The sequence below is a fragment of the Myotis lucifugus genome, unplaced genomic scaffold (genome assembly GCF_000147115.1).
Source record: "Myotis lucifugus unplaced genomic scaffold, Myoluc2.0 scaffold_161, whole genome shotgun sequence".
NCBI lineage: Eukaryota > Metazoa > Chordata > Mammalia > Chiroptera > Vespertilionidae > Myotis > Myotis lucifugus.
This window is the reverse complement of record NW_005871209.1, coordinates 235,587-379,765: the sequence shown is the minus strand read 5'-3', so window position 1 is coordinate 379,765 and position 144,179 is coordinate 235,587. Positions and strand designations below refer to the sequence as shown.

Sequence of the window (144,179 nt, the reverse complement as noted above, 5' to 3'; positions counted from 1 at the left end):
GTCACTGAGTAAAGAACCATCTGTAAAGTTCTCTTTCAGCATGTTTCCATCATGTCCTCGAGGTGAAATATAGGAATCAGGAAGAAAATTAGCATTTTCTTCAGGAACTATAGAGTATTCAGTTACTCAATTGAGGCAAGAGAGAGTGACAGTGAAGAAATTAACAGTATTCTTCCGTATCCAATTTTTCAACATTTCCAGAAGAAACTGAGAAGATCAAATTCCTGTCAATAAAAACAAAAGACACTGGAAATAGCAATTTCTTTTTGACTCCTGAATTTAAACTTATATTGAACTTTTGAGTCTGGTCAGAATATCTAAATGTGATTTTCATAAAAAGAAATTATCAGGTAAGCTAATCTTACATTAAAAAGCATGAGCTGAAAGTGAAGGACCCGCTAATCTCATTCCATAACAACTACTGATGTTCACTAAGAAAAAAAAAAGGCTTATGCAGTAAAAGAGTAAAGTTTTAGCTTTATCAAAATGTTCTGCTTCTTCAGGTTCAGCAAGTAGTATTTTTAAATAAATCAAATGTCTTGGTGATAACCCGTTTCACTTAGTCTTTGCCCTTTCCATATATAAACACACAAAGCTGAGATGTTAACATATAATTTATTATATCGTTTCCTCTGGGTTCATTTGCCTGGCTGGGAGTACCTGAATTTTGTTCTTTGCATCACTTCTATTTAATGAGGAAAAATTGCTATTGCTACCAAAAGAGAAGGACAATCAGTAGCCTTTTCCTGCTCTATTTTCAATGATTTTCTGAGAAAGGAGTTAAGTCCCTGGGATGATAGTACTTTGTAAAAAGTATAAGAACTTATTGTGGATCAGGAAAATATATGCTCTCTGGGGAAGAAAGTGAAGGATATTTACAGAAGATATTATAAAAGGGGCTGAGATTTTAGCCAAACAACAGAGGAGTTATTAACCTTACAGGAGAGATAACATGGCTCATATCATAAGTCATCATTGGGAATTTATAATTTTTCTATATTGGTTGATTAACTGCATTATATCTGTCAAAAACAAATGCGATGAAGCTTAACATGAAAACACCTTACATTGCACACTGAGTAATTTATTTATACACTTACACGCTATTTATATTTAGAAAGCACACACACAAGCTTGTGTTTGGGAGTGAAAGACTGCCATGCCCTGTTTGGAATCTGTAACACTGTCCTCATGTACCATACGGGCTTCAGTTCCGCAGATATTCACATCTCCTAGAAGACAATGGACAAGGAAGGATTCTGAGGATTTTCAGGAGAAACATCAGACTTCCTTCTCCAGCCACTTCTGATATCTGCCTACTACGGTATGACTTTTGTTAAATTATAACATGAAAAGGAAAAGAAAGAGATTTTTTTTTCCTGTCCTGGTTCTGTGACACATTGGCAAGTGTCTCTTTCTGTGTAAATACATTTAGCATGTACAATGGGAAAATATAGGCTTAAAAATATAGCTAATGCTTCAAGTTCTCATAAGTGAAGACCTTAAAATTAATGACTATTCAGACTGTAGTACAATCCATGTTTGTTAAGCTTGTACAGAAGTAGGCAACAGGGCTTAGTCACCCTCTTAGGAGAGAGCTACTGGTGAAACAGGAATGGGACATTTATTATGGTTGAAATGCCTTTAGCTGGGCCAGCAGGCCTGAGTGTGAGAGCAGAGGGACAATATGGGTGCAAACTAGATTGATAGATATATGCCTATGCAAATGCCTTGGCTTTGCAGCTATGCAACTCTACCAGCTGAGTGACATTGACCTTGGAGTAATAATAACATTTCCACTTCCATTTTCTCATCTGAATAATGCTGTAAGCTATACCTGACATATCCACTTCACAGGGTTATTATACTCACTGAATAGAAAAATATGTATGAAAGATTTATAAACTTTTAAATGTTAAATTCATTCTAAAAATAATAATATTGTTTGTGTTTATTTGATCTTTACAACAGTAGAAAATATGGTACAGATGTTTTTTAGATGCTAATGATGCACAGGAAGTCCATGACTTATCAAGTGTCACATATAGTAACACTTTTAATGTATTTGCAATCTCATTCTAGGGTACTCCCTATGACCTCTATTTTAAAGATGTCTAAAAATAGAGTAGATCTTTTTGGGAGGAGTGTTCATTGGTGATATATATATATTAGGTGGAACTCTATTTTGGTTGCCAATGATAGAAACCTAAAACAGCTTAGCAGAAAAAAATAAAAAAGGAATGTAAAAATGTTTGTGTAATTGGGTATTCAGCCCTGGAGATAGCATCTATGATCCCCACCTTCTGGTAATTAAGCTACTATGTAGTCCCCTCTCACATTATGTCAGAATTGGTCTGTGTGACCCATAGGTGACAGCAGAAGTGATGGTATGTGACTTCTGAGGGCATATTATAAAGGGTATTGCAGCTCTCACTTAGCTCTCTCTTGGATTGCTCATTCCGAGGGAAGCTATCTGCCATGCCATGAGGATGCTCAAGCAGCTCTGTGGAGAAATCCATGTGCTGAGGAGCTGACACCTCCAAACAAAACTCAGTGAGGAACTGAGGCCTCTAGCCAACAGCTATGTGAGTGAATGAACTCCTTGGAAGGAAACCTACAGTCCCAGATAAGAGTCACCCCACTGACATCTTGCCTGCAACCTCATGAGAGATCCTATGTCAGAATACCCATCTAATCCACTTCTGGATTCTTGACTCTCAGGAACTGTGTAAGACCATACATGTTTGTCATTTTAAGCTGCAATGTTTTAGGCTAATTTATTATAGATAAATAAATTCTTAATAAAATAACTGACAAATCCAAAAGTAGAACTTGCTGAGGTACATGTGGATTCATATGTATTCAAAGCTCTGATCAGAGCTATATTTCACTTTATCTCTTGGGTCTACATTTCTTCACGTTCTTTTATTCTCAGGTTTTCTCCCATGGGGGTAAAAATGATGAACACTGAGAGATTCTGGTTCACATTTACAGTTTTTTAAAAAATTTTAGATAAAGAGTTATATCATTTCTTTTCTATTCCTTTGGTAAATAATATCTTATACAGTGCTGTAAATAACTAATAGTGCTATTTGGGACACATATCACCCTTTAAACTACTTTGGGCAGGGTGATGATACCATGACTGGCCAGGCTTATGTCATAGGTCAGATCCACCAGCATTGAGGGAAAGAGGAATGTTAACAGTCCTGCTGAAATCACACTGAATAAAGGTGGGGCAGTTCCCACAAAAAAGGGTACTGGATAGTCAAACAACATACAGTCATCACAGGACAGGTGTCACTCCACAGGAAAAGAGTGTAGTTATTCTGATGTTCTTTATACGTTTATTAGAATAAAGAAAATCTCAAACAGGCTACTTATTTCTCAGGTTGCTTAGATGGAAGGACAGTATTATTTTCTTTAAAGGGTGGTGCTGCTGAGAAAGAAAAGACACCATTTTTTTAAAATGAAGATATCGGCAATGCTTTCTTTGTTAACTTGTTAAAAACTAGTTCACAAACAGAAGTTTCACAGGTTGGTGGACAATTGAATAAAATATATTCTGAACAAGGGCGATAATTACCTAACTGCTTGTTCACTTACCTCCCTATGTCAGTTCTCCAATTAGCAGCTGGGCTAGAGAAACCATGTAAATCAAATCATGTTACCTTCCCCAGCAAAAGCCTCCAATTGCTTTTTATTATAATCAGAACAAAATTCAAAGTCATTATTATGACCTAGAAAGCCCTACATGATCTGACCCTGCATTCTACTACTTTCTGCTTCCTCACTCTGTCTAGCTGTAAGTGCCTTCACGGTGTTTCCAAACTCACGATGTTAAGCATTCTCAGCTCAAGTCCTTTGCACTTGCTGTTTTTTCCTATTTGAAATGCTTTTTCTGAGTGCTGCACAGTTCTCAATGCCTTTATACTCCATGCCAGGCATGGAGGTTGTACTAATGAACAAAAACAACAACAAAAGGACAGCCTTTTTGGAGTTTAAAGTCTAGAACAGATAGACATTAATAATCTCACAAATACAACCTTATAAACTGCTCCAAATTTTTTAAATAAATGCCCTGTTTATGGTGTTAACAGAAGCTAAGAGTCAGGGAAGGGTTCTTATTTGCGTTGTTGTCTTAAGTATGGATCTGAGTTAACCAAATGAGCAGAGTAGGAAGAAGAATACTCCTGGCAGTGGAAAAGCATATGCAGAACTTGGGGTTGAGGGAGCAAAGGACTTGAGAAACTGAAAGGCTATGAATCAGGCTGGAGTATCCATAGAGCTGCATTTGGGGGGAACCAGAACATGGACAAGCACATCTTCAGCTAAGAAGAATGGAGCTCCAACCATGGTTTGGGATGGAGAAAGGCAAAACTATTTGGAGGCAGTGTTATATGCAGAAGAAATGAAATCAGAGAAGGAGACTCTCAGAGGTGAGAAGCTGTTCTGGAACATAAGGAGGCCTAAGGAGAAAGATTTGAAGATTAGCTTGTAAATGAAGTGAGGCTATTAAAGACCTACTTTGTTTGATGCCAGCTACAAAATCCAGGAGCTTAATGGGGTCCTGTGGGACCCTGTGGGATTAAACAAGCCTTTTGAAAGACCCATCATAGAGAGTGGACGAAGAAATTCCTGCCAGTCCCATTGTCCTTTATAATGAAAGCACCTGCTTTTTCTCCTCCACCCCAGAGCCTGAAGGCCACATTGGCTAGTTCGTCAACACATGACTACTTCTATGGCGATGAAGAGAATGACTAGCTCCGTTCCCATTTTCATGAAGTTTATGGAGAAGTGGGAGAGACTTTCAATTAAATACTCACAAATGTGATCAGTGTGATGAATAAATGGTACAGGTAGCTATATTTCTGATAGTCTGAGAAGTCAGTGGTTGGTGGTGGTTGCCTTGGGGACATTTAAAATAAGACCTAAAGAATGAGAGAGGATTAGGTGGGTGAACAGTGGCTGGTAGGGTGGGCTAGGATGATTGAATGTGGGAAATACATAAATGCACAGACCCTGTGATGGGAGGTACTATAAACAGTACAAGGAATGGACAGAGGGTGTGTGGCTACAGAGAAGAGGTCCATTGAGAGAATAAACCAAACAGACCACCAAGGTTTGGACTATGTGGGGTTTTCAGCCATGGTCCAGTGAGTCACTCTCTCCCAAGGGAAACAGATGAATATAGAGAGATTTACACCAGACAATGGCAAGAGCTGAACGTGTTAATTCTCTAGGGTGCTATATTTAATGACCGGACTAAATTGGGTTCTGTTTCAAGTTGCCATTGAGTTTCTGAGTTCTTTAGAAGGAAGATAAAACAATCTCAAAAAGAATGATGTATATAACGGATTAATTTCCAGAGCATTCACAGATGCCATTTATGTTGCAAATCTTCCTTCCTGAATTGTTTTCAATTTTCAATTGAGGGGTAATTTTAAAGCAAATAGATGAACCTGGTGACAGGGAGAAAGAGAGTGAGGAGGGAGTGTGGGAAAGAGAGGCTTTGTAATGAATTCCATGTGAGGACAGCCTGGGACCCCTTTCTGCAACCTCATCTCCTTCCATCCTTTCTTTCACTTTATGGTTGGAACACATCATAATTCCCCAGCTTGTACACTATTTCAAGCCTCTGGGGTCTTACTTGGACTGCTCTGTGTCCATGTAGAGTTCTTTTTCCCTCCTTTTGGTACAGATTCAAAACCCTCTGCCTTTCTCCTTTCTTTCTTGCAGCGGTTCTCAACCTGTGGGTTGCAACCCTTTCACAGGGGTCGCCTAAGACCATCTGAAAACACATGTATAATTACATATTGTTTTTGTGATTAATCACTATGCTTTAATTATGTTCAATTTAATTTGTAACAATGAAGTTGGGGGTCACCACAACATGAGGAACTGTATTAAAGGGTCATTACAAAGCCTCTTTTTCCCACACTCCCTCCACACTCTCTCTTTCTCCCTCTCATCAGGTTCATCTATTTGCTTTAAAATAACCCCTCAATTGATAATTAAAAACAACTCTTTTTGAGGTCGTTTTATCTTTCTTCTAAACAGCCCTGACTGGTTTGGTGCAGTGGATTGAGTATCGGCCTGCAGACTGAAGGGTCCCAGGTTCGATCCTAGTCAAGGGCCTGGAAGATGAGAGAGAGAGAGAGAGAGAGAGAGAGAAGGAGTTTTGTGGAGAGAGAGGGAGAGGTTAATTTTGTTTCTTTCCCAAAATTAATATAAAGGATACATTTTTCTTAAGTACTAATTTGGCTGTATCCCAATAGGTAAAAAAAAATATTTTTATCATTTTATAGTTCTAATTATTTTCTTACTTTTATTATAGTTTATTCTTTCACTCATGAATTATTAAGAAATTTATTTAAAACAAATACAATAGTAGAGGAAGAAAGCAGTCCCATGAGAGTATGTGGAAGACAAAATAATTCTGAATAGGACATCTGGGAAGCTCTCTAACATGCTCATTATTTATACTGGACCTTGAGGAATTGAGGCTTTCAGAAATGACAATGGGATGAAAGATTATTTTAGCGAAAGCACTAATCTAGGGACTGGAAGCTCTGTTGGAGTGTTCCCAGAGGGATTAAAACAATGCGTTTGAAGCAGCTTGACCATGATCTCGACATGCCCGAGATGTGTTTTAGAAGACATTTGCACAAACATAAGATTTCTGACAAGGAATCTTATAAGACTTTAGGATATGGATCTTGAATGAACACTTTTATTTTACTTTTAGGCTATACTGAAAATCACTCTAAAAGTGAGCCATGTTTTATAATCAAACTTGTATGTATTGCAAAGAGAAATGAATTTATTTCAGCACTACACAGTTGCACAGCCTCATTTGGAAGCATTTGATGCTGTGTTCATCCTATTGACACAATTACTTTGTATGTGTTTAGGTTTCTAGTCTGCAGCAATTTGGAAGAACCTGTCAGCAAAACTGTCTGCATTCCCTGAGACGTAGGTGATTAGAATAAATCCTTTCAAAGAGGTGCATTGGAGTTTAGAATGAAAAGCGGGAGGTGGGGGTGACAGGGAAGGATGGATGTTTTTGTTGTAATCTCATTCAATGGTTACAGTGGTAATTTTTTATATATATATTTTTTCACTTTCTGTTGATTCTCTCATCCTTTGGCTCCTGTAATTTCGAGAGGTATTATGATGCAGCTCTGTCACGAAGGAGTTCCTAATTAGCAGTCAGGTTGATGGTCATGTGTGTTTTTCTGAAGCAACCTGCCTATCAGGCCATCCCCAGGCAGTGGGATGTGGTGAAAGTGCTGGCTTTGCCGTGAAGCACACCAGAATCCAACTCAGCCTGCCTGCTTTCTGGCTCTGTGCCCGGATAGTCATATAATTTTCCTTTGCGCATGGGTAAAACGAGGCCAATAATTCATGCTTCTACTTGCAGCTATGAGAGTTCATTGTGCAGGTTGCTGTGAGCAATCTGAGTTCTGACACACGTACAGACTCATTTCCTCCCCACGGCTGTGTCCTCTCTACCTGTGCACAGAGGTGCTTTCGCCCAGCCTCAGCTTGCTGCAGTCTTGGTCATGCAGCCTTTCTGGTTTTTGAAAATGCCTTTTACATCCCCTGACACCTATCTTCCTATAATTCTACTCTTTCTTTCTGGCTCTTGTCACAGTTGTCAATTTCTATTTATTGATGTGATTATGGCTTTATAATCTCCATGAGAGTAAATATTAGATCTGTTTTTCTCTCCATTGTATCAGCAGTCTCTGCACCTTGTCTGGCATGTAGGAGTCTCAGAGAATACTTGTTGAATCTCTAGCTGAATAAAGTGGAAAAGCAGAGCTCTTAAATCCTAATCCCATGTCCACACCCTTGTGGAGGCCATCCTAGCTGGATGGTTAGGATACTGGAGTGAGAGACAGCTGAGTTCCGTTCCTTCAGTTCATTAGCCGTTATCTTTAGACAGTTTCACCTCTTTGAAGATCAGTTTCAACATCTGAAAAGTGGGGCAAACACATTCATCATAGGGTGCTGTTATTTGCATTAAGTAGTATAATGTAAATGAAAGGCTTGACATAGAGTGTCATATGGTATGCATGCCATAAAATAATAAGTTTTTAATGTAGGCAATAATAATAGTAGTAGTAGTAGTATTGGTAATAATACCATCCTTAACAAATATTCTAGATTGAATTAAAAAAGCTCCATTCTATGTTAAAGTTAATGAAATCTACTGACAATTACTAAAATTTAATATAGGGCAATGATATTTTTATCTGACTAATACAAGAAAAAGCAGCCCAGGACATATTTGAAAGAAAGTTACCAATAGAACCAACCGTCAAAATGCTTTGGTAGCTGACAGAGTATGATATGTTAAACATTTTGAGGCGAAGTGTATTTGAAGAACAGAACTGAGTTATTAATTTTTGCTGAAAGACACGACTATTCTAAAGATGCCGCTGAGGAATGGCAAGTCAGATTGCAAATACGTTTGAGAGCTGAAGACAGACCAGTCCATTCTCTATATGACCCTCATTTCTTTGCAGGTTTATGAAGCTTCATGTGCTTAGAAAGGATTAATTTACAGGATACTTTTGTCTCTATGTTGGAAGCTCTTGGACAAGAAGGAGCCATTGATTGATTTTCTCCCTCTGCCAACTTCTATCATTATCTCTGTCAGGTGGACTGCTGCGGCTGACAAAGAAGCCTTTGGAGATGGCTTATGAATAAGACCATGAAAATTTTCAATAACAGAAAGGCTTGCAGATTGGGCTAAATGTTACTAGCAGAAGGCATGAATCTTCGGTCATGCTGTGGCTTTGGGTTACCCATGCAAGAGGGAGAATGTGCATGTAACTTGAGTTAGTTACTAACTCCCTAATGAGAAAAAAATATATATTCATTGCAGAAAATCTGCAGAACAGAGAGAACTTTCATGCAGCTTGGGACACAGCATGCTTTACAGTCTTCCAATGGCAGCGGAGCCACTTTACAATTTATTGTATACATTAATTTGATTGCATAGTGATATATTGGTTAGACAAATTACCACAGATCTAATTAAAAGGCAGTCTTAAAGCCACCTGATTACTGATTTACACTTACATTTATTTGATTCCGATGTATTTGTGGAGATAAATTAGATGTAATTTCCAGGTAATAAAACTTAAGTGGTATAAAATATCAAGGTTACTAGATCAAAAATGAACGGATAAACTCAACCACATACTGAATACTGTGAGCCATTGAATGAGGTGTTGTGTACAAGTTCAGAAGCAAGATAGGATAGTCAAGAGTCAAACAATGTATTGGAAGTTAATTTTTTTTGTTACTGTTTTATGAGGTCCACATGTATCTCCAGTTACTGGCCCCAGTTTCTTCATCTGAAAGTGAGTTTTTCAGATTTACTCTCCAGGATTGTTTTTATGAAAATGAATAACATAGGGAAGTGCTCTGCATTTCCATTGAGATGTTATGACATCTTCTAATGAAGTTGTGTACCCTAAGCCCGTGGTCGGCAAACTGCGGCTCAGGAGCCACATGCGGCTCTTTTCCCCTTGAGTGTGGCTCTTCCACAAAATACCACGCGGGCGGGCACGTACAGTGCGATTGAAACTTCGTGGCCCATGCGCAGAAGTCGGTTTTCGGCCTGGGCGAGTCTATTTTGAAGAAGTACTGTTGATATTTGGCTCTGTTGACTAATGAGTTTGCCGACCACTGCCCTAAGCCATCCTGAAACTGAGAAGCTTTAGCTACCATATTCTAGGAAAATCCCTGAATGTGGAATGCGTGTGCATCTGGCTTGTTTATCCTGTTGCCCGCATTTGAAGACAGTCTTTAAATACATCAATTTTAATTTATTGTAATATCAATGAACATCTGGCTAAAAATATATATGTTTCATATTAATTCTAGGCTCGTGAATAAATAATTAACTTTGTAAAAGAATGACTATTTATATATCTGAAAACATATTATTTTCCAGTTATTCCAAATTCAGTCATATTTGAATTATGATATTACTTTTTTTGAAGCTAGAAAGAAGACTGGCAGTCAGATGGACACCTGTCAGTTTTACTATTATTCCTTCATTCTGACTCATTAATTACTGCTTCGTTAAAAAATGTTGTGACTAATAGATTTAAATTAATCTATCTGAACATAAGCAAATCTTTAGAATATTAAACTAGTTGATGTGAGGGTAAAACTGAAATGGAATGTGGAAGGGAACTGGGTTAGAAGATGAATGGTGACTGTTGGGAGCTCTAGTAACAAGAAATCATTTTAGGCAGCTGCCTTCTATTCTTAGGAAAACAAATGTATGCACACCTATTGATCTATCCCACTTCCCTTGTGTGTTTAAAAGTTAAGGCATTTGTACTAGATATTTTTTCTCATTTTGTCCTACCTGTGGTGCTTGGAATCCTCGGTATATGACAAACCCCATGCTTACTGATTTTCCACTTGGATAAAATGTGACTTTCCTTATCATTTATTACAGATGTCTTTTTATCCTCATTTCTCTGTCCCACTAGAACCTCAGGGCTAATTACATGCATGAAAGAAGATTCTCTCTCTGTCTGTGGTTAAGTTTTTCTTTGCTCCTTGTTTCTAGTAAATTATGCTCCTTGAGTTTCTCTTTAATATATTGTAACCACCTGCCTTCATAATATATTTATTCCTTAAAAAAAGCTGGCACTTTTCTGTTTTCTACATCAAGCTTCCTTTTGAAACAATTATTTCCACTTATCCTCAGATTTTTATTATCACTCCTTGTTTTATTTCAATCACCATGCTTGTTCTTTTTTCTAGGACGGGACCCGGCTGTGATACATGTTATCAAGTTCGGTAAATGCAGCTTAAGGTGGGAAGCTGAGATAAGCTGCACTACGAGTGTCTACGATCCTCTTTTATTTATTACTAGAGGCCTGGTGCATGAAATTCATGCACTGGAGGGGGGTGTCCCTCAGCCCAGTCTGCACCCTCTCCAATCTGGGACCCCTTGGGGGATGTCCGATCGGGCCTAAACCAGCAGTCGCACATCCCTCTCACAATCCGGGACTGCTGGCTCCCAACCACTTGCCTGCCTGCCTGCCTGCCTGATTGTCCCCAACTGCTCTCCCCTGTTGACCTGGTCGCCCCCAACAGCCCTAGCCTGCTGGCCTGGTCACTTCTAACTGCCCTCCCCTGCCAGCCCGGTCACCCTTAACTACCCTCCCCTGCCTGCCTGGTTGCCCCTAACTACCATCTCCTGCTGGCCATCTTGAGGTGGCCATCTTGTGACCACATGGGGGCAGCCATCTTTGACCAGTTGGGGGTGGCCATCTTGTGTGAGGGCATGATGGTCAATTTGCATATTACCTCTTTATTATATAGGATACTTTCTAAAGTTAGATTAAATTTGTTTCCTTTTGAAAACATATTCAGTAAAGTCATTCAGAATGCATAGGTATGTAGTTATCAACTTGAAAACCCAATCCTGGGGCTCTAAATTTTCAGATACATATGTTAAACTATATTGAACAATCTCTGGAACAAATAAGTAAGACCTAAGGATTCTATTTCTGTTTTTGCCATAATGGCCCTACAGCTGTGAATAATCTCTGGGTTTTGGGTTGTTCATTAATGAATTAAGGTGCTGCTACTCAATCCCCAATGCCTCTTCTACCTCTAAAAGAAAATATAATTGGATTAATGTTCTGAATTTATCACTTTATTTTTAGTCTCTACAGATACTTTTGTAGTGAAGAATTAAATGAATATATTCTAATTAAATAAGATTGTAATTTTGCCCATACTTTCATACATAATATGAATAAAAGACCTAATGCTGATTACTGACCAAAGCATGGAAGATGAACAAATTAATTAGTTGTTTTGATCAAAATAGCAAGCATTTTAAAATAATCACTTAAGGTCTTATTCTTTCATCACAATTATATTCACATGGGAATTTTTGCTAAATTGGGTTTGAAATAAAATAATAATGATAGTTAATATGTAAGACATGAGGTATTTTAACTTTTTATGAATATAACTGATTTCGTAACTAATGAAAAATAAAAATAAAATCCCTTTGGCTTTCAGGCAACATTTGACCTTCAGCATGGTATGTATGTTTCATAGCATGCTCTATTTAGTGTCTCCTCTTATTTTACATGACATAAAAGCATAGTAGAGAATATGAACAGGCACAACACTACAGTCTAAGAGACCAGTATTTATTACTTCAACCAACAACTATGTAATCTTGAGAAAGTTACTCGACTTCTCTGAACTCAAACTTATTTGTAAAATAAGAAATTGGACCAAATGGCTTATTCTTGGCTTTATGAAGCAGTGAGTATCTATTCCTGTTTTAATGTGACCCTTCACTCTTTTATATTATTTGTTAATTTTTCTCTTTACTTGAATGTTTGTTTCTTGATAACTTTTGAAGGAGATTACTTTGTGAAATCTATTTGGCATCAGAGTATTCCATAAATGTGTCAAGATTCTCCTTACATTCCATTTGTAGGAAATATTTTATTTTTTACTTTAAATTAGAAATCATCAATGTTTTCTAAGTTCTTTGTATTCTTCATTTAGGGGCTCAGTTCAGTTTCATAATAATGTGTGAATGATAACATTGCATCACACATTAGTCAATAAGCATTATGGCTGATATGAGTTTAGAATCTACACATTCCTCTCAAAAGTCAACTTCTCCCTAATACTAGAACCAACTGTTTTTGTTTGCCTTTAGATTTTCAACAAAGACAAATTCAATAATGTTGATAACTAAAACTTAAATTTCATGATGCAGTGTAAAAACAATACATATCAATATGGTAGTGTTTAAAAGACCTAGTTAAAAAATAAAATAAAAGACCTAGTTAGCTCTGACACATTTGGTTTACCAAGAAATCCCTCTTTTATCTATAGAAATTAATGGTAATGCTTAATATTTTACTTTGTTAAATACTATAAACACATATTCTCATTTAGTTTTCACAGCAATCCTATTAGGCAAGTAATAAACATTTCTAAATGTTAAAATGGGCAGATTTAATAAATTTGCATGAAGTCAACAAAACAGTATCTGTGGACTTATAATGTACTGTGGTGTTGCATGTTGAGATGATAACCTATTAGAATAGCTCAAGAAATTTGAATATGTGTTTTTGTAGTGCAAATTAGGTTATAGGAGATTGGCAAATAAGGAAATTATGTCAATATAAAATGGACAAGTGCAGTTGGTTCCTGAGTGATTTTTCCTAGTGTATAAACATGTTTGAAGCATGCAGAAACAAGCACTCCTGCAGTTGAAAAGTTTAGCACTATGCAGAGGTAGTAGGCAGTTGAGTGGTTTCCAGAATCACAAAGTTATTTGGTGAAGCTGCTGTGAATGAGTGAAGAAGCTGTGAAGAGATTGCCCTCAAGTCCAAAGAAACAGAAAGAGACAGAGACTGAGAGAGAAATGAAAAAGAAGCGGCATCTTGAGATCTATTTTTACTGTTAGTCAACCAAGGTTCTGTTGAAAGCATATACATCAAAGGATCTGCATCTCTAAGCAGGGTCAATTGACCAAGATGGTGGATGTGCCCTGGCCAGTGCTGTCAGTGGTTAGAGCATTGGCCCATGCACGAAAGGATATAGGGCTCGATTCCCAGTCAAGGGCACCTACCTGGGTTGCAGGTTCCATCCCCAGCCCCAGTTGGGACACATGTGTGAGGCAACCAATCAATTTGTCTCTATCACATCGATGTCTCTCTCTCTCTCTCTCTCTCTCCCCCCTCCCTACCTCCCTCCCTTCCACTCTCTCTAAAACTCAATGGGAAAAATATCCTCGGGTGAGGATTAACCAAAAAGATGCTGGAAGCAAATTTCTGTGGGTATTGAACTGTGCAAAGATTTTTAAAAATATTGTATTATTGCTTTTGCTACTTTTTTCATAAGCTTTGTTATTTCTTGTGCACAGTGAAAAATGCAACCATCACAGCAGAAACTTTCTCAGTCACAGTTTCTATAGCATTCATATTCATGGACACTTAGCTCAGCTGATAAATATGTTAATGAGATTATCTTCTGCTTCAGGGCTTCACACTGCTCTATGGCTGTAGTCTGTAATACTTCACATCCCTGATGAAATTAGGAGACAAAAGCATATTAATGAATTAGTGCAAAGTATATATCATTTATAGAAAGCTATTTCAAAGAATTAATATTTTTAAAGAGAGAAAGCCTACATTGTAAGAAGCAAATCAAGTGGGATATCCTTTTTCCTATTAAAACAAATATAACAGAAACATTAAAATATTTTAAATCATCAGTATTGTCCTTACCATAACAAAACTATTTTTAGTTTCACATATTAACTCCAAGCTTCGTTGTATCTCTCATTCATGAATATACATTGGAAAATACTTGCAGTTATAACACATCTAATGTTAACATCTGTGTTTGCACTTGTTCATTTACTTTTTTTTTTTTTACTTACAAGGAGTTTCATAATGTATCAGCAACATGACTTAGAAAACCTTTTGCACTGTTTGGTATTAAAATTTTATTTTTTTCTATTACACATAATGAAGAAAACATCTTGGTGCAGGTAGCTCTCTCCAATTGTTACATCATTTTCTTAGAACATATGATAAAAATAAAGGATATTGGATAAATAAATATTAAACTATTTATGGCAGCTGCTACATTTTACATTGTTTTTCATAATGGGTGAAAAGTTTAGAACTCCACCAGCATACAAATATAGTTATTCTACAACTTTGTCAGCATTAACTTGATGTTTTTACTTTCAAAATCGGTGAGAAATACAAAACAATATTTGAATATTGCTTTATTTGCATTTCTTACAAGATGCTGAACATTTTCCTATGGAAATTATCTATTGCCTATTTATGGGGAACATAAATTTTTAAACCTTTAAAAAATAGACTTGTAAGTTAAATTGATATATAATAAATTGCATATATTTACAGTGTAAATTTTAAGTTTGACATATGCATACACATCACTGCAATCAGGAAAAAGGACATCTTCAATTTTTGAAAGAACTTATGTAGAATTGATATTATATCTTCATTAAATGTTTGGTAAAACTTGCCAATATACTATCAAGTTAGAGAGATTATTTGTGGAAAGGATTTTAACTGCACATTCAATTTTGGAAGATGGATATTGTATTCCTCAATTTATTTATTTCTTTTTGAATAAACTTTGATAGTTGGTATTTTTTAAAAAAATGTATATTTCATTTAAATTGTCAAATGTGTGAGCATAGAGTGTTCATAGTATCCCCTCATTAGCCTTTAATGCCTATAGAATCTGTAATCATGTTATTTCTCCCATTTCTGATATTGGTAATTTATGTCTTCTCTGGTTTTTTTTCATAATCATCCAGCCAGAGATTTTTCAATTTTATTAATTACCTTTAAGAACCAGTTTTTTTGTTTCATTGATTTTCCTCTATTAATTTTCTATTTTTTTGATTTCTACTGTTATTTTTATCATTTACTTTCTTCTGCTTAATTTGGATTTAACTTTTGTTCAATGTCAGACATTATGTAGTTTATTATGTTTGATAACAGATATTTTTATTCTTACCAATATTCTTGAGCTTTGTTTTAGACACAGTTAAGTTATTTGGAAAGAGTTTGATTCTGTTATGGCTTGCTTTTAGCTGTTAGGCAGAATCAGAGCAGCCTTTAATTTAGTACTAATTTTTCCTCCATTTGAGGCACTACATTCTGAGTACTTTATCGGAAATTCTGTGAATTTCAACCTTTTCTCTTCTCTTTGGTAGAAACACCTAGTGTCTAGCTTTGTATTATTTCCAAGGATTGTTCCCTCTAATCCTCTGGCCTTGGGTAATTCCTTCACTTACATGTTTTGATCTGCACTCAGCTAAATACCTACCAGGACCCCTCTGGATGTATGTTTGTTTCTTCTCTCTCCCTCTACGCCCCCCCCCGGCCCCCATACTCCTATATGGTGCTTGTAAAATATGGCTTCCCTTACCTCTCTAGACTACCAACTCTTTCCCTCCGTGTCAACTCAGGAGTCTTTTGTATCTGGTTTTGCTGTCTTTTCAGAAGTGGTTTTGCTTGCTTTTCATCCACGATTAGTCTGCTCATTTGCTTATTTTTGTATAATAAACATTGTATCAGAAAAATTACTTATAGAAATAATTGACAACTCAGGATGATTTATCTTCCTCTAAAAATAATTTGCATTGCTTCTGCTGCATCTCTGGGATCACTGTTAGTCTATAACTTAACACTGAGATTTGGGGTTGAAGTTTTCTGGTCTGTCCAGATGACTGGCTGCAGTCTGTGTGAGGGTGGTTTTTTCCTTCTTTCCCTTTAATCTTGGGATGTGGCTCTTTGGATCCCAACGCAAAGCAGACAACGAAGTTTATGTTTAGCAGGATTACACTTCATAGGTCCTGGAGGCTGATTTGGTCTTCCAAGACTTGTGATGATATTAAAAATGTATAAAATAAAAAATAGCTCAGCTTTTGGTGGTGACCAATTTATGTTTGGAATATACCCCGGGAAACATTTTTCCAACTGCTATGTTAACATCTCTGGAGTCACATCTTTCTCAGTGTCTTGGCATTTTGATTTCTTACTACCCAGCTACTTGATGATTTTGGAAGATAATCTTTATATCTCATTCATCCTTTTTAGTTATGCTCATCAGAAGAGTTTTTCTGAAATATTTAGTCCACTGATTTTGGAAATGAGAGACATGATATTTTCCCTTTAAATGTCAATAAGCAGTGTGCTACAGCAATATCCCTATCTTAAATGTTAAATGTAGCATAACTTTAAACCCTTTAAGTTATTACAATATTAAATACAACATTTAAATAATTATGACAACCAAAAACGTCTTCCTGGGAGCAAAACTGCTCCGGGTTGAGAGCCACTGATGAGATCGCGCCACCGCCCACGCTCATAACCATCGCAGTGCCTTCTCTCCTGGGAAGTTCTGCACAGGACCAGGTTTTGCCCTTGTTTCCATTAACCCTGTAGGTATCACTGCTTATTTCTCCCTTCACAGACACAAGGCGACAATTAATTGGAATTATTTATTTCTTCTCTGTACTTTGCCTTCTCTGTGCTGAAGTCATTATAATCCCTAATAGAAAAATGTGGTAAGTAGTATAGATTATTTAGCTTTTGATAAACACTTTTCTGCAGGCCTATTACATGGCTATCTGGGTAAAAATATATCTCCAGTAGAGTGACTTCTTTACCAGGAGTAAACAATTAAGAATATTACATTTCCTTGAGAAAGAGGCCATCTGAAGAGAGCGGATGACAATAGTTCTCAAAACCACTCCATCATTTGCCTCTAGCTTTGCCGGAGTAAATTCCTGGCCTGTAAGTGTCTTTACAGCCAGGAAATGTGAATTATCTGACCAGATCACTAAGCTATGAGATGTTAGGGAATTCTGAGTTCCTGACCTTCTTTTATATAGTGCCAGGGTTCTTGTTCTGGCATTAAGGAGGGTTCAACAATCTGGAGAAGGGGCTGTGTGTAACTTAAATAAAGAGTCCAGAGAAAAGGATAATTTTGAAAGGCATATGGGGGTCAGAGAAGCCTAGTTAAAGAAACTAAGATCTCCTCGTCTCAGGACCCGGTGCTTTTTACTAGCACAATTTGTCCTAAGGCGAGGTAGAGATAAAGATATATGCTTCAAAGGGTCAGGTTTCATATACACAATCCATTGTCAGATTGGAAGAATTAGCCTATGGCTGTTCAGGTGTTTGGCCAGTAGGAGGCAATAACATGTAGATTAAGATGCCCTGAGCTGTCTGGCAGCAAACAATCTTCCCTTTTCAGGTTTGGGGAAATGCCTTTGCCACTCCAGATGATTCAGCCCTGCTGAACATGCTGGAATTGGCTTCCGGGAATATAGTAAGTTCTAGGGCAGTGATGGCGAACCTTTTGAGCTCGGCGTGTCAGCATTTTGAAAAACCCTAACTTAACTCTGGTGCTGTGTCACATATAGACATTTTTTTGATATTTTCAACCATAGTAAAACAAAGATTTATATTTTTGATATTTATTTTATATATTTAAATGCCATTTAACAAAGAAAAATCAAACAAAAAAAATGAGTTCGCGTGTCACCTTTGACACGCGTGTCATAGGTTTGCCATCACTGTTCTAGAGCATCATCTAAGCTCAGAGACTTGTCCAAATTAAGGCCAGATCACTTAAAAAGCTCTGTTAGACACTCTAAGATAGTCTAAGGCAGCAGTTTTCAACCTGTGGGTCGCGACCCCTTTGGCAGTCGAATGACCCTTTCACAGGGGTCGCTTAAGACCATCCTGCATATCAGATATTTACACTACGATTCATAATAGTAGCAACATTACAGTTATGAGTAGCAATGAAAATAATTTTATGTGGGTCACAACATGAGGACTATATTTAAAGGGCCAGAAGGTTGAGACCCACTGGAGGTGATCTCACCTTTGATTTCCATTCTGATCGCTGTGTCTGAGTCCTCCTTTGGTCCATACCCCCCTGCGCCCCTTCAAACAGCTTCGTTCTGGGCTCGACATAACTGACGGCTGTTTTTGGGTTCTCCCCCTCATTCTCTTCTTCCAGCTTTGTCTGCTCTTGCATTCTGTAAGGCGTTTGTTACACTGATTCACATATACTAGTAGACATGTACTTGCTTCTCCTTCTGCCCTAATCGTTTGTGGTCAGTTGCCTTAATCCGTGGATATCACACAATGATTTAATTACCTGAATAAACTCACCTTTATTATCTAAAACTTTGGTTACCTCTTAGTACCTGCTCTGTGTCAGTTGGCAGCACTATTTCCAGGTCTCAGGTTTTCAGCGGCTATAGGGTTAAGCCTCGGACTGACCTGTGGCAGGGCCAGAAACAAGTCCCAGCTTGGAGGGCAGAGCCCTCCTAGCATAATTAAACTTAATCTTATGGTCCTTCCTAGTTCCTTCCTAGGTAGCTAATGGGTCATGGGAGGTGCAGCAAGTGCTGCCAAAACAAGGTGAAACATTGTAAACATGTTGACCACTTCCCTTGTTTTGCTTTGCGTGCTCTGACTATAAATTAAAGCTTTGGCTTACAGGCTGTGTCACTGTTTCTTCATCCAAGCACAGTGATCCGACCGAGTCCCAGCTGTATTCTCTTGTCTTTCTTCTTTAATCCTTCACCGCCCCTCCTCAGGCTCATCGAACCTGGCCATGCTGGCTCGGCACACAGGTTCTCCCAGTTTGTCCTTTCTTAGTGTACTTAACAAGACCATATCTGAAGACATTTGAGCCTGGAAGTGATTAAAGTGTGTGTGAGTGGGGGTGGGGGACAAGATCAAGGACTTTGCTTAATCCATTGTCAGTGTGTGCTTTGCACTAATTTCAGGATTAGTGTATTCAGGATTTTTTTCCTCTCAAACTTTACAAATTCCAAACTAGAAGATGAGCTTTTATTTTTTGTGAGTAAGGTCACTTCACATAATATACTAGAGATAGTTTCATTAGGTCGTCCAATGAAGAAATTGGATGGGCTCAGGTGTTTTGGCAAATAACTAATAGAACTATTGGGCATTTCTTCCAAGGAGAACTTTAGATTTCTGGGATGAGCATGGAGTGTGAATGCAGAGCCACTCCAGTTTGTTGGGTCAAGGGTAGACAAAGGTGCAAAACAATCCCTTAGCAAAAGCAGACAAAGGTGCAACACAATGCAGGGCTGCTCAGGCTCTACTGAACCCAGGATGCTTTAGAGCAAAAAACAACTGGCCTTTGAGCAGCAGTTTTCACAATGCTACTCGAACCACTATTTTTATGGAATATAATTAGCACTACAGGAAAACAGAATTTCTGCAATAAAATATATTTGAGAAATGCTGAGTTAAATAAAAGTAAACACACTCCTTTATTGAAGGTTGTCTCAGGGACTTTAATATATAAAAGTACAGTATGAATCTCTGAAAAGGAATATTTTACAAAGCATTTTTCAAATGTTTTTGACGACTGACCCAATTTTTATTCAGTGAGCATTGCAAAGAAGAAGTGTTTGATACTGGCCTCATTTGGGACAGAGATTGAAGGGCCCATTTGATGCAGAGTGATCATTTGCAAACATGGTCATTTACAAAAATAAATAACATATGCCAACAAATTTAATGAATGACCAAATGGTCATGCAAATGTTTTCTTGTGCTTCTAAACGCATAATCTCTAAAAATCATGATTTTACTGAAGTAATTATGGTTTGCATGATTAAAATTCTGAGTTTTAGGGGTGGCTGTAGCTTTTGTGCTCAATATTTAATATTATGATACTATCTGACAATCCCAGAGAAATATTGAACCTTCAAGAATAATCTATTTGCTCTTCTTTTTACATTAACTGTGTGTTGTGGGGAATCATATGCCTGCTGGCTTCTGGGAATCGAGTTTATTTTTCTGCTGGTTATGGCAACATAAAGTTAAAGGTATTCTAAAATTTTTAAGAAGTCCTCTGAGCTACCACATCACCAGCTTACTATAGATATGGTAATTCCCAAAACAGAGTCTGGCTGGTCTATATGGAATTTTTTGTTTCAGAGTCTCTGACTACTTACAGTAAATTATCAAAAATCCAGTATTCTTCCTGCTTCTAGTATATACTTCCAGTCATGTTTTCTAACTCTTTTCTGTGATAAACACCACTTCCTCTGTCTATTCAACAACAGAGGAGTAATTTGGAGATCTAAGGTTTTTAACAAAAGCTATATATTTTTAGGATAAGATGGCTTAATAGATACTAGAGGGACTGAAGAAAAGATATTTAGAAAAATGTTTTTGTTACTTTTAAAGCAATAGCTAAGAGTTATTGAGTGCTTACTGTTTCAAGTGCTACTATAAATCTTTCATGCGCATTATGTCATTTAATCTTCACAACAATCTTATGAGTAAGGTGTTATTATCCTTGTATTTTATGGCAGAAAACTGGGGTGATTCAAGGTGAAATAACCTTGCCAAGGCCACAGAGCTGGCAGTGAGAGATCTGATAGTTGAATGTGAGCAGTTTTGCTCCAGAACCGACACTGTAAACACCGAATCACGGGGCATCTCTTCAGCTAAAGTAAAACACATTGGAATTAGACATGAAGATGGATAAGATGTTATGATGCTAGTTTCCATTTTTTAATGATTTAGTTCTAGAGAGACATATTTTGTGGCTTTGATCATGCTGTACATCCGCTTACAAATGTTCAATGACTTTCCATCATGCTTCAATATAAACCATGTCAAATCAATCAGCCTAGTCTACATTTATCGGTTTGAGTGTCAAGTTCTCCATATTCTAATCTTTGTATTTTCAACACCCTAATGCCTTATTTAACATTATTATTAATTATTGTACCATTAAGATCACCCATGTTTATTCAGTGTATTCTGCCTCTAAGACTTTGTTCATATCCTCATTGAAAGGTCGACCCACATAGCCTCTCATCTTGCCTAACTGAATTCTTTCTTCAAGAACTATTTCAGAACTTACTTCTTCCATGAAAATACAGATCATCTTACCTGCTGTCTTGACCTTTGAACCCTTTGAAATCTATTTGACATTTGGAATATATTTTGTATTATAATGGATGTGACTCTTGAATATAATCTTAAGGATGCCAAAAGCTCACTGGGCAAAGAAACAGCTGGGTTCTGGATGGATGTGGGAGCTATCACAGAAGTGCAAATGTCATGAAATATTACAAGGGAACAAACAAGACCTTAGAAATATTGGTAGAAGCCAACTTTAAGAAATGTATATGACTTGCTACTAAATGAGGAAATAACCTTTACAAAGTTATTGCTTTAGTCCAGGTAAAAAATGGTGGAAGCCTCATTGATAAAAGAGGCAATAGCAGTAGGCTGGAAGAAAGGGGACATATTTAAGAGATATTTCATGGTCAAGTGGATGTGCAGAAAAGGAAGAGAAATAATCAAGAATGATTTCTAAACTTTTAGGCAACATAATTTGTAACAGGTAAGTAAATAAAAAATAGAGGAGAATATGGTGCTGAAAGCCCCTCACAGTGGGCTATCCAAGTCAAGGAGTCTACAGCAAGTTAGTTGACAGTAAGTACCTGGAAATTCAAGGCTTGTAGCTGTAGAGGGAAGTCCATAATAGATACATACACAATGGGACCCTAGCCTGTTGGAAGTTGTTGAGTCTATAGCCCTGAATAAAAACAATTAGGAGAGTATGTAGAGTAGTAAATTGGGGATGCACCATGAGGCATCTTTTAAGCTAGATCAAGGCTGAATGAAGAGAGTTGGATAGATTCTCTTATTCCTCCCTGCCACACATACAAATTGAAATCATTAATAGATCTAAGCAGGTCCAAGTCCATTACAATAATGCAAGATTAAGAAAACAAACTATATAGGATAGTTTATATATGTGTACTTCTATCTTTTAATTTGCTATTTGTACTAAATGTGTAATATATAAAATATAATTATTTGTTTTTTAAATTTTAATTTAGTATATATAGGGAATCTAGATTTTCATGTAACTGAAAATGAATCTTCTTGAGTGAATGATTTTTAATGTAAGCATTATAAATAACCAGCACTATTTTTCACATTGAAATTGAATTCTTTTATTTTAAATATTCACAGTACAGAAATTCATTAGGCCTGAACAGAACATCATTATTTATACATTCAAGGAATAATTCCAGTGGTAAATCACTGAAGTACTTACACTAAATATAGGAAATATGATTGGAGAGATTTCTTCTTACACATATAGGCTCAAGTCCTTTACACATTTATTTCTGCCTTGGGATCTTAGCACAGATGCTGAAATCACCATTAATTATTGAACAAAAATTTCACAAAATTATAACAATCATACCATATATTTATTTATAGGCCCAGAAAGACATCAATGGACAGGAACCTACGTTTTGATATTTTTAAGGGAAGAAAATTTCAAATAACATCTGCAGTATAATTTGTGGAAAACACAAGTTATCCAAATAGCTGAATTTATAGATTCCCTATGGCATTTGCCTTTCATGGCTTATTAAAATATTGGCTAGCTGCCATGACGTTTTATTTACAGGTTGAATCTATGAAGGGACAACAATATGATAGAAAATTAAGAGCCAAGATCAGTTTTGCTATATGTCATACATGTACAACATCGTGTTGGTGATGCTGGGCTGATTACTCATCATTTGGATTAATGCTTTACTCCTGGATGTAGGGAAATTCTGTTGCATGATTTTCACTTGGACTAGTAGCTAGAGTCAACTTTTATTATCATTATATTAACTTCACTGAAGCTGTTAAAATTGAACTTGAATGAACCAAACTTCTGTAAATAAATAAATAAATGTATAAATAGGATCCCAACTGCTTTAATAACATAGCAATGAAATTACCTTCTGGCAGTGTAAATGTTTATATTGGTGTTTTAAGTTACCAAATGCTATGCTCTAGCCATAACATAACATGATGAATGACTTATTTCATTGGGGTGGTGGTCATTGGTTCATAATATTATCCGTTTGGAATTAAGCCCTTTCAAAAACACAAGTATATTTTCTAAAAAAGAAAACAAAACAAACACCAAAAGGAAACATCACTGAATAATTCCTATTTCTAAAGACTACTGCAAATTATTAGCATGTAGAGGCTTGGTCTCTGCAGCCAAAATTCATATTTTCTATGCAAAAATTTTTTTCTTAATTACCTAAGTTACTGAGAAAAAGATTGAGTTTACCTTTCCCCCCTCTACCAGTTACACTGATTGGCTGTCCACACTACCTAGATGTTCTATGTTATTATTCAAATTAGTGTTGTGCAGACCTGACCTCAAGTTATCCCCACCCTGGCAGTAGTACTGATTTTGGCAGTGTAAAAAACAAAAAAACAAACAACAAAAAACCATACCATTTTTGATTGTAGAAAAAGCTGCCAGAATATTGTGTTCATAGTTTTGAACTATTAACATGATTTTCCCCACATCTTCATGCTTATTATAGTAAGTTGCTATACAGTAAATTATATCATTTGCCAATAAATGATTTTATTTGTTATATTTTATTGCCAACTAGAAACTCGAAGAAGAAAATTTGGGGGAGGAGCAAATTTACTACAATATGCTGCGACATTAGAAAAAAAGCAAAGCAGCTTTGTCTATTGGCTCATTAGCACTAAGAATAACATTTTCGCTTTACTAAAGTTTAAAAAGGATTTTAGAAAGGACATGAATCATGCACATGGATTGAGACATGCCTGTGTGTCAGTTGGCAGTGTAAATTCCCCCAAAGCTGCATGATTCGCCAACAGCATGCATTTCCCCCCCAATATAGCACAACCTAAATATCATATAATTTCTAACACATTTTATTTCAAACATGCACTGGCTACTAAAATAAGATTTAAAGAAAAGCTGATGTTTGATATAAAATAATCATGTTTTTTTTCAAGTGTGGAAAAATACTCTACAAAAAAATAAGTAGAAAAGTGATTTCTGATCAATGGGTGATTTTATCTATAAAAATCCAGATGATCAATTAGTGTGCTTACAACAACCTCATGGGTTTGAATCACAGTAATAACACATACAGAACATTAATAGCATTAAACAACTGTTAGCACAATGCAATTAAATCCTTATCAGAAATAACAAGAACCTATAAACTGTACATTTGGCATTTAGGTTTCAGGGTGTTTTAAAGATTCTGCTTAAATATAACAATACAGTAGTGCAAAAATCACATTACATTAATGAAACATACAATTACCACCCAAATAGTTTATGGATTACTGACCCTTACATTCACAGATTGGCTAGAATTGGCACATTTTGTTTCATCATAATAGTTTTGAGCTTCATTATTTAAGTACATTGTTTTATTCAGTCATACTTAAACCACATATAAAGGTATAGGCATATGCGTGTCTGTATGTGTGTTCTTGAAGAAGAAATGAGATAAGAAGAAACATGTAAAGTCCCCATTCTTCATTTGCAAAAACTCCATTGCAGCTTTCTTCTTTAGCAGCTCTTCAATTAGAGCTCCTAAAGAAATTGCGTAATAACTTCTTTCTCTCCCTTCTTACAGCATTCAGAGCAGTGACATAGCCACATAGAAGAGAGAAGGAAGAAAAGAAAAGAAAAATTCTAGAATATATGGCAGCCATACTTGGTGCCAGGCTAATTAAGCCAGAATATCTAACTAATCAATCAAAATTTATTAAGAGCTTCTTGGGGGATTTTAGCATGAAGTTCACCACATCCCACTGACAGATGAGAAATCTGTAGCTCAGAAAAGCTAGTGAATTATACAATAGACTGTGCAAACTAGAACGTGGGTTCTGATCTTTAGTTTACTGTTCCCTTTCTTGTTTCTCGTCACCACTTTTCTCCTTCCTGCCTCTTTGTGTACTTGAATCTACCTTTAGACTTTTAGCTTTTCACTTTTGCCCTTTAAAACCTCTATGATACATATGTGTTCTGCAGTTTCAGAATAAACCCTATTAATCCAATGAAGATGATTAAGCTCAATAATTTAATCCAAATATTTTTGACCACTTGCATTTTCTCCAGCAAACATTCCTGCTTACCTTTGTCTTTGACATGATTTATAAAAATGTTATTTTATATTGTCACAATTACTTCACTAACCCTGATTCCTACCAAACCCAACCTTTTAAACAAAAGAAAATGAGAAAGAAAAAAAACCCCAGATGAATATAAATATTCTTTTTGAAGGTTGACATCATGCTTATAGCTCTAGAGATTTACATTTTTATTTAAGAGTGAAAAAGATACCATTATTTTCACTACTTTTTTTTCTATCCCCAATTACAATGCCTCATAGCCTGTCAATCTTTAAGGTGAGAGCTCTCATTGCTTTGAATGTAGAACATCTATATGCTGAAAGGTTTTTCTTTTTGTTAGTAAACCTCTGGTTTCAATTATGATAGTCTTTGTCCTTTGATTCATTATTTTAAAGTAACATATAAAATATTTGAGATAGGTCATCTGTGTTCTAAGAAAGTGAACTGCTCTTAGTTTTACATAGACAACTAGATATGCTTGGTTTGTTCAAGGGCTCTTAAAAAGAAAACCAGTGTGTGAAAGGCCTGATCTAATTACAGTCTCTGGAGGCACATACCCTGCCCTAGATGGTAGTGAACTCTGCTCTGGCAATATCGCCTTAGATGAGGATGACATCTTCAGGATTGTCTCACCCAAGGGACTGAAGATAGCTAATGAAGCTCAACAGAAACCTGGGGATGCGCTCTGATTGCTGGCACATATTTCTTGCATAAGGAGTAGTACTAGGTTGTTCATTTACTTTGGGTACCATTTATGCCGAGCCTGCTTTTCTATCTCCTACACCCTCATTAGTGAAAATGAAATGCAGCCATGTGTCTAAAGAATCACTGTAGTTAACATACCTTTTTGTAGAAGTCACTCTTAAAATTTTTCAGAGAAATCTTTCATTTGTTTTTCACAATGAAAGTTCAGCAAGCTCTAATTTAACATACTTTACATATATACTAGTACAACTACTTTCAACAATCTGGTTGCCAGAGAACTCAGAAAAATAATTCAATTTTTGAAGTTTTCTAATGTTGTATCTGAAATAAACATTCCTAATATTCTTTAAAGCAAGACAAGTAAGAGCTAACTTAACAAACACTATTTTGAATAACATTGATTTTTGAACACATGAATAGAAAACATTTTTTAAGCTTGTTTTTTTTTTGTTTTATTACAGTACCGTTTAGAACTTGTGCACATGAATAGTTGAGATTATTCATGTCAAAATTGTATTTATTATGAAATTAACAATTAGAATAGTCATAATCACAGTCTGGCTAAGTTTATTTCTGCACCACTAAGCTAATATATTTGCTGATTGAATTTATACACTATCATTTAAAAAGTAACTTTTAGCCCTAACCAGTTTGGCTTAGTGGATGGAGCGTTGGCCTGCGGACTGAAGGGTCCCAGGTTCGATTTCAGTCAAGGGCATGTACCTTGGTGGCAGCACATCCCCAGTCAGGGGCGTGTGGGAGGCAGCTGATTGATGTTTCTCTCTCATTAATGTTTCTAACTCTCTGTCCCTCTCCTTTCCTCTCTGTAAAAAATCAATAAAATATATTTTAAAAAAGTAACTTTTAGCATTCTTTTACATTTAGGAAAAGTAGATGGAGACTTGATTCTGTATTCTAACTTATATAGTTCATTAGTCTGGGGTTAAACTAGTGGACCAGTTGAAGTGATGGATTAAGTCAAGTTATTGAACATTTCTAGACCTCTTTCCTTAATAGATAATGATTTCTGAGAATCTTCCTGCTATTGAATTCTGTGACTTGAGCTATACTATCGATCATACCCTAAATTGACTGTTAGTTTACTGATTACTTGTAACAGTGAGGAAAAATTAGGTCTGCTTGGGTTCCAATTATTTTAAGAAATGGTGTATTTGCTTAATAATGTTTATGCACAACCACTCACTGCCAGCTCCTGCACCCCTTCCATTACTTAGTAATTACAAAAGGTGTAAATGCACACACTTCTGCACTATTTTTGTTTCTCTTCTCCTGAAGATTATTCCTTTGGCTTATTTAAATTTGCAATGATATTTATAAGCTCTCTGTTTAACAATTTCAAAGTTTTAGAACTGAAATTTTGTAACTAGATTTGGATTCCTCACAATGACTTTTATTATAGTAAACAATACTAATTAAACATGTTATCTAGTCACTTAAGTGTCATTTCATCTGTTCTCTCTCTCTCTCTCTCTCTCTCTCTCTCTCTCTCTCTCTCTCTCTCTCACACACACACACACACACACACACACACACACACACACACACACACACAAAACATCAAGAAGATGCTACCTCCACAATTTAGATGCAAAATCTGAGGCTAAAAGAAGTCAAGTAACTGACTCACAGTTAATGAGTGGCAGAGTTTGGATTCAATCCTAAATTTGTGGTCATAAAAAATCTGGGTGCTATATCATGTTGCTATATCCCAATTGCAAATTACTTTTCCACCCATCAAGCCAGGACTCTGGGACATGGTAAAGAGGTCTCAAACACACACAGAGGAGAAGCAGATCACAGAGCATAGAAGTTTATGGCTCTAAAGGATTCTGGTAAATGGATAGTACAGTCTTTTATGTTATAAAATACAAACATAAAGTTGGAGCCTAAAAAGACAATGATATATATTCTTTCAAGTTATATAATCTTTTCTGTTCCTAATAATTTCTCCAGATCAAAAATTACCCAAGTCTTCTATGCAGACGGGTGATTCCCAGAGGCAGTCTCATATTCATATCACCTGTGGAGCTTTCACAACTGCTCCCCACTGCGGCTTATCTCAAACCACTTGGATCAGATCTTTGAAGGTGGGGTTTGGGCAGCAACAGTTTTAAATTCTCTCTAGTTGATTCAGATATTCATCTAAGCTTGAGATGTACTGCTACATATACACCACTCAGATTTAAAAGACCTGGAGACTATAAATAACCTGATCCACATCAAGAGATTATCAGTATGATGCTTGGACATGTAATTAGGTGTCGAGAATGTCTAGGCTCTTGAAGTAGGGAAATATTTAGTAACATATTCAGAAACAGTACACATGAACCAAAGAAAGGCCATAGCTCATATCAATTGAGAAATAGAATACTTTCCATTTAATTGGTAGCTGAGATGCGACCTCAAGGTTGACAGCACATCAGACCTATCTGGGGAGATTTTTAAAATATAGATTCCAACTCAGATCTCAGGCCCGGAGAATTAGAAGCTGTGTACTATTAACACTCTTTCAAGTGATTCTTGTGCAGCTGATATAGAAAGTCCTAAAGACATATGTGTGTTTGAGAACTGCTGGCTTAGGATAAGTCATAAACTATAGCATGAGACAAAAAAAACTTAGGAAATGCATTAAAACATGTTTTGTATTTTAAAAAATTATTTGAAGATATTCCAATTACATGAACAGGGCCCATAAATCAGAATTGTGCATAAGCACCTCTGGTGATTCTAGGAACCAAGTTTTCTGGAACACTAACAAAAGGCAGCTGATGTTGAGAGTTTCTTTTAAAAAAATATTTTCAAACTAAGTCAAATGGGTAAATATGTATTAATCACAAGTTTAAAAATAACTAAGTTATCTAGATGCATCTCATTAGATTTAAATTATGTTGCCTATTTTATTGTCATCTGGGGTTTGACTATCTGCCTTTACTGGCTCCCAGACATTTTTGTATCAATAAAAATTTTTAGATTATTATAATAAAAATGTGGATAGTAGAGAAAAATCTAAAATATTTTAAACAATGCCAAATATACAATTGGTTTTCTGTAGACAATTAAGGTCTCAGTGAGTAGTGAGTATATGAATTGTAAAGGACTTAGGTAGAGAAATAAGGGGAAGAAGGTGTTAAAGGAGGAAGATTAGCTAATTGATCACTTGCTATGATCCAAGCACTGGACTAGGTTCTTTCCACATAGTAATTTACTTAATCAGTTTCATGCTTTAAATATCTATTCAGAGAAATAAAAGGAAAATCAGCTTGGAGTAGTTATGTCCAAAAATTATTTTGAGATGGTCATTGAGATTTCACTTGCAAATACATGAATATATTAGTTTAGATTTTAGATGAGAGAAGTAGTGCCAGATGGAACCTTAAAAACAGCAAAGTCCAGAGAGGTTCATTGGCTTTCTTAAAATTACAGTCTCTTGAACCAATAACCCAGCCTAGCATTATTCATATATCTAGATATCAGGCTATCATTTATGTTCTGTTAACTGCTTTACATATTGCTTATGAATATGGATGCATTCAATATGAATTACTGAGAGGGAGAGCACTTCGGATAGTAGTGGAGCTTACTCATTTGCAAAATGCTACAAAATCTCTAGATGAGAGATATAAAGAAACACACACACACACACACACACACACACACACACACACACCCAAAAAAGTCTTAACCAATGTTTACAATACAAAGGAGTGCAGTTAGGGAGAAAATAAACTATTTTCTGGTATAGAGCTTGTAATAAATAATGTGCCCTTCACAGTGCTTGCACTTTAAGTTCACCTTAAATACTAATTGTCTTTCCTATTAGAAACAGTTGGTATGTTGACATTTGAATAGAGTGTTTACATGTTGCAAATCCTTGAGTCTTGGCATGCTGCAAGACTGGGAGGACAAAAAAATGCCTTCCTTTGCATCCAGCAGCACATTGACTGATGAAAAATGTAAAATATCATCTCTACCTGACACCAATAAGCTGGAACTGTTATCACATTAAAAATACTGTTCATAAGTACAATGTTTTTATTCATTCAACAGTATTTGTTGAGATCCTCCTCTATGGTAGGCACTGTCTTATCCTTTAGATTCTGAAGTTTATTATATTTAGCAGCTTGATTATAATTAATTTGTTAAGAAGTTTAAACGATATAGTGTTCAAGGGAATTCAAAGATATATTTAAGCACAAAGTCATAATGTAAGAATTTAAACTTGTTTTAGTAATATTAATTCATACAAAGACATTTTCTAGGTGATTATCTTAAGACTCATGGAATCTAATTTGAAAATAGGCTAAGCAAAAAGATTTCAATAATATTGTTTCCTATTCTTTCCATATTTAACTTCCAATTTGAGGCAAAACTTTAAAGGCTCAGCAAATAGTTCCTAAATAGTCTGTCACTTTAAACCTCAAATACTCTGAGCTTTCTAAGCCCTCACAATAGAAAACATTTCGGGACATTCTAGGACTATCAGGATTTATTCGGTAAATATATAAAAAATGTAAGCTGATATTGATTTTCCACTAAGATGATTTTCACCAGTTTCTACTTCATATTTTCAAATTTATGGCTGACATAAAATATGATGGCCATGTCTTTTTTTTCAGAGTGTAATACTGCTCGATATAGAGAGTTCATTATATATTCTTACTAATAAGGCCTATAAAAATTAATATATGCTTTTACTAGTTGGGCCTACAATAATTAATATTTAAATAATCATAACATTGAAGGTAATAGATTTTTGATATTTTGAAATACAACTTTTTAAATGGTAGATTCTTCTTTTATGTCCACAATTTATTCCCTGGCATAACTGCTTTTATAATCAGCAGCAGCAAGCCAATTCTATCAAATCCATATCATTTACCATGAGATATCCTTAAAAAGAATTTTGCTGTCTGCAGGATTTACTTAAACAGTGGCTGAGGACCATACATCATCTTAAGGATTGCATTTCACTTAAAATGTAATGACAGCCCATGTCTTTTTGCTGAAGCTCAACTCCTAAAATATTTAAACCAGAAGGAATGCTAACAAGTTCAATGTTTTATTTACTAGACTTTTTCAAAAGTCAAAGTACTTGCACATAGAGTGTATCATTATAAAGGCCCTGTTAATACCATCTAGACATTCACATTTTTTAGGAATTGAGACATACTTCTATGATAAAGTAAAAATAATATGAAAATGAGCATAGGATTAAGAAATACAGGCCCTTAAATTCTAACCATAGCTATGTCACTATCTGTGGTGTGTGTGTGCATTTTTAAATAATATATTTTTATTGAAGGGAGAGGGAGAGAGAGATAGAAACATCAATGATGAGAAAGAATCATCGATCAGCTGCCTCTTGTATGCCCCACACTGGGACCGGGAATCGAGCCCACAACCCGAGCATATGCCCCAACCTCAGGAATAGAACCATGACCTCCTGGCTCATAGGTCGAAGCTCAACCACTGAGCCACACCTGCTGGGCATGTGTGTGCATATATCTTGAATAAATATTATCTCTGTATCTAGTTAACACATAAGTAGAATAAAGGGATTACTTTGTAAACATTGCTATAATTCCTTCCAGCCCTAAAACTCACAGATCAATGGATCCAGAACTGAAGGGTCCAATTGACTCATTTATTTTGGCACTTCAAATTCAGAAAACTAGTTCTCACACTTGGTAATGGGTTTTCAAAATAGAGGTGTTCTAGTTTATCAATTAGTATTATTGCCTTGGCTTGGGTCATATTATCAGCATGTGATTAGAGTCACAGTCTAAGAATGAACCCAAATTCATAGTTGACAATATAGGAAATGTGCTCAGGTTTCTCAGTTTGTTAAAGTCATGGGCATCTACCACAGCAAATGTGGCTTGTCATGATTTTTCAGCTTTTGAAGAAAGTAGGTACCTTCTAAACTTGCTGGTAATAAATCCTATTTCTCTCCCTATACTTTTCATAGGTCAAAAAGATAACAAAGTAAATGTAAATGAATGAACATGACTGTTTTAACATGCCAAAATAAAAGTGGGTGGAAATCTTTCCTTATTTAGGAGGGCAGCCATACAGACACACTATTTCTTGAGCCAGTGTGGTTAGAAGAGATTCTGTGGAGGAAATCTCCATTGGGTCACACGAGGAAACACACTTGCAGCTCAGAAACAATTGGGGAAATTTGCTTTCCTATTTTCATGAAATCAGCAGTGATCCATGTAAACACCGTTGAGAATCTGAGGAAGGTTTTCTGTCTCTCTCCACTTAATTACAAGCTACTTCAAGACAGTGATAGTTCCTTGTTCATCTTTATCCCTGCTTGCGGCATTGCCTGACACAGCATGCCTATTCAATCGTGGGTAAAGAAATTATTCTGAGGATCAAATAATCCTCCATCAACACAGACTCTTCCTCTGCTCAAATTCTTCTAGTGCTCTAGAGAGCTCGTTCCCTCCCATGGCAGTCCTATTAGAAACAGTTGGCGCCTCCTTCTTATGAATTGAAATTTGCCTCTTTCTCTTGAATTTGATGTAGAAGATTGTGGATTTGAGTCGTACAGTACTGATGCTGCATGTAATAGGACTATTAGAATTAGTCACAAATAGACTCAAATAGATCTCATCAGAACATTCTAATTCGTTTGAGTTTTTGCCATGAATGGAATAAAGTTCTTTTGGGAACTACTTTTCTTGAAGATTCCTTAGCATCCCAACTTTTCTCACCTGCTGTTGTATGCTTATATCTGGCCTTTCACCTAAGGGAGGAGAAATGCTGTACAGCAACTAAGTTCACAAGTGAATTCTCCAAAAACTTAGTGTAATGACAAACTTATTTTGGTTTGGTAAAGCCCCAAGGGCCTTACCATGTGCTATAGAATAAACAATTACTAAAGAGAAATGTACAACATCATCACCAGTGAGTACCTCTAGGCTAAACTGTCATGTCATTGAAACTAATAAAATTTTCCCATGATGTTCAATGCCATTTATTTATTCATTCAACAAATATGCATTGAGATCTTATAAAACCTCACTTTATTATGTTTCACATCTTATATTTAACTCCTTGATGTTAATTTTATTTAGGTTCTTTTAAATAATAGGACAAAAGTTTTGCAAATGTTATGTTTATTTATTTGTCTATATGCTAAAATAAACTTTTAAATAGTGGGGCTAGAGAAAAATATTTTAAGTTGGTATGTTATTAAAATTGTACACCTATGTGCCATTTATAAATGTGATGCAATCTATACATATCCTTTTGTTATATGAAGAAATTATAATAATGTGTTATCAGGATAGAAAAGAGAACTGTCTTAGATTTTCTTAAGTGTTAGGATTATTTCCTAGATACTAAAAATCCCCCAAAATACATATTTAAAAATACTTCAATAATTTAACTTAAGATCATGAGAATAGTAGCTGCATTTGCAAATCAGCTTAGTGAAAGTATATGGGAAACCTAATAGTTTTCTGAATAGAACAGTTCTGCTTCACTATGTTTCTTCTTCACTACATGAATATTTCTGCCTTCACAAACATGGTAAACAGGTAAAAATAGATCAAGTAGAGACAGTTACACACTTTGTTCAACTCAGAAGTCAGAGAGGTTAGAATTCAATTACAAATACTTTTCATTTGTTACATTATGCAAACTTGGAACTAGAGATTATAATATTTAGTGAAAATATTTCATGTTTTAAGATGTGCATTTTCATTTCCCAAATAGATTAAACAGATAATCAATATACAAACAGTAATTGTACCACAAACTTACATTACAGACAACTACAAAAACTGTGAAAAAACAATGTTTATAAATGATAGTGAAGAATAAATTATTTTTCAATGCACATAATTAGGTATATACAGGATAATTTAAATCCAAATGGAGTGATTGCTAATGCGGAACTCTTAAAAATCTTCATCAAGATATACATTACCCGAGAGTGATCAAAATAAATTGTGACAGAAAAGCAGAATGTCTCATCTCTCTTTTCATTCTCTAAACTTCTATGATATTTCATCGAAAGACTTTGCCAGGTGTGCAAATGTTGGAAAACTCTAATGCCAAAACCATTTCTCTAAATTACCAACAGACTTATATTCTTGATGCCTTTTCACATGATCACAAGCCAAGCATGCATGTGATTCCCAAAACCGTGGAAGATTTACTGTGAAATCTTTCCTCCAGTTAAAGTAACTAAGGTACAACTTATTGTTTTTGTCAACTTCCTTCAGATACTTTGCTAGCTCACTTGGAGAGTTATAATCTTCCACATGAATGAATGAGTCTGCTGGAATATAATTTTCATAGTTTTCCCTAGATGGCCCCAGGACAATAGGTACGGAGCCAGCCAGAAGAGCATTGTAGAGCTTTTCTGTGATGTAATCTTTGTGGATTGAGTTTTCGAAGGAAAGGTAAAATTTACAAGTAGATATGGTAGGAATCAAATTTTTATTATTCACATACTCTCCAAATGCTTGCCCATAGGTATGGATTTCAATGCTTTTGCTTAGCTCGTTGTAATACTTGACCCGGGCGTGCTCAGGGTTCCAGTTACTTACAACCCAGCACACCAACTTCTCTTTGCTTGGCACTTCAAACACGAAGGGGTTTGTGCTCACCGTCAATACGCCATAAGGCACTTGGATATCGGAGTCGCGGCGATAAGTCAGAGTGAGATTGAATAGGTGCTCAATGCCATTCTTCTGGGGCGTGTGAGTCGGTGATTCCAAATTCATCCAAATCCATTTCTGGAAGGGTGGCCTGGCCTGCTGAGGTAAATTCGTCAGATCCCAGCTGATGTCTCGGTGATGGATCAGAACGGCGTGAGATTTGTTGTAGAGAGAACGGTCTGTTGTGAGATGGCATCCTTGGATGTTGAACATGGCTTGGCAGGAGGTAAGGTCAAAGGTCTGCCCAAACGGCCACACCCAAATCAGAATAGTAGTTTCATTAACAGAATCAGTTTTGGTGGTGAAGAAATTTTTCATTTTCAGCACTGAGCTGGTTGACTCCATTGGACTGAAGACCCAGCTGTTGGTGGGCTTGATGTAAATGAGAAGACATGCCATAAAGAAGCCCAGAATAAAGCAGACAATTAAAAATGGGCGGAGAATTCCTTTGGATGTTGATGTCATAATTTTTTCTATGAAACAGAAAGAGAAAGAGGGGTAGGTAGGGGTAAGGATGAAGAATTAATCATAAATATAACTTGACATAGACATGTTGTAAATCCTAAAATACATTTAATCACAGAATCAACTGAATTTTCCTTTTTAGTGTTATCAAATAACTGAAAGGAAGGTTCCCCTAAGGGTTACAAATGAGTCAGAATTTGGTAAACATGTACCAGCTATCTTCAAGCCAGTTACAGTTTATTTTCTCAATGTCACCCTTAGCTGCTATATTTTTATTTGCTTGCTAAACACTGCAAGACAGACTGTCATCACGAAAGCTTTGGCTAAAAGTTTTAATATTTTGAAACTAGACCAGACTTGTGAAAATTTCCCAGTTGATATAATCATTCATTTGCTAGGGTACTTTTTGAGATTGCAATGTAACTTTGCAGTTCAGATGAAATTCAGTAAAAAATAAAAAACAACTTTTAAAAGGAAAAAGTTATGTTTTTGTATTTTTTGGTGTAAATTTATATTCACTGTTAAAAATGGCAACTCTTAATCTGATATCTGTTTTTGTTTGTTTTTATTTTGTTTTTTTAGTAAGTGCACTAATGCAAACATTGAATAAATAAAAACCCCTTATTATTTAATTTAAAAAAATTTTTTTCTTACCCTTTTTATTGTTTGCATTTAATAATTTCTTACTACACCCAATATCTACTAGGATGTGATACTCAAATGCCCTGTTGGCATTAGAACAACATTCCCACTTATGCAGTATGGGCCATTCAAAATAGTTTTTTGTAGCATTAAAATGATATTAGTATTATGGAGGGGCCTAAACAAAATAAGCCAGTCAGAGAAAGACAAGTATCACACGATATCACTTATATGTGGAATCTAATGAACAAAATAAATTGATGAACAAAAAAGACCCAGAGACATTGATGCAAGCAACAGACTGATGTATTTCAGAGGGAAGATGGGGGCACGGAAGGAGATTAACCAATGAACTTATATGCATATATGCATAGCCTATGGACAGACAATAGTGCAGGGAAGGCATGGGGAGGCTATGGGAGGAGAGTGAAGGAGGTCAATGGGGTGGGGGGGAAGGACATCTGTAATACTTTCAAAAATAAAAATAAATTTTAAAATGATATTAATATTATAAAAATAACAATAAATGAATTATCAAAAGGGAAGAATTAAATTTCATGGAGAACAGTATTGATCTTATGAATTTTAGCAGATTGCAGGTTAAAAAGATGAATCAAGGCTTTTAATTTTTCTTAATAGAATTATGGTCAAGGTTTTTCCTCTTTGCCATTGATGGCTCTTTATGAATATAAACACAAAGATAAAATATGTTTACAAAACTGTCTCTGAAACTCATTATTCTTCTCAACAAAATGATATGGTCTTTCAATTTCAAATTCTTTAAAATATTTCAAAATCTTGATCAAAACTAGTGTAGAAACATTAGATGTTACTTAAAGAAAAAAGGAGGAATTGTTCTTATTTAAATACCTAAATTTATGTGAACATTTTAAAAAATCCTATATTTTATTATATAGTTTTCTTAAAACCTATGATATTTCCTATATGGCAAAGCTTGATTTTGTGAGTCAAAAGATTCTGGACATTTTATCCTAGACACACCACTAAAGAAGAATTATTGGAATCAGAAACTGAGACTTACTGTCAGAATTAGCTTCAGACCTATGAAGTCATTAACAAAGGAAAAGAAAAGAGTATATTCTAAATATGTCAGGAACTATTAATTAACCACCGAGTGATAGAGAAAATCAGAATGAATATGAAGGAAATCTCAACTCTTTAGGACTAAATGACATTGATGGTACTACTTGTCAAGTTTTGTAATATGTAGTTAAAACAGTACTTATAAGAAAATGTATAGATTTGCAGTTTTCAGGAAATTAATTAACAAATTGGTCACTCAACAAGCTGTACTCAACAATGGTGCAAAGAAATAAGAAATAAAGATTAAGGTGTGGATAGAAATCATTGAAATTGAGAGCAGAGATTTGAGAGAATTAATATCACATATAACTGTGTGAGATGATGAATGTTAACTAAACTTATTGTGGTAATAATTTCACAATATATACATATTTTAAGTTATTTGTTGTATGACCTAAACTAATACTATTTTATATGTCAATTATAATTTTATAAAACTGGAAAAATATTAAGGTAAACTTTAGGTAAGTGTAATAATCAAGAAGAGAAAATCAAATTAAATATCTAAAAAGAGTAATATTGGTTTATCATAAAAAACTAAAAATGACTATTTGAAGTAATTTTATGGTAATAAATTTGAAAAACTGATGAAATAAATGGTTGTTTCTGCACAAATAGAAAAATGCCAATTCTAATCAGAAACTATGATTAAACAAATAACAATTAAAGAAATGGTATTCATAAATGCTAACTAAAAACAAATACTAGAGCTAGATAGTTTTGCCAGAGTGATATCAACAATTCAATGAGTAAAGAACACTGCTGTCACTTAAAAAATTATTCTAGAAAACAGAAAAATAAATAAAGAAGCTTAACTCATTATATGAAGCCAATTATTATCTTGTTGACAAAAGAAGATATGAAAAGCTAAAAAAAGTTGTATTTCACTTATGAACACAGTTGCAAAAATACAAAAATGTAGCAATAAAAAATATTGAAAATATATCATGATGCAATTCATGAACAGGTTTATGGCAGTTTAGTTACATTTGACACTACTGGGGTCTACAGACTGAGAACATTTATTAGGAGGATCCCCTTTTTAATGGAGTGATATTAACCTTTGGTAGACATGATTTGATTAAGCACTGCAGTGTTGTTATTGTTTTTCTCTATGTGACCAATGTTTAAGGATTTTTAGAAGTGCTCTCATTGAAAATGTCCATAAGTCCTTTTTGAGTTGAAATGCAATGGCAGAAACTATCTAAATAGATGATGTCAATTTAAAATAATCAGGTTAAACTTTAATAGCCACCGGCCACTGTTTAATAAATGTTCATTCTCCACTAGGCCTGTGCTGAGCACTTTGCACACATCATTTCTTTTAATTCTCATAGAGCCTTTATCATGGAAATCTTTTATCACCTCTTCTTTACAGCAGAGGAAAATGAGGGCCAGAGATATATCACTAGCTTAAGCATTGAGTTATGCTCTCTCTTGCTTTCTTTAAACAAATAATGCATACACCAATAATCCATTGAGGTACGTTAGCACCTCAAATTTTATTGTCTTGACATTCCTGGTCTGTACCATTTTCTCTATAATAAAGGACGACTCTTTACCCATGAGTTAAATTTAGATCAATTTCCCTAAATAAGAAAAATACGTTACATTTATATGGTGCTTATTAGTGCCAAACGTTGATCTGAGCACTTACATTAATATATATACATTAACATCTATACATATATATGTGAGCACATAAATTACCTTATTATATTCCAGTTTTACTGATGAAGAGTCTGGGGCCCAGAATGGTTAAGAAACTTGCCCAGGTTCACACAGTTAGTAAACGGCAGAGCACATTCAAACGCAGGCCATCTGGCTCCAGAGTCTGGGCATTTGATAACTATACTTTATATCACTGATTCCTTGGGTTGCAGCCAGAGAATGCAATCATCCTGGAGATACCAGAATGGAAGCTTCGTGACGGTCCTTGTTTCTTCACTGTTGTATCTTCATCACCCGAAAATAGCAGGTGCTTAATAAATGCTGTATATGTTACCTGAATGACTGATGAATCCCCAACTATGTGCAAGGTAAAATGCTTGGTAGCTAGAAAAACCAAAATGAACCAAGTATGAATGAATGAATATATATGTAGTTGATTTCTCGATACATTTAACATATATTTCTCAACAGAATAATTACCATTAAAATTGACATGCAGGTATTCCTATCACTAGATGAGCAAAATCTCCCAGTTTTGCCTCTCTGTCATGTCTCAAAGTTGGCATCAATCTAGCACATTTTAGTCCCCCCGCCCTTTTTTTTTGCCAAATGAGAAGGAACTAATCACCAGGCAGAAACAATGTTCCGCCCACTGTGTGTCTTTCAGTTTCCTCTGCTTCCTGGACATTTTGTATTACTTAGGGTTCTTCTTGTTAACTCTCTGCACACCCTCTCCCCTCACCTTTTAACTGCTGTCAGGGTTAAGTACCAAACAGTAGGAGCAGTTACTCAGTATCCCCTGCTTTGTACAGAAAACTGTCAGAAAAGTTGGCCTCTTGGAGCCAAATTGGCATCCCCTTGACAGGAACCTTTTCACCTATTCTTAATAATTGGATACTCAACATGCCTTCAACTGTTTATCAATAGAATCTATTTTTAAAGCATCTGGAGCTGTGTCAGGATAGAGCTCACCAGAGACAGTAAGTGTATGGCATAAAGCAAACTGCAACAGCAAATCATATCATTAAACTTTTTCAATTATTTTAATAGTTTTAAATACTAGGAAAAATGTAATTTAAAGATGTTAGCATTAAAAATAACAGAATCTTTAGTAAAAGTACTACTTTAGAAAACTTGGTATGCATATGATTCTGTTTTCCATTAAAACACAACCTTCAGTCATACCTTACAATTGTTCTACTGAGTATTAAAGAATGGAAGATAGTTTGTAATAAAAAAGGGTTCAAGTTGTGCTTCTCAAGCCATAAATATACTTAAAGGTATTAGGGAGAGAATTGTGAAACCAAGGAGAGCAGGGGCTTCTTCAAGAAATGGTAATTCTACTTTAAGTTTTTGTTGTTGTATGTGTGTATGTATATTTTAAATTAAATGAGGTGTCACCTCACACATGTCAGAATGGTTATCATTAATAATCAACAAATGACAAATGCTGGCAAGGATGTGGAGAAAAGGGAACCCTAGTACACTGCTGGTGGGAATGCAGACTGGTGTAGCCACTGTGGAAAACAGTATGAAGTTTCATCAAAAAATTAAAAATGGAACTCCCATTTGACCCAGTAACCTCACTTCTAGGAATGTATTCCAAGAAATCAGACACCAATCAGAAAGGAAATATGCACCCCTATGTTCATAGCAGCACCATTTACAATAGCTAAGATCTGGAAACAGCCCAAGTGACCATCAGTAGATGAGAGGATAAAAAAGCTGTGGTACATTTACATAATGTAATACTATGCAGCTATAAAAAAGAAGGATCTCTTACCCTTTGATACAGCATGGAGGGATGAGGAGAGTATTATGCTAAGTGAAATAAGTCAGTTAGAGAAAGACAAGTATCACATGATCTCACTCATATGTGGAATCCATTGAACAAAATAAAATGATGAACAAAATAGATCCAGAAACACAGAAGCATGGAACAGATTGAAGAATTTCAGAAGGAAAGTGGGGGGCGGGGTGGATGGGTGGGTGGGAAGAGATTAACCAAAGAACTTATATGAAAATATGCATAGCCTATGCACACAGACAAAAGTGTGGTAAAGTCCTGGGGGCTTGTAGGGTTTAGCGGGTCAATGGTAAAAAAGGGACAGCTGTAATACTTTCAACAATAAATATAAATTAATAAAAATAAATTAATTAAAAATAGAGTACACTATACTGTAGAACAGAATCTAATACTTGCCTTAAACTATAAGCTAGAATAGGACAGTGGGCTTGTAACTTGCCACTTAGGACTTTATAGGTTGTACCCACCACCTACTTCTTCAACCCACCTGTCGTCTCACACTAGCAGGCATGTGGGGGTGGAAGAGATTTTCCCTATACTCTTAGGAGTTCTTGCGTCAATTTGTTTGGCAATCATTGTGAGGTACCTATATTCTCTACTGGTGGTTTGGGTGCACAATCAAACTATTCCTTGATAAGGTGAGACGTTTTATCCATGGTAAAAATGTGTAAAGATCATAGACCATTTGAACAGAACTTTGGATCCACTTGTGGATCTTTCTATCAACTCAGACCAACCGCAAAGACCGGAAATGAATCATTGACAAATTAGTAGGTGGACTATAGTTTAAAAATACGACATATAGTCACATTGTGACTTTCCCCCTGTTAAATAAAATGAAATTTGTAAAGTGCTTCTGATAGTGCCACACAGAATGCATTCTGTGTTTGTGATTATGTTATTATTCCCTGTTAATTGGACAAGAATCAGAGCTCTCAGCTGAAACTCTTGAAATAATAGATCCCGTTTGATGTCTATGCAAATTATCACCATTTCTAACAACGCACAATCACTTCTACATTTAAAACATAACTCATTATTAATAATCTCTGGAGAAAACATATAATACAAAATTCTGATGAATATAAGGATCAGCGTCTTTCAGTTGTTTATGGAATCAGTCTTTTTGTAAAAGGTTACTCTATAAGCAAATTGTACTTAAAGGATTCTATAGCAGATATTTGCTGATTTTTACTACCTGGTAATTACTGTCTCTTTTTCTGATAATAGCACCCCAGTTTCCTACTGGAACACTACCTCTCCTTCCTGTGTGCAGTCTTTGGGGCTACAGAGAATGCTGTCTCCCCCTTTCCCAAGCAGTGCTGAGCAGGGAGCCAGGTCATTCAAACTCTCTCTCTGGGACTTTGAATTTGGATTTGAAGGGCTCCCAGGGGGAAAAGTTGGGCCGAATTAATCACAGTGGGGTTCTCTGAGAAGGCCACTTAGTGAACTCTGCTACCGGGGTCCAAGGAGCTCCCCAGGCTCCTGCCTTCAGGTATTGGTTTTTCAGGTATTTCTTCAGTTCCAAGAGCTACTCCATGAGGCTTGCAATTATTTCTGTTTTGTTTACATTAGTTATAATTGTTTTTAGTGCTTGAAACAAACACATAAAAATCCTTAATTAAGCAAAATAATAATAATGTTAATCAAAAACCCGAAACTCCCCTCTTGTTTCACTTTCTGCAGGATGTGAAATGTATAATTGAATACTTCAAAATATACCCATGAGTATTTGGATTAAAAATAAACTATATATAAATTCTCAAAACAGCAAACAACTCTCTTCAGTTTATGTTAAGTCATGGACTCCATCCAGAGTTTACATATTGGGTGGTAGTTGGTGTCTAACTGGACAGCTAGTACTCTATTTAGGCAGGCTCAGAGACCGATCTGTTCCCCATGTCATCATCACAGTGTTTAGTATCATGATATCAGGATGGGATTCTGCTGTATTTATTTGGGTGGGGGGTTGTTTGTCTTGTTATTGTTTTGTTTTGCTTTTACTTCTCCCTACAATGTTTATGCTAAGATCCTTTACAAGAAGAAAACTGTAACCCTTATACATTGTGTACTACCAAAATATACTTGGCCTCAAAGTACTGCAAAATTGTATATATTCATTGCTTCACTCTCAAGGATTCCCTTGACACCTCACATTCCACGGAACCTTTCCCCCGGGCCTTCCTGCTCTGAGTTTTGACAGTTCTCCCATTGGATCCTGAGCCAAATGTCGCCTTCCTTTGGGAGAGATGCCATTCACTCTTTGGCAAGAAGACACTGGTTGATCTCTGGAATGCTACCAAATGTGTGTTTGTGAACCTCTCTTAAAGACCTCTGGACATGGGTCTGGTACTCCAGGGGGAAGCCTCTGCTTTACTTCCTCCAAACACTGGAGACGCTGCACCAACAATGCCAGTCTTAGTCACCACGCCTTTTCCTGATTATTCCTCACAACATACTCTGGCACGCACTAGAATCCCCTGACTTATCTCTGCAGCATTTTCATCTTTAGAAATTTTCAAAAACATCTCTCTGTTCCCCCCGCCCCTCTCTCTTTCTCATTTTTGTCTCAGACATTTGTTCCCTGTGGTGGGCGAGACGCCAGCTGCAGTTTCCCTGCGCTGTGAACTTCTTCATCTCGGGCACTTTCATTTTCATGGTCTTTGAAATTTCCTTTTCAATTTAGGGATTAACCTTTTTTTAGGTTGATCTTTTATCTGTTCACTCTCTGCTCCTAATCACTAATTCTTAATTGCTGTCTTTATTTAAATTAGAAGCTCTGTTTGTGGGCTTCGGCTGAGGCTAGAACAATCAGACCTGACGCTGAGCCCAGGAGTAACTTGGTTTGTGTGCTGCCTGCCCATAGAGAATACCGCAAACAGAGCCCAGGCTGCATTTTTTGGCATTTCCCCAGAACAGGCTTTCTGGCTTTCCTGGAGTGTAACACTCTTTCATCATTTGGCTTTCCACACCTGTGCTTTCTATGATTATTGCCACGTTTTAGCCCATAGCAACTAGGTAGGTAAAGTCAATGGAAGCCTTTTTAAAAATGGCCTCTCATTTTGGCCTGATATGTTACTACTAGAGGCTTGGTGCATGGATTCGTGCACTAGTGGGGTCCCTCAGCCTGGCCTACACCCTCTTGCAATCCAGGAACCATGGGGGATTGTTGGACTGCCGGTTTTGGCCCGATCCCCACAGGCTAGGCCGAGGGACCCCAACAGTGCACGAATCCGTGCACCAGGCCTTTGAGAGAGAGAGAGAGAGAGAGAGAGAGAGAGAGAGAGAGAGAAACACATCAATGATGAGAGAGAATCATTGATTGGCTGCCTCCTGCAAGACCCTGGAGGTTGAGCTTGCAACCTGGGCATGTGCACTGACCAGGAATTGAACTGTGACCTCCTGGTTCATAGGTGGATGTTCAATCCCTGAGCCAGATCACCTGAGTGAGGTACGTTAAATTTTAAAGCTAATGCAGCAAAGCAGCATATAAGGAATTCATCTGAAACAGTGTGGCTATCCAGAACAGAGCTATCACAGAGGCTTGGCCTTCGGGGATCGAAACCAGCAGTCTGACATCCCCGGAAGGATGTAATAGTGCACAAAGTGGCATCCGAGCCCTACTGAGCCTGCACACTGTCATGGAAGCGGCAGAGGCTTACACCCCTGCAGCTGCACTCTCCAGCAGTCAGCCCAGTGTCTGGCGCCCGTCAGTCAGCTGAGCGGTGCTCCCACTGTGGGAGCACACTGACCACCAGTGGGAAGCTCCTGAATTGAGCATCTTCCCCCTGGTGGTCAGTGTGCTTCATAGTGACCAGTCTTTCAGTTGTTTGGTTGGTCAGTTGCTTAGGCTTTTATATATATAGATGTATTCCTGACTCTGAAGATGAGACTTCTGTCCTTTCATATACAAAACAGAGCAATTAACCTAGTGGATTATCCTTGGTTTGTTCCTGTCCTTCAAAGCTACACCTGACCCAGTACCAAATCCTTACAAGTTTCCCTCGTAAATATTCCTTAGATTAGTTGACTTTTCTCCATTTCCCTGGGTCAAACATCTATCTTTTGTATAGATTGTTGACAGTGTTTTTTAAGTGGTCCATCCAACACTCACTTTTGGTGTTTTCAATTCCTTCACAGTGCAGCAGACCAGTGGTTCTTAAAGTGTGGTCCTCAGACCTACAGCATCAGCTTTAGCATCAACATGGAAATCTTGTGATGAATGCAAGTTCTCACACCCAACTTCAGAGAAATGGAACCAGAAGCTTGGGGATGAGGCAATCAGTTTAAATAGTTCTTCAAGTGATTCTGACATGCACTAAATTTTGAGAATCCCTGCAGGAGAGTGATCTTTCCAAGTCACAGATAACACCTTATGCTTCTGTTCAAGGTCCTTCAATGAATTCCAATTGCTTATGTCTTAATGTGGCTTAAACAGCCCTGTCCCCAGCCTGAGTGCATGGCAAGCTCCCTGTTGCATTGCCTGCATCACCACACTTGGCCCTCTTGCATGGTCACTGCATCAGCTCTTCCCTCTCTGTTCCCTGGAACAGTTCCCCTCCTCTCTATGTTGATTTGCTCCTTTTCGTTTTTCAGATCTCGGCTCTGACAGTTGTTTATCAAGGGATTCCTGACAACCTCCAATCACTCCTCCCTCACTAACTCAAAGACCACAAGTACATGTCTCATTGCACCATGTGTCATTTTTGCATAGCACTTACCACAGTAGCAAGTTCACCTATATTTGTGTGATTATTTGATTAGTAGTGTTGCCTCTGTTTGACTGTAACTAGGCTCATATGGGTGACATTGGGTAGTCTTCCTCAGGATTTAATCTCTAAGTGCCCAGTCAGGCTTGGCATATCCTTGCAATAAACAAATGCTTTTTAGTGGCCCAGTAGCTAACAATTATTGAGCATTTGCTCAATAAGCACCAGGTTAAGGCTTTTATGTGTATTTTAATCATTTGATGTTCAGGAAAAAAATTATTTTTTTGTTCATTTATTTACCAAATAAGTATGTATCACATTCTATGTGCCAAACATGGTTGTATGCACTTAACAAATATCAACTCCTTTAGATCCCAAAATGACCAGTTGAAATGTATATTACAATTACATACATTTTTACAAATGAGGAAATTGATGTGCATCTATTTGTCTCACGTCACATAGTAAGTGATCAATTAAGATGTGGACACTCATAGTTAGACCCCAAAAGGTGTTGCTTTAACAATACATTTTAAAAATATAAATGCCAGCTTACAATTGCAAATAATTTTATGAATGAAAATTTATATATAACTCTATTACTTTGGAGTTGTTGTTCATTAGAACAAATTGGATTCACCAATACTCCCTCCCTGCTCTTATTCTGGACACTAGTGGCTAGGAACGATGGATCCAGAATACTAGAAGTTTTAGATAATTCTCTTCCTGTCCTTAAGAGACTATGGAGTGATGAATGAGAAGAGGGTGAATTCTAGCTTTGTTTTATTGCTGGGGTATCTATAATGCAAATCAAGAAATATCAAAAATTGTTGACACATTTGCAATTGCTGAATCAAGGCCTCTGTGATAGCTCTGTTTTGGATATCCACACTGTTTCAGATGAATTCCTTATATGCTGCTTTCCTGTGTCAGCTTAAAAATTTAACCTACCTCGCTCGGGTGGTATGGCTTAGTGGTTGAGCATCTACCTATGAACCAGGAGGTCACAGTTCAATTCCTGGTCAGGGCACAGGACCGGGCTGCAGGCTCAACCCCCGGGTCATGCAGGAGGCAGCCAATCAATGATTCTCTCTCACCACTGATCTCTCTCTCTCTCTCTCTCTCTCTCTCTCTCTCTCTCCCTTCCTCTCTGAAATCAATAAAAGTATATTTAAAAAATTAACTTATCAAAATGGGCCTAGTTTCCCCAAAACATAAAGGTAGAGGAAATGATTAATTTAATTAAAATTTGAGTTATATCTTAGAGTGTGTTCACATAATGTCATCAGTTAACATTTCTAAAGAATTTATGAGTTTTTATTCTGTTACTTAAAACGGAATAAAAAAATTTCTTCTCTATAAATTTTATATGCCAAATTCCCTGGATCACACCAGACTACTACAATAAAGTCATGTGTTTTTAATGACCATATTATAATAGTTTAATCTCCATTGGTCTGGAAACTTTTCTTCCAGGTGTCCCTCAGTTGTGTCCATAAAAGAGGGCGGGAGTTTCATCTGTCTGGCAGCAGCAGTCACCGTCCACTCTGTTTGTCCTTCATCCTTCAGCTACCACAAGTCTGAGAACCATTTGATGCAGCTTCATCTCTGGTCCTACCCATTGAGTATGTGGGCCTTGAATACCAAATCCAGCTTTCCCTGACCTCTAACCCCAGGGTGTCAGAGATTTTTGGGTTCCCATTTCAGTGGAAAATTGGCTGTTTGAACCAATCTTTCTGTCTCCAGTAGCTTTGACTGTGCTGAGATAATACATCTCTCCCAGAACATTCCCTTAACTTCGGGTCCTCTAACTGCTGACAGTGGTAGCTCTAGTCCAGTTTGCAGGGCAAGACAGTGAATCTATAGGAAACAAACTGCTCTACCTTCCTTGGCTCTTTCCTTCAACCTTCCCCTCAACATGAAATTCCTGCTTTTACATTTCTGAAAACAGAAACAGAACAACATCATGCATACCAAAGGATGCTCACAGATACTAGTTTTAAGAAGAAGGTTGCAGGAATAGAAGAAAGAATATCTATCTAAGGAGGTAAACACTGTATTAGATGGGGCATTGCCATGACAACAGTTTCTGAATCACACCAAATTTTGCAGGCTGATCATCTTTTGAACTCATGTGAAACTAATTAGCATCAGCTTTACGAGGATTAAATAAAAACACATCACTGTAGTTAATGTGGAGCTTCTGAAACTTCAAGTTAAATCTATAATCAGAGAATAGGCCAGTAAGAACTAACATAGAAAGCATGAGCCACAAAGACTCAACAGCCTCAGAGGCAATATGATAAAAAGTGTGGTTAAAAGATTGTAGGAAAGAAGCAAGTTTAATCAACTTGCATCTGAATAATCTGAAAATGAACTGATTAGCATGATTAACAGAAGATAATATTAGAGGAAAGGTGGAAAGGAGGAATTTAGAAGAAAAGAATTCACCAGTGAGAAACCCTCAATCTTAGAGATACAAATTCACCAATCCATGGAGGGGAGAACTTCCACTGTATTACACAATTAAACTGGCCCCATTGGCATCTTTCTCCCCAGCCTCAATGACCCAAAGAAGTGATAAATACTTTTTTTGAATATTTAGTTTACCGAGTAGTTGAATGCTCAAAACAAAGTGCCACTCTTGGCGAATAGAGAAAATGGAGGCTGTCTGTCAAAAGAGACTATATTTGCCCCGCCGGTGTGCCTCAGTGGTTGAGTGTCGACCTATGAACCAGGGGGTCACAGTTCAATTCCTGGTTAGGGCACATGCCCGGGTTGCAGGCTCGATCCCCAGTAGGGGGCTTGCAGGAGGCAGCCCATCAATGATTCTCTCTCATCATTGATGTTTCTATCTCTCTCTCCCTCTCCCTTCTCTGAAATCGATTTAAAAAATATATTTTTAAAAAGAGACTAGATTAAAAGAGAGCTCACTTGTTTCTTCCTCTCCTACCACAGTGGAAAATGAAGACTGCTCCCTCCTCATAATTCTGGAATCTAAATAAGAAAAAATAACCTCATTCCACTTATTAATCTTGATTTTTCCTAAATGTTCAATTTCTGTGTTTCTAATTGTTGTTTTTCCATTAGAATTTAAATGTAACCATAGTTCCCATATCTGTTGTTAAAGAACCCTCACCCTCCCAAACATGGCTCCTGTTTTCCATATCTCTGCAAATAGCCATATCACCCATATACCTGTGTAAGCCTCTAATTGAAAATCATTGTTTATGTCTTTCACTCCCTTAACCTGACATCTAATCCATTACTATATTTAGTCAGTTATTTATATATAAAGTAGCTACATGCTAGATTTGTGCATGTAAAATGAATTGATACATGTAAATTACCCAGAACAGGTCCTGGCACATAGCAAGCACTCAGTAATTGTGAATTGTAATATTTGTTACACATACATGTATATGGCTTAAGGCATATATTTTTTATTACTGATTATAAAAATTCCACATATAGTAGTGACAATAATAAGCTTTGTACTTCCTTTGAGGGACAGAGTTGTAGGAGATTTTACATGGTATAACCTTTTCACTTAACCACTGAGCCATCAGTCAAAAAGTAAGTGGTATTTTGCAGCATGAATGTGTCACTGCTTGTCATTGGCCACAATGCAAAAGGCAATTTGCTCCATTTTAATTTTGATTTTGTTCCATCTTTTAGAGTAATTACTGGACAATTATTTTGTCATAAGCTATATGCTCATTAGGCAAATCTGGCTCCATGAGATTAAGAAACTCATTTTCTCTGATGTGCTTTGCCCCTCTGTGACCTTCAATTTCTGAAAACGTATTTTTTCAGGTGTTCTTTTTTGGAGTAAGTGATTTTCACTCATTTTCATTTTCTTAATTTCCATTGTGCCTGTGTCCTGAAATTCCACTTTTTTCTTACAATTGACAAACTAGCTGATATAAAGCTTTGCATATAACAAATGCTCATTGAATATTTTTTAAGTTCCTTTGTGTATGTGGCACAGTGTTATAGATGGGCATTCCCACAAATACAATTAAGCTTCCTTAATGAACTCATAAAAAAAGTGGTAAAGTAAGGTACAAATCCTGCTGAATAATATATGCTTTAAAAGATTTTATATTCAAAAAGCCATTCCTCCTTTGTGCTTCTCTAGCTGCTGTGCATCTTTCTGATATACTTGCATTATAATGAGGCCATAGTGAATTTGCCTGTATTTCTCCCCTATTACACCCGAGCTTCATAGAGGCATTAACCAAATTTATTTTGACTTTCTATTCTAGCTACCTAGGATAGTTTCTGGTACATGGCAGGCATAAATATCTACTAATTGAGTAGGGGAAAAAGTAAATGAATGAATGAGAGTTCAAGCAAACATCCTGACTTTATATGGTCTTTCTTTCTTTCTTTCTTTCTTTCTTTCTTTCTTTCTTTCTTTCTTTCTTTCTTTCTTTCTTTCTTCCTTCCTTTCTTTCTTTCTTTCTTTCTTTCTTTCTTTCTTTCTTTCTTTCTTTCTTTCTTTCTTTCTAATTGAGTAGGGGAAAAAGTAAATGAATGAATGAGAGTTCAAGCAAACATCCTGACTTTATATGGTCTTTCTTTCTTTCTTTCTTTCTTTCTTTCTTTCTTTCTTTCTTTCTTTCTTTCTTTCTTTCTTTCTTTCTTTCCTTTCTTTCCATGGAGTGGAAAGAGACACATTTTCTATCTTCATATACAATATGGAATGACAATGCCCAAACTCCCAATATCTGAACATTTCCAAGCAATAAGGTCAATGCTTTGAGAGAGTGGGGTTTCTGCTCCTTGTGGTATGAATTACTCAGATCCTTCTGAAATCCCAAAGCTAGGGAAAGTGCAAAGTAATTTTTATTTGATTGTTTGTTTATAGATGACAGTTCTGTGAAATCCAAATATAAATGAGATCCTTAAGGCAAAGAAATATAGTATTTTTTTCACTCTGTGATTTTATGAATTCCTAACAGTAGGTGCCAATGTGAAGCAAACATAGATTAAGTTCAAAAGCCAACTCTCATTCAATGATGAGAAGGGGGATTGATGCTTTTTAAACATGTTTAGTATATTAAATAATTAGCATATTGATAGGGCTACGGAACACTTACATATTGTAATTCATATTCCTTCCATTTATATCTCTGTTAAATAGTAAATCAAATGAGGAATTAAGATTCATAAATAATTATTTCTAAAAATGATGACATTATTCAAAGCCTGGAGTTACAGTTCCTTTAATTAATGATTGTCAGGTAGTTAACAATGGAAATATTTGCAAGTCTTACATCGACTAAAGATAAAGAGATTTTTAGCATTTGCATTGATGATAATGGAAAATAATTAAGACAATTTTTAGCTGCAAGGTATCTTTGTGATCATCTAATCTGACAGTCTCATTTTACTAGTATAGCTAAATATAATTATGAAATGGGTATGTAAAGTTAAATTACTACTAATACCACATATTTAGTGATACAGTAGGAATAGCAGGAACTTCAAATCATATATTTGGCCTCTGGTCCAAGACTTTTTCCATAGTATAATATCTCTTCTCCTCATAACAGAGGGAAGTATAGCTGTGATACAAAGAATTCAAAGTGAAGAAAGTCTAAATGCAATTTATTAAGTGGATTAGGATTAAAGTAACTCAAATGAAAAAAGAAATTGAAAACAGAAAAGTCTTGCTAAGATGTTTAATCAGCCCAGTAGCTTGTCTTGGCCATCCTGGTACACATCCTTTCACTTCCTCCTTTTTCTTCATGACACTGTCACTGTGTTCGAGCCCTGCAGCCTTAGAAGTCACCAACATTGGGAGCTGAGCAGAATGGCAGTGTAGGTGGATGTCAAATTTTGGTCTTCAGTCTGACACTCTTAGTCCCTTTAAAAATGGTAGGTCCTGCCCAGCTGGGTGGGGTTGGAGCGTTGTCCAGAACAACCCAATCCCCGGTCAGGGCATGTACAGGAGGCAACTGATCCATGTTTCTCTCTCCCTTGCTCTCTCTCTCAAATCAATATCCTTGGATAAGGATTATAAAAAGGGGGAGGTCCCTTACCTCCACAGTGTAAGCAAACAGCCTGCCTATCAAGAATTGTTTCTGCTTTGGGGAAACAGATGTTTGTAGAAATGTTTTTGGAAGGTACGATTCTAACAGAAAAGGACTGATAAAGTAGATAATTAGTATTAGTGAGCATTTACTATGTGGCAGATTCTACGCTGAGGATTTTATTATACAGTGTCCACAGATGGGAATAATTTCAATCCTTACCTCATAGGATTGTTTCAACAATTAAATGAGCTAAATCAAAGTGTTTTAGAAACTGCCTCACACATAGACATATCTTTCTTGATAAAAGACAGCTGTTATAACCGTTATCTCATTTAATCCCAATGATCCTATGCAAAGGTTGGGAATTCATTACTTGGTCAGAACTACTACTGCTGGCTTTGGGGCCAGAACTGAGAACCATGCCCTTCAGCACTAGTTAGCTTTCTGCATCTTTCAGGAATTTTGGTTGAATTAGAAGTGGGAGTGGAGCAGAGACTGAGGTGTGCCTCCTGTTCCATATACAGTAGCTGGGGAAGCTTTAGCATGTGCTCTGCAACTTAGTTTTTGACCTCTAAATGAGAATAACAACACCTACCCTATAAGGGTGGTTGTGAAGAAATGTAAGGCAACATTTAAGAGAGTAATAGTTTGGGATTATCCACACATTTTCTTTTTTGAGTTTTCTCAATGTATGACTTTTATCCGAACTGGCATGTCTACCTCAATTATCATGACAGTGGAGTAGGTAAGTTAGGATTGATTCAAGAATAAAAAAGAGAAAGACAAATGCAATTTTCAGTTTCTACATGTAGTACAAGATGCAAGTTCAAATATTATTTTGAAAGGGGATTTCAAGTGCCTATATTCCTTTTTGAATCTATCAAATTCTAAGACTGAAGGAAGCTCTCTGGGTTTTGGCTTAAGTGGAGGTGTCAGATAATTGAGGGTAACAGTAAAAGCAGAGGAACGCAAGGAGGCCTCTTAAAAACCATCATAGCTGTCAAAGTCAACTTGGTGAGTGTAGGCAGACACTGAGATCTTGAGGAACACCTTTTCTAGGCCGCCCGGGGTTCACATATGGTATGGGTGGGATGCAGATGTACCTGGGAAGCTTGCCTGAGGGGAATGCCATGATGCGGGCCTGCAGGTCTACAGATTTGACTCTCTGAGCTGGGTCTGAGTGGTGCCCACAGCCAGTCCCTTTAAAGGTCATAGCACCAAAGAAACTGTGGGGAACCCACAGCAACCATTGAGTGTCCTTACTGGGAAGTCACAGGTCATAGTTACCCAGCCTCACACTTAAATCAGCAGGGCAAGCCACAGGTCAAGCCACAGGCCAAGAAGCTTGGCCCTGAGGTTGGAAGATGCCAGACAGGAAGATGCTTCGCCTCCTTCTCTTGGGCTTTATCTGAGCTTTTGAGAAAAGCAGGTGAAAGGAGAGAATATCTGAGAGAATAAAACATTTAAAATAACCAGAAGGGTCAGTTTTAATCAAGGGATAGCAACTATGTGCCTGGTGGTCAAATTTAGTCAGTGCCTGTTTTTATAAATAAAATTACACTGGACAACAGCCAGACCAACCACTTATGTGTTGTTCGAGGCCGCTTTTGTGCTATGGTGACAGAATTAGCAGCTGCGACAGAGACCATGCGGCCCACAGAGGCTAAAATATTTATTATCTGCCCCCTTTACAGAAAAAGCTTGCAACCCTCGCTTTAAAGCATCAGGTTGACCTTGTTTTAAAAACCTAATGTGCATCTATTATTTATATTTTTATTGTTATTTGATGGCTCAGGTGGAAAACCAGAGTAATTTTCAGCAACAAACTGTACTTTCTCTTTACTGCTAGCTAAATCTACATTAAATTAGGTGTCCATGACATCTCTACTTAACTAATTATTACTGCTAGCTATAGAGTAGGTACATATTTTTATGAATAAATTTATACTAATTTTTTTCTGCTTCCTTTGAAATGAGTATATTTCATATATATATCCTAGCAGACAATGCAGTATTAGGGATGTACTTAGTTGAAATAGAAGGCGGGAGTAGGTCAGAGAGGAAATAAAAATGTAATACCCTTCCTTACTCTGTAAAGAGCTGAGGATGCTGGCTGGGAAGGGGACATGGCCTGGAGAGGCCCTGTTTCTTTCTCTTTGATGAGCGCCAAGAGTTAGCTCCTAAACTATAGCCTCAGGAAGTGGGAGCCAAAAGGGCATTCCCTTAGCTTTCCTTATTGAGACATTTTTTTAGTCCAGCTGCAAGAAAGAAGTCCTGCAGTCTAGCTAACTCCTAATTGTTAAGGCAAAGTCATGTTTGCCATAGCAACACAATTAGAGCACAGCAATGTTTAGTGTAAGAGTCTGAAACATTTTGGAGTCAACTATTCCTATGGAATACATAAATACTTTAGAGTCTAAAGTCGGCAACTCATTAGTCAACAGAGCCAAATACCAACAGTACAACGATTGAAATTTCTTTTGAGAGCCAAATTTTTAAACTTAAACTATATAGGTAGGTACGTTGTTATTAACTTAATTAGGGTACTCCTAAGGCTTAGGAAGAGCCACACTCAAGGGGCCAAAGAGCCGCATGTGGCTCGCGAGCTGCAGTTTGCCTACCACGGCTTTTCCAGTGATGGCGAACCTATGCCACCTCTGACACGCGAACTCATTTTTTTTGTTGATTTTTCTTTGTTAAATGGCATTTAAATATATAAAATAAATATAAAAAATATGTCTTTGTTTTACTATGGTTGCAAATATCAAAAAATTTCTATATGTGACACGGCACCAGAGTTAAGTTAGGGTTTTTCAAAATGCTGACACGCCGAGCTCAAAAGGTTTGCCATCACTGGCTTAGACCATAATCATTAAAATGAGAGAGAGAGAGAGAGAGAGAGAGAGAGAGAGAGAGAGAGGAGAGAGAGAAAGAAAAGAAAACACATGTCTATGAAATGGCTTGTATTTAATTTCAATGAGCTTTTGGTTGGATGTTTTCTAGACAATTTGTAGAGGACTTCAGTCCTGGGCCAGATAGACGAAGTCCTTTGGTTTCCTATGATTCACAGATCATTTTCTGTGAATTCTTCCTACTTTTTCCATTTACTTCCATCTTCGTCAGCCTCTCTAACCTAATCAAACTTTCTGTGTTCACCTTATTTTTTTTGTGTTTTTCCCCACCTAGGTCCCAATAAAGTGGTCAGCCTCTTTTATTTGGGGAAATTGTGTCTATTTCTTGCTAGGAGAAAAACCCTGACCGGAACCATATTATTTAACCTCTGCCTCCAAGTAATTCTGTATTTAACTGGTGAAAGATAACTGTTCTATTTCAATAACATTCTCCAGTGGAGAAACCTTTTAGGTATAATTTACATCTTTCTTGTAATTTGCCACCACTTAATTTGGTTCTATCTCCATGTAGATGGAAAACATCTGGTCAACTATTTTTAAATGTTTTTATTGATTTTTAGAGAGAGAGGAAGGAAGAGGGCTAGAGAAATAGAAACATCGATGAGAGAGGAACATCATAGGTCGGCTGCCTCTTGCATGCCCCCTACTTGGGATTGAGCCTACACCCGGGCATGTTCCTAATCAGGAAACTAATTGAGCCTCACTGACTGGGCTGGTCAACCTTTTAACAGAGCTTTCTCTATTCTTAAAAATAGTTATCAACAATTCTCAGCTATCCTTTCCTTAATAGTAATCTAAGTTTCTTTAACATCTTTTTATAATAATATGCTGTTCTTTCAATACAAAGCTGTAATTGTTAATGCACTAATTTGATATGTTTCATAGAGTGGTGAAAAGTTTGCATTGATTCAATCACTTTTTTTTTAGCTTCAATCCCTAATGTACTGCTTGTAAATCTTTAAGGTGGGTTGGGTGGGGACAAGTTGTGGCCTGTGACTTAAAAGCAAGTGAGATAATTACTGGGCCATTGGATTCCATATTTCTTGTCTCAACCAGAGAGGAAAGTTTCTCATTTTAGAAGTCCTAATAAACATTTCTTGTGTTTCTCTTAGTTTTGATTCACAGAATAAAGTCTCAGATCCCTCTTTAGAAAAAACAAGCAACAATCAGCATAAAACAAATTATTAACTTCTTTGGTATGTAAATGTTTTCCTAAAAGAAAATTTAATGACAACAATGTGGCAATCACATATATTTAAAAACTTAAAAGCCTTAGCAATGCTGTGAAATGATAGTGTATTTCATGAAGTAGACAGTATTAGAAAAAAACAAAAGAAAATCTGTAGGACTTTTTAGAATGTCATAATACATGTTAAATTATCATATTGTAAATATAAATGACCAGGTGTTCTATCTTGCCAAATTCATAATTTTACAATACAGATACAAAAATATTTTATCTCCTAAAATATTCATCATTTTTTGTTTCTTTTCTGAAAATAGATTCTTTTTTATTTTTTGAAAATAGATTTTAAATGAAACAAGATCATAGTCAAGAAAACCACAAGTGAACACAGACTTTGAGGAAAAGACATGCTTAAGTCCCACTTCCCACCAGGAAAGAGGTAAGGCCATGTGTTATTCTTCAGTTCATTCAATAAATATAATTTGTTATCAACTTCATGTTGAGCACTCTTCAAGTTGCTCTTAATATAGCTGGTAAAGGAGATTGACAAGTTCTCTTCTCTCATGCAGCTAATATTTTAGTGGGAGATCCAGATAATTATCAAAAACAAGTAAACCACACAATATCAGTTAAGGCAAATTGTTTGAAGAAAATGAAATACAGTGCTACAGAGTGACTAGTGTCCAGGTAAAGCAGATGATAGAGGGATATTTAAAGGGAGACTTAAATGACAAATGGGGGGGGAGATTGGGGGTTAATGGGAAATGAGGACACATTTGTAAAACCTTAACCAATAAAGAAATTTAAAAAAAACAACACCATATTGAATAAATTTTGAAGAAGCAATAAAAAAAATGACAAATGGGAGCCAGCCCCTCAGTGACCTGGAGAACAAGCAGTGGAACTGTTTGTGCATTACTTTTTACAAGGAATGAATTGCCTGCCCCTCCCCACCAGTGCAAATCGATACCTCCCATTTTCTATGTCTTTTCCCAAATCCATAAGACCATTTATTTTGACTCTAGCCTTTTAAAATATTTTCCATTAATAGTGTTTTAATACATCAACAATACCAGGGTAACTTCACACCTCATTGTGTGTTATTATGTAAATATTTGTACATAGCACACTTATGTCCTGGATGTATATAGTTATCTATTCAAGAATGAGAATTGTATCTTTATATTTATTTTATCCTTAATAGTGACAATCCCTTTGGACAAATGGTATTGACAAAATAAGAAATTTGAAGTTTGTTGAAGATCTACCAGGATTTGACATTTGACCCTGTAATTAGATTTTCAATCTCTAAAACAGTTTTTGTAAAAAGAGAAGAGGAATGCCTGTGGGGATAATGACCACAGCACCTTGCCTAATAGTGACATGACAAAAGTATGTTAAATAAAAGCAAAGTAGTTGAAGCTGCTCAGATAGGGCACATTTACCAATGGATCCTAAATGCATAATCCTTGGTTTAAGAATTTAAACATGCTTCTCAGTTTTAGTTGTCAGTTCTCAGACATAAACTTTCCATGATTGTCCTTTTTATTTTTCAGTAATAAATTTCCTTTCTTTCTTGCCTTGACTTTTGGCAGCAATCTCTAAACATTGCTACAAGGGTGCAGAAACCATAGTATTCAGACACTAATCTTCAAGAAGGGGTAAAAGATTTTAGTGGTTATGTAGTTAATAAGCTCAATATGCCTTAGTGATGTAGTGTAGTTTTCCAAATATAGGGACAAAACAATCAGTTGAAATTGGGTTCAGACCTATAAACAATCACAAATAAGCATTTTGGTGGGAAGAAAATACATATGAAAAATGCATATGGTGGTAAATGGCAGTATCCTCAAGAAAAATATTAAAGGAAACCTGTCATTCTAGTTAGCTCACATTGCTGATTTAAGGATTATTTCCTATCTTTAGAATTGTCAATGATAGTCAGCCAAAAATGTTCTTCAGTATTAGAAAATTTATTCTGTTAGGTGTCTCAGAATAGGATCTCAGGGTGATGTTTCAGGCCACTTGCATAATTTTAGATTTGGGATAAAAGAAGGAAAACCAAGAATGATTATTCCTTAAGTTGATGGGAGCCCTTGAATAAGGCAGAGGGATTTGACATTTTGCTGCATGGGCCCTCTTTAAAGCTGCCATTTAAAAATTTTAAGTATTTGAGGTTAAAAAATCTCTATTTTGTTTGAAACTGGCTCCAGAAAAATAAGGGTCATGCATTGGAGACAAAATCACCTTGGGACATGGAGAATGGTAACAAGAACGAGGTGATTGGGAACCCTACAGGAGGAGCTTCAAAGAATCTAGAATAAGGAAGGAGAGAGGTGTCTCAGACAACTCTCCTGCCCACCTCACACTGCTCCCAGCCCAACCTCGGACCCTGACCTCTGCTGCAGGGAGGCGACCATCTCCACGGCCCTCTACCAGCTCTGGCTTGCTTATGCAATCCAACAGCACCTCTCCTTGGGTTATATCCCAACCACTGACTGCGTTGAGACCTCTCTGACACCCTGAGTGTAGGACATTCTTGGGAGCCTGCAAAACATTCAGCAGTGCTGGGCAGTTAATATCTAAGAAGTCAATCTTGTCTAAAGGGGGATGGGAACTAACAGGAAAATGCTTTTGTCTTTCATCCCCTAGGGCCTGGCAAACAGTCTGACACATTTCCTAGGCTCCTTGCCATGAACTTCAGTGCCAGTCACCTGTTTAGTAGCCACCTTTATAATGCATCCTGGAATAAGCTTTTTTTTTATCTTTCCTTTTTCACTTGTCCTGTTCTGTATTCCTGTTCCTTAAAATCAGATGCTCCTCAAAAATTACTGACATTCAAGTATCTGTTTCAGGCTCTGCTTTCAGGACTAAAACTAAAGTAGTGGGCATTTAGAAGAAAGGGGGGAAAAGCAGGAAGAGTAAACCACATATTGTCCCTCAGTAGACTGTTAATAGATTTATGTCCTAAATTGAGGCTATAAGTAACTTAGAGGAAGTGAGTTTTATACAAAACTGGGATTTTTTTTGTTTTGGTTTTAGTTTCTACCTGATTCAAAACACAATCCCCAAATGCCTTGTTCTCCAGTGTTTCAAATGTGTTGTCTGAATGGAGAGCTAGAAAAATATATTTCCTTCTAATCCAGGGACAGTAGCTCTTTGTCATTATTATATACTTTATGGACTTCTATTAACTTATAACAGAAACCATGGGAAAACCATTATCTTTAACCTATAAGGCAATGATTCTGTGTGACAGTAATAGTATTTCCTTATTTTATTCCTATTCAACAGTATGTGTGTGTATGAAAGAAATAAATTTTGTTCTAGTTTAACTGGTTTTAAATGCCTATTCTTTTTTTTCAAAGACAGTTTAATTTTGATGTAACATAGTTCATGACTCTAATGTATTAATGTAGGTTGTTTTCTGTTTATGGTTAGTATAAATCCCTGCTGTTAACATTCAATCTTATTTATAATTTATTTTAAACTTCTGCTGAGGGCAATCTTGGTTTTCAACATCTATCAAATGAGACATTTAACTCTCATGAGTCACAATATCAATTCGACATACTGTGCAAATTATAAACTACTTATATTCAATTCTCATGAAATTTAGCATTTCCATGAGATTCAGGTGGAAACTCAATTTTCTTGCATTATTTAACAACACCTTGACTTAAATAAGAGATACTTTAAAATGGCAATGTGAGTTTGAGCTTCTTAAGATGTTATCTATGCACATACATTCCCTTCTCTGATCAAAGCTTTTACCCTAGTTCTTTGAAATAGTATATCTGTAATTTCATTAGACACTTCAAAACACTTCAGGATGCAAGCATTTTTCAGTATCTAATTTAGCTGGAACTGCAAATGAGTCCTATTTGTTTTTCAGGTTGGTTTTATTTCATTAAGTTAGAATTACTTGTTTCCTAATTACATGTGGAAATAAATAGCCTTCTCACAGGCTAATGAAAAAAATCACTCTCAACTTTATTCCAAATTTATTTGGCTGACTGAAAGAAAGTAATCTCTCACTCATCATTACCAGAAGAAGTTCTCTTAATCAACACAATAAAAAATGTTGGTTTGAATTTCCCCAAATGAATCAAAATCAACCAATTTTGAAGAGTAAAGGAGAAAAAATTGGTGGATACATCATTAAAAAAGAGATTTGAGCAGTATTCCATTGTAAAGGGTGGGGAAGTGGTTTACAGTTGTGAGTATGCAAAACACAGTTTATTCTTGTATTATTATTTATTAATTGTTATTATTTTCCATATAAATAATTGTAAACCTAATTTTGCCCCAACCTACGTAAATATACCACATCTTACCCAGACAAAAAATAAGAAATATAGCCATTTGTGACAACAAAGATACATATTGAGGATATTGTGCTAATTGAAATAAATCAGGTGAAAAAGGACAAAAATCTATGTGATTTCTCTCATATGTGAAATCTATAATAATAAAAGCATAATATGCTAATTAGACCAGATGTCCATTGGGATGACCTTCTGGACGAAGTCAGGGCTGTGAGGGAAGCCCGGGTCCCGGATGCCAGAGGGAAGCCAGTGCCAGTAGCCAGGGGAAGGAAGGCCTACTCTTGCACGAATTTCGTGCATGGGGCCTCTAGTATAAAACAAAAAATAACAATAGTTTTAAAAACATTTTTAAAAGATTTGAACCTGACAGAAAAAATGTTTTGTTTATAATGCACACTCATTTTAAAAGATTTCTTCACTTAAAAAAAAATCTAAGCTCCCTAACTTCAAAATTATTGTGCACTTCTACAATAAAACAAAACTTCTTCCTGAGAGATAAAAGTCTAATTCTAAGCTTGAATAGAAAAACAAAACACAAGCAACAAGAAAACCAAACCAGACACACACACACTCTCACAGATAATAAAAAAAGAAACTATGACTTTCTAAGACCTATAATTTTGTTTCATTTATTAAACTTAGTTGGCATTTATCAAGTACTTACTATGCGCCCATAACTATGCTGAGTACTTGTTTCTACACTATTTCATTGAGCCCTCAAATAACCTTCTCCTCCAGGATAATGACATTATTTTATTATACTTAAATGTGGGTGAATTTAAAATACAACCAAAACCATCAGCACAGCTAGATTTGAAGTTAGAATTGGCATGATCATATTTGCTACACATTTCTTAAAATTTCCATGGGTTGTACAACATCAGAAGTTATTCAACACGAGGTGGACACTGTGTGGCACCCCTCATCTCCTTCCGTCAGGACCTTGGCACTCACTCATTTACCCAGGTGCTGGGCCTGTTGGCTACTGGCAGCTCACAGTTGAGTCCTTCTATAGTTGAGTCCTCCTCCCAAATTTGTCCCTAGAACCACTGCTTTGTCATGGTGAGAGTCTAGCCTCAATACAGGCCCTCTTAGGAGGACCATCCCTTATCCAGAGCTCCTAGGGATTATTTGAGGTTCCTGGAGTATCTTCATGGCAGATCCCTTTCTCCCTCTATTTAATCTTGCTTCCCTCACTTCCTTATGCTTGCCTTTGATGGACATAACCAATGAAAGAATCAGTGAGTTTGAAGATTTGTTAGTAGAAACTTCTCAAATTGAACTATGAAAAGAAACAATAATGAAAAAATGTAAATTGCAAATTCTAGGACAACCACTAAAGATTGAAAAGAAGTATGTTCCCTATTGCCTGCATATGGAGCAAAGCCCAGTCGACTTTTCTCAGCAGTGAACAGATCAAAAGGCACCCTATTCCTTGAGTACTCTCACAATTTTGGGCCAAAGATTTTAACAAGCAAATAACCATGAGTCTATTCTCGTGAGTCTTGATGGCTTTTGCACTGTATATGGAGACTTCCTTTAGACTGTTGGGTGCACCTGGCTAAGCAACCATCAGCAAATCCACGCTACCATAGAACGTTATTAGACCTCCTTAGAACTTGTTCTAAATACAATGCCCCTGAAGAGTGGAATAATGCCAAATAATCCAGTCTGGGGAAACAATCTTTAAACATCCTATCCTTGCAAAGATTTGTGAAACAACTGTTGTAAATTTAAGCAAAGAAGGACTGGTTGACTTGTTGAACATGCAGATCGTTTTTAGCCTTCAAAGAACGCATTTCCTGACTGAAAACATTTCATCCTGGATCCTTGCCATATTTTACCTGAGGTGTAGTGTATAGAAGTAAATGCTTTGAAAGATAAAGACATTATTTTCTAACTGGCATTGCCAGTTATTTGTGCTCCTAATGAAAGATTCCATTAGCAGAATGTTCTGATTTCAATTCGGCTAAGCCACTCTTCTGCAGCATCAACTATGAGCTTGCCCGGAGGAAAGAAATACTTTGTGTGGCTTCACCCTGTTGCTGTATGACCTCATTGTTCAGCCTGAGGATCAGAATGTTGCTGAGAATACACAATTTTATTACAAAGGAGAGTTAATGAGAAATGTAACATGTTCTGCAGAAACATATAAAAAATAAAACATTAATGGTACAATCTTCAGATACTGCTTGTACTTGGGATTCTGTTTGATGTCAAGTATTAAGAAGAGCTTGAAGAATCTAGTGATCTTGGGTATCCTTTAATGATTAAAACAAAACTGACAAACTAGATTAAAAGATGTAGCATTTCAACAATTGGAATGCATAAAAGACAAATAGACATTCTAGAACTGAAAGTATACTGTCTGAAGTTAAAAACCCATTTGATGTGTTTAAGGGTACATGTATTTGGAGCAGTGTTTGGAGTAAGAAACTAAAAAAAAATCCACTAGCAGGAACTTGGAGTGGTGACCACCTCTCCTTCATATCCCATGACAAAAGGCATAGAGGAGCGAGTGCACTTTCTTAGAGATATCTGACCTCTATTACATTAGTAATACAGAAGTTATAGGTACTGCTTATTTCTTTTAGTCTATACAGTATATGAAGTTGTCTCTAGATATCATAAATATCTGTGTGGTCCTTGAATATTCATGTCTACACTCAGGCAGTAACTTCCAACACTGAAACTACTTACTATTCTTTCCAAACAAGTTAAATCCAATCTGTCTATGTCTGTATCTATTTCTATATATTCATACGCATCTATCTCTATCTATATAGCTATAGCCTTGAGCTTGCTCTTTCTTGTGACAATCATTGTTTCTACTCTGGTGTTATAAAATAAAACTAGTCCAGTTTAATTATTTTACCCTATAGAAGTAGATGGAAGTTATTCAGTGATTACAATCTATGGAAGTTATTTAGTGATTACAATCTTTACACATCACAATTTAGGAAGAGAATATCCTTTCTTTTTTCCTTCTTTCTCTCTCTCTCTCTCCTTGCTCTCTCATGCATATGCACACACAGAAACACTCATGATCATCACTTCATCATTATGATTATTTCTACCACATTAAGTAAATCAGCAATAGTAGAAAAATCCAAATGTGAGAATTATTTGCCATGGAAAAGGATATTTGTAATGCAAATAGGTTCATCATATTGCTAGATCTATACATTTTCATTTACTCATGCTATCACCATAGGCCATTTCCATAAGTAATTAACAGCAAACTATCTAGGGTGGTAAAATTATTAAAGATTATCTGCATACTTTATTAAGTTGTCTTTCCCATATTTTTGACAGATTTGGGACAATTCAGTGAGTCACCAAGTTAGACAAATTTTTATCATCATATGAACAATCTTATAAATAATAGCTTGAAAGTTTATGGTATTTTATAGCTTTTTGAAACTTTCATATACATTATTCCAACTACAGTGACCAATTATTTCACTGGGTTGGTCTGAATGACTTAACCAAACCAGGTGAACAAAGCCTTTGTTATTCAACTAGAAACACAGTTAGTGATAGAAATTAATGCTATTTATTCTGCAAACCCAGACAGTGTAACTACATATCTTTCATCAGCCCAAATAATTAGTTGCTATAATGATTGGACAATCCAGAATTTTATTCAAAGTTCCTTCCTCACTCTTACTGATAATTCTTCACAGAGACACATCCCATCATTGGCCCAGATTTTAGAATTCCCAACTCTAATTCTGTGTGCAAAAACTAAATTAGCGGTTTCCACACCATTTTAAGCTTTAAGCCTTATTTAAAATTGGGAACACAGTATGGCAATTTTTTTAAAGATTACTCATAATGCCTATGTGGACAAAGAACTAAATAGATCTCTTATTTCTATGTAACTAAGAAGTATCCCAAAGATTCTTATACCTTTTTCTAATTTTAGCCTAATTCATTTTTGTCTTTTTAAAGTATTATAAGTTTAAACTTGTGAAAAAAATATATCGAAGAAATAATCAGTGAATATAAATTAGAACAATAAAGAGTAAATGAGGTAGTAATAAAAAATTTAAATTTATCACTAAGAAAGCATAAATAGTATGCAATTCACCAAGATTATTAATTGCTTCTAAAGGCAAGATAATAAATGTGTTTAAAATTCTACTGATACAAGACTCACTTATGAAGTTGTAATGCTTGACTCAACCATTCATTCATTCAACAATTACTGGCCTCTGATTACATCCTAAATTAAAGTACTATACTCGGGATTGAGGTGATAGAAAGATGAATGGAACTTGGTACCTGGCTGCAGTCTAAGATAGTTCTTCCTTTGGCTCAGCTTAATGGTTAGCACATCATCATTTAGAGTGTAAAGTCAGGGACACAGCATATATTCCATGAGCAAGTGCTTAACAATAACTTTAACAAATGATGCTAAAATTTATCAACCCTACTTGGCTGATACAGAATAAAGGAGAGAAGAACTTGAATTTTTAATGGCACAGTTTTTAATGGTACAGAATGAAGTCATGGATAGTGTGGGTGATCAACCAGCAGCAAGAGATGGTTAGTGTTTTTTTTTGTTTCCTCAGAATATCTAATCATTTAAAGAACAGAGCAAGTTCCTTGTGTGAGGGCTGGTTAATGAGTGGCTGGTCCCTAGTGTCACAGAAGGAGTGATTAAAGAATTATAGACCAATCTCTTTTTTGCTGTTGTAAGTGGTTTCCACGTGAGAAGTTAATAACTTCCCTTGCCAGGTCATAAATTCAAATAGATTCACATTTAATATCTATAACATAGGAAGTTTAACTTCAATCATACAGTATTTACTGGTTCAATATCATACACCCATATAGTAGAGAAAATCCTCTCCAGCATATCCATTATGACATGAGGATGATTAAAGCTCACTAAGCTTTCACATTGTTTGAAAATACATTTTGGAAATGAAGTCAGCAACAGTGTCCCTTCTTCCTCTCCTCCTCCTCCTCCTCCTCCTCCTCCTCCTCCTCCTCCTCTTCCTCCTCCTTCTCCTCCGTCTTCTTCTCTCTCCCCTTCCCTTTCCTCCAACTTTCCTCCCTTGCTTTCTTTCTCCTTTCTTCTTTATTTTGAAATGTGACATAAAATAGAAAGTTAGAGAAAATAGTATTGTGAAAATTATGGTAAACACTAATCATACTTCTTTTTATTTCAGAAAAGCAGATTGTAAAGTCATCATTTAAAAGTCATCATTGTTAAGGCCAGGCATATTTATCTTTTCTAATAATGTTTGTTATATTAGTAATACTTAAAGACTGAATTATATTTTTATTGATTTCAGATTAGAAGGGAGGAGGAGAGAGAGACAGAAACATCAATGACAAGAGAGAATCATTGGTCGCCTGCCTCCTGCATGCCCCCTACTGGGGATGGAGTCCGCGACCAGGGCATGTGCCCTTTACTGGAATCAAACCCAGAACACTTCAGTCTCAGGCCAATATTCTATCCAGCTAGGGCTGGATTATGTAATTAATATAGATAAAATTTCTGACAGAGAGAGAAAAATAAATAGCAGTAAAAATCATATTTGCTATAAATATATTACTTTCATTTGTATCACATTATGGGCAAATCTCTATAGTTCTTTAATGAAATTTTCTTTATATATTCCATTTGTGAAAAGAAATACATCAACCTCACCAAGTATGAGAAGTGTGCTTTGAACAGCAACAAAGTAATTATTTCCCTCCTTGAAATCAGCTCTCCTTAGGGAAACCACAAAACCTCAAATTAAAAAGCTGAAAGAGACAGCTTGGTTTTATAGTTTCCATAGGGATACAGCTATATTAAAAAAAAATCAACTAACTGCAGGGGAAAGTCCTAGACCAGAAACAGAATGCACCTAACAAAGGCATGTTAAAGAACAACATTGGAAATCAATTGCTTTAACAGATATTTAATGGTTCATAAAAACAAAAAAATCCATCTGCATACGTTTTCTAGGACTGCAAAACAAAATGCCAGAGACTCTGTGGCTTAACAACAGAACTATTTTTTCTCACAGTTCTATAAGCTGAACGTGCAAGATCAAGGTGCTGGGAGGGCTGGGTTCTTCTGAGGCCTCTCTTCTTGGCTTGCAGAGGGCCAGCCCCTTGCTGCTTCACAGGGTCATTTCTTTGTGGGACCCCTCGTGGTTCTGCCTCTTCTTATAAGGATTCTACTCATATTGGATTAGGCCTCCACCCTAATGGCTTCATATTAACTTAAATACCTCTTTTAAAGACCTTATTTCAAAAGTACATTATATCTCAGGTACTACGGGGAGTATTTACAAGGGACACAATTCAGCTTGCAACACTTTCTTCCCCAAAAGACAAGATAGACCTTTTATAATGAATCATTTGACACTAAGTCTTTTTTTCCTCCCATTTCTAACTCCGAATTAGCAACTCTCTAGATTTAAAAGAAATCTAAAAATAAGGTTTTAAAATCTTTATAAACTTTCTAAGAGCATTCAAAAAAAACAGGTGCTATAGGAAAGTGAACCTCAACAGCTGTAGATTTGAAAGGTACTTTGCTCTGGTGATTGGGGGCCATTTTCTATGCAATAAAGATTATGATTCAGTGATTTAAAGAAAAGCCTATAGAAATGTTAAGAAAGCATTAGTACTTAAACTGTCATTGCCTCCTCAGCATGCCCTGTACCCCTCTGTATTGCATAACAGGCAAGCACTTCGGAGGACTCATTCCACCCAGGAGAGAATTTCCATGAGGTCAAATCCAATGCTGATCCCTGTCTTCCAATCTGCATATACAGGATTTGTGTCCAGTTACAGTGACTATTTCAGAAATAGACACGTGATAAGTTGGTCTAAGCAGAATGAAGCCTAGGAATTTTTTTTAAAGGTCTAATTGGCTTTATTAAGTGATTCATATTGGGCAGCATCCCATCTGGCAACTAGAAGAGTGCTCCCAGGTTTTCTGACTACTGAGAAAAGAAGTTCTCTTTCTGTCTGGATAGTATGGAGCATGGAAGTAATACCTGCAATTGCAGGAGCCGTTTTGCAATCATGAATAAAGTAAGTCTAAGAATGAAGCTTTTTGTGAGAGAATAAAGAGCTGATAGAATTATAAAGACATTGAGTTAGACTTGATCAGACTGTACCCAAAGCCCCCATCTCTTGACTCTTAAATTATGTAAGTTACTAAATTTCTTTTACTTTTAAAGAGAGCTTAAGACATGCATTGTGATTTATAACCAAAACCATCTTTACTAATATACTTTATAATTTCAAACTAACAACTTAACTATTGTCATGTTTGCCTTTTTACTACTGTTATCATCCAAAAATCCCTATACTTTTAAAAAATAAAACTTGGCTAGATAATTGTGGCTATATAGACAATTAAGAACTGAAAACTTGGAATTGACAGTGGATCACTGTTTGGGGAAATGATTTCACTACCCTGTGCCCTTGTATTTCTTTCACTTTTGCTAATATTCAAGTCCAAGAAGCATGATAAATGTTATCAAAGTGGTAATTAAAAAGTATTTTGAGCTCTGATTTAGAAAGTAACAAAGTGCATCATTAGTATGTGGAAGCAAATATTGTATCAGATAAGATTAATCATTGGATTGAAAATGCAGGGGTGGGGTCAGAAGCGAGTGTCCTCAGAATGTGTGGCCCTGGCATGCAGACGAAGCCCAACAGACTCAGGAAGAGATTGTTTTTTGTTTTGTTTTACCTCCCATTTTCTTCTTAAAGAGATTCTGAAGAAAAAATCTGCTTCAGGAAGGGAACCTTAGCAAAGTCATCGTAAGCACTTTTACCCTAGTGTTACACAGGATGGACCCACGGAGGGGCCTGGTAGCTAGATACCTACCCCTGTCCACCTGTCCACTAAAATCCAAGATTCCATTCCCCCTTCTCCTTTCTCTTTTGTCCAAAATGACATACATACCCAATTCCCCTCACCATCCTTGGAATTTTCATGCTTATATGAATTCCCTGTGTGCATGCATTAAAATTTGATTTTTCCCCTGTTAATCTGCTATATGTTGTTTGCATTATTCAACCAGCAAGAACAGAAGGGGCAGGAAGAAAGTTTCCCCAGCCCAAAAAAGCATCTATGCCACCTTCTCCCTTTACTCACATTGAAAACCGGTCATGAAATAAGGTTAATGAGGTGGAGACATTCAGTTTGATAATTAAATCCAGAGACAAAAGATAAATGTAGCAGCTCCCCCTCCAGGAAAATAAGAATTCAATCATTTCATTTCCAGATTGAGATGATTTTTGGCCATGAATAGCAAAACAAATGCTTCTGAAAGGGACAGGAAATTAAGTCTATGGCACACAGAAATAAAGACATTCTTTTTTTTAATGATAGCTGTGATTCTAGCATTCATAATGGAAAATCCTAAAGAACCTGAAAAAGTGAAATCTGAGAAATGGTGATAAATGGGGGACCTCAGGAGACAGTATGTCCCACATTCTCATTTGACAAGTTATTATTTCTGTCTTGTCTGAGTGAAGGCTTTTGCAGGGACCTGAGATATGATGGTCATTATAGGGTACAGACAAGTTCCTAGTAGAAACATGCCTTTTGTATTTTCTTAGACTAACTCAGTCTGCTTTCTCTGACTTTTTAGGATATTTCTCCATTTATTTCCTAGGTAGAAGTTTGGAAAGTGCTCATAACTTTCTCACATTATCTAGGATATAAGGAATCCTATACACTTATAAAAAAAGTGATGCTAAGTCAGTTTTTCTAGTATCCCCAGAATAGAGATTAATGCAAGGCATCAATCAATGTCTAATGCCCATGAAGCTATGCCCTCTGAGAGAGAGTACATCCAGGATTAGTTGTGAAGAATCAAGCTTCAGATGGTCTGATTCACTGCTTTTCAATAATTTTTTACCTGTATTTACAGAATTTGGACTCTTTTGGACTCTTTTCCTACCAATTACCTATAACAGTTAATACTCCCCTCTCCAATTTTGAGATATAATTGACATATACCATTGGATAAGTTTTAGGTGTACGACATAACAATTTGATATGTATGCATATATTGAGAAATGATTACCAATAAAAAAGGTTAACACATCAATCACCTCACATAGTTACAAGATATTTTGTAGTGAGAACTTTAAAGATCTACTCTCTTAGCAACTTTATATACAATATACAAATGTACTTTACAGTTAAATGGTTGTACAACTTGGTATACAAATATACAATACAGTTAAATGGATGTAACCCAGTTTGATATCCACTTAATAGATTGGGGAAATGGTAGGCTTGATCTAAGGCCTTTCTCACTGTGAAGAATTAATGACATCTCTATTATACCTAAAATTTCTGTGTCCATTTAGTGCTGTTCCTAACCAGATTCCTGCAGTTTTCCCAGAAGGCACCTCGATGCAGATTGCCTGTCCTCTGTGAGGCAAAGCTCAGCTTTCTCTGAACCGTGCATGTGGGAATAAAACACTTTTCATATTGCACTCTTAAGGTATTGCTTTGAATGCACTTTTAGCAACTTTCTTCTGAAAGGCAATAATTCCCTATTTACAACTCTATCAAGTGAATGGCCAGTACTATTAAATTATTTGTACTTGGCAAAGTCATGCAGCAAATCATAGCTGAAAAGGACAATACCTAGTGACTCAGGGTGCTGTGATCCTAAGTAGAAAGGCACATAGACAAATCCCAATGGAACCCTTTCATCTGAAATGGCAATGGTTAGACAGCACATTGCCTCAGGACATTTTATGAAAGTATAATTGTCAGACAGAACCTAGAGACAGAACCTAGCGAGAGAACATGGCAAGAGATCCTGGACAGAACCTGGCAGGAGACCCTGACAAGAGAACCTGGCTATGATGATCAACTGAAAAAAAAAAAAGTATAATTGTCCAGAATTATTCAGCCCCACTCCACTGATTGAGTGATTTAAGAAAAACGTACATGCTGCACCATTCCCTTTCCCTTTTCCCCACAGGCATGCATCTCCAAACTCTCAGGGACCCTATGAGACTTGCACCTAGGGGAGCAATGGGCAGCGGCAGCTGGTCCTGGGCCAAACCCCTGAATCTGTCTCTAAGGTCTTCTTTTGTCTGACTTCCCAGTGAACCAAAGCAGCTCAGCCTGGGCTCTCCTGTTGCTTCTTCTATGCGAAGCCCTTCCTTGTTTCACGGTCCTCAGCTTTAATAAACATACCGTCATAGTTGCCTGGACTTACATTGTGAAATTTTTCCTACACGAGGTCAAGAACCTGCACATGACTAGCTGGCCCTAGGCAGACCTGCTCATGGCCAGTTCCCCTGTCTGTTAATGAGATGAGAATAGTGGATCTGCATATGATAAAATTCTGCTCATAGCTTTGTGTGAGAGGTCTCTTGAGAATTTAGGGGAGTTCTGTTCTGCATAACTATGGCAAGTGAACTAGCATATGGATGTGCTGTGAGGCCCTTTACAGTGCCCTGAATCAAGTAGGAAGGCAAGACTGATTGATGTCTTTACCTGATAAAATCTTTAAGGAAGGCTAGTCTCTGCATGTGGTCTTAGAGCAGGCAAAAAATTTCACTTCATTTTGGGCAGCAAAGACAAGAAAGGATGGTACAATTTTATCTGTTCTCTTTGATAGATTTTCCTTTCTCTCTGTTAAAATAAGATGATCTTCTTCAGACATTGTAATATATTTTGGGGGAAAAGTCCCAATTTCTATTATATATACTCTAATAGTAGCCCGACCCATGGATTGAGGCTTATCTTGAAATAGAAGTTACCCTAAGGATAACTCACTATTAAGTTTTTTTTTTTTTCAAAGCATTTAAGCCTCAAGGAAACAGAGCTCTCCTCACTTTTTTAAAATCTAAATTTAACATCTATTCTAGCCTTCAAATGACTTTAGGTTAAAACATTTTCTTCCTGATATCACGTCTGCTGACTTTGGAAATCACATATCCAAAGCACCAGCTAGCCTTCTATTTGCTATCTGCAAATCTAAATTATGGAATCACACTTTTCCTTGTGTAGTGGCATTGATAAAGATAGTAAGAAAGCTGATATCAGTGGCATAGCTCAGATCTCAAGATGAATTAACTATCTTGCTACTATAAAACATCAAAATCTAAAAGAGGAACTAAGTGGGAGTTGTTCAAATATTATGTTGCCTCTTACCCTTAGTCCCAGGGAACTGCATGCGCCTTTTGTTATTATTGTACTAAGCCAACTCCAAAAGCTCAGGTATAGAACGGTTGTAACTGTTCACACAACTGGGATATTCTGGAAAGAGGCGGACAAGTCTTCCTACTGTGAGCTGCCAGCGGAATGCAGGGTGATTCTCAGTGGCACATGGATTAGGTGCTACGGCTGAGCTGTTGAACTAGCACCCCGTCCTTCAATACATCTTCCACACTGCCAGAAAAAATTTCTCCTAGCACAGCTCTTGCTCTGTCTTTCCCCTTCTCAAAATCCACTATGCTTCATCCAAGTCCCATGATGACAGCCCATGTCAGGCATCCAAAGAGCTCCGCCATCTAGTGCCTAATTGCCCACTGCTCTCTTTCACACACTGTAGGGGCTGGGGTGAAAGGAAGTACACCTCCTTCACCTGGCTTTTCTTCTCATTGCTCTCTATTGGGAATGCTGAGCCCATTCCCCAACCTCCCTCCTCAGTTCCCACACTTTGACAGTCCAGGCCTATCCAAAATGTTCCTTTCTTGCCCGGCCACTGTGGCTCAGTTGGCTGAGCATCGACCCATGCACCAAAATGCCCCTTTCTTTGCAATGACTTCTTGATCCCTGATGGCTTCTTCTCTTGAATTCTCATGGAACTTTATCTGACTTAATCTGATAGTCTCGAATCTCCTATATTGTGATAATTATTGGATATGTCTTTCTTAGAAGAACCAAGGCCCAGGTGTGCAGAGGTTATCTTTTGCTCTAGAAGACTAATTATTAAAAATTCGGCAAAGAAAGATTTACTTTTGATGGGGGATTCACAGCTGGATTTTTGCTTCTTCTTTTTTAAGTAATGTCCATATTACAATAAGCTTTATTCTTGGCTTTGCTGATGAGAGTGAATAATTGAATTTTGCTTGATATTGATAATATGGATCTCATTTGAGGCAACTGACTTTTTGCTACTTAATGAGTATACTTTTTCAAGAAGGGTTATAATGAGAAAATATTTCTTTGAGGCATTAAAATATTTGCCCATTTTTGAGTTATAAGTCCTGGGGTGGTGGGGGTAAACTTGAAGTTGATATTTCTATTTTATCCCCAAAATGTTTCATTTTGGTTTCCAAATAGACTTTTTGTCTGTCTTAAATTCGGACATCTAAGTCATCTAAATTGGTAATCATGTTGCTCATTAAAACAAATGAACTCTGGTGGTGGTAGCAGAATTAAATTCAATTTAGCAAAAATGCATGGAGTACACTGTGTAAGTTGATGATAGGGAATTATACAGTGAAAGTGGTCTATTTGCTTAAGTAGCCCAAGTTTTAAGCCAGAGTGCTATAAATAAAGTTGGAGAACATTTTGTTGGAACTTGTGTGCATATACAGTCAGAAAAAGATACTGGATTTGTTTAAATTTTCATTGACTTGTACCACTATATGAGTCGTTTTAAAATTTTTCTTATTTTAATGTCTTTTCTTCCCTGTTACAAAACATTTACCCGGAACAATATGTACCGTGGGCAATACAAAGTGGTTACAGTGGAGCTCCCCCAAGGCCCCTCCAGGCTTTGGATTGTTTCACTGTCCTCATAGGGTCAATGACGCTTTCAAGAACCCAGGAGCAACAGCCTTCACAGCACATTTCCATAGCTTGACAGGTTATGCCGTGGAATTTTTATTAAAAGCAAAACTGTAAAATTTTTACAAGCCAGGAGTGAGAATCTGTTCTTCATGTACTGTTCTTCATACATTATCCACCATAATGGGACTTGTTTGGTGAATATTTATTCATGTTTTGTTTGTTTTATTTTTTAAAAAATTATCTTTATTGTTGAAAGTATTACAGATGTCCCCTTTGCTTTGTTGTTTTTGTTGTTTTTTCCCATTGACCCCCTCCTCTGTACACCCACCCCTCCCAAGTCTTCACTACACTATTGTCTGGGTCCATGGGCTATGCACGTATACATATAAGTTCCCTGGTTACTTTCTCCACCCCCCACACCCCCCAGCCCCACCTTCCCTCTGAAATTCATCAGTCTATTTCATGGTGCTATGTCTCTGAATCTATTTTGTTCATCAGTTTACTTTGTTCATTAGATTCCACATATAAGTGAGATCATGTGATACTTGTCTTTTTGTGACTGGTTTATTTCTCTTAGCATAATATTCTCCAGGTCCCTCCATGCTGTTGCAAATGATAAGAGTTCCTTCTTTTTTATTGATGCATAGTATTCCATGGTGTAAATGTACTACAGTTTTTTATTAACTTATCTGCTGATGGGCACTTGGGTTGCTTCCAGATCTTAGCTATTGTAATTTGCCCTGCTCTTTGATGGTGGTTGTGACTGGCTTCTATCCTTCAAGCTCTCCAGAGCTCTATGGAGCTCTTACAATGACATCATTTTGGAGATAGGAGGGGCTTATGATCTATCTGGCCCCGATTTCCCAATCTCTAGGTAAGAATGAGACCTAGTGTGGTAAACTTAATTGCCCAAGGTCATTTAGTAATTTACTGTCACTACAACCTAAATTTTCACATTTTTAGCTTAGTGAATGATTAGTCTGTGATTATAAGCAGTTAGAATTATAGCCACCAGCTTTGTGAAGTATGTGATGAGTCAAAAATGATTTTTTATTGGACCGGCCTTTAATTAATTGCACATGGACCGCCCTGCTTCTGCACCTTTCCCCCAACATTCATGTTTCTTTTGAAGGCTTCTCTTTGTAGTTGTCTCTAAAACTAATTTTCCCTTCGCTGCTCTTTATCTCGCGTTCAGTAGTTCTTTTGCCTTTATTTCTGATGGGAAACCATATCAAATGTACTTTTTTCCCTAAAATATTAGCTATATTTCAGCTCATGAACACCTTTCATCTAGCATGGCTGTGATATCTTCAAAGAATTCCTGCAGATTAGTTATGCAAGCCTGAATCCATCATGGCCAGCCATCACACTTTGTATGAAATGACTGTTTGACCACCCCCCTGGGGTATTCATCAGTTCAATTAGAAAAGGGAGGATGGAAAATGAGGACATCTTCACGCTGGGTGCAAATATTCACATTGCTTTTAGACATATAAGGAAGGCTTATGTCTGTTTCAGGTTTAAGATCTATAACTATATCCCTCTTGAAATTTAGTTTCCCCTAGAAAATACACCAATACTTGTAGCATTTCTATATCCCACAGTTTCTTATCCTTTTATTTTACTTTATTATAAAGATGAGGATAATGGGTTCTTTTACAAGCTAGGAGAAAAGACTGTGTTACTCTGATATTAGATAAGAAATAAAAAAGGGAGAGTTGCTTTATCTTGTATGTGAGAAGGTAATTGTATTTGTACTGATTGTTACTCTCTGCCCTGTGAATTCTTTGCTCTCTATTTAATTTCTGGAAGAAAAGCATTTGCTTGCATGGTATTTTATATTTCATTATGAAATAATAAGAGAGCTAAAGCAAGCTTGATTAAATTATAGCTATCTAAAGATAGAGAATTTTCTGTTCCAAATTTAGTATAGTACAATAGGGCTTGTCAATGAACAGCAATAAAGCCATGGATAGAGCAGACCCATGAGTATATTTAGCATGCTTTGAAATAAATTTAAAATTCATTTTATCATTTTATAATAAAACAAAACTTTCACCAAGTAGTAATGTTATTTTACGGTAACAGGGAAAAGAATGAGAAGGTACATAAAATAGATATTTAGAGAAACCCCTTTGCCTTCTTTCTGTGATGAATTGGCAGTCCAGAATTAACTTATTCCTCTTTAAATGTGTATTTTCAAAGGAGAAAAAGCAAGGAATATTATCATATGCATGATGCATCAAGAGAGCTTTTTTTTTCTCTCTCTCTTATCAAATTATACTATTCTTAGGAAGTACTGTTTAGGAATTTATTTATTTATTTATTTTGTTGGGGGTGAGTTCTCTTTTAGGATTTCATTTGCCTTATAATTAACTATAGTTGAGCAATTAAGTATAGGCCTTAAAACTGGATTATAAAGATAGGAACCCTTGTTACCATCATAACTAGGTAGCCAATATTAAAATAGGAAGAGAGCAAAGGGAAAGGCCAGACATCATAAGCATGGTCATCTGGGCAATTTTGCTGGGGAAAGCTGTCCTTTCACAGTCCCCAGGGAACAGCTGGTGCATTCCCTGCCAATCACTGGGGGAGTGTTTACAATGAAGGGGAAAATGGGTGCATGCCCAGCGATGTCGGGGTGACATAAAGAAGATGCATGTCTGTCAGTCTAACCTGAGAAAAAATAATTGGCTGGAGCGGGTAGAGCCACTGCAAGCCTGAAAAATCCTGAAGGATTCATTTGATAAACTCCCACTTAATCCCCAAAGAAGTCTCCGTCTCTTGTCCCTCTTGCTCGCTCCTGCTTCCTTGCACTCTCTTGTTCTGTGACCCACGCTAGCCTGCCCTGTGACCTAGAAGCCACATGGCCCATGGCCATGCGCACCCTACACTGCAGCTGGAACACAAGCTAAACTAGCCAGAGGCTGGACTGGACTACGCTTCCACATGAAGCGGGCATTCTGGGCCGTGGCTTTAATCCCAGCTCTGCTGAAGACAAAATGAGACTTACTCCTTGGCCAGACGGGGAAGATGGGACCCTGAAGGGGAACTCCCTTATGTGACCTCACCAATAAAGCTTTCCACACACCTCATCCTCCCGTGGGGGCCTCAGGAAATTCTTATTCCCGTGGCACCCCAAGAAGCCCACTTCCACTGACACAGATGGGGATGCAGAAGACACCCCACCGATAACACCTTCATATTTTTATTTGCAGTTTAAAAATTTGTCTTTTTGTGTTTAAATTAGAGCCACATTTTATTTTAGATTTTGTATGTAAGAGTTAACTAGCATCCAATATTAATTACATACTAAATAATAAAGTGCATAAAAAGTTTATTGAGATTTCTACAAACCAATAGAGTGATGGGATGCAAATAAAAAAAGAAATTGGAATTGTCTTTGAATCTATGATGTTTTTAAAATATAATTTGAACCTATGTAAGTCGTACCATGTTAGGCCACTTAGAGAAGCGTGCAAATTGTATGCTCTACACCAGGCGTCCTCCAACTGCGGCCCGCCGAAAACATTTATCCGGCCCGCCTGGTGTTTTTGCCGCCATTGCCTGTCCTGCTTGACTCGTCCCGGGCCCGCAGTGCGCATGTGTGGAATGTCTGAGGGACAGTGAACTGGCCCCCTGTTTAAAAAGTTTGAGGACCTCTGTTCTACACCATCCATTTAGAAGCTCACATCTAACGAAATAAGGCAAATCATTTCTCTTCTGCGCAAAATCAACCTGTTTCTCATCTCACTTTGATTAAAATTCCAAGGCTTAACAGAACAGTACCTCTCGCATCCTATCCCTGCCACCTCGCTGATATGATTTCAAGACAAGTTTTCTCACTGTTGCCCCAACAAGCCAGGCACTTGTCTGCCTCAGGGCCTTTGTACATCTGCCTAAAGGCCTTTTTTCATATATTCACAAGAGCAGCTCCTTTACATAATTTAAATACACTCAAAACTTTCCCCAATGAGGTTTGACAACTGTCTAAAGTTAAAACCCACCCCTACTCTTCCTATTCTTCTACATATTTATCTTCCCTAGCATTTACCATTATCCAACATACTCTATATTGCAGTTATTTACTTTTTTTTTACATTGTCCATTTTCAAATAAATTACAAGATTCTTTATGGTAGGAAATTTTGTTTTCTAAATTCTCTACTGTGTCCCTGGTACATGAAAAACTGCCTGCCATAAAATCGGTGTTCAGTAAATATCTGTTTAATGACTGAATGAATAATAAGGCAAAAGAATGTACTCACTAAAAGCTATGATATAATAAAAAATTATAAATAGTATAAGCAGAGACTAGATACAGTCTTTAAGTTATGGGACTCTACAGATTTGTGTTTGGGAATGGCCTTTAGCAAGGGGAATTCCTTCAATCACTTTTGTATTTTCTGTGAATGGGTTTATGTAGTTAATAAACTACCATCTCACGCAATAATGCTAATGATAGAGTGCTGTTATTTCTTTAGATTGCTTTTGAAGAGAACCTAGAAATACACCTATTCTTTTCTGAGAGTAATTATGAGAATGCATCTTTAATTGTTGTGAACAATTCCACTTTAAAAATATGCAATGTTTGATAATAGATCTCAAATATGAAATTAATTCCTTCTTTTTCTTTTCTAATCAGCCTCCTCCTACTTGGAGTTTTAATAGCTAAAATAACAGAGATCCATTGTGTTTTTAATCTACTTAGAAAGCAAATTTCCTCCTTTATTGCCCTTCCGTAAAAATCTATTTAGCATAAAATAAGGATGGTGTAACATTGCCAGGCAATATTTGATTATGCACAGACTTAAATGTTTCCAATTCTAACCACTTATTGGAGGGTGCATCTAATGATACCTTCAGCTCTAATTTAGCAATCTGTTTTTCCAGTTCTTTCAATCTGACATATCACTCTTTTCTCCTCTCAGTAGAAAAAAATATAATAGCCCTGCATAGCATTGATCAAGCAATTTTCCTAAATGAATGACTGCACTGGAAGCTGCAACCCAATGTCATCATTTGTTCAACTAATTTTAAAAAGTCACTAAGGAAGAAAGAGGATTTAGAAACCAACTTCCCATAACAGTCACAGATAATATAATGAACAGGTTCTTACTGTGTGTGTGTATGCAATGTGTGTGCAGCTAAAGCCCCATGTTGTGAAAATATGACCAGGTGAGAGTACTGAAGGAGAGAAGGCTAAACCAGATACTTGATTTGGAGAGGAAGCGCACACCGATTAAGAGGTACAGTTCACGGCTTATCTGAGAAGCCTCACCTCTTCATTCGCTAAGTCCGGGCTTTTGGAGACAGATGAACAACCAGAGTTAGCTATCTCCAAGTGGCAAATGCAAAGCAGGTGGGGTTGAAGAGGGATGGGAAGGGGGAATCTGCTTACATTTTTTCACTGATGTCTTTTCACGATCCTCTGTCACATGGTCCCTTCCTCGCTTCTAACAGGGCAATCGTATTGTTCCCACTTATCTTTTTTTGTTAAAAAAGACATACAACTTGGCTATCCTATCTAAAATTTTAATCAACTCACCAGGTTCTTATCTTTATAGCTTAAAATAATCTTGTTGAACACATATTGCTGGTAGAGCTGCTGCTAATGGCTGTGTGCTCAGCATTGACAGGTACTAAGGACATGGTGCACCTGACGTTTGGAAACTGAAACATGGGGACTGGTATACTAAAATGCAAGAAAAAAGAAAGGAAGAAAGGAAGGAAGAGGGTGGGGAAAAGAAAGGAAAGGAAAGAAGAAAGAAAAGGAGGGGAAAAAGGGAGGAAGGAAGGAGGGAAAGAAGAGAGGAGAGAAGAGAGGAAGGAAGGAAGGAAAGTGAGAACAATATGACTTACCTGCCTTGCCCAACCATTAGCTTATATTGCACTGGGACCCTTATGATACTTAAACTAATTATACTAAAATGCTTAGTTTTCCAAGCACATTGAAGCTTCTTGTTTTATTGCCCCTGCTCATGTTCTTCTCTCTGCCTGGAATGCCACATTTTAAGAAACAGTTCCTAAATTACCAGACCTTTCCTGACCACTCTGTGCTGATGCCTACAACACCCCCTTCTCTACTTTTTCTATCTTAATGACTAAAATACACTTGGTAAGTATTAGTTTGCATGTGTACTTTCCTTCTTTGGGAAAACCAAAACCAAAACCAAAAACACTCTAGGCAAGGAGCTATAACCTTATGTTCCTGTTTGCCCAGTACCTGGCACAGTGCCTAGCATATAATATATATTCAATGAATGCGTTTCCAATTATTGTCTGTGAAGGAATCCTCAACTTCTCTAAAATTTTCACCTGTTTTATACTAAGCTGAGAATTTACACTCAGTGTATCATCTCATCCTCATAACAAACTTATCAGGTAAATGACATTGATATCTACATTTTCCTAATAGGGAACTCAGGTTTAGGGAGGCTAAATAACTTGTCCAAGGTCATGCAACTACAAGAAAATACAGAGAATTTGGTCAGGAGGTACTATAAGGAGGTAAGAACAGAGTCTGTAGAGTTAAAATGCTCTTGGCATCATTTCTACCTGTTATATTGATTAGTTATGCCATTTATGGAAAGACCCCAAATTTCTCTAAGATTCAATTTCTCTTTTGCTGAAATTCGGGCAAAATATCTGTTCTGTTAGTATCACAGGGCTTTTATGAAGGCCACATGATATAAGCTATGAGAAAATAAATTTTTATAAGAATATATTTTTTTATTGATTTCAGAGAGAGGAAAGAAGAGGGAGGGAGAGATAAAAACATCAATGATGAGAGAGAATCATTGATCGGCTGCCTCCTGTATGCTCCCTACTGGGCATGTGTCCTGACCAGTAATCGAACCCTGACCAGTGTATGGTTGGATGATCAACCAACCACTGAGCCACACCAATCAGGCAGCTATGAAAAAATTATTTTAAAAATACCATATGTTGCTATAATTTTGTTTATTATTTTGATAAAAACTTTATAACCGTATATATTCTCCCCTATAGCTATGCTCTTTCTTAGGTAAAAATAGCATTAAGAAGAAAGTAAAATAATAAGAGGAACTCACATTCAAACAATTACAGAGATGGAGAGTGCTAATAAGTAAATAATATTCCCTGCACATAGTATGTGTATTTTACTGAGATTTTTGAACATGCATAAACAAAATAATGAACAGCCGCCTCCTGGTGGCTATTCTTTTCTGTAAAATTTTCTGAATAACCTGCAATACTTACCCCATAATAGACCTGGATCCAGACAAATGAACTACTTGGCAGAAGGGGAGTTGGACAAACACAAAAGAGAGTAAAAAGACAAGCAGCCTCTGGTCTAAGATCAGATTCATTTAGTTATTCTGTTTGAAATAGCTGCTAATCCAAGTGTGTCTTGATACCGATCATATACCTTCTTGTATATATTCTGGTATTTGGTCTTCTGTTCACTTTTGGCAAAATGCAGCCAGCTGTTCCCTCAAACTAAGGCTTTAGGTCACATACTGACACAGCCCAGCCCTTTTCTGTTCATTTCTCTTATTTATAACTTGATCATGCCTCCTTTTTTTCCCTAAGATAATTTGAGTACTTCTACAAGCACATATTAATCTTGCTTTTAGTATCACTTGTTAATATAAAAGGCCGATGTGCAGATGAATTTAGGAACTAGAAACTTGCCTTAGAGAAAATTTTAATGGAACTGATTTGATTTTTTTTCTTTTGCCATCTTCCTGCACCTGTTCTATCTCCAAAATTACTAGTTTTTAAAAGGATTTTACAGCTAAGGCAAGTTTAAGAGCACAATACTCATGTGCATAACTGGTTGGCTTTACCCCCAACAGTGCCATTAAAATATCCTTTCACACATATCCATAGATTGTTTAGATGTGTTTGGACTAATTAATCCTTACAGGGCCCAGGATATAAAATGGAAGAGAGATAAGAATTGAATTTGGTGAGCCATATTTAGCAGACAGAGAGAGGAAGGGTATGAGTCAAGAAAAGCAGCCAAGTCATAGCCAGCTAAATCTCTGAGAAGACAACCAGAATTAGAGAAGCAGTAGTGAATCAGCAGGTCAGGTCTCAGAAAGGACTGGTCGGTCTACCACTGTCAGATTCCCCAGATTTCCTGGGTTCTTAGCTCGTAACACAATTCTAGAGCTCTGTGAAAACTTGGGAGGTAATGAATTCATGCAGCTTCTGTCTGTGCCATCCTAGATCCCTACATAAAATGGGAACCCCTGTGAAAATCCGCCTTCTCCTTACCTTCATGCCACACTGCTGTTACCTTCCTTTCTTTTGACAAAAACCCCTACTTCTCCTCTGTGTCTCTGGAACCCTCTGCTTTCTTGCTTTAATTTCCTGATTCTCACCTGAGACTCCTTATTCTTCTATACTTCACCAGCGTTGGGAGTCCTTTTTCCTCAATACCCTTTACATTTTACCCTCTACTGTTAGGTAAAATCTTATATCTTTGATGATCTGACTATTTAGGTAGATTGTATTTTTTTCTTTCATCATCTATTTTCCTGCTCCCTATGTATTTCCAATGACCCTTGAATTCTGTGATATCTGGCTCTCAGTTTTCCTCTTTAAACTAATCCTGCCCTAATTGAGGGCAACCACAGTGTTCTTTTATCATTCAAATATAACTGCATTTCTGTCAAGATTTGTAATATAATGAATGGCCTATCTTAGATATTCGAACACTAAAATGGAAGAATATAAATATTTTCAATGGTGAAAACAGCTTGCCAGGCAAAAGTCTTGCTCTTAGCACATACAATGTTGATTTCTAACAACTGAGTAATTTTTTAAAACATGGAGTTTACATTGAGATTTGCATTTTCCACACGGAAGCAATCAACGACTGGTTGATTAATTTTTCTAAAAGGATGGCCTCTGCTTTAATTGTGTCTAATTATTGTGACACTTTTTCTGTGAACTTTTACCTGAACACTTCACACTAAGGTTAAGTATTCCTGAAAGAGAAACTTCTGCTTTCAAAGAGACAACACGTACTGCACAAAGGATTCTTGATTAGTAGAGCTCATTTGTAGACTCTTAAAAATGTCTCTGTGTTACAGTGACAAATGATATAAGAGGTAGAGAGGAAAGGAAAGGATGCCTTATTAATGAAGCCAACCCAGTCCTGACTGCTGCTGCCACAGCTTTTATATTGCTGGTAGACTTTACACCCATATAATTTTAGCCTGTTAATTGTGTCAGCCTTGTTGCTAACCATCTGTGCTAATAGTTTTTGCTCTCTGTTTTTGCATTAGGTAGTGCCATTTTCAAATTTCACTTTCCTTGTAAAGTTAAAGTGTTAAAAAAAAAAAGACACATAGGCGCTTGGTTGGGCTATGTCACCCAAGAATACTCCTTCACACATCTTTCTTTGGAAGCTATTCTTTTTCATTGTCAACATTCAGATCTATTTTTATAACGCAATAAAGTAAAAAATAGAAGTACATAAAAGAAAGACTGAAGAATACAAAATCAAATGAGACTCTCCTTTGCTAAGCTGATCCTGCTTCTGTCACCTAAGACCTAAAATACCTCTTTCCTTAAAGTCATTTTTCCCAAAGATATAGTAATACCCAGTTCTGTAGATATTGAAAAACTAGTATTCCCTTATTTTTTACTCAAGAGAGGGCAGGCTAATTCAAAACTGATAAGGTTATTAGTTTATCATTAAATGAGACAGAAAGAATGGTGACGTATGTATAATATCCATCAACAGGAGGATCTGAGAGAACAGTCCAGCAGTTCAACAGATGAGCGGTCACCCAGAGTCACATTTTTCCCCCTGTTAATTGTCCCTGGGATGATCTATAGATCTCCTTAGATTACAGTTCTAGGTAGCCTTTTATATATAACCTTACAAATTAAATTATGGTTTTAAGATAGTTTTACATTTACAAAAATGTTGCAACTATAGTACAGAGAATTCTTGTATACTCCAACTACAGTTTCCCCTATTTTAATGTCTTACATTACTATGGTTCATTTGTGACAACGATTGAACCAGTACTGATGCATTGTTATTCACTAAACTTCATACCTTACTAAGATTTCCTTAGTTTTTATCTAATGCACGTTTTCTGTTCCAAGATCCCATCCAAGATACCATATTACCTTTAGATATCATGTCTGTCCCCTTAGGCAATACTTTCACCAAACTTTCCTTACTTTGAATGACCTTGAAAGTATTGTGGTGCACTGGTCAAATATTTTGTAGAACATCCTTCAGTGTTGATTGTTTGATATTATTCTCCTGAATAGACTGAGGTTATGGGGTTTGGGGAGAAAGACCAAAGAAGGGAAGTGCCATTCTTATCACTTCATGCCAAAGACATGTTCTATCACCATGACCTATTATTGATGCTACCTGGCTGAGGCAGTGCTTATCAGGCTTCAACACTGTAAAGTTCCCCTTTTTCTCCGTCTCAATATTGAACTATTTGAGAGGAAGTCACTACCTGCAGCTCACACTTAAGGATCTGGGAGTTATGCTTCCTCTCCTTGAGGATGGATTATCTACATAAGTTATTTGGAATTCTTCTGCACAGATCTCCCCGCCCCCCCCCCACCCCCCTGCCATTTATTTATTTACTTACTTATTCATATAAACATGCATTCACAGATATTCACTTAATACACTGGGTTATACTGTGACATTAAAGTATTATTTTGTTGATAAAACTATAAGCTACTGATAATTGGCTCATACACACATGACTTTGCCACACTTCGGTGACTCTTTATTTAATTTGGAATAAAATTCACTCTCTTCTGAATGTAAAAAACATTAGAATAATATGTAAGGGCTGTGAAGAAGATATTCCTAGCATGACATCAATATGTCAGCATCTGCAGACCTTTTAATGGATACTTAATATGCAAAAGGATTGCCAAATTTTAGGCACAGTAAAATGTTTATCAGAATTGAAATATAAAGATAAAATATAATAAAGCATAATAAAATTATTTCATAAGGATGATGCTGTTTATATCTGACTCTTCGATAAATAGGTTCTAATGGATTTTGTTTCTTAGTAAAATTAAATCTAAACTTTTGATTATATCTATTAAGCATTCAGAGGCTCTGTTCGATAGTTTTGAATACTGTGATCCAAATTCTGATGCTTCATCTGATATTAAGTCAACATATCATGCTCCAAGCTAAAAGTTTAAATGGCTTTCTAATTTACTCTTCAGTGATGTTTCACTCTGTGATGATTTCTTCATGATCCTGTGCAGCATACGGATGTGAATTTTAAATCTGCTTGATGATATCCCATCAATATATTTCTAAGGCAACCAGAAGATAAAGGAAATCATCAAGTATTGGGAAAAGTCAATATATAAATAATTGAGTCCTTTGCATGATTTTCTTTTGTTCTTGTTAAGGGATGCTATTACCTTTTTTTTTTTTAAGAAAAGTCACTTTTTGGCAATGAGTAATTGGTTTGGGCTGAGTTAGATATTGAATATATCACTGAGATCTGCTGCTTGAGGGAGGCCCTTAGAGACATGGCAGTATTGGTCTTGTGAAGAAATGTTTGTTTCCTCCCCCTCATTTTAAAAGTGCCTTTCCTTTCAACAACCAGTTATTCTAGAGGAGAAAAAGCAGTTTTACATTTGCTGTGCATATCTTTATACAGTATACTTAATGCCCATAATCTTATTATATTCCCAGAGCTCCTTATTATATTTTTTATGTTAAACCATGGTCAGGATTAATTAGATGGGCTGCCAAATGGTCTTAGGCCTAAAGCTAGTTTAAATATTGGCACTAAGGTGCAACCACTGACATTTGCTTATTTACACCGTTCCCTTGGGTACAATAACTGGTGCTAATTCACTTTTAATTTCAGTAGAATGTTGTCTGAGGCTACAATATTTTTTTTAAAAAATAATAAGCAGTAACTAAAGAAATATCTATTCTCTTCTAGGACACATTTTTAGTGAACACAATGTCCCTCATGTATATGAATCACACATATGCTGACACTTGATTATATGCTACATATCTGAGTCAGAGAAAACTATTAGTCAGAATATGAAGACAATACTAGTCTTTCTCTTTGACATTATCTGTCATTCATATTATTTCATATTAATAATCACTTGATAAAGTAATTTTGTCAATAACTTCTGTTTTCTTTCCAAACAGCATATTAGTTCTTAACTTTGCAACTGATTTTGTAAAATCCTCAGCAATTGTGTGATTTGTCTCTTTTTGAAAATGTCATGAAATTTAAATGTCAGGCAGCTATTTGACAAGGTTCCACAAAAGACGATGCATTGGGGATTACGGACAAGTGAATTGCCGTTGTCCTACAAAATGCACTTGAGATTATCCATCAAAATAAATTTAAAATTTCTGAAAACAAATTAATCAATACTAATAAAATTTAAGATGTACATAGTACAGGATAGAGATAGTATAGTGTGATGGTTACACAAATGGATTTTTGAATCATTTCTAGCTTTCTGTAGATTTTGTTAAATTATTAAACTGCATTAATTCTCGGTTGCCTATTTGGTTAAATAGAGTTAATGCTGGTACCTGTCTCAGAGGGTATTGTAATAATTATATGAAATAACATATATATAATGCTCAACACTGTAATTATCACATAGTTGGCATTTAATAATTGGTGACTACATTTGGGAAGTGGAGGAGAAATATTTGGAGAAGGACACAGAGTTTTGTAAAAGGATAGAAGCATTTTTTGCAAACTCTAAATATCTATATATATTTAAAACCCTAAGCCAGTGGTCGGCAAACCGCGGCTCACGAGCCACATGCAGCTCTTTGGCCCCTTGAGTGTGGCTCTTCCACAAAATACCACATCTGGGCACTCACGTACAGTGCGAAGTTGACTTAAAACTTTAAGTAAAGTTTATTAAGTTAATTTTAGGGAACGTTGTGGAGTGAAAGAAGATGTAGTGTCGAGGATTGAGAAAGGTATGTTGAGATGGTTTGGACAAATAGAGAGGATGAACGAAAGGAGATAGACGAAACAAGTATACAAGACGAGTGTGGATGGGAGAGTTGGAAGAGGTCGACATCAGTGAACGTACCTCAATCAGATTGAGGATGTTTTTAGCAAAGGCCAGCTTAGGAGTACCCTAATTAAGTTAATAACAATGTACCTACCTATATAGTTTAAGTTTAAAAAACTTGTCTCTCAAAAGGAATTTCCATCATTGTACTGTTGATATTTGGCTCTGTTGACTAATGAGTTTGCCGACCACTGCCCTAAGCTACCGGTTGACTGGTCGACTGACCGTTTGATGGGTAGCTATGACATGCACTGAGCACCAGGAAACAGACGCTCAATGCAGGAGCTGCCCCCTGGTGGTCAGTGCGCTCCCACAGAGGGAGTGCTGCTCAGCTGACCTATGGGTGCCAGACTCGGAGCTCACGGCTGGTGAGCACAGCTGCAGTGGTGCGAGCCTCTCCAGCCTCTGCTGAAGTGCTACCGAGTGGAGGCGGTGGAGGTGGCAGGCGCAACGAGGCTGGGATGTGCGGGAGCAACATGGTGCCTGGCCCTGGGTCGGGCTCCTCCCTGGCCACCTGCTGCTTTGTGCACTACTGCATCCCTTGGGGGATGTTGGACTACCGGTTTCGGCTGATCTCTGTGGGGTCCCAGGTTGCCAGAGGGCGCAGGCCAGGCTGAGGGACCCCACTGGTGCACGAATCCGTGCACCGGGCCTCTAGTTAGATATAAAGTAAATATTCTCAAATAATTGGTTAAAAAAGTATGGTCCAAACAAAGAATAAAATACTATCCAGTTCTTAAAACAACACTATTGACTTATATATGTTGATATAGAAAACATCCAAGATGTAGTAAGAAAACAAAATAAACTTAGAAAACTCTATGTATGGTATGAGCTCATTAAAGAAATCTATTGGCTTTATATATGAAGAGAAAAAGCCTTTAAGATCAATACACCAGAATATTAACATTGTTCTTTTTTATCTCTTGGTATTAACTGTATTTTTACAATGTGCACATGTTAATTGTATAATCAGAAAAATATTTTATTTTAAAAGTAACTATTTTTCTTTCTGTTCATATCTATTTTTCACATTCAATTCTCTTCAAAACTAATGTGTCTAATATTTTTAAACTTGTCAATCATATTTTGTGGGTTCTCTATTTGGAAATAATGAAAAAGGATGTTCTTAAGCATACCTGTCTGAAATCATATTTAGTTCAACTATTAAGATTCTAGAGTAAACAATGAAACAAAGTGAAATTATCATTATCTATCATTGGACCATAAAGCCTTACAAATAAATATTATTCACAGATCAAAACCCAAGATTTTGATTTTTTACTTGAGAGACTTACTAATTTTGCAAATAATTTTTAGCAGGTTATAAGTCATACAGGCATACAAAACCCAGTTACAAAAACAACGAACAATTTTTGGTCAGTCTAGAAGTTAGTACTTTGTAATTCCTCCTGTAGAGCTGTAGAACTAATAGCCAACAGTTGTTGAAAATATATCACATGTGAGGCACTAAATCCAATCTATGAACTACATAACTTAATTCTGTTAGCTGCCTGAGGAGACTGGAGGTAATTTTATCTTCAATTCATAGATTAGGATGTGCAGCTAGTCTGGTTAAATAACTTTGCCCAGGGTTCCTCAACCAGCATGTTGTACAGCTAAGGTCTGATTCCCACTAGTCTGCATCCACTATTAATTAACTGTATTTTAAAGTATATTTGTATTTGTTAAAATGGACTACTCACTCAAGTATTTGCAATGATTTCATTACTGTTTCCTTTTCTGAGTTTGACTTCATTCTTGTACTCTTCCTCTAGCTGCTTTCATAGTTATTTAAGAACAGCACCACAGAAGTGAAGATAACATTTAAAGCAAAGGATTGGCTTTGGATACCGGAAAATTTTCTTTTAATTTAATTTAATTTGTATTGTTGACATCATTACATATGTCCCCATTCCCTGCCCCTCCCCCTTTGCCCACCACCACCCAACCCCTACTGCCCTTTCCCTCTGGCCATCACCACACTATTGTCTGTGCCTATGGGTTATCCATGTATGTTCTTTGGCTAATTTCTTCATCTTCTCTCATTCAGTCCCTCTCTCTTCTCCCCTCTTTGTAGAACTGTGGTGATAGTAAAAAAAATAATTCTTGTCACTTACTGACATATTTCAGGCAATTAGTAAATTTTAGGTCAACGCCCTTCCCTAATTCCTCTCCATAATATTAGAAAAATGGTTTACCCCTTTGGGAAAAGGTGAGAAATTTTCTGTGTAATAGGGTGAAGGAGAAAGATTATTTCTTTTGGTTTTTATAGTATCTGCAAAATGATCTGTTACTTTGGGGGATTTGTGGGAGTGACTCCCAGACGACTTAGGGAGTGAAAGTGTGGAAGCTGGGATTTCTAGAAGCATCGTGAGATGGCTGAACAACCACAAGCCTCTTTGGAGGTTGAGAAGAGTAGACTAAGAAATATGTTGTTTTGACCAAGTTGTCTCCTCAGAGATGAGAATTTGAAGCAAATGCCTGATTCCTCCTTTTAGTTAAAAAATTATGACTAAGCTCAACAATGATCTGAAACAAAGGCTTGTGTGTGTGTGTGGGGGGGAATGTATGTTTGTTTGTGTATGTGTGTGTTTGTTTTGGGAGAATGACAGCACCTCACTTGTAGTCTGCATAACTGTACTGGTTAGAGCTGGCGGGCACAAAGGCAGCTGAACCTCAAGTAAATGACAGCAAAATCTGGCTCTAAAATGCCTTCAGGAAAGTTAACAGCAGCCTTTAAAAGGGGCTTGGTAGTGACAGAGCATGGTTCAAGTAATGGTCAAGGATTACGAGGTGAAAAGAAACTGATTGAATATAATTTTGATCATTAGACCTTGCATAAGGCTCTGAGAATAGGGATGGAGATTCAGAGATTCAATTCTAGCTCTTCTGCCTCTTTGCTAAGTACCTTTGGCTCAACTTCTTCATTTTTCTGAGCTTCAGTTCTCTCATAAATATAAATAATAAATAAATAAATAGTATTTATTCCACATAAATATTAGGAATAATATCAACTCTCTGATACTGAGCTCACATATATTAAGTGCCAACACAGTGTTTTGCGTTGAGACAATGACAAAAAAATTCTAAGTTATTTTATAATATTAGTACTTTTGTAACCATTATCACATTTTAATTTGTCATCCTCACAATGATACTAAGATAGAGAAGGAATTATAACTATCACCAAATAAATAAAATTGTCTAACATCCTGACAGACAAAGACATTGGTCTTTTGACATTTGGCCTCAGGGGTCTTTTGGTTATGCAATTCTGAGGAAAAGTAAATGTGACAATTGGTGATAATAAGTGAACAGAAATCAGAAGATATATTATTTACATATTTCCTCCCAACAGAGAGGGTGTGCTATGTGTTTCCTTAGCATGATTTTATTATATCCCCAAACCATCCAGTGTGCTAAACTTCACATTGTACAAATAAAGAAAGTGAGACTTATTAGATCTAAATTACTCACATAAGATCAAATAAAAGAAAGAGGAATCATTTGCTAGTCGGTTTGATCCTAGAATATAAGCTCAAGAATGAGTCATCTCTTGATGGTGCAGCAGTGGATTGTAGAAGTGACAGAATGGAAGATATAGGCATCACTCACAGTGAGTTAACCTAGACCTGACTTACTGACATATTTTTCAAAAATGAAAAAAAAAAAGAAAAAAAATATATCGTTTGGGAAGCGTTAGTCAAAAGAAGAGGAGACTTAGTTGGATGAAAACAGAAGGGATGGAAGTAGAAACAAGAGAATCCAATATTTCAGAAACTGAATGTTATTTTTTTAAAAAAGTATTCACAGTTGCTGACTAAGGTGGAAAAGAAAATTTAGGTGGATGAAAATTTTTTCTCATATAGTTGTTTCAAATATAGCTTGAGAATAAAATGTTCCTATACTTGTAGGAAATAACCCTCTCCCGCTCCTGTATCTGTGGTAGTCACCAGAATTAATGTTCAACCTGCAGTTCTAAAAATCATAAAAACTGATTTCACACAAATTTGATCAACTAATGGCAACATACCTTAGTGAACAGGCATTTGCAAATTAACCAATTAGTAACAATTCTAACTTCAGAAAGTCAGTCAGTCACTCAAAAGAATACACTTCTGAAAGTCAATTAATCAATGACACTCTCACCTTAGAAACCCTGATGTCTTTGCTATGTATTTTTGCATTTAATCCTTTCAACAATTCTACAATATAAGTCCTATTATTGTTTCAACTTTGCATCTGATAAAAGCAAGGAATAGAAAGTTTAAAACTATTAGCATAGCCACATACCCTAGTTCATTCTTAATAATGACTCTTAAATCATAATTCTACTTCATCTGCAAAAGAAAATGAACCAAAATAAGGACCAAACCATGTGATAAGTATTCAAAATATATGAAAACCCACAAACACCTAAATATTCAAGATTAGAAAAAATTTAGGTAATCATTATAAAGACACCTTTAAAATAATGAATGTTAAGATGTTTATGGTTTGTGCTATATAATTATGTCATATAAAATAATGTATACATATAAATTAAAATAAGAAAATGTGGATAAATAACTGAATTTCTAAGGTTGTTGGATTCTATGCGAAATACATTTTTATTGAATTTTTAAAAAATATTGCTTCAATGTTTGTGTCATAACAAAGTAACCTAGATATAAATTATGTTCTCTATATTTGAGTCATGAAGACAAGCCCATACTCAAGGGGACAAGGATTAAGATTGACCTCATAGGAAGTGGGTAAGGTGTCCACTTAGCCCCAATTTCTTTAAACTAGTGTTCCATGTAAAATGTTATTGATGGCATGAAAGATATCAGGGAGCAAATCAGAACAATAAATTATCTGTCTGTCCATTCATCCAACCTCTTCCATCCACTCATACATGCATCCAGCTATTCGTCCATAGTCCACCTACATCTCCTTGGGGAAGGGATAGAATCAGGTGTCTAGAATCACTTTCCACTGCATATACAGAAAGGTCATCACAAACACTCTGGAGCCTCTCACATTATAGCACTACCCAGGCCACCCCAATGACTCCTGAAATTACTTATCCTTTTAAGCCCGCTTCCCCTCACTGAAAATGTGCTCAATTTTATTTAGAAATTGAATGCTTCAAATATTTTAGTATCTATCGTGCACCAGGCTATACAGTAAGAAGGTTTAATGTAAAAGAGACAGGTCCTGTAACAAGGAACTCTTCTGAATAACTGCTTGATCAACAACAAAAACCAAAACCAAAAAATAAAATAGTCTTTAATTAGGGTAGAAAGGCTTTTGATTAGAAACAAGAAAATAGTGAGAACTCTAAACATTCAAATATAGCAGAGAAGTAGATTTGGGGGTCTTCTTTTCAATGCATATTTATTCATTACGACATATTAAATGAGGTTTAAACATGAGATGGACCAGACTCATTTTGCATTTGTCGGCCACTATGCCATTATTTGCAAGTATAGAATATGTTTTTCTATTGGTGTGTCTTTTATTGTTTATCGCCCTCTCATATTCAAGAGGATTTTTATTTTTTTCAAGAAGCTTTTTAAATAGCCTAGTCAAGTATTTTTTAATTACCTAATAAAATAAGTTCCCCTAAAAGTCAGCATTGTGATTGGAAAGCAATAGAGAGAAAGCTTGATTTATAGATAAGTGAGAGTATGCTATGAATTTTGTTCATAGTAAAACTGCCTATGGATTATGAGATCACTCTAACTTAGAGAAATTTCAGCAGATAGGAATAGTGATAGAAGTACTAAAGAAAAGGATCACAATGTCCAAGATTAGGTCTTCTTTATTGTGTACAATGAATCTATTTCTTCTGAAATATTGATGTATAAATCTAATGAAATGGCACCAGAGAATATTGTTGAGAAAAGACATGATAAATTATTTTGTGAGACAAGTAATCATTCTATAATTTTAAAAAATCACTTCTCAGTTGGTGGGTTTTGTGATTCTTTTGGGTTCTCATACATTAGATTTCCTTAAAGTGAAAACATACTTGCGTCTAATGTCACAAAAATAGATTAGCAACAGTGATTTCTAATCTAGTAGCCTTGGTTGGATTCTGAACTTCAACAAAAAAACAAATATTTTAGACATTTCAGAGAACAGAGATTTTTTGGTTTAAATGGGAATAATGATTTTTTTTAAAAATGATATATAATTTGCTACAATTTTATTTAAATTAAGGAAAAGAGCTTGGGCACCCCTGGAAGTTAAGAAAGACAAGAACATACTCTAAGAATCATGTTTCCATATAGTGTGGACTTCTTGATGTAGTACAAAAGAGATTAGGGAAGCAAGGTGTGTTCTATGTAGATGTTCAACTCTTACAAGCTGCCTACTTTTATACAAGTCACTTAACCTCTTAGAGACTTTTTTCTTACTTATAAATAAGGAAAGTTACTTGAATTTACATGCTCAGTGTAAGGTTGAAATGTCATAATGTGTATAAAAGAAACTCATGTTTTTCTCAACATTAGAGTGAGTTTTGGGAAAGAATATCACAGAAGTGAGGTGTCCTTACCACATCACGCCAGGGTACATGGGGTTGATATGACTTATTTTGGAGATGTTTAGCTTAGTCACTCTGTGAAAGTAATGTCTACCATGTTTTCCTCATTTCTATACTCTCTGAGTCACGAAGACTAGCCTACTCCAGGGGATAGGGATTAAGATTCACCTAGTGGGAAGTGGGTAAGGTACATACATACATACATACATTATTTGGAATTTTTCTGTAAGGAAGATTTCCCCTGTCATTTATCTACCTGTTCAATTGTTTATTTATATCAGTGTGGATTCATTGATATTTATTTTATTTATTAGGTTATCTTTACTAATAAAAGGGTAATATGCTAATTAGACCAGATAGACCACACATCTTCCAAACATCATTCTGGACGTCCTTCCTGACAAAGCTGGGGCCTGGGCTAAGCAGCCCGGGGTCCCAGGTCCCTGCGGCCAGCCCGGGCGGCACCACCCGGGATCCCAAGTGCCTGCCTGGGCAAAGCTGACCTGGGCCCCGGGTGCCTGCAGCCAGCCAGAGGGAGGAAAGCCCGGGTCCTGGTTGCCTGTAGCTGGCCAGAGGGGGGAAGCCTAGGTCCTGGGTGCGGGGGCTGAGGCAGAGGCAGTTAGAGGTGATCAGGCAGACAGACGAGTGGTTAGGGGCGATCAGGCAGGCAGTCAGGTGAGCCAGTGGTCCCAGATTGTGAAAGGGTGCAGACTGGGCTGAGGGACCCCCCCCCCCACAAGTGCACGAATTTCGTGCATGCACTGGCCTTTAGTAATCTAATAAGATCAGTATTTTGTTGCTCAAAACATTTTTGCTTCGGTGATTCAGGATTGTTTCTGGTTGGCTACTGTGACCTTTTGACATGCCCCAATAATTATTTTTGGCCACTATTTCATTTCCTGGTACTATAAAATGTTTCAGGCTCATCTTGTATTTTTCTAGCCCTACATCTTGAATCAGCCATTTTTCCTGGTTACTTTTTTGTTGGAAAATATTTTGAAAATAAATCAACTTGAGATGTGCTCACTGTGACAGTGGTGTTACTACTTCTAGGACCTTTCAAGAGGTAGAGCTAATATATGTAATGTATATATACCCATCTATGCATACATAGCTACCCTTATTTTGTATCGATCTGTATGTATACTAAAATAAAAATGAGTTCATATTGATGTCTTCATCTCTTATGTAGCATTACAATGTTAATTTTAACTACTTCATTTTGCTTATTTGTAACTTTGATTACTAACAATGTATTTATTTATGTGTTTCACCCTAGTATGTATTCAAAGAAATTTCATAATTAATACTTTGTACACCTGTGAGAAATATTATCAAGTAGAACTGCATCAAACCAAAAATATTCTGCACAAGCAAATGGTTTCTTCATCAACAAAATAAAAAGGGAGCCCACTGAATGGAAGAACATATTTTCCAATGATACATCTGATAAGGGGTCATTTCAAAAATATATAAAGAACTTATACTACTCAACACCAAGAAGACAATTAACCACATTTTAAAAATGGGCAAAGGACTTGAACAGACACTTCTCCAAAGTGGATGTACAGATGGCCAATAGACATATGAGAAAATGCTCAAAGTCATTAATGAACAGAGAGATGCAAATTAAAACCACAAGCAGATATTATCTCACAACAGTCAGAATGGCTATTATCAATAAATCAACAAACAAGTTGTGGAGAAAGGAACCCTCCTGCATTGTTGGTGGGAATGTAGCCACTGTGGAAAAGAGTATGGAATTTCCTCAAAAAAGTTAAATATGGAACTGCTTTTTGACCCAGCGATTCCAGTTCTGGGAATATATCTGAAGAAATCCAAAACACTAACTCAAAAGAATATATGCACCCCTGTGTTCATTGCAGCATTATTATAATAGCCAAGATTTGGAGGCATCCCAAGTGCCCATAAGTAGACAAGTGGATAAAAAAAGCTGTGGTACATTTACACAGTGGACTACTCAGCCATAAAAAAGAAGGAAATCTTACCTTTTGTGACAGCATAAATAGACCTGGAGATTATTGTGTTAAGTGAAATAAGCCAGGACAAATACTATGTGATCTCACTTATATGTGGAATCTAATGAACAAAATAGAAACAGAGACATGGGTACATGGAACAGATTGACAGCTGTCAGACAGGAGGGGTGTTGGAGGGCTGGATGAAAGAAGGTGAAGGGATTAAGCAAAAAAAAACCAACCCCATATCTTTATAGCACATAGACACAGAAAATAGTGTGATGATAGCCAGAGGGAAAGTGGGCTGGGAGTAGGTAAAGGTGGTCAAGGGAGGAAAAATGGGGATGGAAAGAGATTTTGCTTAGGGCTATGGGTGTATGATGCAGTGTGCAGATGATGTTTTATTAAGTTGTTCACTTGAAACCTGTTTTGTGTACCAATGTCACCCCAATAAATTCAATTAAAAATAAAATAAACTATCAAATAGAGTACAAGGTCTATGTATGGTTATTTTTCTCTTTAGCATTATTCTTAGTCTTTGTCCTGTCAAAACTGTTTCTCAAAGTTACATAGGCTAAATCATTTCGCACCACCCTCCCCCAAACTTCCCCTTTCCCAGGCCTTCAGTGAGTTTATGTCTTACATTGGTAATTTGGTAGATTTACTTGTCACAATTTCTATTCCATCTTGAGATATTCCAACATCCTAACGGTTTTCTTATTTTGAATTGCATACTATATACCTAACTCTTTGTGTTGTACAGTTCTGTGGGTTTTGATGAGTGCACAGGCATTTGTCTAGCACCACATTACCATACAGACAGTTCCATCAACCCCAGAATTCCTCATGCTACCACTTTGGAGTCAACTCTCCAATATCTAAACCCTGCAACCACTGATGTGTTTCCTGGATTACGTTTTGTCTTTTCTAAAATTTAATACATATGAAATCATAGAATATTCAGTAATTTGGGTCTGCTTCTTTCACTTAGCAAAATGCATTTAAGATGTATACATGATATTGCATGAATCAATATTGCTTCTTTTCTATAGTTGAGCAGTATTTCATTGTATAGCTATGCTAGATTCACCATTTGAAGAACATTTTGGTAATTACAGATAAAAATGCTATAAATATTTACATATAGGTTTCGGTGTAAAAATAAGTTTTAATTTCACTTTGGTAAAAAACTAAGAGTGGGATTGCTGGATCATAGGGTAAGTGTATGTTTAACTATATTAAAAAATCAGCACTCAGTTTTCCACAGTGGCAGTATCATTTTTTCATTTCCATCGGCAATGAAGGAGAGTCCCTGTGACTGCATGCTCACCAGTATTTGATAGTCAGATGGAAAAAATCCATTTTAATAGGTGTCTAATGGTATCTCATTATAATTTTAATTTTGCATCTCTCTTAACTAACGATATTAAAAATCCTTCCATCTACTTATTGGCCATCCATACATTTTTCTTTTTGGTGACATTCATATCTTTTTTTTTTTAATTGAGTTGTTTGTTTTCTTATTATTAAGTTTTAACAATTCTTTATAGTAGATTTTGGATATAAATCCTTTATCAGCTATGTGACTTACAAATCTGAAGCTTATATTGACATTCTTTTAATAGCTTTTCTCACAGAGGCATGTTACAAATATTTTTTATTTATTTATATATGTGTTGCTTTTCATTCACCCTGTAATGGGAATGGCTGTGATCTGTTAATTCTTGTAGAGTACAACAGAACATGTACACTGAATCAAATTATAAAAACATTTCAATGTATCTCACAGCTTGGAGATTTAGACATTGTATATTTCATCCATAATTTCTCAAAAACATGTTGTTCTATAAAATGTCATTTTAGTCAGAGGGGTAAGATTTGACATATTTCCTCATTGAAATTTTAAAGTTATATGCTTTATTGGTGAGCTCTGATATCAGCCTAGAGAAGTCATTTGGTAGCAGAATTATAACATTGATCAACAATCCTCTGGAAAATAGTTTTCCAATACAAAAACTATTAGACACATGGGACTGCAGAGTACTTGAAATGTGGGTAGTATAAATTAAATGACATTTCATTTTAATTAATTTAAATTTAAAACTGAGACTCAATTTAGTTATTGAAAATCTTTTAAGTATGTGTGGAACATCTTGCCTTTTTGAATCTACTCTTTTTAACTGTAAATTTTATTGAAATTTAAATGCAGGTCAAGTATATACAATTAAAATTTAGTATCCAAAATGAGATGTGATATAAGTATGCACTGGATTTCAAAGACTTAGTATTAAAAAAAAGTTAAATGGCTCATTAACAATTTTTACATTGATCATGTTAAAATGACTGTATTTTCATTATGTAAGGTTAAATAAAGTTTATTATTAAAACCCACTATACTTGCTCTTTTTTTAACTTCTTTAAATGTGGCCACAAGAAAAATTTAAATTACATGTGTGGCTCACATTATATTTCTATTAGTTATCATTGCTTTAGAACCATATATTGTTATTAAATTATATTTTCTGTCAAAAGGCATTGATTTGGTGTTCTAAAATGGCATGCTAATGACCTATCTCTCCACCCTGACTTCCAACGCCCCCAGAATAATCAGGCACGTGTCATTCTCCTGCCTTTGTGGAGAATAGAGGCTCACTAAATTTCAAGTCCCTTTTGACATATTTTTTAATCCTCAGACAGGGTTTCCAGCAAGAAAAGGGCTGAGTGAATGGAGAGTGATGCTTGAGATGGGTATCGTAGGTCTGGTGGAATCAGGTGTTGTGCAGGAACAACATCTTCTGATGTCCTAAAAGTGTATAAATTTTGGGAACACTGTTCACTAATAAGGGCTCAGTCATGGCTCACTTTCTTCTGAGGAAAAAGGGATTGAGCTGCCTCCTTTTCTTCCCACTGCCGTAAGTACCTAGTGCTTAGTACTCAACTAAAAAACAAAGCATAGTATTCCAACCTTTCACTTCTCTCCCTGCTTTTAAGCAATATGAAATGAATGGTAAAAGTTTTCATTACTGAACAAAGATCACTTTACTTTTTATTTAGTTTATTAAATAAATTGTGTGTATATACACATTCATATATACACATATATATATGTTACTAGCATATATATATATATATATATATATATATATATATACATATGATTTAGTGCTATGTATCTTGCCAGAACTAAAACAATTTTTCAAAAAGATAATTAATATGGTAAAAATTGATCTAACCTTGAAATAGTAAACATTATATTTTTAAACATTTCAATAAATTTTAATACTTTAGCGTACAATTCTGCATGTATACATTTTTATTTATTTTTTGTTAATCCTCACCGGAGGATATTTTTTCATTGATTTTTTTTTTTAGAAAAAGTGGAAGAGTGGAAGGGCAGGACAGAGGGAGAGAGGAAAAGAGAGAGAGAGAGAGAGAGGGAGAGAGAGAGAGAGAGAGACATCGATGTAAGGAAGACACATTGATTGGTTGCCTCTGCAAGAGCCTCAACTAGGGTGGGGACTTGCAACCCAGGTACATACCCTTGACTGGAGATTGAACTCAGAACCCTTTTGTTTGTAGGTTGACACTCTAACAACTAAACCACACTGGCCAGGGCTGCATGTCAAATATTTTTAAAATTTTTTTAGAAAACTAAAGAGCAGTATAAAAATCTTCAGCATATTAAGTATAATATTTATTTTAAAAGTCTATCATAATGGGTATATTAATCTAGCATGACAATTATATTAAGGTTTAACTTTAATACAATGTTAGATCTAAATTTGCAGAACACATCTTCATATAAGATAACCTTCTAAAACTAAAATATTTTGGATGAGTTATAGCTTGTACTTTTTTGAAACAATCAAAGTTATCTATAAGTCCTAATTGAACACATTTCTTTCACAATCAAGGTAGCTTGGGAATATAAATATATATACTTACAATATAGAGACCATATCATGGGAAGCACATAGACAGTTGTTATGCTGTTCCACTATATTTTAAAGTTCTTGAATTAGTATATTTTTAATCTGTTGGGAAAGAGAAAAAAAACTGTTAGTTAAATGTGCTGGATGTACTACATACGTAAATAAATAACCAAAAAAAAAAAAAGCTAAAATAAATCACTCATTTTACTACCATAGATCTTTCTTTGTATATTATGTCCCTTGTTTATATTAATTTATCATTTCTTTTAATTTTTAGGAAAATTCCATTGAATCACTTAATAAAATAAGTATTACTAAAAAGACTGAATGTTGTAATTGAAACTCTAAGGAAATGAGTATATCTTGTTAACTAAATATATTTCATGGTTTCTATTTTTTATGTTTCCTATTTACAGAATACATTACCCGGTAAGTTCATAACAAAACAAAACAACAAAAAATACAAAAATAAAATATAAAAAAAGTTTATAAATCATCTGGATGTTTATAATTATTTGAATGCTTAACAAAATAAAGACCAAATAATTGGATGATTTGTCTAGACATCTCTAATTTTCATGTTGATTTATGACAGCTGATATGATTTGAATGTTGGTACTCCCGCTCCTCCACTCCCAAATTCATATGTTACATCCTAATGCCTAGATAATGATATTGGGAGGTGGGACCTTTGAAGGAAAAATAACTTAATTTTCCCCTAATTTAGTACTTTATTTATACTTCAATGTTGTATTTAAACACATTTAAAAATAATCAAAACATAGACGATAGATGGTATGTCTGTCTTGTCTTTAAAACCAAATCTTACCTAATAATATTTTCTCAAAGGTATAAAACATAATAGATGAATAATATGCCTACATTCTGTATCAATTGTTGAATGTTTTCTGGTGTATGTAATTGTCATTTAATCATCACAGTAATTCTGTAAGGTGGGTTTTATTATCCCCATTTTATAGGGTTCTGATCAATCAAACAACTAGTCCATATAAGAAGCTAGACATTATAGCTGGGGAGCTGGGGTTTAGTCAGCCCTAACCCAAGTGTCTACTCAGAAAAGTTTTCAGTTGCATATGGCCTCCTGGACACTGTTTATAAGATAATCTCGCCTGGATATCTACTTTCAACACTATTTGAACCTCAATTTGATAAAAAAAAATGTTTTATAAAGTAGATCAAATTCCTCTGTTGAAACTGTACAGATCTTGTGCTTGAAGTTTTTAAATTACCAAAACTACAAACAATTATTGCATATAACTTACATAATGTGTTGGTTATATATCTTCACATAAAAGTTCAATATATTTAATATTATTAAAAATAGAAAAGGAGCATTCACACCTATTTCAACTGGTTATAGACTATTATATTTGAGCAAATGTTAATTTTTTAACAATAATATTCTGTCTCAGCTTCAAATGCCATTCTTGCTCTGTTTTTACCATACAACATCTGATTTGATGCTTTCAAAATGTTTTTTTGCTGGAAAGTCAGAAAATCAAATATTTTGAATCTGATCTAGAATGAGAGCAAATGATTAGGGCCAGCAAGTGGCCTGAGTCCTATCATCTATTTGGCAACTCAGATTTGTGTGTGTGTATGTGTGTATTTGTGTGCACGTGTGTGCATACGTGCATGTGTGTACACATGCATGCAAGCATTCATGCACACATATGTGCATCTCCTAAATCATAGCTATGATTTAATGCTCATAATGCAGAATAAATAACACTCAAGTTATGGAGTTACTCTTTTATTGTTATTACTAGAGACTGCCAGCACCAGCTTCCCTCTGGCACCCGGGACCAGGGCCTCCCTGCAGCCCCGGTTTCATCCATAAGGACGTCCAGTCTAATTAGCATATTATGCTTTTATTATAGATTTTTTGTGAAGTTTTATTTGACTATAGTTATCATCTTTATCTTGCTTTTTGTATTATATGTAGGGAAACAACCATTCTATTCCATTGCGCACATTTGTGTCTAACTCAAATGATGATAAGACATTTTTCTCTTCTGATTTCCTAAACATTTGTCTTTCCTCCTAGGGCAGTAAAGGCATCCATCTGACATGGGGCAGAGACGGGCACAAGACACTCAGTTCGTATCATCCACTTTGATAGATGGTTTAGAGTCATTCGGTCTTGAGAAAAAATGATTTCTAAATTCCTTTAATCCCCTCTTACATATAAAGTCTAGACTTGATGGATTAGTCTACTATTGGGATGTTTTGCCAAGATCCAATGCTTAGGAATATAAGCATAAAACACTAAGGTGATTCACTAACTGAGTTTACTTGTCATCTTGATGTTATTCGGCAAGCACAAATGACTGTTTTTATGGAATTTCATATAAAGGGGTTTCAAATCATGCAGAAAGCAATAGGAAGAGAGACTTCTTCATGTTTTATTTTGAGATATAACAGAAGTGGAGAGAAAGAAGACCACATTGGAAGAGAAAAGTGGCTGTCACAGCTCTTGTTTGCTCCTCTCGGCTTCTTGAGGTCAAACGTCTGGTGGGAGTAGCTTTAGAAATTTCTACATGAGGGAATTCTCAGGATTTTGCCGATGATTTTGGGAAGGGATTACTATGCTCAGTAATCCCATGCTAACACATAGTGACTCAGTATTGTCACAAGGGTGCCAGGTACACATAAACTCAGTTTGCGATCCCAAGTCTCCCCTGGTTATTGTGTGGCATGGATAGTGGGCTGAGACATACTGGCCTACAGGAAGTGAAGGGGCTCAGCTACAGAGGAGTGTGAGATTTTTCAGCTTTAACGAGGTGTCAGAAGAGGGAGGTAGCCATGATTGTAACACTGGGGACTCTGATGGATCTGAATGTCAAGATCCAGGGCAGACTGTTTTAGCTGGACCATTAGGCAGAGACAGAGCTGAGAAAGAGCTGTGAGAGATGTCAGGGGCAGAGCAGCCCACAGCAGGACTGGGCAGCCCCCTTGAGTGGAGGCTGTCAGGGAAGGTAGGCCTCTTGAAGAAAGCTGATCTGAAGATAAGAACTCAGCTGTATCTCCAGGATCAGGCATGGCAAGGATAGGAGACACTAGGTACAAAAGCTCAGGACAGGAACCAGCACAGCATGTTCAAGGAGGAGGGAAAACCAGATCGCATAGTGACCCAGAGCACGGTGGTGGTGGGGTGGAGAGTGAGGTAGACAGGCAGCCGGTGGCCAGGTCATGTTGGGTTTCATAAGCCTTTGTAAGCTCAGACTTTATTCATTGTACAATGGTGATTGGAGGGATTTGACTGGGTAAGTGATTAAAATGTGAAAGGATCATTTCAAATGTTCAATGGATAGTATAGAGACAAACCCAGAAGAGGTAGCCAGTCTAAAGACTATTGTAGTAGGTCAGTTGGGAGAAGATGGTGGATGTAAGTTTGGTGGCAACGACACTGGAGAGAAATGTTTGGATTCGTGATATAGTTGAATAAAGTATAAAATCCTATTCACTAATTTCACAAATGAATTTCTGAGCCATTGCGTAGGGTAGATTATTCTTTTCTTTTGCAAAGAGTCCATTTGGAAAATATAAATTAGGTAGTTATTTATATAAAATACTTCATTTATTTTGGGTAAAATTTACCAAAGGGGAAATTATGGAGACATATTTATATTTTATAATTGGTTTAATTATTGTTGAACCAATTGATTAAAGATAGTATAAAAAATTACAAAAACACTGTATGATATCCTATCTAAATAAAGAGGGAATATGCTAATTGACCCTCATGCTGTTGCAAAGATGACGGCACCCATAGTCAATAAGGAGAGAATATGCTAATTGACTGCCCCGCCCTCAAAGATGGCAGTGCCCAGCCAATAAGGAGGGAATATGCTAATAGACTGTCCCACCCTCAAAGATGGCAGCACCCACAGCCAATAAGGAGGGAATATGCTAATTGACTACCCCACCCTCAAAGATGGTGGCGCCCACAGCCACAAGATGGCTGGCAGGGGAGGGCAGTTGGGGGCAACCAGGTCTGCAGGGGAGGGCAGTTGGGGGAACCAGGCTTGCAGGGGAGGGCAGTTAGGGGTGACCAGGCCTGCAGGGGAGGGCAGTTGGGAGCGACCAGGCCTACAGGGAAGGGCAGTTTGGGGGGACCAGGCCAGCAGGGGAGCAGTTAGGCATCAATAGGGCTGGCAGGGGAGTGGTTAGGGGCAATCAGGCAGACAGTCAGGCGAGCGGTTGGGAGCCAGCACTCCCGGATTGTGAGAGGGATGTCTGACTGCCGGTTTAGGCAAGTATTGGGCCTAACCCAGAAGTCGGACATCCCCCAAGGGGTCCCATATTGGAGAGGGTGCAGGCTGGGCTGAGGGACAACCCCTCCCCCAGTGCACGAATTTTGTGCACCAGGCCTCTAGTTATAAATAAAAGGAATAGTAAAATAGAAAATGGAGCATTACTTATCAAGAAGAAAACTTTCCTGGACTCTGAATGAATTTGTTAGATATATTAAAAAATTGAATTCCATGAATAAGAATAAATTCCTTAATTCAATTCACCAGATTAAAGGACATTGAATTTTGAACAAATAAGGACAATTCCTTTATGCAGTTCATAGTAATAAATGAGATTTGCTGCCAGGAGAGGTCACCGTGCCAATTCCTGTGGCTGTACTTTAAACAGAATTTTATGACTTCAGCATTACTACACTGGGCCCTTCAGTCTTCTTTAATTCAACATACATTTTCCTAAATGCGTTCTATAACAGCTGCTTGGTGGTATGGCTAAAAGGGTGACTAAAACACTCTTCTGCCCTTGAAGGGCTCAAAGTCCAGTGGAAGAAGATAAGAAAGAAAAATGAAGAAATTTGTACAAAATGTCTGGTCAGGGGCACAAATATAACAGCATTCAATTCTAAGTGGTTGAAGCTTAATAGGAACTAGATTGTGTAAAGAGAATGTTGAATTACAACTAGGCAGTGCAGTATTAGCAAAGGTAAGGAGGACAGAGTTAAAATAATTTGGAGCTAAAAGATAACCTGGCTTTAGTGGAGCAAAGAGATAGGCAGTGTGATGAAGCCTGTGCAGAAGCAGCAGGGGTAAGGGGGGCTGGTCATTGGACGGCCCTTTGGTAATGCTGAAAGCTTGAACATCATTAACACTAATATAATACCACCTAATAATAAAAATGTGCTCTCTATATACCAGCCACAATTATAAGAGTTTTACATACATGTTCTCATTCAATCTATCAACAAGCTTATAAGATATTATTTTAAATTTCTTTAAAAAATTTTTTTTATTGATTTCAGAGAGGAAGGGAAAGGGAGAGATAGAAACATCAATGATGAGAGAGAATCATTGATTGGCTGGCTCCTGCACGCCCCCTACTGGGGATCAAGCTCTCAACCCAGGCATGTGCCCTGACTGGGAATCAATCCCTGACCTTCTGGTTCATAGGTTGATGCTCAACCCCTGAGCCACATCAGCCGGGCTATAAGATATTATTTTAGAGAAGAGGAGTAGGAAGCACTGACAGCTTAAGCAGTTTGTCCTAGGTCAGCCAGCTTGTAAATGGGGCACCTAACATGGAACCCAGGAAAAATGATTCCAGAGCATCATTCTTGGTCCCACAGGTCTGCCTCATGTGATCACAGGATGATTTAGATGTAAGGGATTTTTTTTTTAATAATGTACATGAAAAATGAATTTTTTTAAATGACAATACATATTGTTAATTTTCTCTTTATATTAGGTAAAACTGGGAATAAGAATCCTGAACCTAAAAACACAAAGAAAGAAAGGGGAGGGGGAAGGAAATGTTTCTTGAGCATTGTACCATGGGGCAAATTCTAGTCTGGATGGTTTAATGGTCATCTTCCTTGGTCCATATGCCTGCAGAAGCTGGAATAAAAGAGTGGCTATGGGAGCAGTGTGATTGGTGCTTACTTCTATGGCTCCTTGGTTATTTTCATAGCCTGGGTTGGGCTTTCTTCTTCCCTCCCCTCTTAAGCAGCTGGCTTGGATGATCTGGCCTGACCCTTATTCCTCACGGGTATATGACACAGATCTCTGTGAACTCAGAAAACAGTGTGGGGGCTGATGAGGTGAGCCTTCCTGACTGATGCAGATTCTTCTACTTGCTGAGCTGCTGTAGGAGACAGGACTAGTAGCACTTAGGACCATTACAAACATCAATATCTTGAGGACTTTAAATATACTTATGCTTGGTATACAGGTTATTGTTATAATAGGAGATACATGAAACTGATTTGTCTGTAGCTATACAAATATTTTATCCACATACTTTTTAACATACACTTCTTGATGGAGGGAGAATTGCTTAAATTCTCTGAAAAACGGCAGAACCCTTCAGGGCAATTTGTTGAGCTCCTCCCGTCTGGGGCAGTACTAAAGCAGTACTGAAAAGCTCATTGTGCATTCTTCCTAGATCATCCATTCCACTCAAATATTTTGGGAAAAATTTATTCTATAATAGAGATATGTAATAAATAAGATGTAGAGTGCACCTTTTAAAGATTTATCTAACCAAACATTTATTGACTCCCTACTATGATAGGTGCTATTGTGGTTATTGAGATTAAAGCAGTTATTCTCACATATTTAAGGTTATCTTGTGCTGGTTAGTGAGGAAAAACATAGTATATTTTAACATGTATATGGGGAATACTTTTTTTCCCCAGTTTTATTAGGAAATAATTGACATACTTTACTGTACAAGTTTAAGGCATACAGCATGATGGTTTGATTTACATATAATGGAATGAATAATACAATAGGTTTAGCTAACATCCATTATCTCATATAGGTACAATAAGAAGAAAAGAAAAATCTACTTGTAACGAGAACTCTTAGGATTCAGTATCTTAAGAATGTTGATATGCATCATGTACTAGTGTTAGCTACAGTCATCATGTTGCACATTACATCCCTGGTACTTACATATCTTATAACTGAAAGTTTGTGCCTTTTGACCACCCTCCTCCAACTCCCCCTCCCCCCACCCTCCATCCTGGTAACCATAAGTCTGACCGAGTTGTTTTTTATTTTTATTTTAGATTCCACATATAAATGAAAGCAAGCCAAAAAAAAAGTAAAGAAAATAAACAAAAGGAAACAGAATTAGAAGTAAAATGGTCTCTATTTGTAGATGACATGGTTTTATATAAAGAAATCTGAAAGACACAACCAAAAAATGGTTAGATCTCATCAATGAATTCTGTAAGCTTGCAGGATACAAAATTAACATGCACAAAGCCGCAGCTTTTCTATACACTAACAAATTTTCTGAAAAATAAATGAAGAAATTGAGATATCCACACACACACACCCCTGTTCATAACAGCATCATTTACAATAGCCAAGATGTGGGAACCACTTTTAAGGTTCATCCATTATGCTAAGTGAAATATGTCAGACTGTGAAAGACAAATACTGTGTGATTTTAATTCTTCCTTAAATGTTTAGTTTAATGTTTAGTGAAATTTACCAGTGAAGCCATCTAGGCATGGGCTTTTCTTCACTGGGAGAAATTCAGATTACTGATTCATTCTCTTACTAGTAATTGGTTCATTCAAATTTTCTATTTCTATGGGAAATCTTTTTAGGGAATTCCATTGATGAGTATTTTGCCTTCAGAAGCTGGAGAAAATACATCATGATTGTTTTGGTTGAGAATGGGATTAGTAAACTGTGCATTGAAGAGCCACACAGTAAATATTTTAAGCATTGCTGGCCAAGAAGTAAAGTCAAGGATGTTCTATAGATACGAATCTATTATACAATTTCTGTTACAACTCCTCAACTCTGCTGTTGTAGTGTGAAAGCAGACATAAACACATGCTCCGGTTTGTGTTCCAGTCAACTGATATTTACAAAACCTACCAGCAGGTCAGATTTATCCCACAAACTGTAGTTTTCTACTTTTTGGTTTAGATGATATGAATCTGTTCCTTTAATTTCACTGAAATATGGGTTTAAAAATGGCTTTTTTTTCTATCTTTAAATTGAATCAATAAAGTTTAGGCACTCCATCCCCTCATTTCTCTATTTTTGAAAGGGTGTTGATTAATTGCATAAAAAATGTTTTGCTATAAATTTTAATTATAAAACTTAAGCTATCCTGGCAGGTGTGGCTCGATGTTTCAACAGAAACCCAGGAACCAGGAAGTCACAGTTCGATTCCTAGTCAAGGCACATCCCTTAGAAGGCAGCTAATTGATAATTTTCTCTCATCATTGATGTTTCTATTTCTCTCTCCCTCCCCCTTCCTCTTTCTGAAATAAATAAAAGCATATTTGAACCTTTTCCCGCCATCTTGGACCCTGTGGAGACCTGCTGGGAATAGGACTTCTCTAATGACAAATACGTGTGGAAGGTGGTGGTCCAAGGTCATTTTTACTGGCTGTAAGCAGGGTCTCCAGAACCAGAGGGAGCACACAGCTCTTCTTAAAATTGAAGGTGTTTATGCTCGAGATGAAGCAGAATTCCATCTGGGCAAAAGATGTGCTTATGTGTACAAAGAACAACACAGTGACTCCTGGTGGCAAACCAAACAAAACCAGAGTCATCTGAGGAAAGGTAACTCATGCTCATGGAAACTATGACATGGTTCATGCTAAATTCCGAAGCAACCTTCCTGCTAAGGCCATTGGATACAAAATCCGTGTAATTCTGTACCCCTCAAGGATTTAAACTTATTGAAAATAAATAAAATGGATTTGTTTTCCTGTGTTTTGGTTAAAAAAAGAGACATATTTGAAAAAAACAAAACCAAAAAATTTAAGCTATATAGCTTTGTAATTCAGATAAAAATCTCTTGGAAAATCAATCATCAAAATAATAAAATTTAGCATATGTTTTTTTATAATCAACAAAGAAGAAATGCTGATCAAAAATGTAAACAAATATTTTATACCATGACAACTTAATTTAAAATTATGTATTTTCTCTCTTAAGTTGCATTTAAACTGCCAAAAGATTCTTAAGAATCACAATTTCTTATTAAATGCTCATCCTCAAGTAATGTTCAGGGGAAGAAAAAGAAAATAATGCAATTTTAGCTGCAATTGCTGCATTAAATACAATTGTTTGAGCTGTGAATGAACCAAGTTATTTAAAAAATTGAAATACATATCATTCAGAATGTAGCCTGATTTTACAACAAAGCTGTACTCTGACTCACTGCATACAAGGGAAAGGATTTTGTTTTAAAATGTATTCATCTCCTTTTTAATCTTTTTAAAACTTGAATTTCAGGGTTTTAATGGCCTAAATAAAGGTAGCACATTCTTCTGTCCTTACCCCAACCAGAGATAGTGCTCCAAGATATTGATAAATGTTGACTTTACTAAGCAAATACAGAAGAACCCAGATTACTTGATTTACACTTTACCAAGGCTTTAAATTTGTTCCTATTCTTTCTTCTTACTCACACTTAGGAAGTATTTTGGAAGAAGAGAAATCCATGCCTATGAAGCCATTTACATTTGTGTAGTTTTCTGTTGCCAAAATTTTACACAAATGTCCCTCATATTTTTTATATATGTCCTTCGTTTATGGACCAAATATGGGAAATGTGCAGACCTAAATCCACATTAACATGGGAAAATTAAAATGAAATATGAAGCCAATATTCATATAATTTGATTTAAAGAAAATATTTAAATATTTACCATAAAAGTGAAAACACTGCTAAAGGAAAGGTACCTGAGATAAACAATCTAAGTTTTCCTCATTTTGGAGCTGGTTCACTCAGCCTTGGGTTTGCTGAAAGTGAGGCGCTGGGAGCTGTGGACAGCAAGCAAGGACCAGGAAGGCTCTGATCCTAACCATGAATTTGGGATTGACACTTATGTGTTACAAAATCCTTTAAAGACGTATCACATGACCTCACTTATGTATGAAATCTAATTGTTAATGTAAGAAACATTCAAACCTGTAAATAATTTTTGTGAGTTTATTTGAGCCAAACTATGTACAATTGCCAGAAAGCAGAATCTCAACAGATTAAGATAATGCTCAGGAGATTGGCAGTTTTTCACTATAAATTACAATCAAAGGAGGAGATGGATTTACAATGTAAATCCATTGGCCATAGATTAGGGAGGTGGGAGAAAGCAAAGCAGAGAAACCTCTGGGATTGGATAAAAAGTAATATGATAGACACAGGCTTCTTTTACATAGGTGCATACAGGACAGTTAACAGTCAACAATTAACAGGATAACAATAACAATGAGGGAATTTGGGGTCTCTGCCCTGGTGCATGGGTTGTGCCCTGAGGAGTCTGGAAAAGGGGAAGTTACCCTGACATTCCAAAGGTATGTTATTGTAGATACAAAAAGACAATAGGCTCAGTTAAGATCAAAGTTAATCTTTGTCAGGGAAGATAACCTGTCTAGGATATGACTACTACCCACTATCAACTGCTTTTAGTTAAAGTTTTAATTTCAGACCATCCTTTGTGGTTACTTCAGGTCTTTGAGTTTGCAAGGCCTCCATGCAGGCGTTTCTGAGTTTATCAGGTTAGCATGTGGTCCCTTTTGTCCACATAGTGAAAATAAGCTGAGGAATAAAATAGGTCCAGAGGCAGGGATGTATGGAACAGACTGACAGGTCTGAGAGGGGAGAAGGGTGGGAGGATGGGAAGAGATTAACCATAGAACATATATGAGTATATGTGAGGAGATAGAAGAAGAGGGTTAGGTAGAGAGGGCCTGGACCATGGGGGTCTGGGAAGTGGAACATTGCAGACGCAGGCAGAATACAGCTTGCTGACCATACCCAGTTCTGAGAAAAACATGGAGACAGACAAAATGCCCTAGAACTAGACCTAGCTGGGTGGGGAAAGAAGGGCATGCACTGAGACGTAAGCTTCAAAATGTATGGATGTTGCTAAGACAGGCAGCTTGCAAATAAATAATCTCAAGGAAGTAAGGTGTATAAACCAATTGCAAGGATGTTGCTAAGGTAGAATTCTTTGGAAGGACCAATCAGGAGCTAGCAAGGCATGTCTCTACCCCTAAATAAAAATGTGCATACTTCCTCTCCTTTCTCTCTCTGGTGCACTGGGTTTCTATGGCAGGAGATATACTCCCATGCGTCCATGTGGCTTATGGGCACGTGGACTAATGGACTTTAATTCCCTTGGATGCTGAACTACACCCAATTACAACATGGAACAGAAGCTCTGGACACTGGCCTGCTTTTGGAACCCCAGCTGCATCTTTTTCAAGATTGGCTTCTCTCAATAAAATTTGCTCCACCGACCATTTTTTTGTCCTGGAATCCATTCTTCCGTTTTACAAGCTAAAGAACGGGGAGCCGGTCACCACATTTTGGTTTTGTATGAATAGCCTATGGACACAGATAATAATGTGGGGAAGGCCAGGGCTGGGTAGAGTGAGGAGAAATGGGAGACATCTCTGGACAATCAATAAAAATGCAAATGAACCCTAGAACTATTCTGATTTTTATATAAATAAACGTAATCAGATCTGTCTGGTAGTCCTTCTAAACACCTAGTTGAGATTAGCATTCCCACTCGCCCTTCCCTTTGTGGTGGACTGAATTGTGTTTACAAAAGACTTGTTGAAGTTTTAACCCTCAGTATCTGTGAATAGGATTTTATTTGGAAATAAAGTCTTTGCAGATGTAATGAAGTCACACTGGATTAGGATGGGCCCTAAACCCAGTGCCTGGTATTTTTATAAAAAGAGAAAAATTTGGAGACACAGAGACACTCCAAAAGAATGCCATATGGTATGAAGCCAGACACAGAGGTGGGAGTTATGCTGGCACAAACCAATGAGCATCAAGGATTGCAGGCAACCACCAGAAGTACAAATTATTCTCTTGAAAAAAAATCTAACCACTATAATTTCTGATAGAATCAGTTTCTGTTGTTTTAAGCCACCCAGTTTGTGGCCATTTGTTATAGAAGCCCTATAAAATTAACACATCAGTCAAAGCTTTAATTTGGATTTGGGTAAGAAGGGAAGGTGTGGTAGTGGTAAGCTTCAGTAGTGACCAGTTCTTGAATAACAAGAAAGCATAAGAATTTTGTTTATGTGGGAAATGGAAATTGAGAGCAGAGAGGAAGAAGGAAATATCTAAAAATACACATATAGCCAGGTCAGCATGGCTCAGTGGTTCAATATCCGGTTCAATGCATGGGTTGCATTCTTTGTTCACTACCTCAGCTAAGCTTGCAGGGTTGAAAGCAGGAAGCCTATGTGTCTCCTCCCAGTTGTTATTTTCCAAAAGCCCAGGGCCTTTGAAGAGCAAGAGGGAGAGATAATAAATAGTCGTTGTGAGCATTAAATGAGTTTTGTAATATGTTGAGACAGTTCTAAACATAGAAAATGCTCATTCAAGGTGAGAGGTTGTTGATGCAGTCATTCCCCCTTATTTGTGGGGGGTATATTCCAAGACACCCAGTGGATGCCTGAAACTGCTGATTAGTATCAAACCCTACTGTGTTTACCTATGACAGTGGTCGGCAAACTGTGGCTTGCAAGCCACATGCGGCTCTTTGGCCCCTTGAGTGTGGCTCTTCCACATAATGCCGGCACTTCCACAAAATACCCACTTCTGCGCGTGGGCCATGAAGTTCCAATCGCACTGTACGTGCGCACCCGCACGTGGTATTTTGTGGAAGAGCCACACTCAAGGGGCCAAAGAGCCACGGTTTGCCAACCACAGACCTATGATAAAGTTTAATTTATATGTTAGGCACAGTTAGAGATTAACAACAATAACTAATAATACAATAGAACAATTATACTATAATCAAAGTGATGTGAATGTGGTCTCTCTATATATTTTATTTTTCTGTACTCATGTTTCTTCTTCTTGTGTTATTGTGACATGATACAATGCCTACATAATGAGATGAGAGGAGGTACTCAAAACATCATAAAATTTAAAACTTATAAGTTGATTATTTCTGGAACATTTGCATTTAATATTTCTAGACCAGAGTTGACTACAGATATTGGAACTGTGGAAAGTGAAACTAAAGTTAAGAATGAACTACTGTATTATTTTATTACTTTATAACTTTCAACTCTCATTCTGTATGTGTGTGTACACACATGCCAGTATATTTGTGAAGGGTGACAGAAGTCAGCACAGATTATTTGACTTTTGAACTAATGTATACGTAGAATTTACCACATCTCACAACAGGGACATGGGTTTCAGCCAAAGAGAACAGCCTCAGCAGAAGCCTGGAGTGAGAAATGGCATGGCACACTATCAAAGTGTCTTTCTAAAACACAGATCTGGGAAGGGGAGAGGGGCTGTTATTGGAGGCCTATACATCCTGGGACTCTGCAACCACAACACTCAGGGGCCAGCTGCGAACCCATGAACACTGGGTCTCAAGCAGCACAAATACACAGACTTGGAGGAGCTCTGCACCTTCTCATGGAAAGGTCAGATTTTGCCAAGGGAAAGGAGAGAGAGAGCTACATAACCAGACACCCAGAGAAGAGAGATCATAGGGAGACAAAGAAACAGCCCGCATATGAAAGAAAAGGAGGCATCACCAGAATAGGCAGTAAAAGAAGTGGAGGCAAGCAATATGTCAGAAAAAGAATTCAGAGAAATGGTCATAAGGTTGCTGAAAATAATGGAAGACAAATTCAACAATATGTGTTAGAACCAAGAGGAAATGAAGAAAAACCAAGAAGAAATGAAAAATGACACCGCTGCTATAAAGAACTCAATAGAAAGCATCAACAGTAGACTAGAAGAAGCAGAGGACTGCATCAGTGAGCTAGAAGACAAGGTAGGAAAAAATATCCAAGCAGAGCAGCAACTAGAAAAGAAAACTTAAAAAACAGGAGGAGAGCCTAAGGGAACTTTGGGGCAACACGAAATGAAACAACATCTGCATAATAGGGTTCCAAGAAGGAGAGGAAACTGAGCAAGGAATAGAAAACCTGTTCGAAGAAATAATGACAGAAAACTTCCCTGATATGGGGAAGAAAAAACTCACACAAATCCAAGAAGCTCACAGAGTCCCAAACAAAATGAGTCCCAAAAGACCGATGCCAAGGCAAATTATAATTAAACTGGCAAATACCAACGACAAGGTAAGAATCTTAAAAGCGACCAGAGAGAGACAGAAAGTTACCTACAAAGGATCCGCCATCAGACTAGCGACTGATTTCTCAACAGAAACACATCAGGCCAGAAGGGAATGGAATGAAATATACAAAGTCATGCAAAGGAAGGGTCTGAATCCAAGAATACTGTACCCAGCAAGGCTATCAATCAAAATTGAGGGTGAAATCAGGAGCTTCACAGACAACAAAGGACTAAGGGAGTTTATTACCACCAAACCAGCAATGCAAGAAATGCTAAAGGGTCTGCTGTAAAAAGAAGAAATAGAAAGCAAAGAAGGAACACAGGTGTAAAGAATAAAAATGGTGACAAACAAATACCTATCAATAATAACTTTAAATGTAAATGGATTAAATGCCCCGATCAAAACACATAGGGTAGCTGAGTGGATAAGCAAGCATGGCCCATATATCTGCTGTCTACAGGAAACCCACTTCAGAAAAAAGGACTCACAGAGACTGATGGTGAAGGGATGGAAAAGGTTTTCCAGGTGAATGGAAATAAAAAAAAAAACACACTGGGGTAGCAATACTTATATCTGACAAATTAGATCTCAAAGTGAAGGACATAACAGATAAGGAAGGCCACTTCATAATACTAAAAGGAGCAATCCAACAAGAAGAAATAACTCTGGTAAACATATACGCACCCAATACAGGAGCACCCAAGTACATAAAAAAAACTTCTGGAGGATATCAAGGGAGAGATTGACAGCAATACAATCATAGTAGGGGACTTTAATACCCCACTATCACCATTAGACAAATCTTCTAAACAAAAAATCAGCAAAGAAACATCAATCCTAAATGACTCACTAGATCAGGTGGAATTAATTGATATCTTCAGAACATTTCACCCCAAAGCCACAGAATATACATTTTTCTCAAGTGCACATGGGTCATTTTCAAAGATAGACCATATATTGAGTCACAGGCAAAGTCTCTTCAAATTCAAGAAGATAGAAATCATATCAAGCATCTTCTCAGATCACAATGGCATAAAACTAGAAATCAACTACAATAAAAACAATAAAAAAAAATCAAACACCTGGAGGCTAAATAGCATGCTATTAAACAATGACTGGGTTACCAGAGAGATCAAAGAAGAAATAAAAAGCACCATGGCAACAAATGACAATGAAAACACAACAATCCAAAATCTATGGGACACAGTAAAAACAGTCTTGAGAAGGAAGTTCATAGCTCTACAAGCCTACTGCAAAAAACAAGAAACAATGGTAATAAATTACCTAACCCTACAACTCAAAGAGTTAGAAGAGAGCAACAAGAAAAGCCCAGCGTAAACAGAAAGCAGGAAATAATAAAGATCAGAGCAGAGATAAACGAAATAGAGACCAAAAATACAATACAAAAGATCAACAAGACCAAGAACTGGTTCTTTGAAAGGATAAACAAGATTGATGAACTTCTAGCCAGACTCACCAAGAAGCAAAGAGAGAGGACCCAAATAAACAAAATCAGAAATGAAAGAGGTGAAATAACAACCGATCCCACAGAAATACAAATGATTATGAAAAAATACTATGAACAACTCTATTCCAACAAAAAGGACAACCTAGACGAAATGGACATATTTTTAGAAAAATACAAGCTCCCAAAACTCAACCAAGAAGAATCAAAAAACCTGAATGGGCCGATAACTACTGAAGAAATTAAAACAGCAATAAAAAATCTTCCAGCAAACAAAAGCCCTGGTCCAGATGGCTTTACAGGGGATTTCTACCAAGCATTCAAACAAGAACTAAAACCTATCCTCCTCAGACTATTCCAAAAAATTCAAGAGGAAGGCACACTTCCCAGCCTTTTCTATGAAGCCAGCATTCCCCTAATCCCGAAACCAGATAAAGACACCACAAAAAAAGAGAACTACAGGCCAATATGCTTGATGAACATAGATGCTAAAATCCTCAACAAAACTCTAGCAAACCGGATTCAGCAGTACATTAGAAAGATCATACACCATGACCAAGTGGGATTTATTCCAGGGATGCAAGGACGGTACAATACCAACAAATCAATAAATGTGATACATCACATAAACAAACTGAGATATAAAAATCACATAATCATATCAATTGATGCAGAAAAAGCACTTGACAAAATCCAACACCCTTTCTTGATAAAAACTCTCAGCAAAGTGTGAATAGAGGAATCATACCTCAACATAATAAAAGCCCTATATGAAAACCTACAGCCAACATCATACTCAATGGGCAAAAACTAAACCCATTTCCCCTAAGAACAGGAACAAGACAAGAATGCCCACTTTCACCACTCCTGTTCAACATAGTAATAGAAGTACTAGCCATAGTGATCAGACAAGAAGAAGAAATAAAAGCCATCCAAATTGTAAAGAAGAAATAAAACTGTCCTTATATGCAGATGACATGATACTATACATAGAAAACCCCAAAGACTCCATCAAAAAACTACTACACCTAATAAATAAATTTGGCAATGTAGCAAGATACAAAATTAACACCCAGAAATCTATGTCTTTGTTATACACCAATAATGAACTCACAGAAAGAGAAATGAAAAAAACAATCCCATTTGCCATTGCACCAAAAAAATTAAGATACCTAGGAATAAACTTAACCAAGGACGTGAAAGACCTGTACTCAGGAAACTACAGGACATTAAAAAAAGATAGAGGAAGACATATACAAATGGAAGAACATACCATGTTCATGGATTGGTAGAATCAACATCATTAAAATGTCCATATTACCTAAACAATCTATAGATTCAATGCAATACCTATTAAAACCCCAAAGACATATTTCAAAGACCTAGAACAAACTCTCCAAAAATTCATCTGGAATAAAAAAAGACCCCAAATAGCCACAGCTGTCCCGAGAAAGAAGAACAAAGTTGGAGGGATCACAATACCAGACATCAAACTATATGACCAAGCCACGGTTCTCAAAACTGCCTGGTACTGGCACAAGAACAGACATACAGACCAATGGGACAGAATAGAGGACCCAGAAATTGACCCAAGCCATTACACTCAATTAACACTTGACAAAGGAGGCAAGAGCATATGATGGAGTCAAAACAGCCTCTTTAATAAATGGTGCTGGGAGATTTGGTCAGATACATGCAAAAAAATGAAACTAGATCACCAACTTACACCATACACAAAACAAACTCAAGATGGCTAAAGGACTTGAATGTAAGACGGGAAACCATAAAAATCCTACAAGACTTCATAGGCAGCAAAATTGCAGACATATGTTGTAGGAATATCTTTACAGACACAGATCCGAGGGCAAGAGAGACTAAGGAGAAAAAAAACAAATGAGACTCTATCAAAATAAAAAGCTTCTGCACAGCAAAATAAACCATCAACAAAACAACAAGAAAGCCCACTGCATGGGAGAACATATTTGCCAATGTTATCTCCGATAAGGGTTTAATCTCCAACATTTACAGGGAACTCATACAACTTAACAAAAGGAAGCTAAACAATCCAATCAAAAAATGGGCAAAGGACCTAAATAGACACTTTTCGAGAGAGGACATTCAGAAAGCCAAAGAGACACATGAAAACATGCTCAAAGTCACTAATCATCTGAGAGATGCAAATCAAAATAATAATGAGGTACCACCTCACACCTATGAGAAGGCTATCATCAACAAATCAACAAATAACAAGTGCTGGAGAGGATGCGGAAGAAAAGGAACCCTCCTTCACTTATGGTGGGAATGCAGACTGGTGCAGCCATCGTGGAAAACAGTATGGCGTTTTCTCAAAAATTTAAAAATGGAACTGCCATTTGACCCAGTAACACCACTTCTAGGAATATATCCCAAGAAACCAGAAACACCAATCATGAAGGATATATGCACCCCTATGTCCATAGCAGCACAATTTACAATAGCTAAGATTTGAAAACAGCCTAAATGCCCATCAGCAGATGAGTGGATTAAAAAGCTGTGGTACATCTACACAATGGAATACTATGCTGCTATAAAAAAGAAGGAATTCTTATCATTTGCAGCAGCATAGATGGAACTGGAGAGCATTATGTTAAGTGAAATAAGCCAGGCAGTGAAAGAAAAATACCACATGAACGCACTCATTTATGGATAATAAAGAACATTATAACCTGATGAACAAAAAGATAGGTACAGAGGCAGAGAAGCATCGAACAGACTTTCAAAGTACAGTGGGAAGGATGGGGAGTGTTGGGGAGGTGGGTAAGAGATCAACTGAAGGACTTGTATGCATGTATATAAGCATAACCAAAGGACACAAGACATTGGGGGGGGGGGGAGGCAGTGAGGGCATGTGCGGGGGGAGGGGGGGAGGGGAGGCCAGGGGAAGGTCAATGGGAAAAAAAAGGAGACATATGTACTACTATTTGTAATACTTTAAACAATAAAATAAAATTAAAAAGAAAAAATAAAGAAAAAAATAAAAAGCACACATTGAATAGAGGCTATAACAAAAAGCTGGAAAGTTCCTCACCGGAGTGTTACAAGGGATCTCTGTGTGGTAGAATCATGATTGGGATTATCAATAATCATTATTTTCAACTTTTTTCTACAATGCTCATATGTGTTTGCATAAACAGAGAAATAATGTTATTTTAAAAACTAAAAGCACTTATTGAGCTTATGATTTGTGTACCACATATATACTATACCTCAATAAAAAGAGTTTTAAAAAATAAAGAAGAGCAGGGATTTTCAACAATGAGAATGAGAAAGAAAAGAAACATCTGAGATCGTCTCAGCCCTGATGGGCTTCCTTGCTCAATAAAGAAATGTTCTGTACTAATTAAATTTCCTGGCTGTCCCAGAGAAAATGTGCTTCTTATTTTTCTTTTAATTCTCAGATATTTTTAATGTGCTTAATAAAAGTATTTGGCAAATCAAAGGGGAGATTTGCTGCAGTTGTACTGTCTCTCCACAGTTGACTGCAGAAACAGGAAGTAACCTCAATATGTCATACAGGTTATGAGAGTCTTGGTTCACAGGTTAGCTGAGTCATTAAGAGCCAGTTGGGTGAAAATCTGGTCTGACTACCTGTCCTGGACTTCATAGCTCCTGACTCCACCCTCTGTCTCTGGGCTCTGGGCTAGCTATGTGACAGCCCCACCTTCTCACGTGGGCTTGCAGAGCAGATGAGGCAGAGTAATTAATGGTGCTCAGAAGGAGGAATGGCACTTGACTGAGGCATGTCTAGTGCAGAATTATGAAAGATAAGAACGCTTCTGTCATTGCTGAGTCTGGGTTGAATTTCACTATAACCACCTTCTTCTTCTTATGTCTAAACCAGTTATCTTTAGTTTCATGGGAGGGTTATAGAGGGGCTTGCCATCCTCTGTTGTCTTCTGTTTGGCTTTAGGATTGATGTGTAACCAGATTAGAAGGGGGATGAGTCCTGTGATTTGTGCTGAGAACCATAACCTGGTTAACATTCTTTTTTTAAACTGAATTTATTGGGGTGACATTGGTTAATAAAATTATATATGTTTAAAAAAAAACCAACACACAGATCTGCATGAGGAAAAAATAACCAACAAAAAGACTTTCTAGCTCCTTTTGCCTGGAAACATTTCCCAGAACACGTTACATAAAAAATGAAACTTCTTTTTAAGATATTTTAGGAAGCTTCAAGTTAAGCAATGGAAAAGCTATATTTTGTGTATGTGACATGCAACATTCCCAAAGCTTGATTGACCCTGGGGTCTTACACAGCACAAGATCACATGCAGTGAAACACTGAAGTAGAGTAAAATGACATACACGTTTTTAGGCTTATTAGCATCACCAAAACTTTTCTATACTAGGGCGTAGGAGTCATAATTCTGCCTCTGCCACTGAGTAACCATAGGGGAATTGAATTCCTCTGTTCCTCAATTTAATTTGTAAGCACTGGAATGCTAAGTTTATCTTCCTCTGAAGGATGATTATACACTAAGGTAAGGTGGGTAAATTCCTGGTACAACTGAACAGGTCCCAGTCATGGAAGTCCACGCTGCTCTCAGCCTCTGCCTTGCACTGGATCTGTGTTGGCCGGGCTCCTTCCCTCCACATGGAAAGCCCTCTGAAGGTAGAGCTGGTTTCTTCACACCACATGTTCCATTTCTACCCATACACGATGCTCAATAAATAAAAATAGTCGTTGAGCCGAAAGGAGGAAAATTCTGAAAAGAACTGCTGTGAATATTTTTATTCACTCACCAAATTATAGCTGCTAAAATAATATTTTAAGAATTCACTTTTTTATGGATCCTTATGTACTTACTGTCTTTGAATCATGTTCACTGTTGACCTCAGGAAGAGTTGTGATTATATGTTCATATAATATAGACATGAAGAAAGGCATATTCCAATCCCAGTTTTTGTTAAAGAGAGTTTTTCTGTGATATATCCTAATTCATAACACAACTTAATTTATTAGCTCTTCTATGCAATTTCTTTATATATATAAAGCCAAGATTAGCATATCCTTTCCATTTGTCTGGGAAATGTGCCTTTCAATCATGCAGTGGTGTTGTCAAACATCACACCCATCTCCTCTCATCCAGACAGAGACGCCTAGACCTCATCCAATTGCATTAGTCACATGGGAAAGATAAATGAGAACATAGAATAATCCATAAAAACATTTTCAATGCATTGAAATAAAAATAAACAAAACTTATGAAGCAAAGTGACTTTGCCGATTCATTCATCTAATTAGTAAATATTTGGTAAGCAATATAGCCATTTTGCACACTTAGTGTGCAAAAACTGTACTAGGTGCTGGTGATACACTGGTTAGCAAACAGATATGGTCTCTGATTGTATTAACCACACAGTTTCATAAATAATGATAAATAACAGCTGGTATAGAAGGGAAAGTATGGAATGTTACAAGAGTAAAATGGGGAAATCAAACCTGTGTCTCCTGTGTAACTGAGGAATGAGATGAGAGCTACAAGGTAAATAGAAATTATGTAGGAGGAGGAGGAGGAAAGATGGATTTTTCTATTTAAAGACAAAGTTAATGGCTAGGTGAAAAATTGAAGACTAATAATATTTGTATAAATTTGACACCAACTGCATATTTAAAATAGAAAAAATTTAAAGCTGTAAATTTGAAATTAAAAGATAGAAAAGACTATATAGCTAGCAAATAAGAGGAGATAAAGGCAAATGAAAGGATCATTGAACCTATCACATTGCCAAGTCAGAAATTTGAGAATACTAAGTGCTAGCAGGCACCTTGGTATCTGGAGTATAGGCTAGTATATTAAGTGTATGCATGCAAACTGGGCTGCCCAGTTTCTGGTTATGCTGATGCTCTAGCTTAGTTATTATTATTATTATTTTTAATTTTTTAATATATTTTATTGATTTTTTACAGAGAGGAAGGGAGAGGGATAGAGAGTTAGAAACATCGATGAGAGAGAAACATCGATCAGCTGCCTCCTGCACACCCCCTGCTGGGGATGTGCCCACAACCAAGGTACATGCCCTCGACCGAAATCAAACCTGGGACCCTTCAGTCCACAGGCCGATGCTCTATCCATTGAGCCAAACTAGTCAGGGCAAGCTTAATTATTAATAATGCTCACTTCCAATCTCAAAGTTATTTCAGTGTGGAAGATAAGTTCAATGAATGCTCTACTGATGACCCAGCAATTCCACACCTTAGTTTCTCAAATAAGTATTTAAGCGGATATGTATAGATATTATATCACAGTGCTGTTTGTGGTAGTTGGAAATTGGAGAAAACCTGGATGTCCTTCTCTAGGGAAATGACAAAATAATACTTAAACAATACAAGACATGAAATGGTATCACATGATTATAAACAATAAACTAGCTACATGTGAATGGAGAGTGAACCTATAGCTGTCCTTGGAAACTCTATCTTTATTTCAGGGACACCTGTGTGTCTGGTTTTTACCAATGGCCAAGATAAGAGCAGTGGGATTTATGATGTATTGGGGACCCTCAGAGTGAGGATCTTTACTGATGTTTGCAACTGGTCTTCTGAGGCCTGGTAAGCCAGGCTTCTTTATGTGGCCAAAGGAACATAAAATGGGTTCCCTGGGTTCTTCTCCTTTGAGTTTTCCCGATAATGGCACCTTACACATGGGATGTCTCTTTAACCTCCAATGCCTACCTGCACTATCTTTCTTTTGTTGTACCATATATTTTTCACTTAAATAAATGCCTTAGGTGAGTATCCTCTGTGGAGTCTGGTTAGTCCTTCCAAATTGCTAAACTTAGAAAATCTTCACATGAATTTAGCTATCTAGATAGATCTTATTTAGTAAAACAAGAAACTGAATAAGATATCACACAAACAAAACAATAACTTTTACAAGGACACATAAAGAACCAGGAATGTGTAGCATATATAAACATTAGAGTGAATGTCTACGGGAGTGGGAAGAAACTAATGGGAATCAGTGACCAGAACTTTGCAGAGATTAGAGACCATAATGAGCTGATGAGTCTGAGTAAAGCAACTGTTAATACTGGGCCTTCAAGGTAATGTCTATGGTTTACAGGTCAGAATCCTCTTCACTGGGTGTATGACTACAAGTTTTAAGACTGTTATATTGCTAGTCAGCTCAGTTTAATCTCTATGAGGCATGTTTTTGCAAATGTTAGGTCTAATTTGCTAATAGCTGAGTATTAGAGCAATGAGTCCCAAATGGGTGTCTGGTAAGATTAATTTTGCACGTTGAATAATGATTATTCAACTTTAAACTCAGCTAGGGTCAAGCTTTGATAAGTTTAACAATGAACTCTGGGTAATTTAGATAAGTAATTTCAAGAGATAAGAATGGGGGTAAAATTAAAGGCTGAAATGTGGTACAATTTATTGGTTTTAGTTCTTTATCCAAAAATTTGTTCTTTTTATCTTCTTAGATGGTTAAGTCTATAGCTTAAAAATACATAGTACTTATGAAACATACCAGATGTTTTTTCCTGGAAATTTAGGGTATTTTTTACCAAATTCTTTGGAGAATCAATCCAAAATTATTTTAAATGTTAAAAAAAAATAGAAAGATATGATCTTCTATACAACCTAAAGTTTGGCATGATTAAACATTTTTAATAAAAGTCTCTCTTTTAAAATGTTTTCAAGGTTGTTATGCACTTTTTTTTTTGTAAAGCAACTCCCATCTTTGTAACTAAAATTAAAAAGAAACCCTAAGTCTCAACTAATTTTCTATTCATTTGGTAATACATTATGAAAGTTTAAAGCTTAGTTTGAAGATTTATATGATGACATGTGAGGAAAAATGCTTTCTCAAATTACTATTGCTCATATCTGCTATGTTTAGGACATAGTAGACACTCAAGATATAGTAGCTGAGAGATGTTTAGGCTAATAAGAGAAAAATTAGTATATTTAATAGATTACTAATAATATTTGAAGCACTATCCTGTTTAAAGAGGTTAAATTGTGTTTTGTGGATCTGGCAGTCAGAGGTCAGATCAATGATGGTAATGCGAGAGAAGCAGAATTTAATTCAGTACAAAGAACTCTAACATAATTAGATCTACTTGAAAATGGAATGGAATCCTGAGGAAAGAAGATGCTGCCTGTTACTGAAGGAATTCAAGTGGAAGTCATGTGGCCACTCAACAAAGATGCAATAGAGGTGCTAGGACACTGGGTGACAAGTAGAGTAGGTGAAGGTGACAGTACTTACTAGTCTATCCTCTGTTCAAAGATAAATTGTAAGTGAATGTTTCCAGAGAACAAAAGAGAATAAACAAAAGGTCATCAGTTTATTTTATAGTACCTGCTACCCATAAATCTTATCATTAGGTTTGCAATTCAATGATTTTGGTTTATGCTCGTTAGTAAATAGCCAAGAAAATCTATTTATTTATGAGAAAAAACCTTTATGGAGGCTTATGTATTCTGAAATATTAACAATATATGTGACTCACCTATTCAGTTATTCAAAAATATTTTCAAGATACCACTTAATTTGAGACACTGGTGATACAGTGTTGATCAAAAAGGACAAAGTTTCTGCTCTCAGGAAGCTGAGTTCTGAGGAGAGAAACTGAAATAGAAAAATTCCAGAATGTGACAAGTGAGGAGAATGGACTGTAAGGAGACAAAAGTGGAAGCAGAGAAACCAGTTAAGCGGCAACTGCAATGTTCCAGTTAAGAAAATTTGGAAGAACTCTTATTTCCCAAAAGGGAAATGAAAAAGTGGTAACTGAATTAACTTGATGGCGGAAGCTTCCATTTAAATGCATAGACAGAAGGAGAACAATAAGAAATTGGTCAATATAGCCATGGTATCCTGGAAGCTCAGGGTTAGGAGACACCAGATATTGTTTCAAGTTATTGAAAATAGAAGGTTGGTTGAAAGAATACATAGAAATCAGGTATTTTCTAGTCTTTCTTCCCCCCATTTAAAAACAAAGTATTTACCAACAAGTTTGTAATATTAATAGTTTAGGAGGTTGTATAAAAGGGACTTGTGTATGTATGTTAACAATCAAGTTTTCCTTACTATGGTCTATCCATTTATATGACTATAAACCTGATTAAATGTTCCAATTTGTGAAGCAAGGTTAACAGTATTTTCTGCAGAGCACTTCATGTGGTAAATTATAAGACAAAATAACTACTATTAGAAGCACTTCAGCTGCCCTGGGAGAAATAACACCACAAACACAAAACAATATTATAACATGCTTATTCTAAATTTTCATTTTATTGGGAGTTAAGCATGCATTTACATATTTTTCCCATCCACCATCCCTCTCCCCTTTGGCAACCATCACCTTGTTCTCTACATCTATGGGTCTGTTTTTTCAGTTTTATTTTTTTAGATTCCACATGTAAGTAGAATATGATATTTGTCTCTCTCTGTCTGACTTATTTCACTTAGCATAGTGTCCTCTAGATCCATCTAGTTGTTGCAAATGACAAGATTTCATTCTTTTGTATTTATATAAACAGTGTAATACATTGTCAATAATCTACTTAATATGTACCTATAAAGCCAGTAGCAAGCATATATGCCAGTCCCAGCAGTTCAATTTTCAAATGAAAACAAACAAACAAACAAACAAACATAGCATCCTTCGAATGGGCCTAACTAAAAAACAAATTATAGGTGAAAATTCACAAAGTATGTGGATATTTGTCTGCATGGATGAAGAAATACTGTAATTTATATTCATAGGGTGGGATATATTAATTCAGCAGCCACTTGAAACTCTAAGTTATTTCCAGATTACCAATCAGGCTATGTATTCAGTGAAGCTGCCATCCTTGACATTTTGCAGATAGCTTAATAATCTCTATTAATTTTTCCCTCTTCAGGCCCAGCCCCAAAAGAAAATAGTCTTTCTATATGCCCTGAAATCTCAACATCTAAAGGGTGTCCCAAAATTCACGCAAGATTTGAATTTTGCGTGAGCATTAACAACAACAACAACAAAAAATAAAAGCTTAATTTTACTTGGTTTATTGAATCAGATTCTAATATCTGTTGCCTTTTGATTTCAATCCCTTCAATTTGATAAGCATTACCAAGTACCAATTATGGCCCAGGAGCAGGGACAATGAAGACCAATGAAGACCATGGCTTTGCGTATGTGCCAGCAAAGCCGTGGAGGCCATTTACCCGATGTGCTATTCCATACATAACCTTATACTGTATACTTTATGAATCAATAAAAAATTTACAATTTTTAATTATAAACCTGTGTTTTATATCAAAATTACTTCTTGCGTGAATTTTGGGACACCCTTTATTTAAAAAAATACAATTTGGTGTAAAAAATGCATATTTTCTTTGCTTGGTACCTGCTCCTATTGAAAGTTACTGAAAATCTGAGCTATTTCGGAATCCCATGGAAGTGCCCTGCGTCACAGTTCACTTAAGACCACTTGCCCGGTCACTTCCTTATTTAGAGTAAGCCATAGGCTGGTGACACTGTGTGAATAGCATAGCTTGTTTAAGTATCCTTTTCCCGTATGTTTTAAGAGGAAGAAAAACAAAGGCTGCTCTAATGACAGGCTACTTGGAACTACAAATATTTGTTAATACCAACTACAAAACATGGAGGAGGAGAAAAGAAATGCCGTTTTCTCAATTAACTTAATGTACATATTAAAGTTTAGAATCCTACAAGACTCTTTCATCGAGCTACTGTCAAATCAGTCCGTGGACTTTAACTGAAATAAAATTCATGGAATCGGCTAACTGATATGAACCATTCAACTGATGAAGCAATCAACTGAATAAGATTGGCAATTTGAAAAATCTAAAGTTTAAAATGTTTTAATTTCCATTATACTCACTCACACATTCATATTACAAGAATGTCCTAGTCTTTATAATATTTGATCCATTAATTCTCCTTTCAAAATATAATGAAATAAATGAATGATTAAAAGTTTAAAAAATTATACACGACTTGAGTTTTCATATTTGCCAAACTTGCTTCTGCAAGAAAGAAAACTCCTATATTTGTTTTTCAGAAAAGTAGAATTCCTTTCTGAAACACCGAGTTTTCATCATTTTCCTATTGATGCTGAACATGAAATGGTAAAAAGCTAATATTTGGGGATTCTGTGCTTTCTTAACTTTTCTTTGCATCAAGTCCTGGTCAATGACTCAGTTACTGCTGTATCCAAAGGGAACATGAACCTCAATTGTTTGCCACTGTTTAAATTTTCACCATCATTAGTTTCAAACTTAGATCCTGACTCAACCAACTTTCTGTAGTGTTTTTGATTTGTTATGTAAGAGCTTTCTGCTAGGAGCTGAGTTTTCTTTATAATGCAGGCTTTCATAAAAATTAAAATCTAATTATTAAATTAAAATCTAATAATTTGTCTAAAAACTAAAATCTAATTATTTATTGGTTATATTTTATACAGTTACAATATTTGATATAATTTCAAGAGCAAATTTTTAGTATCGAAAATAATTTTCTTATAAAAAATGTGGTTATGTTGGTGACTACCTTGTTTTTAAATGACCTTGTTTTTGACCTCCAATGTTCAAAAGATCAAAGAGGTTCTTTAGGAGGTATCTGTGAAGTACTAGGTGAGAGCAATTATGATCCTGTCCCTTTTACAAAGAAGTAAAGTGATATGCCAGGAGGCTAATTTTAATTTCCTCCTAGAGCCTTGTAATTAAATGAAAATCTGACTCCTAACTAGATGTCAATACACTAGACTTCTTTGGGAAATTCATGTTAACGACTCTTTCTTTCATTTATGCCTTTGCCTTCCTTCCAGGAGATGACTGCTTTAAAATGCTATGTTTTGGGATTTTAACAAACCAAAGAAAACAGATACCATTGCATTTTATGTAAACTGCAGAGCTAATGGCCCATGTGCAGCTGCCAGACAGGCTACATTCTTAGAGCTGGGGACCATGTGAATATTGTTCGGTGCAGTATACATTTGATGTGGAAAACCAGCCACAGCAAATGTTCACTGAGATAACAAGTTTTCAGAGCTAAAAGGAATTCTAATAACCATCTGGACAAATGATTTGCAATGTTTTAACCAGTAAAGATTCTGTCATTATTTTAACTACAGAGCCTAAATTTTGAAGGATTTAAAATCAGTGGACAAGCTTGCAATGTGTACTGTACTTTCCTAATACTGAAAATCATATGGAGTTTGAATTTAGTTTGAAGAATTCTGTCACTACCTTTGGGGACCCAGGTTGGGAATGAATGAGCCTCATTCTTTCGCTCTACAGATGACAGGAGTTGTGCCAGGATATGTATGAAGTTCAAGGTTGCACAACCCAGGAGAGGTAGCACCAGAGAGAGAATCAATATAATGGGTGGTTGATTTGAGAAAACACCATCTATGACCCCTCATTAGCACTTCTTCCTCAGCGTGCCCCCTTTAATGCTTGTGGTTCCCGTTGTCCTTTCCCACTTCAATTTTTCCATCTCTGCTTCTCATGCAATGCAAAGATTTTAATAGCTTGATACTGATGATGCTCAACACATTTCTCTAACCCAACCTCACTCTTGATATTCAGACCTTTATTTCCTATTTCCTATTGAATACTCAGAACTCCTAGACTTTTAGGTCTTTACTTGACCTATACACTTAATAGTCATACCGTCCTCTCTCTTTTCAATGCTCCCTTCAGGGAACAATGCAAATACCCTCTTCTGTGAAACGTGTCCTAATTGCCATCCTCCCACCATGTCCAGGTGGAAATAATGTACTGTTCCCTATGCTTAGTTATAAGATAGCATTTGTCTTCTTTTCTGATTTATTCTTCATGTGTGACTCTCCACTAAACTGAAAGAATCCTAAGAGTAGGAAGAGTGCCTGGTTCCTCTATGTAAGTAACTCCAGTGCCTAGATAGTGCTGGCCTCAAAGTGTCTGCAAAATAAAGTTTTATGGTGATGTATAATTTGATTGTTCACAATACTAAAAGCATCTGCTTTCCAACTTTTTCTCATACCAATTTTTACTTCCGGAAAATATTTTCTTTGGATTATTTATTTCAATGAAATCTCAGAAAGTTAATAATCATGATACATGGACAGATGTCTGAAAATTGTTTTAAATTCTTAATTGCACATCATGTTTTTTATCCTCATCTTCCTTATAATAACCACCTTCCAGAACACACTCTGTCTTGCCAAATAGAACAAATCCTATCTGGGGTAATTTGCTCCCAGAGATATGTCTACACAAATCCTCACTTAAAGATGCTGTGCTAATGCCTGCTCCTCAAGAACAATCCCTCTAACGGTTTCCTACTGTAGACACATCAGCTGTCAGATTCAGGCTACTGTTCTCTTTCTAGAAACTCCTCTAATTCCTTCTGAATATCTTATTTACTTTCACTTGGTTCATAAAATGCAAAATTAGATTTCAAAGAACTTTTATCCTATATACATTAGCTACTTTAATTGACCAACTTTGTTTTAATATTATTTTTCATCAATTAATTTTGGAAAGTGCTCATATTTATGTTAGTCTGGGCAGTAATATTAAATTAATGCACTGAATTTAAGCGAGCAGAGTAATAGCTATCTGGTATGCCCCTAATTACATACAATTCAATTTTTCTATTTGAATTACTGTATCCTAAGCCACACAATGAATAATTCAGATTCTGAAAGAAAAATGGTTTAAAGAACATCTGGAATATGTTACATGTATTCTGGTTTAAATCTAATTGCATGTATATTCCTGCATCTCGCTTTTTACTCAAAATTTTGTAATAATGATTTGCCATGTAATTATAACTTTAATGTTGGCATAATATTATATAAGATGAACTGTCATAATTAACTTTTCTTGTTTTGTGTGACATTTAGGTTGCTTCCAATATTTTGCTATTTTGTGAATAATTTTAATAAGCATATTTAAATAAATGACTTTATATTTTAATTTTTTAAAAATAGCTTCATAGAAATGTAATTATAGGACAAAAACTATAAATATTTAAAGCATGTTATTATTTTTGTTAAATAAATTTGTACTCTTCATGTATCAGTTAATCAAAAAATAAAATAATATTTCATTGTGTTTTCATTTTTAATTTTATTATTTAAACAGTTAAATATTTATTTCATTAGTAATTATGTTTCTAAATTAATGAATAATTTATAAATTATTCATGAACTGTATCCACTGAGATATTTTTACTTTTCTTTAATTGATTTTTAAGTTTTAATTATTTAAATATGCTTTACAAATTTGTTCTACTGTTTACTCATCTTTTTCCAAGTTATGTTACCAAATGTTGTCTAATTTGATGAATTTTAGAATTGATTTTTTAAATCTCCTAAAGGTAGCCTATTGGGATTTTGATTAAAATTAAATGAAATATATAAACAAATCTGGAAGTAAATAATTTTTTTCCAATCTTCCCATTCAGAAATTTTTTATTCATTCCATTATGTCACACAAAATATTATTTCACATGTACTCCTGCAAAAGAATTATTTTACCACTATAATTTCTAATTGGTTATTATTTGTGCACAGGAACTCATTGGCACTTAATTAACTTGTACCCAGTTTATTTGACTAAACATTTTTCCTTCTTTTTTCCTTTCAGTTAATCTTCTTAGGTTCTTCGTAAATGGATGTTTTGTTCCTAAACCCAGGGATAAAATTTGCTGACTCATCTACCCTTACAATGGTACAAATAATAGTATGGGAGCAAATTGACATGGCATATAATTCAGTTAAATAGAAAATATGTCTACAATTATATTTTTACCAAAGCATAGCTTTCCGCATTTCCTTATTAATAACTTAACCCACTGAAATCTGAATTGCATTTCTAACATTGCTTAAACTGCTTTCTTTAGTCTTATATTTATTTTTAATATATTCACATGTTAATGTGATAGAAACAGTACGAAAATAACCTTCTATATCATCAGTGATTTCTCAGTTATCATATTAGTTAATTACTTCACTTACAATAATCATTTGTTGAATTCTAATGAGTACTCTTTAGGCTATATCCTATTTTTAGAACTTGACAATGCAGCTTTCTTCATCTTCTTCCTTATTGAGTTCTATCTCTTTGGTTATCTGACCCATTTTTTCACATTTTTTCATTACATCTCTGGCTGACCTTCAAGCTATTATAATGGCTCATCTCCTATTCATTGCTTAGATATGTATTGGTATTTCCATGAGAGCTGATTTGTTTTTCATTATTCCTTCCTTCCTTTCTTTTCTTATACTTTTCCTTAGGCAATCCAAACTATTTCAGCCTCAACTGAAATGGACTGCCAAGTTTATATATTACCTATCATCTCTTTTCAGAACTGCATTTCTATCTACCACTTTTATCTAGATGTTTGACTAAAATGTTTGATTAGTCCCAAATGAGGTGTTATGTTTTCCTCAAAACCATCGTTGTTGGAATTACTTATTTTGGGTAAAGGTATCATGACATCAGTTGATAATAATGATGTTCTATAATAATAGTGATACAATAATCAGAAGAACATTTATTCAACACTTACTAAACTCCAGGTACCATTTTAATATCATTGAATCATTAATTCTCATAACAATCCTATGAGGTAAATATCCCTGTTGACAAGTAAGAAAATTTAGGTACAAAGAGTTTTAGCAAATTACCCAAGGTCACACTGATAAAATGAAAAGTGGTAAAAAACAGTTTTATAGTCTCACCACAAAATGTTTTAAAAAACAAAACAAAACAAAACTGTAATTCTATTTTTCCAAACTAAAAACAGAGTCATCTCTGAGTCATTCCTTCCTCTTGTATTGCTAAATAATTTACCAAGGCCTGTCAGTTTGGTCTCTCATGTCCTTAGTCAATGCCCTTCCCATCACCTCTACTCTCCATTTGTTTTGTTTTTTTTTACAACAACCACCAATTCTTACTTAAAGTGTGGCAGACTTATCATTCTCCAATATTTATTGCTTTCATGATGCCTTTAATGTAGTCAGACATGATTCCATTATTCCTACGTTGAAAATCTTCTCAGGATTTTTTGTTCCCTACAGGATAAAATTTAAACTCCTCAGCAATGTAAGCAAGATCTTTTATGTTCTAAAATTGTCTCATGTTTCCAGAAATTTCCCACTTACTCCTTAACCTTACACCAAACATATGTTCTTTGTTGTACTAAACTACTGTCCTTACCTAAAAATATACATACATGTGTATATGTATACACACATAAATCCACAGCCTGATAAATATATGTATTCATTATTCTCTCTACTGGAATAGGAATTCCTCAATGGAGAGACTGTGTTTTATTCATCTTTAGGGGGTAAAATGGAGAAAAAAAATCTTACAATGTCTGTAAGTAATTCCATCCTCAGGTAGATCTGGAAATAAACTTATACTGTGTCAGTCACACAAAGATTTCCACACACTCTCTCAGCTTACTAATTACTGGGGGCTTGCTCTCCATCAGAGGAAGCTGGCCTATAGACCCCATTCTTTTAAGAAGTTAAATGGATTCCACATTCACCATCATGGTTGGAATGTATAACATGTTTAATTAGAAGAATGGTGGCCTCCTTTTACAGTAATTCAGGAGTGGAAATAGGTATAAATGACTATGGGTGACAAGTATGCTGTCAAGTATCAAAGTGATATATCAGACCTGTGGTTCAGTAGGACACACATGTCAGGAAGTAAGAGGTGTAGAAGCACTCAGTATACTTGTTAGAATTGTTATGTCTATAGTAAAATAATTTTGAGTATAATTCTCCCTAGTTTTAGCTTTTTATTTGAATTTGTATCCTACAAACCTATTGAATATGCATTTTAATGTGAACCATACTAAATCACAGTCAGGAAATATATGAGGCATCATAAATTCTAAGTAGAAAGAAAAAAAGAAACTAAAAGTAAGCCAAATCAATTACTTTCTTAATTATTTTCTTACTATAAGATACTTCTTGGATTAAATGAAATCATCATTCAAAAATCAAGGTTATATAACCCTAAATAATGCAGTAGTAACCCAGGTCATTTAGCTGTGCAAACATCTGGCAGGTGAAATGACAGCATCTAAATCATAGATCAGCCCGGATGAGAAAAATAAAATTTCTGAACTAGAACAGTTGCTTGATAAATGTACCCTACTTTTCTTCAATGTTTATGTTTGATAAATGGCCAGACTTTGCCATGACTTTGCCTTGATATTTGTCTTATAGTCAGTGGCCATTATCTTGTGACAACAATCTATCTTTCTGTTATCTTGCAGCTCATAATTGTTAAGTCTTCTCACTGAAGATTTTCTATCAGTTTTGTAATTTATGACCGATAAAGGGCTAAACTTTCAACTAAAGTATTTTAGGCATATGGCTTATCACTAAAATTTAAAAATAATAGACCCATAGCAGTTTTGTGGCTATGTTTACATACATATCCTCTAGAGGGAAAATGTTGCCTAAAGCAAAACCATTATATAGCATTTTTTTTTTAATTCAAAATTCTTTAAGCTGCATACAAATTCCTGAGAAAATTCATAGACTTGCAGCTCAAAGAGACACAACAATATTTTGTTAATTAGCATACTGATCACATCCTGTTATAATAGATGGAGTAGCCACATTGCCAACTCCATAGAGAACTGAACATGTTGCCAGGAATTTGTAACCATTGGCATTCCCCTCACTAAACACAGTTTTTTCTTCCCCAAGTATTGTTGCTCTTGTGGCTATTGAAGTCTTCCCAGAGCACACTAGAAATGACAGAATCACAGGAAAACTCCTGTAAGAGAGCATTGTTTGTTTGAATAGTTCATTTTAAAACACTTAAGCTGAACAACTATACAGTGAATTGTTCTAATAAGACCTGAACTAGCCCTCCATGACCATCTAATTTAATTGCTCTATTTTACAGACAAAGAAATGAAGGCCTAGAAGATTTTCTTAAGTTTCCCAAGGGTACTTAGACAGAAAGAAAGGAAAAGCAAGCATATGACAACTAACAACTTTTCCAGAAACACCTGATCCAGTGTTGTAATAATAATTATTCTTAGAAGTCACATGGAACACTTGCTAAACATAAAGTTTTTTTGATCCCTACTCCAAATCTGTGATGAGGTCAATGAATCTACATCTTTACAGTCTAGGAGATTCTGATGTCCAGGGGATGCTGATGTTGTCAGTCTAAGAACATATTTTGAGAAATATTGTTCTATACCACATTTCTTCATAAATTAAGATAATCTTCCTCATTGCTTTGGCTGCACATTAGATTTAATAGTGGAATTACTAGCCATTCATCTTAGAGATATGTAGTGCAGATTGAAGTGGGGAGGAGTTGGAGTGGTGTGGTGTGTGTGTGTGTGTGTGTGTGTGTGTGTGTGTTACAGTAAAAGATAAAGATGAATGGTTTGGGTAAGACCTTGGTCATAAACAAGCTAATAGCATCATAGGTAATAAATCAAATAGATTCAGGACCCAGCCATTTTCATACATTAGAACTACTTTTACATATGTATTTTTAGGAATGTGGATAAATGTGTATATTGGGAACCAAAGAAAAAATACTTCAAAATGGAAGCCTTTTACCATAGGAAATGAGAAGACACTGCGAAGAGCTACTTGTTTTAATGATGTCATCAGCCCTCTCATATTTTCATTGCTATTGTTTTCATTTGCATGTCAGTTTCATCCTATTTGGGCATTGCCAATGTGGGATGATCAATCCTCAACACCACATTCCATATATTCCTATACCATGCTCTCTGTGACCTCCATTTAGCTCTCATCCAGCAGACAGGCCTGCTGCAGAAGTCAGCTCAGGAACCTGTTCCCCAGGTCAAATGCGATCACAATCACAATACCAGTGAGATGTAGGATGAGTTCCCTGTCACAGACAGCCAGTATGGACACAACTTCTCCACTAGTGTTTAACCTGAACTAATGAAAATATGAGGTAATTGTTCCACTTTGATACCAGTATTTCTGGATCTCTCACCCCAAATCTGTACACTTTGCAACAATTGTTATTAGTTGTAAACGGATCTAGATATGTGACAACGCTGATAATGTAACAAAGAGTTTGCTGGTTCAAACAATCAATCATACCACTATCTCACCCTGAGGATTTTCCAGTGAGTTTATAAAACAGAAAAAAATTACTTAATTTTTAGTTTAATTGTATAATTTGTTCCATATGAGTCACTTGCCAGCCTAGACATACATTCACCTTTTTTTGGATCCTATCCTGATATTGGTTGGGGTACTTTGATGCATCTGCCTTGTGAACAGAGTATTGATGACATCTACAGGATCATTCCCTAAATTCTCTCCAAAGGAAAATTGATTGCTCCCCATTATGTATTCCCACTGGATCTATAACATTTCCAACTACAGCCCTGTAACACTTCATTGCTTTCACTTGTCTCACACAGATGTGGGGCATTTAGGTCATGAAACATCTATTGATACCTCAGATAGTCATTAAACTTCCATATTTATCATGCTCCATAGAGCCACAAATTATGGGTTTATTCACCATAAGCAATACTAACCAATATTAAGAACATTCCATAGATACGGTTCCTTTTTCTCTCCAATAGCATTAGTTCATTACCAAGAGGTCCAGTTTCCAGCTATTTCCAAAGAGATTATATTGAATTACCTGTTTCTTGTCCCTCCCAACAGCATCCTTACATATGCTCCTTCATAATAATGGCAAATGGTTCATAATCCAGCTGATTTATCTCCTTCCTCCCAAGCCTTAAACGAGATAACTTAACTGAGGTCATTTTGAATACTATCATAATACTATTATAACTGTGGCATATTTATAAGTTAAAATTATTAAATTAATTCATCCAGTCCATGAGAATGATAAAGATCAACTTGATGTCCAGGGTATACATCACATAAGACCAAATATTATCTCTGGCTACTAGAGAATCCTGATGCTTATGTTTTAAGTAACTCAAAAGTGACATTGGTTCACTTTTTCTTTTTAGTGTCCTCGAAAGAACTTCATATTATTAAAGAGTGCGTCTAATAAAACAGGGAAGGTTAAGAGCTTTCTGAGCCTACTGATGATTAAATATAATTAGATCATCAGCATCTGAGAGGAGAGGATTACAAAATAAATAACATTAATCCTGTAGAGTAGCTAGACACCATTAGAATGAAGAACAGGAATACAAACCATAGGTAAATAGCTGCATAAGCATGAGAGAACAAGATCTCAGAATCATAGTGCACTTACACAAAATAAAGTGAGAAAAGAGAATCCTATATAATAAAGGCCTAATATGCTAAGTGTCAGTCATCCAGTCAGCCGTTCAACCAATCAAAGCGTATTACTATGCTAATGATATGCTAAGGCCGCTCAACTGCTTGCTATGATGTGCACTGACCACCAGGGGGCAGACGCTCCTACCAGTAGGTTAGCTTGCTGCTCGGGTCCGGCTGATCAGGACTGAGCAATACAGGCCAGACACGCCCTGGAGCCCTCCTGTGGTGCCTCCCAGGCTGGCCAACTTCCTGAGTCCCTCCCCGGCCCCAGTCGTGCACTGGAAGGGTCCCTCAGCCTGGCCTGTGCCCTCATGCAATTTAGAACCCCTCAGGGGATGTCAGAGAGCCGGTTTCAGCCCCATCCCACAGGCCAAGACGAGGGACCCCACTGGTGCACAAATTCGTGCACCGGGCCTCTAATAATATGTAAAAGCAAAGAATGTCCCATGAGATTTGGCATAAGTTTAAGGTGATAAGAAGCAGGTAACTAGCCTACCTGGTATGGCTCAGTGGTTGAGTGTTGACATATGAACCAGGAAATCACAGTTCAATTCTCGTCAGGGTATATACCCAGGTAGTGGGCTTGATCCCCAGTGTGGGGTGTGCAGGAGGCAGCCGATCAGTGATTCTCTCTCATCATTGATGTGTCTATCTATTCTCCCTCTCCCTTCCTCCATGAAATCAATAAACATATATTTTTAAAAAAGAAAAGAAAAAAAAGAAACAGATAACTCTAATCAGATATGATGAAGATGCTTCCTTAGTCAATGCAAATATAAAATGAAGAGCAATGCAAAGAGTGAAATAATTTGTAAAACTGGATCCATGAGAAACAAGGAATGTTAAACATACCATATAAGAAAAAATTAATGATTTCTAAGATAATAATTATTGTATGGTTATTAGACTTTACCAATCTCCAATGTGAATAGAGCTTAAGAAGTGCCATGAGACCTTAAAGGGCAATAACTGATAAATTCATTCTTACAGAAAATGTGGTTAAATACTAGAATGATCTACTAATATATGTTATAGAATTTGTTCATCAACACTATTGTAAAGTAGATTAATATTCATGTACTGTAATAGGTAAATTCTAAAATGAAACAGAAAAAGCTATCATAGCCTCTCCTGTAATGCCATGATAAATCCCATGAGACTACAAATGAACTTCAAGTTTAATGCTCATTAGCTATATTAGCTATAAAATACATTGTAATGTGTACTCACACTCCTGTTAGAACATTTTTGCAAAAGCAAAACAAACATTTACTTTTTTAAACTCCCTGTTTTCATATTAAATCTTAGTAAAAGGTCTTTTTTAGTCATTGAATTCCATGATTTAGGTGCAACAAATGCCCAACTGTTAATGTCTCTGTAGATGCTGAGTGTGCTGCAAGTTCCAAACAACTTTTAATCCAATTAAAATGATAAGGGTCTACTTAAGTATTTAATTCATTCTTTTAGATATTATATTAATATGTGAATGATGTTAGAAGCACTTAAAATTCAACATCATCTTCATGTATTTAATGGTGCGGTGCTTTATGTTGTATAATTAAATGTAAATTAGTATATAAATGTTATTGCTGAAATATTCTTTGTTAGTTGAAATGAATTTAACTAGGTGCTCATATTCTCTGGGATTAGATAGGCATTGAATTAAAGAGTTTATCCCAGGGGAAGGCTCTTCATGAGAGAGTTTGTATCTGCTCAATTTGACACTAAACAAAGCATTTTAATTCAGATCAGAACCATTCCTTGTGTTTAGGTAACTGAGTGAGAGCAAGATGAAAAGATGAAATTTTGCCAGACTTCCTTTCCACAGAGGGAGATATACTAATCAAGAAATTATGCTATTGTTCTATGCAAACAATAGACACAGTGTGTTTTATGTTTCTCTTTTAGTATTAAAGTTACTAAAGTTTAGTAGTAAAGTTCAGCTTGTGAATATAGAGATACAGACTATAAAACGAGTGCTGAGATACCAGTCAGAATATTCACCTCAATTAGCCTCTTCCAACCATCCTCCATGCTGTAGAATATTTTAGCAACTCCATTTTAGGAACTGTTTTTAGAGATCGGATATGACTCACAAAAGAAAATCAGTCTCATTTCTTTATCTTCACAGTTTGAAAAAAAAAAAAGGTAACATTTTTTCCATACAAAGAACATATTGTGGGGCAGGCTGGAAAATCACTCTACAAACTAAGACCAAAACAAAAACTAGAAATTAGAAACTTAGAAATTAGTGGTCGTCCATGGTAATGGAAGTCATTTATATGCCTCAGATGACTTTTAAAATATTTTCCAACCCAAAGATTCTGTTATTTTTATTTTTTTAATTGTTTTATTGCTTAAGATTCTGTTATTTTTATTTGATTTTTTCTCTCATTCAGGATTCTGTCATGTTCCACTATATCAGAATTGTTTCTCTTTTTTAAACACCTGTGTGCTAGGTGGCTATTACTCTTCTGCAGCATCTACATGGTCCAATGCAAAATCACTGCTCCAAAGTAGAATATTAGCCTGCTAGTATGTGCATGTGCAGATGTGCATGTGTATAAGTGTGCATGTGTGCAGGTGGTGGGCCTAGCATTATTCTCTGGCTTTCCGTGGATGGAGTCAATTTAGCTGGATATGGAAAAAGGAATCTAGGGAAATCTGGCACAAAGAAACCATTGGGACACATAGGGAGGATTGCCAGCACACAATCCTATCTACATAACATCTTTACCACAGTTAGCAGAAAACACATTCTCCCTCAGGGATAAACACTCTTGAGGCTTTTTTCTTTTCAGGTCTCAACCTCCACTGTCCGCTGCACACATTTGATTTGATATCAAAGTGCACCAAGTGGCAATGATTTTCATATAATTTTATTTAAAAATACCACATGTAGCCATATATTTTAAAAATCTCATGTTGTGTGTCATCTTAACAACATCTATTCTAACATTTTTCCTGCAAGCACAACTACCACTCCTGTTATTATAAGTGAAATACAAAATTGTTTAATGTGTCATTAGTCATAATATGAATGAGTGAACAATTTTGTAGTTGTCTGATTCTTTTACCTTTTTTTTGGTGTATGTTCAAAATTCAGTTTGAAAGTGCACAAAATTCTATTGAGTAAGGGTGATCAATACAGCTAATATCATGACCATGAACCAGGCAACGCATTCAAGGCATAAAATAACAAGAGGTAAAACTTTGTCAGGTTTTTTCATTTGTCTCCTCCAAGTAACAACGTTGCCAATGCTAAACACACATTTCCAAAGGGTGCTACTGCCAGGTCTCACTACATTAAACATTTATACATTCATTACTTAGTACGTCAAATTTTCATTTATATTTTTCTTACATGGAATTATTATGCATTTCGCTTTTAATTCATTTTAAAAAGTTCCACTGCATTAGGTCTTCAAAGAGATTTTCAAAGTGTTCAATTACTTCTAACTGTGGCTTGTTTCTGTTTCTTGGAAACAAGCCAGGTTCCCAGTCTTTGCACTCTCACTCTTACTCTCTTCATCCACTTGTTCCAGGGGTTGTGAAAAGAGGTTTTCTTTCATGACTGCCTCAACAGTGAGGGTTCCTTTCCAGCTTTGAAAAATTCAAGCCTAGAAAAAATTTAAACTGGCATCTTTATAATGCTGTTGCTTTTGCTCAGTGAGGAATCAAGCCTTCTGAACAATGAATGCTTGTCTAAAGCAACTATTCAGAAGGTACTGCCTTCTGGGCAACGGGAAAAGTTTCTACCTACTGACAAACGGGAGTAGCATAACAGAACAGAGCTGAGCCCAATGCAAAGCGCCTCACGTTTCCAGTGCCGCAGTGAGAAGATCAGTTACAGCCCCTCTGCCATTGACCGTTATGAAAAGAACGCTGAAGGATGTCAAACAAGGCAAGCCCCAGTCCAGATGAGGTCATGTGAATTCCTTGAAAATGTCTTTAATTTACAGATGTTAACAATGTTTGGAGAGGCTGGAGGCTTCTCCGCATGTGTGAATTAGCACTTGATGACGGAGGTCTAGTGAGAGTCTGAAGAGGCAAAAACGAATAAATCTTGAGAAAATTGTCTAGTTTATATAAATAGGTTTACCAGTAACTTCAAAATTTAGTCTTATGTTTTATTATTTAGGTCTCAAGGCTCTCAAAGGCCTCTGAAAGGAACGTGGACCTGGCGAATATTGTCTGTGTCAAGCACTCCCAGTATTTTATTAGCTGTTCTCATTCTACAAAGCACCCGAACCAATTAGAAAAAATTAAAAATGTTTTGCTTTATTTTCCTCATTTGAAAATGGAGCCATCGTGGCTACTGGTTTGTGTTTAGATGAGAAAGTATTTCAATTTCTTGATACTATTCTTGATGCTATTGGTGAGAAAGAGGAAGCTGGGCGTGGAGGAGTGGATAGGTTTGGGGTGGTTTCATTTTGTGGGCTATCTTGTCTGCTTTTCTCCCTATTTTCCCTTCCCCCTCAGTGCTGCACGGGTGGGTTTCAGTGGTAGCTACAGAGACCTTACACTGACTTACAAAGGAAGGAAGAGCAAAGAAATGCAGGGGAGAAAGGTGGCAGCAGACCTGTGTAAGACACATATAGGACTGGAGGGGAGATAGAGAGAAGAGACAAGGGAAGTTTTAGAATGAATGGGGACCTTAGATCCCTTCCAGTGCTGACTTCTCAGAACCCCACTGTTAGTAAGTGGTGAAGTCAGGCTCCTTTCTATTTAGAGCATAAACATATCAAATTTCTTGGACATGTTGCTTGACCCGTGTTAACTCAATGGTTGAGCATCAACCCTTGAACCAGGAGGTCAGGGCTCAATCCTCAGAAGGGGGAGTGCTGGAGGCAGCTGATCAATGATTCTCTCTCATCATTGATGTTTCTATCTCTCTCTCCCTCTCCCTTCCTCTCCAAAATCAATAAAAATTTATTAAAAAGAAGTATGCATATTGTAGCTATGTGACATAATTATTGTGTTAGATGGTTAATTGGGAGTTAGGTTTTTAAGGTATTTTTTGCATTATTCACTGTTGCATTATATATCTTTTGTTTATTTTAGTTATTATTTTGTATTAGATTGTAAATCCTGCTAGAGCAGAAGGATTTTTTTTTTAAATCTTTGCAATCCAGAGATCCAGGAGAGTGCTTGGATCATAATAGTTACTCAAAAATGATTGACTTATACATGAATGAGTGAATAAATGAATTCTGTAGGGCACGTCTCATATTGTACAATAGCATGTGGACTTGGGCTTGGGTTATAGTATCTGGTAAGTTGTATCTAGCTGCTAGACCATATGGTTCATAAAGACCAAGATTCACATCTATCTCACATTTTTTATAACCTCAGCACTAAACACAAACCCAGTCCAGAGTAAGTGTTTAGTAAAGAAGAGTTGATTGAGTGAATGAGTGGATGAGTTTCTTCATTTATCCTCCCACATAAGGATAAGACTTTTTGGCCAAAAGGGCCTTGACAGCTATGATCACTTGGTGAAGTAGACCCTGAAACAGTCAATGAGTTAGTCCTCTAGCTACCGCACTCTTCACAGCAACATTATATTTTGAAACCTCATGATATCCTGTGCTTCATGTAGCACTATTAAATATATTTAAAAATTAGAAATAAACCTGGTTAGTCTGATTTATTAATTCTGTAACTCATATCATATTGTGTTCACAAATAATACAGCTTCACAATTTCCCTAGAACCATAATTCAATATTAGAGATAAATAAATATGTATAATTTATGCTTCTGGTATATCCAATCAAATATTAAATAGCTTTACAAGAGAACCTTGAAAAATTGATAATAATTTGCAACATGTGATATTTTGGCTAGCGCTGAAGTGATTATGTATGTAAATGTGTCTTAAATTTATTTTCTTCAATTTAAATAACTTAAAATTTCATTCTCTCTTTTAAACTAGATAATATAGAAATGTCTTTTTCCATTTAATGTAGTCATAGTTGTAGTAGTATTTTAGATATAATAATTTTGAAGATTCTAGACTACAACAGTAATTGAAATTAAGTGGTTTAGTAAAAATGCATTGCTTTAATACTTCTTGGATATGTAAAATCTCTAAAATCTCGGATAACTATGAAGACTGAATATAAAATAAATAGATTTTATAGAAATTGAAACTTCTTGAATCATTTTCCCCTGTATCCCTCTCTCCACACCACCTTAATAGAGAAAATTTGACAAGCATTTTTCTTCTCAGAGATTCTTTCTTGATGTTTCAAGAAGTATCTTATGCATTAAAAAAGCAAAAACTCTCATTTTAAATATCGTGTTAGAAATAGGAAGCAATCACCTTTGCGACATCTTGCAGACACTTGGCATCTGAGGGACCACAGTAAAGTCAAGTTGGCTCCATTGGGAAACTCTGCTGGCGGTCTCTCTCCTGCTCCTGTTTCTCTTCTGTGTCAGCCTGGCCACCTCAGGGAGCACATGTGCCTGGGTCACCCAGCTTTCATGCTGCTTGTCTTGACTTAACCAATTGGAAGTTGAGGAAAATGAATTGTATTTAATCACAGTAATTGCCAAAAACTTGGAAAATTGTTATACATTTGCCAAAAAGCTCAGGAGTGAAAGCAGGAAGGAATAACCAGCAGAGAACACTATAGAGAATATCATTAGGGGAAAGAAGGACAGAATGTCTGCGCATCCCAAAGGGTTTGGGGAAACCACCAGCATTTTTCCAGAGACATTCAGTGGGTCTGGATGTTTGGTTTCTCCTATGAGAATTCTAATCAAAGAAAAGGATTGTGTATTTAACATATAATACTGATTTGCAAATTTTTAATTAATAAATTTCACTTTATTTTATTGTTTATAAGAGAGAATTTTGAGTAAGTCAAGTAACAGTTTCTGGATTATCAAGAATTAATTTTTAAAAATCCTTTAATACTACTTCATCAGATAGAAAAGAACAGAGACACTACAGCTATGTATCCCTTTACCATCCGTAAGTGAATTAAAAGATAATATTTCTAATCAGTTCATGACTAGGGACTAACATAGAACAATCATGTTTACAATTAAAATGCAATTATGGGGTATCCTTAGATCAGTGCTACTCAAAGTGTGGTATGGTTTGCAGACTATTTGTTCCTGAGCACCATTGAGATAAATTGAAACAGAGGAAACAGGCATGTAAATACTTTTCTACCAGTTTAACATGACAAGGATATTCAAGTGCGTACTTTTCTGTTTTACAAAGTTATTCAGTTGGTGATGGATTGGAAGGTAAAACTCTTCCTCTTTAGGCAGCTTAAAAAGCACTGGGGTAGGTAATGAAGAGCGCAGTTGCTCATGACTAGAACACTAAGCCACCAGTGTGAACATAGGCTGCATTTTTAAATGAGAGACATGGTGGTAAATGGAGCATTGTTTCTGTTAGAAATAAGAGTATTGTTTTGATAATTTAGAAATATTAAATATTTTATCTTAAATGATGTTGGATTAAACACTGGGAAGCTCCATAGTCATGTGACCCATGTAGTCACACAGGGCTCATCTGTGGAGGGCCCATCCTTGGTTTAATGTTCTGCTCTTGCTGCCTTGAACGACTTAGTAACTTGACCTTTGAGCTTCTGTTTTGTAAGTGAAATCCAGTGTGAAGTGGAGCATGTATATGAGCAGAGGAAACACGTACAATATGCATGGCCCTATTCCATGTTGTCCTGTTTGCATATAGCTTTTCTGATAGAGTTCTGGAGGAGGCATGATGCATGGAGTTCAACACAACTCAGAGAAAGTGAGTTCAAGGTAAAAGTGCTCCATCTATGAAGGAGTAAGGGGAGGAGTGTACTGACCACACCAAGAGGTCATGTTTTCCATTTGAACCAGAACTTCCTCTGAATGCAGACAGAGGCAATGTATTCTAAGAAACACTCACAAAAACAAACAAACAAAAAATCCTATTCTATTCTTTCTTATTCCTGTCACTTCTTTGTATTAGCCAACCATTTACACTAAAAATGATGATATAGAAGGAAGAGAGGTCAAGATAGGGCAACCCAGAGTTCTTTCCTTTTCAGTCCTTTCTTACTCATGAGTAAGCTGAAAGTAGAGTGTTGGTAGAATGTGTACACATCAAGAAATGAAATAAAAATACAAGATATTTTTGTGCAGAATGTCCACTGTTGTAGTAAGAATGGAATACACATTCATGTATAAGCTATGAAATGTGAATTACAATTTTTGGTGATTTTGCACATGAATTAAATGTTCTAATATTTGCATTTCAGACTGCCATTACACACTATAAAGATGAATAATAAAACTCAGTATTATTAAAAATAATTCATTTTTTTTTACTTAGAACAACATTGAATAGCAAATAATAAACACCATGACATGTCAAAGGAGGGACTGCAAAAGGAAAGAAAATATTTTATATTTAATATCTTTAAAGAAACACTTTTCCTGCTTTTAACAGGGTCTCCACTCTTTCATTCTGCATCTGGTCCCACAAATTATGTAGCTAACCCTGGTTAAACAGGATGTGTGATGCTTGGATTGAATGGTGCCTATATGGTCATATAAATTTAGGGATGATAACTTCAACAATATTAAACAGGTTTCCCTGTCACTAGAGCTTCTTAAGACCTTTAACAGGTCAATATACACTATGAAGAATTAGGGAAGGCATAGAGTATGCTGGATATCCTCCCTATTGGAGCTGAGAGCTATTTTCTTGGTATTTCCAGAGAAACCATCCTTTGGACACAGTGGGCAATCTGGCTCCCCCACTCATTAGCTAAGTTACTTAGCTTCTTTGAATGTCAGTTTCTTCTGCAAATAGAATGCCTAACTCAATGCTTGTTATAAAGAGGAAATCTTCTAGCATGTGCATACTTAATTTTATTACTGAACTTCATTTTGGATTATTTCCAAATCCATCAAGGATATATGGAGAGGCTGTTCTATGGGAGCAATATAATTAGTTTCGCACCATGAATCCTTTTCTAGAAATGTTAGGAGATCTTATTGTTCACCATGGAGTAACAGAAAGAAAACATAGAAAATTTTATAGGATTAGAAATTGTTACTCATTATGGCCTGGCATATATTACATGCTCAATAAACATGGCAAAAATGAACTAATAAAATAATCATAAACCAAAATAAAAAGTACCTCAAACACAGCTAGAATCATATCTTGGCTTCTTCTATTAGTCAGATTACTTTATTTCTCACTTTCCTCATTTTTAAAATAAAGATCACATCTGCCTTATAGAATTATTTTGAGGAATAAATGAAATGTAGCATTTTCATACAGTGCCCGACACACAACTGTTCAGTCCATGTTAACTGTGCAATATGTTGAGAATTTCACCTCTTTACCAAGGTGTTACTGTAATCTAAGTCTCTGGTTTTCTTTTCTGTAAATAAAAATAGAGAGGTATTCCAAGAATTCATAATCCAAGTAAAGTAATAAAAAATAGATGTAACAAATTAAAGAAAATTAAATCAAAACTGTTTCTCCATTTGTGTTTCTTGCTCCAGAACTTGAAAAAGTTGGGGCCAATAGTCTGGTAGATCACCCATTTATTTCTACTGTATCACAAATGGACAAGTATTAAGATTATCCTATCTTCAAATCTATCTCTGACAGATTATCTTGGATATTGATTTTGAAACAGAATAGCCTCATATGAAACATAAGAGAAGTAGGAAGGAGTTTTTCATTGACTTAATGATAGGACTAACAAATAATTTTTATTAGACCTAGATACATAAATTGTGAATAAATAAGTGTTTTATTATGCAATTTAAATACTGAATGTCATCTGCATGTTTTTAAATACTGCATGTGTTTTGGTATATTATGATTAACATTCCAGAAACTGAACGTTACTGGCTGTATAATTCTTTTTAAGAAATTGCTACAAGATAGCAGCCAGGGAAGGAAGGATTCCAGAGGACACCTCTGAGAAGGCCACACCCTTGTGAAGAGATTATTTTATGAGACTCTTTATGTCCCCCTCTACTTCCTATCCATTACTTTCCAGCTTAGGCCAACCAAGCTTTTACTTCAAGAATACCCTTTTATAATTGCCTCCTTGCCTTTCAAAGTTATAATTAGTATTTACTTGAAAGCTAATATGTGTCAGGCACTCTTCTAAGAACGTCACATGTATGTATTAGCTCATAAAGAAGACACTATT

General features: G+C 36.2%; 1 protein-coding gene and 1 pseudogene across 1 annotated transcript; one reads left to right on the top strand and one right to left on the bottom strand.

The window, feature by feature from the left end:
- Positions 1 to 34,378: 34,378 nt before the first annotated feature.
- Positions 34,379 to 98,225, bottom strand: FUT9 (fucosyltransferase 9). Its single transcript, XM_023759753.1, has 2 exons — positions 98,133 to 98,225; positions 34,379 to 35,466 (listed from the first exon to the last, which is right to left on the bottom strand). The coding sequence occupies exon 2, from the start codon at positions 35,456 to 35,458 to the stop codon at positions 34,379 to 34,381; it is 1,080 nt and encodes a 359-aa protein (XP_023615521.1). The 5' UTR covers positions 35,459 to 35,466; positions 98,133 to 98,225.
- Positions 98,226 to 106,478: 8,253 nt separating this feature from the next.
- On the top strand, positions 106,479 to 106,815 carry LOC106698315 (annotated as a pseudogene).
- Positions 106,816 to 144,179: the final 37,364 nt, after the last annotated feature.

Excerpts from the sequence above, each read along its gene's own strand:
- FUT9 (XM_023759753.1), bottom strand. The coding sequence starts at position 35,458 with ATGACATCAACATCCAAAGGAATTCTCCGCCCATTTTTAATTGTCTGC.